Here is a 144,179-nt window from a genome sequence, read left to right as displayed (position 1 = left end):
CTCCTACTGTAAGTCCCATTGTTGGCTTATTTCCTTAGTATCAGGAGCGTTGCTGTTATTACAGTGGTGTTGAGTTCCTTGTATCATTTTTCAATCACGAGGTATCCGTTTTAAAGTTTAATCAGTCTTTAGTCACAGGGCTAGACTTTTCTCTGGGAACATGTCTTTATCATGTTTCCTGTCTCTCTCGCTTTCTTTCTTTTCTACTCTATTCTTCCTGGTTACATTCATTGTTTTTGATACATTTTTTAGGATGGTGATTAATTGGCCTGATTTCCTCATTTCTTTGCTTTTACGTTTTCCGTCTACAGGAATCAACCTTTTCTTTTTTTTTTCTTTCCAAGCGTATAGCATTACACTATGCCCAACCTGGCACAGATACCTGCGCACGTCTTTTTTTTTTTTGTCAGTGGAAGACGTGAACAATGAAAGACCCTTTTGTTTCAACACTTTAACAATAGTGAATGTTTTTTCTGCCGTTAGAATTTCCCTAAAACAGTCTCTTCTCATTTAAATGGAAATGTGCTAGCAGATAGCTCGGCGACCCTTGCCCACTCCTCCCCCCAGTTTTGATTTTTGTGTGTGTGTGGTTTCACTGGAGGCATTGTTGGTAGGTGTGCCATGACGCACAGAGCTACCCAGCCTGAACCAGATCTTACAGTACAGGTATTGCTACACATCTTCACTGATGCCAGCGGACGTAGTGTTTGCGTTCCTGAAAGCTATTGACACTGATTCTGGTGACCACTGTGCTTTTATGGCTTTCCTGTTAAGACATTTGAATAAAAGATGAAGGACAAATTGTGTAGAAATCTCATGTTGCAATGTTTACTTTAGCATTTTTAATACTGGACTTTTTCCCCACGATGATACAAACTTTAACCAGCTATGGCAGGAATTATATAATTTAAAGAAGCGTGGTAGTCCCTGTAGATATAGCTAATTTAAATTTAGAATTGTGACTTTAGATTACAAGCTGATAACGTGAATCAGGTGTTTTAAAAGAGGGAAGCACATAAAACTTGCAGTGTAGGAGGAGATCTCCAGGACCAAATATACTTCTTAATATATTCTTGTACATATACATATTTTTATTTATGACCCACTCACTGTAAGCCTCATTGTACTGAATGTAGATATTCCATGTAATATAATATTAAAGAAAGACAGACAGACAGATAGATTGATAAAAAATAGTTTGTTGTATAAGGGCAACGCTATGCCATAGATGGTTAATACAACTGTAATAAATAGTTAAATACTACTAATCAGAGTAAAGAGGATAGTTTAGGGTAGCCACAAAACGTACAGTACTGTAAATACTGAAAAATGGGAAATTGCTAAAATAACAAAAAAGGTGCAGAGCTTTCAGACCTTAAATAATACAAAGAAAACAAGTTCATATTCATAAAGTTTTAAGAGTTCAGAAATCAATATTTAACTTTATGCCACTCCTGGTGCAAAAATATTCCAGAGGTTTTCAGTTTGGTAAAATAAAAAAAACTCATCATTTTTAAGTGGTCTAATTTTTTTACAGCGCTGTATATTTCTTAATTTTGGTGGATAGAATTCTGATATCTATATGAAAAGTATAAAAGCCACCACAAAATCACACACTGACAGAGTTTGATGATTAGGTTAAAAATGTTATATCACAGTATTTAAAGATAATCTTAATGCAAAAATATTAAACATAGAAGATAACACACATCTGGGCCATTCCTACAACCCACACTCTCACTCCCTACTGAAAACACAAATAGTGGTAGCTGTTATGCGTCAGAGTTTTTTATACTACTTCAGAACATCTGCTGCTGGTAATATTGTGAGATTTTTTTTCAACTGTCCAACATTACTGAAAATAATAATGATATACTATTAAAAATTGTTGACAGTTAGGCCTATACACTGTAGTCTGTACCTGCTTTTTATTTCTCTTGGTTTTAGTTTAGCCGTTAGCTTTGTCTTTCGTGCAGCCGTCTCTCATTTATGAGCTGCCGCTGAACAATGGAAAACATTACACTGCACTGCAGCACCATTAGAGGAGTCATTAGAAAGTCAGATGTGAACAGCGAGTGGATCTGAGCTTAGGTTTACCCGTTCAATTCCAGTTTCACCTAAACTCTGCAGTCTTTACCCTCATTTTAGATTTGTCCACATTTTCAGGTCTACTGCAGCACCGAATGTACAGTACCAGTCAAAAGTTTGGACACACCTCTTCTCCTTCAATATGTGTTTTTTTCTTTTTCTTCTTAAATTTAATATTGAAGACTATATTTTACCTATACAGGGACACATGCTGAATTATTCTGTAAACAAAAAGTCTATTATATTATTATAAATAATATTGTAATTATAATTACAAAAGGGGTTGTTTAATTACCATTTTATAAGTGGTTTAATATTTAAATATCTAATCATTCAGAAAAACTGAAAGAGTTACTGTGATAGGCGCATAGTTTGTGGGTTAAATTTTTTCTAATTCTAAAAATACCATAAACTAACGTTTGCCTCTTTTCTCTACAGCCTTTTCCCGATTCTTCCTCCTGTGTTCTGTCCACTCTTGACTGAACAGTAACCATGAAGTTGGCCAGTTTTGGAAGAATGCTGGTGCGTCGCCGCGTGCTGGACACTAACGATGAAGAAACCCGCTTCGCCCGCTGCCTCACTACTCTGGACCTCATCGCTCTGGGCGTTGGGGCGACTCTCGGGGCTGGTGTGTACGTCCTCGCCGGGGAGGTGGCCCGGGAAAAGGCCGGTCCCGCCATTGTGCTTTCCTTCCTGATTGCAGCTCTGTCCTCTGTTCTCGCTGGTCTCTGCTACGCTGAATTCGGTGCACGGGTACCCAAGACGGGGTCCGCTTATCTGTACAGCTACGTAACTGTGGGTGAAATCTGGGCCTTTATCACTGGATGGAACCTTATACTCTCTTATGTGATCGGTAAGTGATTCAATCCTGTTTATTGCTTAGAATAAAATCTGTTTAATCTAAACTGGGAAAGGAGGCTTATGGTGTTCAGGGACCCTGCAGTATTAATTGCAGGCTTAAAATAACCACTTGACATTCAGAAATGCATCATTAATTAAATATTGGCCCCTGAGATCTCATTAATAAAGGCCATAATCAAGACTAGCTTAGACTAACAATTGTGCGAAATTGAGGATTAACTCTAGTGGCTCCAGAATTGGATGGAGTGTTTACGCCGGTTTATGGAGTGTCGGAGAGTGCATGCTCAATTGCATGGTCAGAACTGAATGTGAGAAGCAGCTCAGTTTGTGAATCTTGCACATACATACTCTAATTACTATTTCCTTTCTTCTTCTTCTTTCAGGCACTGCCAGTGTGGCACGAGCCTGGAGCTCCACCTTTGACAACCTAGTGGAGCAGAAGATCTCCACCTTTTTCAATGGATCGATGGCCCTTCCAGATACTGGGGGTGTGCTGGCAAACTATCCAGACCTGTTCGCGCTTGTTCTAATTCTTTTGCTCACTGGTGAGTCCCAACTATCCCAAACTTGCATCACATACTGTACCTACCTGATGATTTTAATTACATGGAAATGATCTTAACACTTTTCCCTAGGTAGACGAAATGATTCAAATAGCTGCCCTAAAGTGGCTGGATGATGTTAAATCTACATATATTCAATACTATTTATAGACCACATTTGTGTTTCTTTGGAATGCCGTGTACACGGCGACACCTTAAAATAAAGGTGTTTTCATCACCCTATAAGCCTATAAACAAGGATAGTTTCCTTTGCTGAGAAACGTTGGACCTGTTCAGGTAGCTGTGCCATTAAAATAGCAATCTGCGAAAGTCAGAGCACACCTGGCTCTTAAATGGAATTGCAAGTGACACTCTGATTGGAATATTTCACATTATTAATTAATAGAATTAATACATGCCTTTTACACATTTTGAGATGCACAAGGTGTACTTTTCCTGTCGTTATGACAGCAAAGACACACTGAAACATTCTAAATCAAGCTTTAATCAAGGTGTAAGGTTGACGATTTAGCTAAAGATTGCTAAAATTAAGCCCATAGACTCCAAGACCTCTTTGAAGCACCTTTATATTTAGGTATGCACTGCATGCACAAAAGTGCAAAAGTGAAAAGTATTAGAATGTGTTTTCCACTCAAACTTTTTTGTTGTGGAGTGTTGTTTGCATCTTGTGCTCATGAGGTGAGGTGATCTGAGTGTACCAGTGGCACGCTGAAGACAGTTGATTCCAATAATTCTGCAACTCTCACCTCCCACACTGCAGGCCTGCTGGCGTTCGGCGTGAGTGAGTCAGCGCTGGTGAACAAGATCTTCACAGGGATCAACCTGGTGGTGCTGGGGTTTGTCATCATCTCTGGCTTTGTGAAGGGCGACACTGCCAACTGGAACATATCTCTGGAGGACATCCAAAACAGAAGCCTGCTGGTGCCTCCGTGAGTGTTCCAGCCACAGCTCTGATGGGTGGCAGTGGAGGGTGGGGTGTTGGTGTTGTTTTTTGAGAGGGTTGGGTTAAGAAATTAAAGTTTCTTTTTGGTGCACAAGCTGAATCTTAACTGTTCTTGTTGTGTTTTCAGGAATACTAAATTTGGAAATGGTGGATTTGCACCATTTGGCTTTTCTGGGATCCTTTCTGGTGCAGCGACCTGCTTTTATGCGTTTGTGGGTTTTGACTGCATCGCCACTACGAGTAAGTCATGACACACTCATGGGTTTCACAAGTAAAACCTGTAAATCTTGGCTGGGGAAATCAAACCATCTCACTGGTTCTTTCTTTCTTTTTGCGTAGGTGAAGAAGCCAAGAACCCACAGCGCTCTATACCAATAGGCATAGTGGCTTCGCTGCTCATCTGCTTTGTTGCTTACTTTGGCGTGTCTGCAGCCCTCACCATGATGATGCCTTACTACCTCCTGGACACTGATAGCCCACTGCCCGAAGCCTTCAAATATGTGGAATGGGACCCTGCTCGCTACATAGTGGCTGTGGGATCTCTTTGTGCCCTTTCCACCAGGTTGGTTCTACTAGTATATTTAAACATAAAAACAGTGGTTAGAGTGGTCCAGCAGGCTAAGCTAAGAGCTGCCACTATGATCAAGAGATTGCCAGTTTGAATCCTGGTCATGCTGCTTGCCTTCGGCTACTGGAGCTCTAAGAGAGCACAATTGGCCTTGCTCTCTCTGGGTGGGTAGGTGGGGTTCTTTTCCCACATCATTTCAAAGGGTGATGTCAATCAGCACAAGACGTCTGTGAGCTGATGTATTCGGAGCGGAGTCGCTGCGCTTTCCTCCGAGTGCGCTGTGATGATACTCGGCAGTGCAGCATCAGCAGCAGTTCAAAAAGAGAGGGAGTCTGACTTCACATGTATCAGAGGAGGCATGTACTTGTGTTCACCCTCCTGATGTTAAGGCATCACTAGTAATAGGGGGTGTCCTAATGAGTGGGTTGGGAGTTTGGGGAGAAAATGGGAAAAACATTGAAATAAAATTATATAACAAAAAAAAAAATCAGTTTGAAACTAATTGCTTAATTGTTTTAATTCTGATTAGTTTTGTGTGTTCTAATGCTTGGTTCTAATGCTTGGTTCTAGCCTCTTGGGCTCCATGTTCCCCATGCCTCGTGTGATCTTCGCCATGGCTGAGGACGGTCTGCTCTTCCGCTCCCTCTCCCGCATGCACAAGAAAACCAAGACTCCCGTGCTGGCCACTATTGCATCTGGCGTTGTTGCAGGTAGAGCTGCAAAAACATTCTGGATTTATAATTCCTGAAAATATAGTGTCAAATATTTAAACAGTGTTTGTAGGGTATCAAACGTGTACCGCACTGTTTGATACCATATTAAAACCTCTGAAGAGATAAAAAGTGTGCTATGTGTGAAGTGTTACAATTATCTTTGTGCTAAGAACCTTTTGGGAATCCCACCTGATTATTTTATTTTGTAATGGCAACAATCCAACACGATATGAATAAATTTTTTTAAAAATATATAAACATGATTTATGATTATTATGATATAGATATACATTTGCTTACATACCTATTTGAAAGTCTGGATGTGTTCTTATAAGTAACCTCATGGAAGCATACTAAAGATTAGGTCTAGAAAATTCTCAGCTAAAAATGGCAAAAAAAACACTTGGTGTTTGACCAAATAAGTGGAATTACCCATCCTTTTGTACAGAACAATGACATTTTCTTTATAAAGCAAGGCAAAATTTATTAAATATAGGCTTTTTTATTTATGCCATTTTGAAAAATGAAGTAAACCACGTTTCCTTCACTTTCTCCAAGTGGTTTGGCAGGGTTTCATTAATTTTCCAGTTTATTTTAAATGGCCTACATATATTTCGCCTTGCTTTTTAAAGAAAATATCATTGTTTCATTTGCTCATTTTAGATTAAATTATTCATGGTTGTGGTCGTATGTGAACACTGCTAGCTATGCTAACCAACATTCCAGCAGTCCTTTTAACTTTATTTAGAGCTTATCTACATTTTTACCCTTTTTACATTAATAAATCTCTTAACTAGATTAGCTGATTATCCACAGGGCTGACTATTTGTGGTTTAACCTTTTGTGTTTTGCCTAATTTCCCTCTCCTTTCCCTCCATGTAGCTTTGATGGCCTTCATTTTCTCTCTGGATGCCTTGGTGGACCTCATGTCGATTGGGACCTTGTTGGCCTACACGCTTGTGGCAGTGTGTGTTCTCATTCTCAGGTTGGTGAAGTTTTACAAGGCACATACTGTGTTCACTCTGACAGCTGACATCTTAGCAATGTCTTTATTACTTCACTTGTCTACTACCTGTCAGACCACTAATTCTTCTCTTCACTGCTGAAACTGAGACTTAGTCAAAGGTTAGGCTGAGCTAGAGGCTAAAGCTGTTGCCATGTGGGTCAGCCAGACGTCTTCCTGTACCAGTTTTCTCTTTTGAAGGTGTAGGAAACAGAACTTACGGCTCTCTGACTTCATCTGTAACTTCTTTAAAGAAAATTTAAGTAACTTTTAATATACTTTTAAATGTTTCAATGCCTTTTTTTTTTAGTTATAATGAACGTGTGTAAATGCTAAAGTGGAATTACTACAATACTAAAATTACTTTTTTTTTTTTTTTTTTAGATCTTAGTTAATTTGTGTTGTGGCACTTAAATAAAAAGGGTTGTTCACTTGATTTTTTACCATTTCCAGGTATTAACTGGACCTAAAGTGCTTAAACAATGGTATTCTAAAACTTTTGTCCAAGACTATATATCGTGCCGTCCAATGAAAAACACTTATCTCCAAAACAGCAACTTTACAGGAGAGAGAAAAAACCTTGTAAACTTTCAATGGAATCAATGTAAAAAAAGTTTATTTCAGGTCATTTTGAAGAGTTTCTATTGGTTCGTTCACAGTGGCATAGTGTAAGGGACAGTTTGTCTGTTTAAATTATGTAGTAAACTAAAAATCTACAAAAATGAAGATAAGTGTTTTTCATTGGACAGCGACGCTATGCATGCCTACATCTCTTTATAGTTAAAGAAATATTTGTCAAAATTGTCTCTAAAAATAGGTATGTGGTTATGGGTTAACATCAGTTTTACATTGTATTTTAAAGTTGTATTTTCTCCTGAAAGGTACCAGCCAGGCAGCATCAGCTCCAGCGCTGACAGTAAGATGACGGAGATGGAGCGTCTGACGGGGAAGGACACCATGGCTGATGGAGACAGTGGAGATGAGCATGGAGGAGAGCTGGAGAAAACGCCACTGCAGGGATCCTTCTCCCCCAGACTTCTGCTCCTGCCCAGCTCCCAGTCCCCCACCAAAATCTCCGGCCTCATCGTTTACGCCACCACTGCTGTCGCCTGTAAGAGCTTCCTACAGTCTGATTTAACTGTTATTTAACTGTACCTGTTATACTGATTTATAACTGGAGGGTTGGCCTGTAACAATAATTATGTTGTCAACTCGTCGTAAAATAATAATAATAATAATGCGAAGGAACAAACATGGTTAACTTTTTATTACATGTAAACATTATATATATATATCAATTCCAATGTCAAAAATGTAAAAAAATATTCTCAGTATTCTTTAAATATATAACAGATTTTTAGTTCTTGCATAATTTTTTTTTTCATATTTGTAATCAGACCATAAAAAAAATTTAAAGTGATGCACAAGCTAATGTTTCCTTTACATTTAATTGTAAATTTTTTTTTGTATTTTTTTTATGAATAGTAATCAGCCATCTTCAACCGTACACGCAGGTTTTACATAAAATAGTGCAAATAGTGCAAAGATAATCTCCTTTCAGTATTTCAGTATTATAGTTAAGAAAAAGTGTAAAATAATAACATAAAATAAAAAATAAGAAGAAGAATAACTGCCTTTTTAAAAAAAGAATTGTGTACAGGTTTCTGACAGACGCAATTGTCCATCTACTGAGATTCTCTCTGGCAGCTTCAATATGTAAAATGTACAATCTCCATTATAAGTCATTTGATGAATCAAATTAATTCAATTAATCTCCCAGCTCTAGTTTAAATATTCTGAATATAAAAAGGTATAAAAATGTTCTTTAAAAAAATGCATAAATGACAATCAAACTTTTTGTTGGTGCAAACTTTTATCGAGACAGAGGGTCTTTTTCATTAGGTTTTTTTTAATAATATGTAGATTCCTAAAAAAGGAACATCTTTTTGTTTTAACTGCGTTAACTAATTCTCTGTTTTCTCTCTCTGCAGGTGTGTTCTTCACCATGCTGTGTATAGTGTTGGCACTGTGGGGTGACATGGTCATAAAGGGACACCCAATTTGGGTCACTGTGACGGTTATTCTGGTTATTCTCTCCTGTATCTGTGTCGTCATCATCTGGAGACAGCCCCAGAGCAGCGAGGCCATTACCTTCAAGGTAGAAATTCAGAAAATTCTGCACTTTCGCACATGGACACTGTTTATGGACTTCAAATACACAGACTCTGTTGTTTGTATGTGATGTTGATGACCTTTTCCTTTCTTACTCCAGGTGCCTCTGCTTCCTGTGTTGCCATTGGTCAGTATTTTTGTGAACATCTACCTCATGATGCAGCTGGATGGAGCAACTTGGCTTCGTTTCACAGTATGGATGGTTCTAGGTAAGCTGGATGTCAGACAGTCCTAAAATGTACAAAGATTAAGAAAAAATAACTACATGTAAAATTAAAGGGGAGTGTGTTTTTTTAAACAAATTCTGAATAATTCACTAAATGATATTTGAACCAAGTCATTCATTGAGTGTTTATAGTGAAATAGTTCTATCACAGTTTTTTTAAATGTCTCAACACAAAGTTTGTCATTGAAGCCAAATTTTATTATTATTATTTCCTATTAGAGCTAGATAATATAACAATATTTTATTGTATTGTGATCAGTTCTATTATAGTCATGTTCATTACGATATCATTATGTATATTGGCAGTGCACAGAACACCGACTAACTTCACATTTCATCAAAATAAGTGCAATTTTAATCCTGTTTTGGACTCATTTTAGTTCTATTGCAGCAATTTGTAATAGAAACCTCTGTACTAAGTATCAAGTGGTATTTGGATACTGGTACAGTTTGTCTCTGTGTGTCAGAATATGACAAGAACAAATAATGTATTATAAAATAAAATGTCCTTAAAATTATTATAATATTTTGTCATGTTGGCCATCATCATATTTAATAAGCAAAACTACACACACATCTTCTTAATGTTATGATTTTGGTAAAATACTGGTAAATCTTTTGGACTTTGGTGCCTTACAGTGTACCTTATGTGTATAATGTATATAAGCCATTTACGTAATTACCCCCAGTGAAATATTCTGACTCTTTTCTAGGACTGAATTTTACATAATCACTTTTTAATTAACTTTGTTTACATATTAACCATTAAATTGAACAGACTAAAAAAACAACTTTGCAATTTATGAAAAACATTGTAGGCTTGTGCCAGTTTTGTGGAGGCTCCTTGATGTCTTGATACTTGAAATGATTGCAGAGCTATAATAGTAGATACTTCATTCTATTCTCTTTAATCTCTTCTGCAGGTTTTGTGATCTACTTTTTGTACGGAATCAGAAACAGTTCTCAAGCCAAGAAGAACTCCGAGCCCATCCTGCAGGGAAAGAAACAGATCTATTCTGGGGAGGGGGACAGTGAAGTCGAAGGCGGCACACCTTAAGATAGAGAGGTGAAATTAATCCAGTGGATCATTTACAACTGTGGGAATCTTTCATTCATTACACATCATATTGCTGTGTAACTTGTGAAAAGTGGCTTTATGGACCACTTAGTTATGCCTTATTTTTGGATAAATTATTGATTTCTATGTCTGGTATTTTTTGTTTTGAGTCTGTATGTAAAAGGTCTTGTCAAGCAGTAACTTCATACTTGAATACATTCATATACAGCTCTGGAAAAAATTAAGAGACCATTTCAGTTTCTGAATCAGTTTCACTGATTTTGTTATTTATAGGTTAATGTTTGAGAAAAATGAACATTGTTGTTTACTTTTTTTAAACTACGGACAACATTTCTCCCAAATTCCAAATAAAAATATTGTAATTTAAAGCATTTATATGCAGAAAATGAGAAATGATGCAGAAATCAATATTTGGTGGAATAACTTCTTAGCATGTTCTCCTCCACCAGTCTTACACACTGCTTTTGGATAACTTTATGCCTTTACTCCTGGTGCAAAAATTCAAGCAGTTCAGTTTGGTTTAATGGCTTATGACCATCCATCTTCCTCTTGATTATATTCCAGAGGTTTTTAATTTGGTAAAATCAAAGAAACTCATCATTTTTAAGTGGTCTCTTATTTTTTTCCCAGATCTGTATATGTATATCTATATATAGTGGTACCACATTAAAGTGTATTACTTCTGAACAATGTTCAGCAAGTATCACACAACAACTCGATCCAAAAAAACAGATCAATCCATCGATGCTGCTATCTCTCAGTGTTTCTGTTATCTGTTACAGTCGACAAGTCATTTGCAGTTATACCTTAGTAATGCAGTAAACAATCATTTCTAGGAAAATGAATTTTATCTGACCTACGAATGTAGATGTTTTGAGTGGATGCACTATATTCATGTCTTTACACAATGTTTTCTAAACACAGATATTATCTTAATAACTTACCGTATTTTTCACACTATAAGACAAAATTAAAATCCTTTCATTTTCCCAAAAACCGTCAGTGCGCCTTATAATCTGGTCTGTCTTATAATACCAGTCTGGTATTAAGAAGCAGTAAAGTTGTTTCCCTAAAGTACAGTGTTATAAAGGAGTTTCAGTAAAGTTTCTCCAGCACCAAGGCTGGAGCAGTATTAGCATTAGCATCTAACTACAGCTAGCGAGCACTGCGGCTAACTGCGCTACAATACTTGAAATCTAAGCTTGCTGTAAATAAACAGAAGAGCTTTACTCACCCAAATAAACAGTTTTTAGGAGAGAAATGTTTTTATTAAGAATAAAAAAACGGCGAGACCTGCGGAATTAGCGAAACCCATGTTCCTTACTGTTGTCGCTTAATATACGCCTTATAACCTGGTGCGCCTTATAGACCAGAAAATAGACGTTCATTGATAGTGCGTTTTATAGTCTCTAAAGTACAATATGTAAAAAAATAAAATAAAAATGAAATAATGCAATTTGCAATTTCAAAAAGTCACACACTTCATACTCATATATATATATATATTTGAAAAATATTTAAAAATAGACTTGAGTGTTATTTATTTCATGGATATTGATATAAATATATATTTGTTTAATTAGACGAATATTTATGTATGTGAGCAAAATTATTCTATAGAGTGCCCTATTATTTTTATGTAAATCTAGTATTTCTAGAATCAGATGAACAGACTATGTGTAATCATATGAACTGAAGTCTAAATGTTTATTAAATGAGTGAAGACCAATTACTGCTTCTGTGGGATTGTTTATGGTTGTTCAGAAACAGCGAGGTACTAAGAAATGTATTTATATTTTTACTGTGTATTGTAATCTTTTATAATTTTTGTAATTTTTATTTAATGGAGACAGCAGACAGTACAGGACTTTGTAAGGAAACACAAGTTAATAAGACTTTATTCCCAAAACCTACAGCGTTTGTAAATAAATAAATAAATAAATACATAAATTATGTATTTGTTGTGGTACACACAGTATAACTACATATCAAATGATTTGTCAGTCTTTCTGTGTAATTTCTGTTTATATTCTCACTGCCTTCTTTGTTTAGTCTAAATGGCCTTGCCAGTTTTGCATATATAGGATATTTTCTTGGGATGTTTGTATGTCACTGTATTTATTGTATAGGAGATGTTCAACAGCCTACATTTATGTTTAATGTCTGTTTAACACAGAAACATTTCTTGTAAAATGTAAAATGTTGAGTGAACATGTTAATTTTGTCTGTCTCTTGCCTTTTTACATGTTTTAGGGAATTTTGTAAATTATGTTTTAATTATGCTGTACATATTTTTACTTTCATTAAGCAAGTGCTTCCATAATCAGACATTTTTCAATGTTCAAATAAAGAATTGAGGAAAATATTTCACAGTTGATCTTAAATTTGTTATTTGAGTTTAAGACATTTTGCACATTTAAACCACCATGTTCAACATGAATTCATATTAATATTCTTTCCTAAATAAATGTGCTTATTTTTACATTACAAATTTTTAAATTATTTGTGACATCATGTAAAAAAACTAAATTATAATAACAATCTGTGGCCACAACTTATTAAAGTGTGGAAATAACTTATTAAATCATGGGAATAAGATAATTAAGTTGTCGTAATGACTTCATTTGAAGGCATTAGGAAAAGATATGTCGATGAGACTAAGGCATGGGAATGAGATAATTAAGTCATGGGAACAACTTATTAAGGTGTGGGAAGAAGATATTTAAATCATGGAGATGACTTATTAAGGCATAGGATTGAGATAATTAAATTGTGGGGACAATTAAAGCATGGACACAAGAAAATTAAGTTGTGTGGATGACTTAATAAGGTGTGGGAATGAGATAATGAAGTTGTGGGATGACATATTAAAGCATGTGAACAAGATAATTAATTTGTGGGGACAATTAAATCATGGACACAAGATAATTGAGTGGATGACTTATTAAGGCGTTATAATTAAGTTGTGGGGACGACTTATAAAGTCAGGAATAGGATAATATCTCAGTAATTATGGGAATGAGCGTTATCTCGACCCCATACCTTAATAAGTCCTTCCCCAATTTAATTATCTTGTTCCCACGCTTGTTTTCAGTCATGGCCACTACCTATAAAGGCATGGGAATGAGATAATTAAGTTGTGGGAGGACTTATTACAGAGTGGAAATGAGATAATTACTTTGTGGGAGGACTTATTAAAGCGTGGTAATGAGATAATTAATTTAATCCTGGTCAAATAAGTCCTCCCCACAACTTAAGAAATGCTATATTTTTTCCATGGCTTAATAAGTTGTGGCCATGCATTATTATTATTTATTTATTTATTTATTTATTTTATTTGCATGATGTTACTTCTGAGGCTCCATAGTTCTTAAATACTGTGAAATGTTATATTATATTATGTTTTTTTAATAAACATTGTAAATAAAGTGTAAATACTCTGTTTAATATTTCGCAAAATAAAATAAAACTACAGCAATCAAAATGGAGTGTTCTGTTGAGACTACATTTCCCAGGATGCCCCGGGCGTTTTGCGTTTGCTCTGTGGTCGCCAGCTGATTTCCCCTGTCTTTAAATCCACAGCCATTAATCTGAGCTCAGCTACGCCGCCGCTGCTGCTGCTTTACTAGTCAACAGAACCGAGATAATGATGGATATACCCGTCAGCTAGCCTGCCGTCGTGTGTTTGAGCGGTTCTGTTGGGGCGGTTCGGTGTTGCGGGTCGAGTTAAGCGGGGGTTTGTGAGCCCGGGTCGAGCTCCGCGGTCGCTCTCGGTTCCTCTTTATTTTCTGCCGCAGTCAGAAATTATTTCAGCTCCGGGCAGCGGCGGCGCGGCGGAGCTGCTTCAGGCCGGCCAGCGGCGCTCTGCCCTTTCCCCAACCGAACCAGCGAGCTAAACACCGAATACCGAGCGCGGTATTATTTATTTCCTCAATTATCCGCGCGTTAGTGCTTTAATACAGCGATATTAACCCAGCCAGCTGCAGTTATTCATCGCGCCGCTGCGCTGTGTGTTTGTGTGCGGTTGGTTAGCTGAGCTAAGCTAAGCTAGTTAGTAACATTAGCGCTGGGTTAGCTAAGCTAGCGGCTAACCGAATTTCCTCACGTTAAATAAAAGCTAATAACGCTTCTACAGCAAACCCAGACCCACCAACTGATCCACAGCACGCCCAGCTTCAGAGGTACGTAGCTTTTATTCACTGTCAGACTGATTATTTATCAGGATATATGGATGGATGGATAGATCAATTGCTATAGCTGAGGCTAGAACCAGAATGTTTGGTACAGCCTGTGTTTTAGCCAGACAGCTAATCAGCTGTTGATAATTATCAGACCAGAATAAGCTAAAAAAAGTAGTACTACTAAATAACGTCTCAAATATCTATCTATCTATCAATCTATCTATCTATCTGTCTATCTCTATTTATCTGTCTATCTATCTGTCTATCTATCTCTCTCTATCTGTGTTTATCTTGACACATAGATAATTAGTTAGCTGTCAGTGTCTCTCCATATGTATGTCCAACTATATTTTATATATGTGTCTATAATATTTACGTATCTATATGTATAAAGTGAATGCGGTATAAATATTAACATATTTCAAGACAACACTAATCAATTTAAATAAACATACATGAAGAGTATATCTGTCTAGGGTTATCTATATTTGTCTGTTTAAATTAATGTGGGAATTAGCTTTAGCTAGACAGGAATAGTCAGTATTTAGTAGGTATAGAATATTTTATTTCTTTCTATTTTTATCTAAGCTATTTTTCAATCTTAAATAAATTTGAGTTTAGCTGTCAGTGTATAAATATGGGTTACGTATCATTTTAAAATACAAGCATGTAAATATATTTAGGTCCATGTATCTGTTTAGTTTTACCTATATTTTGTCTGTTTTTAAATAATGTGTGAATTAGCAGTAGTTAATATGCAAATGTGGTAACATACATTTTATTACTGACTGACTATATTTTTCTGACTAGATATTTGTTTATGTATCTGTCTATGTATATCTAGCTATTTTTCTATCTGTATCTAAAATAAATTGGGAATTAGCAATTTGTAAATATGATTAACAACATTGTCAATTTATGTACACAAACTATCTATATTTCTGTCTATCTATCTTTGTCTGTATTCCTGTTTAAAAGAATGTGAGATTTAGCTGTCAATATGTGTGTAAAAATACATTTCATTACATCACTATAATCACTTTATATATATATATATAATTATCTTTAGGCCTATATGTATGTCTAGTTATATATATGTGTATGTCTGTATTAAATAATGTGGGTAATTAGCTGTCATTATGTAAATATGGTATATTTATATGGTCATCAATTTATATACACACACATACAAAGTATTTATCTACCAATCTGTCATTTTTGAAAATTAGCTGCCAATATGTAATAAAAATAAAATAATAAAAAATAATCGAGTAAATATGGTTAACATACATCTCAGTATTTCGGTATAATCACTATAATCTATGTATGTGTGGTTATGGTCTTTGAATGTATGTTATCAATATTTTAATATATCAAAATGACTATTTTTTTGTAAAGTTGCCATTTTGCAAGTATGATGTACTATATTTTGCTACTGTCCTATAAAAAAACTCAACTCTTACCTGTTTACATTATAGTTTGAACTATAGCTGCAGCTGCTTTATTCACAGATTAATTTAGTTCTGAATAAATATACCATGCTCTGTTTACAGTTTAGAACAGCTTTGCCTTCTCCTGCAAAGTCTTCTCATTGGACATGCATGTTTTTCATTGGATGGTAATGATATACATATTGACAGCTGTCTTATCCCACATTGTTTTAAACGCATGGTGTTGTAAACAGCATTGTGACGGTTGTAAATGTTTAACTCTGTGCCAGGCGCTGCAAAGCAGAGAAAGGCTTGAGGGAAAATCACATACAGGGTCTTTGTGCCAGGGTTTGCCCCCCTCGGACGCATCAGTGTTTCCTGTCTCCCTTCCTCTTTGACCGGAGCCATGACTGCTCAGAGAGAATCCGACACAGTGAGTATACTCTGGCTTGTGAAACTCGCTTCACTTCTGTTTTTCTGTCTGTTGTGCAATTCTTAATGCTGAATGCTGTGACTGGTGTAGGTTGATGCTGGCTTACATCTGGACTATGCAGAACTCCTGTACAAAAACTGCTGATTAAGTGTGAAAAATTTAAAACTGTGTTCATTTATTTTATCAGATTTTTTTCATGTCCTGTTTCAGTGTAAGCCCAATAATAGCTTGTTACTCAAGAGCAGTAAGTGACATAAGTAGGGGTGTAAGAAAATATGATTTATTGAATTTTCATAATAATAATGAAATCATATTTTGTTTTGCAATACTGTATTGATTTTACAAAGCAGTATTTTAATTATAAGTTTATTTAAAACATATATAGGGTTTGGTGTCACAGTGGTTCATTTTGTGTTGTGTTTAAACTTTGCACACTAGAGGGCAGAGTTGTACAGTGGCCCAATAAAAAAAATCTTATTTGGGGTGCTATTAACTTGTGTTTTTTGAGGCTGGTAACTCTGATGAACTTGTTCTGTGCAACAGAGAAAACTCTTGTTCTTCCTTTTCTGAGGCGGTCCAGATGAGCCCCAGTTTCATCTTAACGCTTTTGATTGTCTTTGCTTCTTTCTGCCTTTGAGTGTACTTTCAAAGTTTTTGAAATTTTCAGATTGACTAACCTTCATTCCTTAAAGTAAAAACAATGCGGGAAAATTACGAAATATTCGTAGCATCTTTGACATCAAGCTTGTTGTAGCATATATTGTACAGCCTAACTAAAAAGTTTAAAGTCTACTGTCTTTAGTTTTACTTAAGATTGTATACATATGGTGGTGTGTGTTTATACTGTAACAGTTTTCCTACCGTTTGACTTAAACAATTGCAATATATTGCTTTGCTTTACAGTATTACAATATTGTATAGGGCTGGGGCAGTATATCAATAATTGTTTGTTTCGATTGTATTCGGTTGTTATGCGGCATCAAATATTTATATTTTTCTATAAATTTTATAGGAACATTGGTATCCCATAGCCCCAATTTATCTTGCTAAAGTTACTACTTTATTACTCCATGTGGAGGGGCTAATCAAATGAATAGGGTAAATATTTTTATTACCTTGGATAAATACATAATTCGGGGTTTTTGCTTATTTAAAAGTATTTTATCTTTATCTTTAGTAACACAGATGCTGTTGTAGAGAAATGTATTGTGATATATTAAGTGTTGGAGAATCGTGCAGTATTGTGATATCATTGTCATCTGTGTATCGTGGTTTATATCGTATTGTGAAATGCCCTGCAATTCTCACCCATAATATGTCTGGTTATTGAATCGTAAGCTCTGTATTATATTGTAAATTCTTGGCAATGCACATCCCTAGACGTTGGGCATGGAAAGTTATGGAAATCTCAGAGTGGCATCGTCCTCTATATAAACAGCTTGTTTTGTATATGCTTTTACGCTTTAGCTCTGTGACGTGCTGTTTTCATGCTGTGTATTTTTCTTTTGTACTGTTTTTGAATGCAGTTCTGTGTAAACAGATGCACATGGGATTTGTGATATGTAAGCTTATATAGTGCTACATAGGGTGAGTCGGGTCGTATGGTTTAGAGGGTGTTGCTAAGGCCGCAGAGGCAGATTTAACGTTTTGTTTTCAGGATATTAGAGAAGGGGGTGCGCGGGGTGCACCGGGTTCAGAGGGGTGAATGTTTTTGTGGAAAGTGTCACGGATTTGCTGATAACCCCCTCCTTAACTCCCTGACTGGTGTAAAGGGGAGGGGGTTCAGGGCTTTCCTCAGCTTTGAGGGGCTTAGTGTTTGTAAACAGACTGTTGCATGACGTCACTGAGCAGCGCAACCTCTTTGTTCTCTGCCTTAAGAGCCCATCGGCAAAAGTCAAATTGTTCTACGCGCACCAGAAAAGGGGGAGGGATGCCCTAAATTTGAGCTGCACTCAGCAAAGGTACCTGATGGTATGTAAACGGGACATCTGTGAAGCTTCGCGTGGAAGGAAGTAGGCCTGCCTAATGTGTAAAGATGAAAACAGCCATGTGCTTCTGAGGATGGTAATGTTCAGAGTTCAGTGTTCGTTGTCTTCTGGGTGCAGGTGTTAATTGGGGGAATTTTAGAACTGGCTCTAGTGCTCGGAAATGATTAAATTTGTTCATTTGAATTACAGTTTTAATGGCGATTTTTTCAGAGAAATGGTCAAGGTTGTCTATATTGATATTGCTTTAGCGTTATACTCGCAATGTGTAATGTTATAAAATAAATTAAAACATACGCTATTCCTCAACTTGCTTGAAACAAAAGGACATTTTTTTTCAATATTCACATTTTCTGTGACATGTCCACGCAAGTTCATGTGTTTTAGTTTTAACATCATGACCTATTGAACTGTTGAGTTACAGTTTAATGTGTTCAAAATTCCTGTTTAGGCATTCATCAAAATTAAGTTCTATCTGAGAACCAACTGAACAAAAGTGAAACAAACAAATGAAGGCTGAATTGCGAATACCATGTTTCACAGATTTTTATTAATTTAATCATATATATTTTTCTATCACTCATCAAATTAATCAGTCTTAATGTATTCCTATTATAAAATTACAGTTTAAAAATATTTATTGAAAAAATATATATATATGGTTAGTTATAATTTAAGAAGTTACAAACCTTTACATGCTTGTTGTTTATTTATTTATTTATTTATTTTTTTGGTGGGCAAAAAAAGAGAATATTTTTGGTTTCCTACCATTTTAGATTAGTAATTATGCTTACTAAATATTTTGTCACAATAAATATCACAAAACAACAAATTGTGATTTCAGCTTTTTAAATTTATTTATTTATTTTAATAAATATATATGAACGTTCAGCCCTGACATCTTCCCATATAGCCCCTACCAGCCTGCATTGCTCAATCCTGGTTTGGTCAAGGAATCTGTAAAGTAAAGAAAGTCTTTAATGTAGCAGTGATCATTTTCATAGTTTGCACTTTTTTATATTGGTGCTAGCACAGTTTTCCTGTCAAAAATAATGTAAAAGAAACAATGTATATTCCAATATGATGGCTCTTAAATTATGATGCTTGTTGCTATTTTGGCACGTCTACAAAAAAAGTTATGTAAGAACTAAAAAGAAAATCATAATCAATAATTATATATTTGAATATATCTATATGTAAATATATTTATGTATTTTACAACGCAGCCCACCCCTTTGGCTCTGTTTGTTGGGGTCATGACCCGAGTTTCTGCATAGACTGCAAGAGTGGGCTTCCCCACCGGCTGCTGATGAGCTGGCTCTGCTAAATATTCATACTCTAGTCTGTATGATGGTCACAGAGAGAGAGTTGTGTTTTTCTCTTGTCTGTACGTGATCGTCTGAAACCACCTCAGTGCAGACTGGCATGTTTTTGTAACTTTAGCCACAAATGTGTTCTAGAGTAGGTTGAGGAACATCACAGGAAGTTCATGCTTTTCTCACTTCTACTTTTCAGAGGATGTAGGTGCCCGTAATTGGGTTGCACAGTGTATTGTATATTTGTTACCTCTATCAGATTTTGTATTACTTACATGGCAGATGGCTGCAACATATCCTCATACAAATCAGTTTGGTTTTTTTGTGTGTGTGGTGTCGATTCTGACTAGTCTCTGGTGTTTCAAATGTGAGTGTGAGCGAGAATGTTTGCTTGTTTAGTTGTTAATGATTCAGGATACATGTATTGCTTGGGAAAGCTAATATAGGTCAGTCTGTAACCTTGTCTCTTTTGGAATTCACCGTTTCGCCCTGTTATACAGTACATTTTATATTGTAATAATATTGTGTTGAAGTGGTGGATATTAGACAATATTTATCAGTCATAATTTGATGTGCATACAATTAAACAGAAAATACATGGTTACATACACTCATACGGTAAAAACAGCCATTTCACAAGCATGCATGCCACCAGGAAATCTTTCGGATTTGCATTTTCCAGTTCTACCAGAAAAATGAACCATGTGTTAACCTGGAATTAAACCCCCCTTGCCACACCTCTCGAGTCTCTCTCCCTCTCGCTATCACGTATAGAGAGAGTGACTCATGCAATTGTTTTTATCTCTCGTTATTTTTTACTGCTCACTGTTTTTACCCTGCCTAATACTAACCCTGTCTAATACTCTGGCTTTAACAGCTTATTTCAAGTGAAATTAACGTTATGGGTGATGTATGGTACTAGAGATGAAAGAAAAATGTTACTTTTGTAACTTTTGCCTGTTCAAGGAAATAGAAATGAACATTGCTCAGCCTTAGTACTCGTTGATATGGCAAAACAATATTGATACGATATAGTTTTGATAATATGAACAGTGTAAATGTATGGAAGCCCATAGTGTTATGCTGTTTCTGCTTAGCTAAAATGCAGTGAACTCATGGCAGCGACCTGTAATGAACATCATTCAGTAACCGATTCTGTAAATACTGTATTTATTTCTCTTGCAGACACCAGACCCATTTTTATAGATTTATGTATTTTTATTTGCTTAAAGTGATTGATTTTATAAGAGATGGTCACACATGCCAGAGGTTATATTCAGATAATCATAGGCTACTCAAATATGTCTTAAAGAGTAACTACACTGTGCTGGTTAGATATAGTAAGTTCTGCAGTTGATCTGATTCTTGCATTATATCTGTATTACACCAGTCTATAGTTATGAATGTCAGAATTTTGGTGTGTACTTACCAGCTTAATGGGGCCCTCGGGTGGTTTTGAGTGATATCAGTGATTTATAATTTTTTTTTAATATTTCAAATATATCACTGTTGAAATTTAGAGCTAAATATCAATATCAAAATATTGTCCAGACTTCAGTTTTTTGGTACCACCTTTGTAAAGTACTCATTCATTTCTTCCTTGACGTTTAAACTATTGTGTGAATGAACCATGACATTTATATACTGTTAAAACCCTAGTACTTACAAATTCTCATTATATCCAGGATGTTCCCCCCCCACCTCTCTTTTCTTTCTGAAAATATCCTTAGTATCCAGGTTTAATTCTGTCTAGTGCCATGCAGTATATAGTATTTTGAAAGATACAATATGTAGAAAGATTACCATCTAATTGTGTGATTTAATTTTTTTTTTTTTTTTTAATGTATGCATCCCAGGCTCCTTTTGGTCCTGTTCTGTGTATCGAAGCAAATGGGCTTAAAACAAGCAGTGCCAGGACCAGCTGGCTTACCTTTTTCCACCCCTCATCCCCCCCACACTGCTGTGAAGGAGTGCATTTAGTAGCAGCCAAGCGCTGCTCGCAGGGTGTGGGTGATGTAATGTTTAAACCCTGGAGTCATTGAAAAGTAAGAATGGTGGAAAAAAGTGCTTTAAAATTCTGGTGGGAGGAAAAAAGGCAAAACTGCTGAACAAGAGGCCTCTTTCTGAATTCTGTAAGTTTCTCTCAGCGCAGGATCAGTCCCGTTTTTTTATTTTGGGACGCTGTATTAAGGTCTGCTGATTCCTGGCTGCAATCTGCTTTGGCAGTGACTGCACTGCTATTAGCTTTTACTTTTTGTAAAGTGGGACATTGTTCATATTCGACTTGGCCATTACTATTACTGTTTCTAATGCAGATGATTGTTGATGATTTTATCTTTTCTTGTGTGTTTTAACAGAATATTATAGAAGCTGTTGCCTTGAGCTTAAGAAACCAGCTCATTAACTATTTATCATTTGCTTTCTGAGTAATATAGTATGCATTAATATAGATGTATGAATGTTGAACAGGATACTAAACAGGCAGTGAAAATTTAGTGCTAGACAGTCGTCAAGCCTTTTTTTGGATTGTGCTGTACAGCCAATCAGATTACTGTACTGTTCTGCAGTGAAGTCGTGGTGATTCGGACATTGCCGCAGCGCTTAATGACTAGAATTGAGAGAGATTTGCTGGGGTTTGACGTTTGAAGCTCGTGTGAAGCGCGCAGACAGATGTAAGGCCGTCTGTACTGTGAAATGGTAATGACTCAAAGAGATGGACCAGTGCCTCGGAACACTTCAGTAGCTGCATAGCAATAGCGTTTCATGTTGTGAATAAGGTTGATTTTATTATTTTATTTTCTGCTTGTTTTCTTTGTTTTTGGGCTGTAATTTGGACCTGTGAGGTGTGGCCAGACATGTGCATGACAGCTTGTAATGCTAGGCCTGTGGTGGTAGTGGTTGTTGTTATGATTATTGATGCAGACTTCCAAGGCATTGTGTCGCGCTGTTGCTTTTTTAAAAAAGGAATCAAAAGAGAGCCTTCTATTCTACAAATCAACCGTGCTGCCTTCACCCCCCCCCCCCCGCTGTCTGAGTTTATGCACGGGCCATGTAAATTTAATAACTCCGTCCCGGGCTGTCTGGGACACCTGGGGTTATCGCATTAGAGCGACAGCCTGGAGAGAGAGAGCCAGAGAGAGGAAGAGGGCAGGGGGTTTCTGTTACACATAATCGGAGGGCAGGAAGTCTTCCTCCCAGCCCCACCCGTGTGTGTCCTGTCACAGTGGAGATGTGCCCATTTGACAGGAAGCTTTGTAGGAAACAGACGATTTCAGGCCCCCAGAAGCCGGAGAAGCAGGAATCTAATTAGGAAGGAATGCCTATTTGTGTAGATGCCTCGTCAGATCGTCCAGAGTCGTGTGGGGTGAGGGGGGAAGTGGGTCATGCGGTGCTTAAAGGTCAATTCAGTGGAAGCATTAGATTCAGAGATTTCAGTTCACCTTTTGGATTTAATGTGTTTAATGTGTGTTATTGTTTCATGTTAACAGGTGAGCCTGCGTCTGATCCTTGTGAGTGGGAAGACTCAGGACTTCACCTTCTCTCCCAACGACTCGGCCACAGACATCGCTCGCCACGTCTTTGAAAACTGGCCAGCAGGTATGTTTGTACACTTTGACTCATTAGTAGTTGATTTAGGTCAGTTTGTTCAATACAGGAGTGAACAATCACTACTGCAGTTTAATGCCTACTCTATGACTGCAATTTCAGGTCATTATATAGAATTTGACTCAAAAATATTAGATTTAGAATTATTTTAATGATAACCCGACTTGTACTTTGGAGTATGGCATCTGTCATTGCCATGCTGAGTCAGGAACTAAGTTAATATCTTGCAGAAAGTGTCCATGTTGCTAACAAACACCACTAACGACACAAAACAGCATATGATGCAGACATTTGGCCACAACCAGGCCACATCTCGTTATGTGGTGTCAAATATTGATGTTTTTATTGGAACAGGTGCTCAAAACTCTTGAAACTCTCAAAGACCCACAATTTGGCTTACTAAATTACTGCTTCATTATTCCACATGGTGGCACTAATCAAATGAATACATTAAACCTGCAGTGAAGAACATTTGTTGTTAAATTATGTGAAACTGATTCCAGTAAATCAACAATTGGTATTTTGTTTATTATTTGATACTCTTCAGTAACACAGATGCTGCGAAGTATCGAAGAGATTCGTCTTCCAATATATTGAGTATCACACAATATTCCTTTTCCACAAAGGAAGTTGCAGTTTTTAGTTAATTAAGAATTAAAGTTAATTTCGTCTTGAGAGACAACTGTATTGACAGATCATACTGAAAGACAACCAGCGCTTGAACACTGATCGGTCCATCTCTAATTCTTTCACGTCCACCTGTTAACGAATGTCTATCCACTCATGGACTGTAGGAGGGGCCCAGTAGCAAAAACAAATTACCAGTTATTGTCCATGCTGATTTATAAACATGTAATGCATATTTAAATGGTAATGAATAAGAAAGTTTGCATAGATTTTAATACATTGAGCTTGGAATGTTGACTAATATACTTTTGTATTTTCACACTAGCAAAAAAAATGTAATTGTTTTTAAATCAGTTAAACAATTCAATACTCCAGCTCTCGATTCTTTCAGTTCCTTATTTAAACACCTGACAATATTGGCAAGTGTTGGAGCAGACCGCAGGACTAAAATGTCCATCAGTTTGTAGCGTGTAGTAATTAGTAGTGATTGTGTTTTGTGTGCAGGATGGGAGGAGGAGCAGGTGAGCAGCCCCGGTATTCTCAGACTCATCTTCCAGGGCCGGTTCCTACATGGCAATGTCACACTAGGAGGTGAGCTGCAGTATTACACAGTATTAACCAGGGATGCACCTAATTTATCATTTTTTTACAGAAACTTTTATTTGCACATAAGAAAGCCTGGATAAACGCAATTTTGTTTAGCTATACACTGCTTGCTGTCATCTGAAATTCAGTTTACGTCACTTACTTTTTATTTGTATTAGGTTTTGTTTAGATAAATGTCTTAAATATGCTCATATCGGCTTTTTTAACCATTCATTGATGGTAAAATTGACAGATGAATGTGAAAATAAAACCATATACCATTACACCAGGGGAGATTTGGGTAAAATAGAGGTCACAAGGACCTCTGTTTTATTTTTAATTTTTTCCTTTTCATATACACATTTCTGTACATACAAGTGTGTATATAAATGTATTTTCTTCTTATGTGCTTATAATTAGGAAGTGTTAAATGTTAGTATGTTTTGTCTGTCTGTTGGACCCCAGGAAGAATAGCCGTCATTGTGATTAGCAGCTAATGGGGATCCAAATAAAACAACAATCAACTTATTATACCTTTCTCAGATTTGTGCTGTTACTTTGATAGATGTTAACCTATAAATAGTAATGTAGAAATGTTAAGTCAGCATCTTATACTTATGTTATGTTAATCTCTGTTGAACAGCTCTGAAGTTGCCCCCTGGTCGAACAACTGTCATGCACTTGGTTGCCAGAGAGACCCTGCCAGAGCCCAACTCTCATGGTAAGAGCTGAACTGTCCCTTTGGCAGCCTCTTTATGCCCTTCTAAAGCCCGACTGAATGTGTGTGTGTGTTTGAGTGAGCGTGTGTGTGTCCTTTCTAGGCAACTCTTTCTGTGTGTAAAGAGAACAATTGTTCTGAGAGCTTTGATGTGGGTTTAATCTTTCAACAGCCCGTTTGTTTTAGCTTCAGATCATTTTGTTAACCTGTTTTAATTGTTATACCTACTTAACACATTTTCTCACTCTTACTTATACAAGAAGGTAGTAGCACTGAAGTGCTATATTTAGCATGTGACTCATGTCATTTTGGGAATGTTATGCTGTTACTCATCCCTGTTCAGAACAAAGCTTTTAATTGTAGTTCACCAAAAACACAAAGGATTTTTTCACAGTCCAAAAGAGAATAATTATTTATGTAAAATGATATACAATATTTACATCTAGGAATGGACTTACATGAATGTTTTAACAGAAAGGATCCCAACAGAGCACAATTGACCACAATCTCTTTCATGGTGATGAGAGCCAGCACAGTCTATTGGCTGATGTCAGAGCTGGGGATCCAGTGCTTTCCTCTTGAGTGATTGGCTGAATTGTGATCCTGCAATGGCAGCAGAAAAGAAAAGAGCCAGGGTCTGACTTTGGGTGTATTAGAGGAGGTTGTTGTCCTCACAATCCTAGTATTAAAGTAATATAAGTCATAGTAAGTGGCTTAATGAATTGGCTCAGCTAAATTGGCAGAATTAAAAATAGCACACCTTAACTTGAATTAAAGATTGTAGTACCTTATACACTCATGCTCGCACATATGGACACACACACACACACACACACACACATGCACTCACAGGCAGGCAGACAAGAGTGCACACTGAGTGTGCATGAGTGTGTGTGTTTTTAACAGTGATTCTGGTATCGTAAATCTTTAGTTATAAGCTGTGTGACTGTCATATGAAAGGTGTGTTGTTCAGGTGAATTGGAAGGGCAGAGTACCTAATCTAAAAGTGCATGTTAATGACTGGCAACATGTGAATTAAGAACCTAAATCTTAATTTATTATATTTTTACAGTTTCTTGTATATAAGCCAGCGAACATAGATATTACAATAATGTCATGGTAGTTATAGTTAGTGTAACCTTGTTTAACATGTACTTGTTTTTTATGGTAACTGACTAAAATTACTTTAAGTGTAAGAACAATCAGCAGCTGAGATTTGAGCATTTTGTTTGTGTAGACAACGAGGCCTAGTTCTCTGTATGTGGTACCGTTGCTTTATCAATAGTACATTTATATTGGCATGACCTCAATAATTTGACCTACATAGTGCTCATTGTGTATACTTTGCAAGGTGAGGCCATTAATTAACTCCTGGTTAACTGTTTAAAACTGATTTCTAAATATTCAAAATCCAGATAAAATAGCATAATAATGCATTTATACCTATATATCACCATTATATCTGTGGCACAATATGGTAAAAAAAAATGTTTATCACAATTATTCCTGGCACACTTTATCATTCAAACTAAAATAGTTATAACAGTCTGGCTTTACAACTTTTGACAGATATTTCAGTTAGGACCACAGTTAGCATTGTGGCTAATTTGCTATTCTAGGCAACATAAAATATCAAAATTCTCTCAATGTTTGCAATTCAAATTAAGACATTTGAGTATTCTAGAATTTCATACAAATAACTTCTGGTATGTAAAACTGTCTCCTCTTACCTAATTTTTAGGTAAACAAATCTATCAAACAATAACATATTGGTTTCCGATTCCAAGAGATATACAGTTTAGATTCTTGGCCCAAGTTAAGATCTAATATATACAGTATTTACTAGGGATGCAAGATATCATAATTATTAATATTGGGTAATTATTTATATATTGTTACATCGTCATTGGACAATTCGGTGAATGTTTTAAATATATACTGCTGGAAAAGGACAAAACAACGCTTAACTGCACTTCTGTAATAATAATTTTAAAGCTGTGACTTGTTGCTTTGAGTTCACTGAATTCAAGGTGAGCACAAGAGACAGAACCCTGTGGGATTCTGAAATTCTGGCAACATCAGTGCATAATTGTGTGGGCTTAAATCTGAGCTCAGGTTCACACTCTTACCTGATTCACTTATCTTCTATATTTAAAAAAAAAACAAAAAAAAACAGAGCTGAAAGAACAGAGCTGCATTCCAAAATGTATTACATGTAATGGTTGAGCTATTGCCTACTTATAAAGTGAGTCAGAGAGATTTATGTTTGAATAGTGTGTCTAGAGTTCACTTGAAGGCAACTTTCCTTATCCTGCCAGGATTTTTTTTATTTTTATCATTTGTGTTGCAAACCTTGTCCTCACACCACCACCTGACTTTGAGGTGAACAAGGAAAGAGCAGGAAACAAATGGTGAAAAGTACTAGCAAACAAACACACCCACAGCCCAGATAATCGGTGTACTGATGCTTATGATTTGTTGATAATTGTGTACACACACAATGAGCACATTATCTAGAGCACCTGTACACCTGCTCACCTCAGCCAATCATGTGGCAGCAGGGTAGTGTATAAGATATTTTAGCTTTGGGTAATGTTAATATTTATCATCAGAAATGGGGGAAATGTGATGGCAAGGATTTTAAGCCTGGTGCTAGACTTATCAAAGACAGTGTAATTTTCTGTATTTAGTGAAATCAGTGGTTATGCGCTTTGTGGTATATATTAAAAAAAAAAAAAAAAAAGACAGCAAAACTGATCAGTTTGTGCAAGTAAAAAGAGAAGTTAATGGTGCTAAAATTAGGGGAAGCTAAGAAACTGGCTGCACTATATGCATAAACAGCACCTCTAACTATACATGTAGCTTTCCTTTTTAGCGAGACTATTTATATAAACCGTAAACCATAAAGTATGTATGTGTGTTAAGTGTGACATGTCTGAGCTTGTGTGCATGGTGCTGTCTTTTGGTTCTTTCTGAGTGCAACTATAGATTTTTTTTTTTTTTTTGGATGATTATTGTACTTTTAGTTACATATTTCCATGTATTGCTAAATCAGTTGTTGCTGTCATTCATATTGTCCATTATGTTCTTTAACAATAATCAGTATGAACCAGTAAATAGAAAAAAAAAATTAAAGTATGCCAGTTAAATATAAAAATGTGTGATTGTGTGGAGTGAGATTATTACATGTCACTCAAGTCTTTTCTTTTGTCTACATTTATTTATTTATTTATTTATTTATTTTTTTAAGGCCAAAGGAACCGGGAGAAGACTACAGAAAGCAGCTGCTGCCTACTGCTGTAAACCAGAAGAACAGACGAACAACTACCCGCTCCCCCTCAAAAACATCCCTCTGTTCCTCAGCCCCTTCTGCCTTTCTCTGCTTGCCAACCCACGGTGTATTCTGAATGATTACGGAACAGCTCGAGGGTCAGATTGATCGATTATTTTCATTCAGTTGATTTCATTCCTGTACAGTAGCTGGGAACTTTGTGCCAAGTACTCAAATATGTTTTTCGTTTGCCCTTTTTCGTTGCCAAAATTAAGGAACTCTTTACTTAATCAAATCATGATAAGGATCTGTACATATCCCTCTTTTAAAAGACAATAATTTGGATGATGATAAACAGTGGTAATGTGAAATACCTGGGTTTTTCAAGATGTCAACAAAGAAAACCTGAGAGGGAAGAGCCGTGTGGGGATTGCTGTACTCTAGAGAGAGAAACTGGAAGTCCCTTTCTTTCCTGAAATTACACAAGTTTTTCCAAACATTAGCAATCTGTCAAGGTATACCAGTCACAGACCCTTAACCTGGACTTGCACTTACTAACTTGGATCCTTAAGTCATTGTGCTTGGTGGTCTTGATCATCTCTGCCTCAGACTTCCTGAGTGATGGGTCTCAGACGGCTGGACTTGGACCTCTCCACGGGTAAAAGGCTTGACCTCCATCATTGCCTGTTGTGTAAAAGTAAGCCAGTTTCATTGTAATGCAAAGGGCAAGTGCAGAGGAGTGTGCTCCAGCATTGATTGACAGACTGATAGCACATACCATGACCACCCATACGTTTGCCTTTACAGCGCAGGAGATTGAACTCTGTTGTGCGGCTCTTTTATTTATATATTTTGTTTCCTGCCCTAACAGCTGTGTCAACATGTGCATGCCCTAGTCTAGTGTTTTCTCAACCTGGGTGTGTACCTACCTACCTACCTGCCTTCTTAGAACCGTTATGTGCTGGAATAGTGAGTGAAGGCCCCTAAAACCCTTAAAAGTGAGTGAAAAGATTGCCAAATGTTGAAGGAAGGACATGAACTGCTCCTGTTGCTGGAACAGGAACTATTTACTCATCCCCTTCGCCTCAGCTACCTTCGAAGCACTCTCGTCTGCTAACACATCCCAAGGGACGACCGCCCACCCACCGCCGTCTGACGAGAGGAATAAGAATAAGGGAAACGTCAGAAGGCTCCTGCTTGAAAGCCTCAGCTATAAGGGCTGCTTTGGAAGCACGATGAATTCCTGGACCCCCCTGCTGAGCTGCACTGGCAAGGGCAAAGACGAGGAGCGAACAGCGGCTGGCATCCCCTAATGGGAACCCCCCCCCCGCTGGGCCAGGAGAAAATATGGGTGTTTTATTTCCTAATGTTTGTATGCTGTCCTTTTTTCTTTCTTTTTATTTTTTTCCTTCATTTGCCTTCTGATTGTGGCGAATTAATATTATTAATAATCGAATTCTAAAAAAGTCCTTTGTAATCTTTGTGTCTATGTAGTTCAGGTTTTAAATTGGTACACATTTAACGGTTGACTGACGCGTGCAAGTGCGAGACGTGAGACTTTTTGGGAGCGGATGTCACAAATGATACAGGAGGACACGGATCAGTCACGGGCGACTGCAGCCCAGTCCAAGAAGACTGTCTCAGCTCTTCCTTTGAGTGACCATCCCTCAGCGAGTGTGTATTAATCATTGTCACAGCTATGAAATTAGCATCAGAATATTAAATGTAAAGAAAAAAATACAATCTGCTTAAAAGCCTGTATTATAAATTAATAAAAAAAAATCTTTCAAGTAACATTCCTTTTTTTATGATTCTTACATTATTCTGACTTTTTTTTCTCATGATTAATCAACTGATTTGTTGATTGACTTTGCATTGGGGAGAGGGAACTTACCTGTCCTTTAGTAAATGCTGTGTGGTTGCTTCACTAGGACAAACTTCAGGCTCTAGGTGGCAGTGTTGCTCCAGCTCTGTATGCAGACGACCACATTTATCTCTGCAGGCTTGGTGGCCAACTGTGTGGTTAAAATTCCCTCCTATATATTCTCACATTCTCATCTGAAAGAGGAGCAAAAACCATAAAACCATAATTATGCTGAAAAAACTGAAAATAAAATGCTGGGGAAATTAATGTTAACCCTCAATGAGATGAATTATATATTTTTGGGAGCGAAAATTTTACTCGTGGAAGGCTGAAAGTCCTTGTGGATATTTTAGGGCAAGGGACAACCCAAACCATGCAAGGTAGGAGATCTCCAGGACCAGAGATGAGAGAATCACTGCTTCATCATCAGATTAATCTAACAAGAGTCTTAACTGCAAAATCCAGCAAATATATAAAACACTGTTTTGGTTTACAAGTTTACAATATGAATCTAAGACTTAAACTATGGTATTGAAAAGAGTTATAACCAAAAAGTTGATTCGTTTCCTGAGGGCAAAACTGCCATAGAGGGTTAAAGATTCCCGTATAAATGCTGTCATATCTACGATTAGAGACATGATCATACATGAAAAGCAAAGCAGCCCACTGCTTCACACTTGTGGACTTAATAATATATTAAATATTTTACTTAATATCCTACAGTTAAAATATCAATGGTACAAGGTTTTAACTGTAGCAGCATTCAGTAATTTTATGTTACATACAGCTCTGAAAAATAGACCACCTAAAAATGGTTTCTTTGATTTTACCAAATTGAAAACCACTGGAATATAATCAAGAGGAAGATGGATGATCACAAGCCATCCAACCAAACTGAACTGCTTGAATTTTTGCACCAGGAGTAAAGCAGCATAACGTTATCCAAAAGCAGTGTGTAAGATTGGTGCAGGAGAACATGCCAATATGCATGACAACTGTGATTAAAAACCAGGGTTATTTCACCAAATATTGAAGTTGATGGGACATTAGCTGAGCATAAGAATCTGAGACAGTTTGACAAGAACCCAACTGTGATCAGGCAGGACTTGTTGGGTGTTCTCAGTATGCAGGACGGTACCAATCAGATGTGACCCAAGGAGGAACAACCGGTGAACTGGTAACAGGGTCATGGCTCCGCAAGTCTAATTCACACAGTCCATGCGGGCAGTGGCAGGTTGAAGGTCACTTGTTTGAAGGGCAGGGCTGAAAAATAAAGGTAAAATATAAAATTACATAAATCTCTTACACATAGGGACAAGTTTTACAGCACTGCCTCACATTTAATCCACAGGAAGGGAGCTTATCCACACAACGCACACTATTGTCTATACTAGGCACTTCATAACAGCACCTTTTCTGTTTCTGCTAGATGGGCACCCATCTAGAGACCCATTATTAAATGTCTTGATCATTTTAATTTATTGCAATTAGCAGTTACACTACAACTTTTCCCCATAAAAAGGGTAGTCAATTGCCACTCTATAGGGCACTTATAACATGTTTTTTTTTTTTTATTAAATCATGGGGGCACCTGTCCCAGTGCATGTAGATCTCATCTCCATATGCACAGCATTTAAAGGTTCTCCTGCTAATGTCTTTGTGCCGGCAGACAAAAAAACAACTTAAAAACATAACATTCACAACACTTTTAATGAAATAAATTGCGACTGTGACGCACCTATTAAAACATATGGCTATAAAATGACCTGGATACTATACACACACAACTGATAAACATACTACAACTTTAAGCTGTGAAAAATATGCCTCATTTGATTTTATTTATTTATTTATTTTTACATTTTTAAGGTAAAATAAAATTGCTACTGCAATGCAATCCTAAGACACACATATAGTATTTATTGCATTAAAAAAGGATGTGAATGGTTACATTTTTTTTAATCAGGGAGCAACATTTACAGATGGTCCCTTATCGTCTCTGGCACCCTCTGCAGTGATTTCTGCTATTTTAAGTGTATGTGCTCGGAAAAACTAAAAGTTGTTTGGTGTTCTGAGAAAACCTAAAATTTGTAGTTTGTTCTCTGTTCCTTTTTCATTTGGAAAATGTAATTTTGGGCAGTCACATTGTGTGTGAGAAAGAGAGTTGGCAAAATATCAAACTAACTTTACCAAGCTCTAAATGATACAAAGGAGTGATGTTGCTATAAGAGACTCCTCAAAGTTAATACGCAAAAATAAAAAAACAATGATTGTTCACGAGTCAGAAATGCGAGTCCTACAATATTAGGTAGGTGGTATTAATTTTATAGCTGATCAGTGTATAATCCTGATACTCGAGAAGCATGATCAGGTGTAAACTATGCCTAAAAACATCTATAAAACTTGACCGGTTGAACATTTTTAAGACCAAAGTCCAAAAGGTCATTCAGAATGTCCGCATAACTTTCTACCAAACAACAGTTTATATCTGTTGAGCAGCAGAGCAGCCGGAGACTCTGATAAGATTACTATTAGAGGTCAACACAATGTTTTCTCTCTTTTTCGGGAAGAACGTTCCTGCTCCAATAAATTCTTCCCTGTTTTGAAGGATCTTTTCATGACGTATAGCTTAGAGAGGTCCAGTTTTCCAGTTGACACTGGCAAAGAGCTTAAGGAAGACGATTGGTCCAGGCAGCAGCGTATTGGAGCTGAAATCTCTTGGTGGTGAACTGAGAGTACGTGCCTGACCGAAGGACATTCAGTGATTGAAGCAGAATGGCATCTCAAACAGAACATTTGTCGTCTCGTTTTAATAAACTGCGTGAACAGCAGAGTTAAAGCTGAATCATCAGCACGGCTCTGCTGTTGTTTTAATCTCAGGGGATTCTTCTTTAATGAAGTAAGTCACTTTTAAAAAAAGGAGCTTGGGAACATGAAGCTCAGCCCAGGCCTGCTGTGTGTGACTGAAGCCAGAGTAAAGATCTGAGTTCATATGTTTCATGTGGTGAATGCGTGTCATTGATTGACTGCCTCAGTATTACTTCACTAGCACTGGTATTCAGTTAGATCATTGATTAGAGCCTAAACCTTTGATTGTGATCGGGTTAAACTCGGCCAACGTGAACATGATGTTCCGAATCCGCCTCTGCTGCCCCTCTGTTGACCTGAGGCAGGGGTCAGGCCTCTGGTGTGTGTTATGTGTGAAGGATGGACAAAGTGCAGGGTTAACCTGGAACAGGGGTGTCACTATAGATTTATGAATAAGGGGGGAGCTAAGCTTTTACTCCTAGACCCCCCCCCCAGTTAACTTCCAAAAAGAATACCAATATGTATACCAATTTCTTTAATTAAAAAGGGTCCAAAATACTGAGAATATACACTGATCAAGCATAACAATATGATCCCTCCTTGTTTCTATTACTCGTTATCTATTTTTCAGTCCCATGTATCATACAGACAGTATGTATCATAGTAGTTCCATAATTACAGACTGTTTTCCTGTTGTATCCGTTTCTCCACATACTTTGTTTTTCTTTCACTTTGTTCTTCAATGTTTAGGACCCCACAGGACCAGAGTCACAGCAGCGCAGAGAACTAACAACCAAAAGACTATAAATATCTATAAAGTACTAAAGACTTAGTAAAAATTACAAGTGCTCTTTAAATAAAGTGACTTGAGTAAAAGTGATTTACGCTCCACACTTAAGTGGAGGGATTCCACATATTTATACTTAAGTATTATTTAAGTACTTTATAATAGTAATCAAGTACTGTATAGTATAAAAGTATAGTAATGTGTTATTAGTGTAGTTATTACAGAAAGCAGTGAAAGTTAGCAGTGCTAAAGGCAGAATGGGAGCAGCGAGAAGCTTCTTATAAGATCAGCTTGATCTCTTGATTTACTCAATAATTAGCCACTTCATCAAACCCGGTGAACCCAGTGCAAAACATCTATCGCTCTGACTTTAGTGATAATGTGGGTTTAGAATGATTCCTAACATTTTTATAACTGTAATAAGTAATGATGTATCACATAAAAAAATTATCACTGTTAAAAGTATTAAACTCATACAAAATATGTAGTAAAGTAAAAGTGGAAGTAGGAGAAAGAATTTAACTCTAGTAAATACAGATACAGCATTTTAGTACTTAAGTACAGTAGTGAAATAGTTCTACCTCTTTACTATACATCTCTACTGCCTTCCCACATAATACATGATCTGTGGTGGTTTTCTCTCCTGTGGGTTCTGAGTATTGAAGAACAGGGTAAAAAAGGGAGGATAATAAAGTATGCAGAGAAACAGATACAGAACTACACTCAGTAATTCTAGAACTACAAATTGGAGATAAAAAAATATGGTTAACAGGTGTAGAATCAGGGAGGTGGTTATGCTGTACTTAATCAGTATAAATAATGTGGTGCTTAAGCCCCTTAAAACAGGTCTAACAACATTCATGACCTGGGATGAGCCAGCAGTGCTGTTGCTGAGTATTTTCATGCGGGATTTGTACTGGAGCTGTAGGAGTGATGGGGCAGCTGCCTCACAGCTTTGCTTCCTCTCAGACTTGCCGTGTTTTGGCTTCAGAATTCCTTAAAGGAAAAATGGATAGGGATGGGGTGTTAGCAGTGCTGGACTGTCACGGTATAATTTCTTTAACCCATAGAGACCTTTCTTCACCTTTGAATGGATGAGTTATAGTCCTGTATTTGTTAAGCCTTGAATACACTACACGACTTTTAAAGTAGGAGCAGATTATAAACAGGCAGGATATATATTACACTACATGACTTTCACTGTTTTTTTAAGAATCTGAACCAATATAGAGCACACACACACTACACAACTGGGCATGATACACTACACCACTGATCACACACTGATCATACTGATCACACAGCCCACCATGCACGTGACTCACATATATTCAGATGCTAACAGGGAGTTACACCAGCTTGCTGCAGACGTTGATTGTGCTGCTATTTGTTCAGAAGCAAACAAACAAACAAAAACAACAAAAAAAACACAAAACACATTGTTGGGGGAAAAAGGTAGGTTGGGAGACATGGTCAGAATGGTCTCTACACATTATATAATGAGCTGGAGGTCAGCAAATCACTCTGTGGCTACAAATAGTACAGCAGAAATTTTGAGGGGAAAAAAGGCTGTAAAGTCAGTTTACCGGCTGCTGATGGACTCAATTTGGTGAAGAGTTAACACAAATCTTTGTCAGATGCAATTTTGAGACAGATCCCTGTCTCAGCTTCTATATGTTAAGATGTACAGTCTTGTTTATTCCATTTTGAAGATCATTAAATCAGTATTTCGGTTAATCAAATTAATTTGAATAACCTTTCAGCACTTGCCCCTACTTATATCCAAATCAGACAAAAACATGCTACTGATACTTTCTTTCTGGATGGAATTATATCCTAATGTTCTTACTTTACCCTTGTTTATTTGACTGCAGTAATTGTACATATGCTTGATGTCTGTTGGTAACAAAAAAGTTGTTAAGTGGTTAAGTATGAATTTCTGAGGTGGACTTAAAGGCAGCACTATGGTTCCCAAACTGCAATGGCCACTTTTATGATCCATGATATTGATAGATTTAAGCTATTACAGAGTATATATGCTTCATAATTTGCTTTGTTTTATGTTTGCTTAGCTCTGTTTACTGTTTCTCAATTAAAAAAGACAGAACGTCCATACCTTCGACCCTGACACTGCTGTTTTTTAAAGATAGCCAGATTCTTTCTGCTCTCCTTCCTGTCTGTGGACAGGCTGAGCAATCGTATGCTGTCAGTTTTGCTGATATTAAAACCAGCTGTTTGCGTGTACACAGCAGGAACTCAGACTATGACTAGAGATTGCTTAGCCTCTGCACCAGCCTGTCTGAATACCTGTTGACTTTACAGTATTTACAAATCTCCTACAGCTGCTTATAGGGGACCCATAAAGCAATATGAAGAATTCAATGGTAGTACTCCCTAGTACAGGTGTTGCTGGTCCTAGGGTTATGTATTGGCAAGAAAATATGTTTATGACTGAGTGCACTCTCAATAGATTCAGTTAAAGAGTTTTTGCTTATTGACTGACAAATTGTGGTAAATGACGCCTTCACATTGACATTTTTCCACCAAGCCTCAGTGAGGTGAAGTAACATTATCAGTAGTTTGGTTAATGTGTTGTTTCACACGGGTTTTTCTGTGCTCGAAACAAATATTATATTATATTAAAGAAAAACAGTGTAAAGATATAACCCTTACAGTGGTATCAATGCTTTTGTTAAACTCTTAAGAAATAATGGTACAAAAAACATCAGACTTGCTCCTTTCTCTGTAACAGAATTAATCATTTCCACCTTAAATGATTCTGAAGTTTAATAACAGCTACATTAGCAGTGTGCCTTACCCAGCACAACTACTGTGCTGTTAGCATAGTCATTAGGATTGCTGCCACACTGTTAGCCCCCCTTGCCTATCAGTATCCTTTACATTTAAAATATAAATAAATGGTCTACATCTTAAAGCACTGAAAGCAAGACTTGGGTCCTTTACCAGACAGGGTCACATGAAATACATAAATACATAACATACTGGGCTCCCCGACAGGGATTAAGCCTAATGCAAGACTAATTATTACTTTAAATGAAAAATCCCCATTCAAATGCTGTGTAATCCAAGACTTGGCTTAATTCTGGTTTGGGAAACTCCCCATGTATGTTATGCCACAGCACACACTCCCAAATAAAGAAATTTTTTTTTTTTTCAAATAAAGAGCATCCCTGCACTCCCAAAAAAATTCACTAAAACTTGGCAAAATATATTATCTCATTTCAAGGCAATACATTTTTTTTTTACTAAGCACTGTAAGTGTAAGCTTATTTTGCTTATTTTTTCAACAACCTTAAGACTTTTTCACCTTATTTTAAGTACTTATAACTCCAAATAAAGCAGTCAAGTTATTCTGATTATTGTGTCCAAATTTAATTTATAAAATCAGGGAATTTTAATAGATTCAATTCAAATTCTTGATTTAAAATCATAATGATTTTGATTAATATAAGCAGGTACATCTTAATTTTGATATGTTTTGTCTGATTTTTGCCAGTTTATTTTGTGCAGAGTATTTTGGAAATACTGTTAATTATTCTATGCAGCCATTGCAAAAAATCTAGGCTTTTCACAGTATTTTTTTGACCCTGGTACTGGAGGTCTCTGGGAGGGTTCAAAAAGACTTTCATGTCTTGATGTACGAATCTACCTTCTGAAATCTGCAAAGTCCACAATCCTGAGAGACTTTTCCTCTAACTCCTGTTTCTGTCCTCAGCAGGACCTCCTGCACCTAATCAGGAAAATAGCCCAGACAAGTTGATGTAGACGTGGTGGTTTTCCATAGGAAAGTCCATATAAAACATGAGGCGCCACGGGAAGCTGGTTAGCTTCTGTGGCTTCACTCATCATGCTTGCTCTCTGGTGGGTTTCTGCTCACCCCCTTCACCCGCAACACCACCACCAGCACGAGCAGTACAGAAGCACTGGAGGCCTGTGAGGGTGAACCTCAGGCAATTAAGCTTTGCTACGTCTCTCGTTTTATTCTGCAGTTTATTTTAAAAGGTTAGTCCCCAGAGTTTCATATTCTGCTGCTGTAAAGAGCAGCTAGAGCAGCAGGGCTGCAGTGGAGGTCTGCTGCCTTTAACAGTGTAAATCCTGTAAAAGTTACCTCACGGAAAAGACTGGCTGATTGAAGTGCAGGGGAGAAAAACTAAAAGGGCACATAGTACACATCACAGTGTCTCACAATCTTGCCTATGGAGCACTATCTACGATAGGTTAGTAAAGAATGAATATTTTATAACAGCCACCGCCTCTTTTCAAACTGCTACTGATGCAGTATTGCTGAATAAACAGTGCAATTGGAGGAAAGCGCAGCGACTCAGTCCCGGTACATTATCTCAGAGATGCTTTGTGCTGATCGGCATTACCTTTCAGAGTGACGAGGGGAAAGAGCACCATCTACCCACCCAGAGAGAGCAAGGCCAATTTTGCTCTCTCAGGGCTCCAGTAGCTGATGGCAAGCTACATGAACAAGATTCGAAACCGGCGATCTCCCGGTCATAGTAGCAGCGCTTAGCCTTAAGGACCAATCTGAGTCAAGAATGAAGATTATTTTAAGAGCCCGGAACAATTTCTGTATATTTATATTAATACATTTAGTGAGCAGGACATCAATGTTGTTTGCTTATTGAGGGAACATGACTGTAAAACATTTTAAGATTGTATTTTGACATTTTGTTCTTGAAATCAGGTCAAAAATAGTTATACAGAAGGTAAAGCATTTATTAAAACTGGATTGATAAACTGGTTGGAGCAGATATTTAAAAAGATCTCTCTCTAAATTCAGCACTAACCCAGCACTCCTACATTCTGTAAATAAGGTCAGGTAGCTAAAGGTCAGACAGTCACTGTGTGATGATTTCATGATGTTCAGTATGTGTCACTTTGAGACTTCTTGTGTTACAGGCCTTGGCCCGTATATGGGCTACAGGTGTCGGTGACCAAAACCTTTTCCTCTGCATTAAAATAAGTTTTACATTCTGAAAACTTTTTGGAGACTCTTATAGGACACTTGGAGAAGCTGCCTGTCCACTTTCTACTCCACATTATAATTTTATATTTTATTTTATATTATATATATTTTTTACCATTATAATTTTCAGTAACATTCATCAAACATGAAACATTTTAATGTACTGCTACAACAGAAATCCTCAAGATATAGATTTTCTTACTCAAGAGGGCCAGTGATGGGAGTAACGGCGTCGAAATAAACGGAGTTACTTTTTTCAGTAACGAGTAATCTAACTAATTACTCTGACTGTAACTATAACGCCGTTAACAGCTGTGTGTGATACAAGCCTCAAACACACAGAACAGCTGCCTTTCAACCACGGAGGAGAAGCTGAAAACGGATTTATAGAACTATTTATAGATATATATCACAGTGAGGTTCATAAAAAATCTTAAACTTACGATTGACTACAACTGTTGCTTGATTTGAATTACCAAAAAAAAAAAAGAAAACGGCACAGATACTGCGTTACCTGATAAGCTGAGTCGTCAGGTAACGCAATAGTTACTTTTACTGGTAACTAGTTACTTTTATAGTGGAGTAACTCAGTTAGTAACTCAGTTACTTTTTTGGAGGAGTAACTAGTAACTATAAATAATTACTTTTTCAAAGTAACGTACCCAACACTGAAGAGGGCACACCACTGTAATTTGTGGCAAAAAAGAGAACCCCGTAGTCACTTCCACACCAGAGGGCACTTTCGTGACAATTTTTGTAACCATAGAGGCACGAGAGGGGGTGGTTACCCCCCCCGCACCTTTGCTAAGTCTGCCAGTGAAAGCTAGCTTGCTGTGGGTAGCGTGTACTGTTCTGGGTTAAAGAATGTCTCACACGGTTTGGAGATGGAATGTGTGAACGACAGGGCGGACGAGTGTGAGCTGTGGTTGCTCTGTTAGATTGTTGTCATGTCTTTGTTTCATCTGTGTCTCGCTCCACAGAAAAGGCACGATTTAAGTACTCACCATGAGTCTTGAATTCTCTAACCTGACTGCCATCGGACCCCTGACAAATCCTAGATTCATTACTAAAGACAATATGGCTCCAGATTTGACAACATGGATGGAACCAGTGTCCATGCTTTTATACACTTATCTTATATCATTGGTTGCACATGTTTTAGGACACTGCACTTTCTTCGACCAACACAAGCTCACAAGGCTCACAAGCTTTTCTGGTGCAATAGTTGCAAAACATTTTTCTCACATCAATATTTTTCATCTCCTGTCTCAGATGATGAGCTGCAATGATCCCAAAGATCCCAAGTGTGTTGCTAGAAATGGTGTCTCCCATCTTTCATATAAGACTCATAAGAAACCCCTCAGAGGTATTCTGTACATGTGAAATTTACTGCAGTATATACTTGCACTAAGCATTTTTGAGATGCTTTATCCATACTGTCAAAAAGCTTCTTTTGAAACAGTCAGATCTTGCTCTTTGCTTTGGTGAGTGGTTCCAGCAGTCTTACAACACATCATGTTTGTGCCAGCTACAGCAGCAGTTTCTTTGGGAAAAATGCAGAAAATCATTATTTGTTTAGTATTACTGCTGTACAGAATAAATGTACCATTGTTCTTTAGCTTGGACTGGGTATAATGAAACAGTCGGCTGAAAAGTTGTTTGAGTACCTGCAGAAATTGCTCTGAGCCAGTTTGAGGGGAATATCTCAAGAGAGGAGAGAGCAACGCATATTACAAGGGTAGCGCAATAATTCGGGGCACAATTATTCTCTCCTATTACCATGCAAATCACTCGCAGATGAAGCAGAAACCTCATGCCAAAGGTTTGTTTTGGAGGATCGTGGCAGCTGCACTTTCAAGATTGTTTGGCTGAGTTGAGCATTCTTCATTGAATCAGTGTGAGTGGACATTAGAAGGAACTGATTGTACTAAAAAACAGTTCTGCTGGACACGTTCACTACTAAAATGTGGAGCTGAGAAAACACAGCATTCAAAACTCTGAAAAGGCCCAGTGAACTGCCGTCTGTGTCAATGAAGTTCAGCCATTCTGACCACAAACAGCTGACGGATGCGAACAACTAAATACAAAATTATAAGCTAATGAGTAAAGAATGTTACTGAGTTCAGTTCTGAGAAAACTGCTCTACTTAATGTTTTTATACAACACTGAGGCGCCAAATGTAAGGTGACATAAAAACTAGTATCGATTCCCAATATTAGAAGCCAATTTCTTTCAGAGTTGTTTGCATGGACAGTTCTAGCCAGCCACCACCAGCCACGATCATTACTAAACACTTTGCTGTCTTGAGGGTGGTTCTACACTGCCTGGCCAAAAAAATAAGGCGCCACCTGGATTTAACTAAGTATGTGGGGTTGATGCTGCAGGTCTAGGTTCAGCAACAGTATGTGCTGAAAGAATGAGGTCAGCTGACTACCTGAATATACTGAATATAGACCAGGTTATTCAATCAATTGATTTTTTCTTCCCTGATGGCACGGCCATATTCCAAGATAACAATGTCAGGATTGGATTGGTGGGGCTGGAATTGTGAAAGAGTGATTCAAGGAGCATGAGATCATCATTTTCACACATGGATTAAGAGAGTTCACCACAGAATCCAGACCTTAACCTCATTGAGTCAGACTCTACCATCATCAATACATGATCTTGGTGAAATAAATCTTGTGACATTGCAGAAGCTTATTAAAACAAAGCCACAGTGAATGCTTGACACAATCAGAGCTAAAGGCGGTCCAACGCAATTTGCCCTATACCATATACAATACCAGTCAAAGGTTTGAACACACCCCTTCTCATTTAATGCTCTGTTTTTCCCACAACACTTGTATACTACTTAATTACGTGTGTTCCTTCATAGTTTTAAATCTTTAATAGTAATCTACAATGTAGTAAATAATACAAATAAAGAACAACTATTAATAAGAATGTTTCCAAACTTTAGGCTGGTACTGTACATCAAGGTGTCCCACCCTACTCTACAGAATGCTGTACATTCAAATGGTGAGGATTTATTTTATTAAGAACATTTAGAATGGTTTTCAAGTTCATTTTGTGAATAAGGCCCCTTAACTGCTGAATTGCTGTCCAAATCTATAACTGTTGGAATGCGTTGCGGGAGTTTTCTGTTTCTATTCAAATCTGTATTTACAGACCAGAACAAACTCTGTGAACATAATTTAAATATTGCGTACAAGAACCCTCCCTCTCCCTTTATAAATCACTGTTTTTTTTTTGCGAGACACTATTGCTAATTCGTTCTGCATGAACCATAAACATGACTCGAACACTGTGTGTGTATTTGACTCTGAAAATGTGTTTAATACTGTTTGTTTCCTCCCTCTTTTTTGTTGTATGGTGGGCTTCGTCTTTCCAGGAATTACACTACACGCACTGCCAACCCAGCATGCATCCAAAGACGGGTATGATATAACCGGGTTGCCATTGGAGAGCAGTTCATTTAGGCTAATTCATTGTGGATGCACTAATTATGTTTTACTGGCAGATTTATGGTGCGTTTGGACGCAGGCCGAAGTGCTATTCCCCTCTTGCAGCATCATTGGATGGGTCCTTGAGACTCAACTGGACCACGGCCTCGTTGCCCTCCTGAGGCCAGCATGCCATTACATCATTCTAAACCGGAGGTCTGTGTCCTCGTACAGTGTGTCTCAGTCCATCATGGCCATGCATAAACAAATGTTCCGCATGTGGGAAATATTGGCACTTTGGGATTTCTTTTTTTTTCCTCTTTATTGACTGCCCAAGTTGAGCTTTCGTTACTGTATGTTGCCCATTAAGGCCTTCCACAAAGCAGCCCATTGATTTCCACTCTGGTTTGCAGTTCCAGTTCCAGTAAGTGAGAGATCTTGTTCAGAGTGTTTGCCAACGCAGGCAGTTGAAAGCTTGATCTAGGCGTGCGCTAAGCTATAGACTACGTAAGAACAATTAGTTCTGTTAATGTTAGTCATCTGTGCGGGTCAATAGCACAACACCTCCCCAGGGGAAATGCAACCAAAGGATCTGTTTTGTTTGCCTTGTTGCTTAGTGCAGGATTAGCAGTAAATCTCTATACTAAAACACTGGCATTTAAAAAAAAACTGGTACAGTTCTTGTAAAAAAAAATATTTAAAAATATTATTAAAAATTATAATTCAAAATTAGCAGGGAAATCTTCTTTTCAACACTTTAAGCATGAGGGTTTTTTGCTTTGTACAATAAAACAGAAAATATAGAACCTAATAACTAAGTAACATACTAAAGGATATTATTAAAGAACTGCAAGCTAAATTGCTCATATTACATAATATTATTATATATCAGCTATTTGTATGTATTTTGGTTGTTTATTAATTAATGCCTTAATGTATGTAATGGACTGTTTGTATTTTCTTTTAATGACTGTCTTTTTCTATTTAAGAAATTTCTTAAAATAATAGTGAGTAAAAAAAATACTCCAAAATGTAAACTCACTGATTTGAAGAATGTTTTTGAAGAGTTCCATCATTTCCAACCATAAATCTGAAATGTTCACACAAAAACAGCATCTGAGTAACTCATATAACAGCTCTACTTTTCATATAAACACACAGACGGATGTGGCTTAACCAACACATTTTACCATGAAAACAGTGCTTAAATACTCTGAATACAGCTTAATAAAGAGGAACTTTTCCACAAATGTACATCATCCCCACAATTCGTTTAGCAGCATTGGCTTAGATTAGCAACACCTTGCATTATATTTATTGGCTTTAGCTTAGCCTAAGCTCCCATTACATTCAATGGCCTTAGCTAAGCCTCCCATTACATTCAATGGCGTTAGCTTAGCCTTGGCTCCCATTACATTCAATGGCCTTAGCTAAGCCTCCCATTACATTCAATGGCGTTAGCTTAGCCTTGGCTCCCATTACATTCAATGGCCTTAGCTAAGCCTCCCATTACATTCAATGGCGTTAGCTTAGCCTTGGCTTCCATTACATTTATTGGCATTAGCTTAGCATAGGTTCCCATTACATTTAATGGCGTTAGCTTAGCTTAGCCTCATTACATTTAATTGCGTTAGCTTAGCATAGGTTCCCAAACCTGTCAATGGCGTTAGCTTTGCGTAGCACCGCATAACATTTAATGGCGTTATCTTAGCATAGGTCCCCAATAGCTTAGCCTCTTATTACATTTAACGTTAATGGCGTTAGCTTAGCTTAGTTTATTATTACATTTAATGGCGTTAGCTTAGCATAGGTTACATTACATTTAATGGCATTAGCTTAGCATAGGTTCCCGTTACATTCAATGACGTTAGCTTAGCATAGATTCCAATTACACTCAATAAGGTTAGCTTAGCATAGGACCTCATTACATTAATTGGAGTTATCTTAGCTTTAGTGAGTAGTTTTAGCGCTATTTTATACCTTTAATTACTTGATCATTTCGGTCAGAACACATATGAAAGTGTGTTTTACACTCACCGAGTCCACTTTTTTAGGTGTAATTAGAGCGAAGATCTCCCTCCAACCTGATGATTAGCTGAACATCTAGCCGGGGAAGTTTGGGTGCTTACAGTCAGTTACATTTTCCTCCCTTTCTCCTTTGCAGACTTTGCGGACAGTTATGTAGCTAATGATTATTTCACTGGTTAAAAACCCTTAATCCGAGCGTTTTCTTAATATTTTAATTTTACAAGCCGAGAACATTCAGCTGCTCTTTCTTAAAACAAACACGGAGAAGTTGCTGAAAAATTAAACAGCCGGGCTTAATGACTACTCTACACTGACTGGCCAAAACAACGCCCGCCTCTTTCTCATAAAGGATTATCATTGGATGCTACTTTGCTAAATGGATCCTCTGAGAAGTATGATTGGCTGCTGTTTATGTCATTGCGGTTTCTATTTTATTTCTTGCTTTTCTTTTTATGAATGTTAACAGTTTATTTACAGTTTGGCCGGTTTGTGCCTATTAACTATTTTTTATGCTATTTCAGAATAAATTAATAAATAAATATATGTTTTCTGACACTTTATGAGTGTCTTTACACAACTAACATAAGCTTGTTGTAACGCAAGTGTTTACTAAACTCAAAATTACGCATTTCTAAAACAAAATGGGTAGTATACACATAGGAGCTAGTAGGTACTAAATATGAAATAATAATGCTAATAATATTTCAAACCCATATACGATCGGCAGAATGATAAGTTAAGTTTAGTGCTTTAGATACGAATGTATGACAAGTACATTCAGATTACCTGTGACAAGAATAAGGATAACCAATGGACCAGTTAAAATAAGTACTAGCCTCGTCCAGGGTCTCAACACAGTGGCATTGAAACGCCATGCCAACAAGTTTTGGCAGTGTAATTGCAGAGAGACCTAAAATATTGTGGCGGCTCTGGGTTGGGTGTGTGGCTGCCTGTAGGCATGTTTCTGTTCTTTTGTGTGTGGGGCCTTATGTGTTTTGTTGTGCTGTGTTGCTCCAGCCTACGTAGCTGGTACCTCCCCGTAACCTAGGGTATGGGGAGGGGCCATGCAGATGGGTGCTGTTTAGGGCACTCACCGTAAAGTAAGTAAGTAGTGAGTTTAGTCACTTGGTTCTGTGGGTAGCCTATTTGTTAGGTTGGTTTAGCTCTCCTAGTCTTGTTAAAGACTGTAAGTGAGTGCAAGCCTGTAAAATAAAAGAGCTAATGAGCATTCATCATGAGTCTCACGGGTCTTCCTTCCTCTTCCATGCCACAATATAGTATAAAAGTCACTTGTGCAGGCTTTTGGTGTAGGCTCCACAATGATTTGGGGCACAAGCATAAGTTGGACTATGTTCCTGAAACCCTAGAAACACAATGTACAATAACTGTAACTAAATATGCGGTGTACACAATCCAACAACATTCAGTTTTAAAAGTAACAACAGGTTTCCACCCAATGAGATATTGAACTGCTCTTTATGATTTGCATTGTGACCATCAAACCTTTGCTAAATCCACAAAACACACAGTATTACACAGCTTATTTTCATATTACGTTATTATATATATACAGGCTGTGTGGGTTCCATATCCAGAACAGCAGTATCCACTCTTATAACATGCTGGTATGGATTTGTTCTATGAAACAGGTGATAAATCAGTCAAACTGCTGATGTTTTAAATGGCTGCGGAGACGGCCTCCTGCACCAGTGAGAGTTACAGCTTGCCCGCTTAACACAGCCCAGGGTCCCTCGCATAGCAGCCAGGTCACTCATTAGAGCGAGTGCTTGAAGGATTAGAGGGTGTCGAGCTCACTCGGGCCTCACCGAAGCTTTATGTGGCCTCGTGGGATGCTCCGTGCCTGCTCTCCCAGCTAAACAGGAAACACAAGGTTTGGAGGCTGAATAAAGAGATGGAGGGGGTGAAGAAAAGAAGCCCTTCAAGCTCTTGAATCAAAACGTTTGTAACAGTTCAGAGGGGGTTGTGCCACATACCCCCTCTGAACTGAGGCTGAGGATGTTACATGAGGATTTGAGAAGCAGAAAGAGTCTCAGCTGTGGAGTCTGAAACTCAGATGTAGACGTATCTATGCTTCATGTGGCACCCAGGCGGCTCTTTAAAAGATACTGATTTGGAAAAAAGAGATAACAGCTGTTATTAATGAGAGCGTCTGTCAGCACAATCAAAGACTTCCAGTTAATCCTTACCATACTCATTCCTTTGGTATGTGTTCTGCAGCTGCTATTAGATTATTTCTCATTAGTGATGTATGTGCCCCAACTTCTGCTTTATTTTCAATAAGGCAAGTGTGCAACGCCTAATTTTCCCCCAGTCTGTTTTTTTTGCAGTGTCATTTTAATTTATAAATAAATGTATCCATATGTTTTTAATATTTCTGCTGTCTTAAAGTATTACACAATAGAGTACTACAGTTTCCTGCATAATGTTTGGTATAAAGATATGTTTTTCCCTGATTTAAATCCATTGGATGGAATATAATTTACAACAAAGAAAGCACCTGTTAAGAGCATTAATCACAAAAGTACTTACAGGCAAAGGAAGACCTTCATTACAAAAGGAAGGATAATCTTAAAAAAGCTCCAGTTATCTTTCTGACAGATTTAAAACAGACAGCTTGGGAAAGACAAATGTTTGCCTGCATCTTCCGCTTTATACTCAATGAGTCATTCAGTTTTTTGCAGTGCCATTTTAATTTATAAATAAATGTATCCATATGTTTTGAATATTTGGGGTTCTTGTGCCGTCATATAACGATACACAGTGGAATACTACAGTGCCCTGCATTATGTTTGGAACAAAAACTCGTTTTTTTCCTGATTCAAGTCAAGCCACTCATACATGATTTAAACAAACATTAATCATATTAATCATTTTCACCATGTTGAAATAACATGACTTTTTGTTGCTGAAATGCCTAGCAGGCTGGCCTAAAAGAAGCAATTCCACTTACTGAGTGAGACCCTAAGGCTGAATGAAACCAATAGAAGCAAAATTGTGTGGAATATAACTAACAAGAAGGAATGCACCTGTTAGGGCTTTCATCACAAAAGGACAAGTAGGCAAAGAAAGATCTTCATTGCTGACAAAAAGAGAATCTTCAGAAATCTTAAACAAAATCTCCAGTTAAAAAAAATGTGTAGAATAGGGCTGCAAGATATTGGAAAAAAATAAATAAAGTTCTTTTTTCGGCAATATATATCGCAATATTAAACAATGCAGGGCCCATGATGTCACCAGCCCCGCCCCCACCCGTGCGCTGTCTCACGTTTGGATTGATCAAGAGCTGAGTCAGGTCTAAGCAATCAAACCCCGAGGAAAACAGTGAAACAACAGTAATTGACCATTTAATCAGGCATTTAAATGGATTTTTAAAAGATAAATAAAACTGTTTTATGGAATTAAAAGTGTGAATTCTGCTGTAACTGGAAATATCTGTAAAACTGTGCTGAACTGAGGAGCACAGCTTTTGACACATGCGTTTACAAGCACGTGAAGCAAGGTAACCGCATGTTAACCGAGGTAACCTCCATTCCATCCACATGGCTGGACACCTGCCATGTGGTTACCTTGTGTTTACTCCTGCCCCCCCTCGCATTCCTCTCCCCCTTACACTTCTCAGGCAGCAGCAGACTGTCACTCACACAGACACAGAGACAGCGCTGTGTATCTACTTCTTGTGTCGAGAATCAAAAGATTCCAACATGATGTGTTTGATTTAATCTCCTTAAGTGACACTGCACGTCCTGGGATGTGACTACTGTACATGTGACATCACAATGGCGATGTCGTGCAGCCCTAGTGTATAAGTTTTACAGTTTGATTTCTTGGACACTGGTCATTAAATTCATGGCAAGGTAATGGGATTTATTGGATTGGACATTCTGCTATTTTACCCATTTCTTAGACTAAACCTAACTTCACATTTAGTTCAGCTCATGTGTAAAGTAAAACCATTAGGACAATAAAAGAGGGACTGCATGTCCTCCTCTCCCTCCATTGTTCAGAAGTCTGTGAACTCTTCGGTTTATGGATTCCCTCACACATCTGCTGTCACTCATCTGAGTGTTCTGCAGTGAGGAGCTGTGAAACGTGTCAAGACCAGGCTTGACTGCAGTGGAAAAAACGACTTCAGTTAATCCTTTGCTGACAGAACCGTCACGATTCCCCCCACTGAAAGAATGTGACAAGAAAGTTGAGCTTGTGCCGAATTAAAGCGAGCGAGGGTCCTTTTATGTTTTGACCCCCAGCTTGTGTTTCAGGGTGGTATGGACGCCCTGTGTGTGTTGAAAGCTTTGTAAAGTTCAAAAATATAGTATTCATCCTCTCCTTTAGAGCTGTGGAAAACCCACCGACTCTTAATGTCACCCCCTGAAGCTGTGTGGAACCTGAGACAGGTGTTCAGTGCTTCTGCACAGGTGGTGGCTGCTGTTAAAGCTCAGGAGGAAGCCGAGCTGTTGTGCCTGTATAAAGATGCTCAGCGGTAATAAATCTACACTGCCGTCAGCTCTCCACACACCTGCTCCACTTTAAACTCTGCATACTTTATGTTTTTCCAGTCATGGTGTCCTATCAAGGTTTACTTAATAAGAATTCCACTGATTTTTCCAAAGTTCTGCATAACTGGATGGTTAAGATGTTAATAAAGTAATTTAGGGTGATTTAATATCAAATTCTCACATTTCTTGATAAGAAATGTTTTAAAAGTGATAACAGAAACATTTTTGTCAGCATGTTTAAATCCTATAAAAGCTTTTGTGTAGAAATAAATGAAGAAACAGTTTTATAATCATTTAGGACAAATATACTTTCCTAACATTTATTTTATATTATTAATGTTAATTGTGTGAAGATATATACAAGTTGTTATACTGCACAATTAAAATTGTTAACTATTAAAATCTAACTAATGTACACTATTTAAAGCAGAATTAATCAAAATACAGGAAAAAAAAATCTTTAGCAGTTAAGTCGTTAAAAACTAACTAACAATTTTTCCATTTATAGCTAATTTTTTTTCCCCCAGCCATGAATACAAAGCATGTCATTAAAATCCCTTTTTAAAGAGAATTATTTTCTTGTCCAGCTAGACAAGTGCAATTCTTTTTGTAACATGGTGGCATTTGGCCAGATGGGCAAACCATGTTCCGCGTCCCATGAGTTATCAGTCACTACCTGTGTTAGAAATTTAACTTCAGTTACAGCTGAGTTACCACAATTACATAGATTTATCATAAGGAGGCTTAACTAAAGCTGTACTTTGTTGTGCTCTCCAAGTAATAAAGAGTTTCACTACCTCTTGGTTCATTATGAAAAATACATCACTTAAAAATATAACATATGATACAGATTTGCAGATTTGTAAAATTGTATTTGTGTCTAATATTGTATTTGTTTATTATCTCCATTTTGGAAAAGCACTTCCAATGTTCCAATCTTTCCTAATGGGATGTTTTAACCAGCATGTCATGAATTGTCCACAGTGGCATTGTCCAGCTTTGTCCTTGTTGTTCTGACCAAACAGTTTTAGGCACTAATATACATATAGTAATACAATAATCATTTAAAATGTTGAATAATACATATGTAAAATTAAATTAAACAGTTTAATTAATGTATTAAAAAGTTTTGCTGGATTTCCCTTCAAATGCTTGTGTTTCTCTAAGTAATGTATATAAAAGTTCCCCAAGGGAAAATGCTAAACTTTTAGCTCAATAACTTCTAATTGTTTTGTACATTAGATACGCAAAATAAAAGTCCAATACAAATCTTGAGGTCGTTCACTATTGTACCAGGAACTGAAGCATGGTATCTCAATTGCATCAGCACAGTTTGTGCGCAGAGCATTTCCAGTGCTAGCTATTAGGAAATCCAGGTGGGCAGAAGTTTAACCTCCACGCTCCAACACTTTCGAAGAAGCGCTTTGGTTTGACAGTCTAAAGCACACACGTTACTCAGCACCCTGCCAGACGATGCCCATAAATCTGCAACACCTTCAGGCATGATTGGCTCGGGCAGCTCTGGGCCACGGCGGTACCTGCGGGGTCAGGAGTTTACAATCCTGCCAGGTTAAGCCTCCGATCCTCAGGCTATTGTTGTGGGTCATTTAGAAAGTATTGCGCAATGGCAGCCGGTTGTGATTCTTCAGCTGTGGTGGATGAAAAACGGCCCTGGAGCTGGACAGGCTCTGCGGCTGCGGAGTTTTATCACGTCCTGACGCCCCCTTGGCTGTGGTCCTCGGTGAGCGGGCCTAAGGAGGTGATTTATTCCTCCTCGTTCTTCATCGTAAATGTGTAGGAGGATGAACCGCCGCTGTCTGAGAGAAGCTGGGGATCTTTTCTGCGCATACTATCTTCAGCTCCTGTTCCCTGTACATTTTAATAGCCGGTCATGGAAATGCTTGATGTGGACCGTGTACATATCTGGCTGCATTTGGCTAAAGCATTAGGGAGACTATCGCTCCGTCTCTCAGGAGAGGATTTTGAGCTCAGCCAAAACAATATAGTGGGCTAGAGGTTGAACGAGAGGACAAGCAGCTGCTGTCCAATCTTTCCCCATTACTTCCAAACACTGAGAGGGGAGTCTTCCTTGTTTTCGGAATTAAAGAGTGCTGTGACAGTTCTGTGAGCCTGTGCACCATCAACGAGCCCACCAGATGTGGGACTGGAAGAATATAAGCCAAAGAAAAAGTTGACTCTGTGCATTTGTTGCATGTCTCTACATTATACACATACATGCAAAAAAGCATGGGATCCCACCATATAAAATAATCTTGAAGTGTTACCTCAAACCTCAGAGGATGGCACTTCTTTATAGGCTGTGAGGTGTTATTTTATTAGTGAGTGAGGTTGAGTACTGGCCAGCAAAGTTTGAGTGATGTCTATTGGGAAATATGTGTCATCAGATGGATGGGACGTTCAATTTCCCAAGTTGTGCAGGCATTTAACATTCCTCATTTTCCTCCATAGTGCCAAATGTTCCAGATAGCATGAAGAAATTGGCCAAAGCTAGACTGATGTACAGCAGCATTAGCTGAGACTCTGAGCAATGGCCATGCTGAATTGATCAGAATATGGTTTATACTTGGTCCCTGGAGAGGTGGCAAAAGTGGCACAAGCCGACTCCCATATTGTACTCTGTAGCTAACGTGTTGCAATAAGCGTGTGAGGTGGACCGTTGTGAAAATAACTGGATGAGGCACGATCACTGCGGTGCAGAGGTTTTTATTGGTGCAGAACAAAAAAAAAGAAAAAATATAACCAAAAAGAAATAATAATAACAAAAATGAAACTAAACAATAAAAGACAAAATCAAGCATTAATTAGCTTTGCTATCTGAGCTATTTTTGGAGCAACCTCTCCTCAAGCTGGCCCACTTCCAACTGCTTTACTTTAGATCTCCCAGACTTATATACCCTCCCCTCATTAAACCCACCTGGGCTATACCAATTGCCAAGGGGAGGTTAACACAGATTTAAATTAGCAAAAAAAAAAAAAAATCACTGAATTATTCACCCAGCATAACTCAACACACCAACAATAACAATATTTTCCACATTATTTAAAAACAGAATTTAAATATGCAAATTGAAATATCAGCATTACCATAAGTTTCAAATTACACCCCTCCTGCTAAAACTGGCTTTCTTTCACCCCCCAGAACCTTCAATAAAATAGGACCACTAAAGGCAGCGCGCGCGTTTCTACCGGGCCCTAATACTGAGCGGACCGGGGAGTGGGGAGAGCGTGCATCAGCGCCAGTATGGAAAATTACAGCGTTATTTTGGGATATGTTAAGATAGTTTGGATGGAACAGGTGGCAGTGGGTACCTCACTTGCCACTCGTCCATCCATAAACAGACAGAACAACGGAGAATGGTTTGTTAGACGTTATATATAAATATAGAGAACCGACAGCAGCGCGGCTAGCGGAAATTAGCCGTTAGCCACGGCACCTGCCTGTATGGCTCTGCTGACGGAGGGGTGACTAAGGATGCACAACCAGCTGAGTGAAAAAGGGGTAAATATTAACATGCTTAAACATAGACAAATATACACATAAATGTGTGTATGGGTGAAGCGTGTGTATAAACTGTTCTTGCTCTCTTGAGCATATGTTCCGTCTCACCAACGGTGAGACAGTAAAAAGGGGGGAGGGAGTTTCCACCCCTTTCACAAAGCGGCTTAGGACATTCTTCATATTATACTCAGCAACCGGGGTGTTGAAACATGCGGCTTGAGATGATTCCCATATTATACTTTAAAACCGAGCAAATGCTCATATATTGGCAATCAGGGTGTTGTTACAAGGGGTTCTGGCCGATTCCCATATTATACTCGGCAACCGGGGTGTTGAACCATGCAGCTCAGGCCAACTGTCATACTATACTAGGAAAAAGGGGGTGTTGGCACATTCAGCATTTGACCCAGATGTAAGCCGAGCATTTGGGCCAGAATTGTGTCTAAATTCAAACCACAGCTAAAATAAGAAAGCAAAGTGTAATTTGCTTGCTGGGATGTACATAGAAGGCATTACCACCCACAGTGGACAGTGCAAGCAGTGGCAGGGAATGATCATGGCCTGCGGTGTCTAGCTGTAATTGTCCACGTAAGCAGACAATCACCTCTAGCAAAAATAACACATCCACATTAAATGCATGAGGCCCACACACATCTCACAGGTCAATGCAGCGTTCTTTAGCTTCCATCAGACATTGCAAAAGTAATTGGATACAGTACGAATTTCTGTCCCATGACTTTTGGCATGTCAGTGTATAAGGCCCCGAAAAGGGCAGCAGCTTGGGTTACTCATGCCACGGGCACATGGGCATGATCCTATATTTAGGAACGATAATGCGTGGGCAGCCTCAACATTTCCAGCTGTCAGGATTCTACAGCGATGTTTGGATTCTGCAATTATCCTGTGGAACCGAGAGGGATGCGCCTCTGTTTGTTTGTTGGGTGGAAAACAAAGCGAGAAGATAAAAAAATGCCACATCATCTCCACTCTGTTTTTTGGGAGTAAACAGGAGAAAATGACTGCTTTCTTTCCAAAAGAGAGGGCTGATCTCACTGCAGTTTAGTTTAGTATTTATTCGAATGGTGGATGCTTTTGTTGAAAGCAACAACATAAACAAAGCTGTTTCTTGCTGTAAATGACATAAGCAACTAGGAAACAAGGTAAACAGGAGGGCCCATACACCAGTTTTTATCAGCCTTATATTGTATGTCAGACAACAACAAAAATAAGGAAAAGAAAACTTGTTTCAATTCACATTACTATTATATGCTGGTGTTAAAACGTAAGTAATGACCCAGAGGAAGATAATAAAGTGGTATAGCATACAGCACTCATAACATTTACACATTAATGTCGTAGTTATAATAATATATAATTATATAGTAAAAAAATATGAGACCACTTCAGTTTCTGAATCAGTTTCTCTGATTTTGCTATTTTTTTCGTCCAAGAAGGTAAACTTATTAAACCTTTTTTTTCAGCTTTTTATCACTTACAATGGGAATGAGTGGAGTCAGACACAACCCCTTTGAAGTTAACTAGCCTTTGGGGTCCTTACACTGGCTTTGGACACAAAGCAACTGTCCATGCTGACCTAGAGGCAAGTACCACCTCTGGTTATAAGCAGATGCATATGAAATAATGCTGATCAGACTAGAAGAGACTCTCAAGTCCACTCTCAACAATGTTCAGAATTAGCTCAACAAATACTGGAACTGCATGACTGCTTCAATGTTAAGTCTGCATGTTACAGCACAATTTCTAACCATAAAAAGACACCAAACACAGTTATTTTAAGTAAGGCCATAAACTAATGATGTGTGGCTCCCTAAAGAACCATTCAGTTCCACGGTATTAAATGTGATATACAGTAAAAGTGTGAAAAATGCAAAATGTAAATCTGCACATACAAGCCAAGAGCCACTGGGAATCATTTATTTTGTTTTGTTAGTGCAATTAATTTATTATTAATGACCACACAACAAGTTGGTGGAATTTACTTACGGTACAGCATAACATAACATGCTCACATCTCTGTCTGTATCAAAACAACAAACAACACATAACAGTGAATAGACAAATACATACATAAACAGTTAAACCTGGTTTAGTAAACTTACAGCGGTTGGGAAAAAAACTATTTTTAAATCTGACAGATTTGGTTGACAGTGACCTGTAACGTCTTCCAGAAGGCATAAGTGTAAATAGATGATATGCAGGATGGGAGGGGTCTGAGGTGATTTTTATTGCTCGTTGTGTGATGCGTCTGTAATATAAAGTGTCAATGGATGGGAGGATGTGCCCTGTGATTTTTGATGATTTATCTACTATACTTTGCAGTTTTTTGCGTGAATGGGTATCCAAATTCCCATACCACACTGTTATGGATGAGGTGAGTATGCTTTGAATGATGGCAGTGTAAAACTGAAGAAGGATATTTTTCCTAACTCTGAATTTTTTTAGTTGTCTGAGAAAGAATAGCCTTTTATTGGCTTTTTTGTAGAGTTGGTGTGAGTGTAGTTTCCATTTAAGTGTGGTGCTGATATGGGTTCCCAGAAATTTGAATGAATCAGTGATGATAATGGGTTGCGAAAAAATAGAGATGGGTATTTTGTATATGGGTGTGCGAGAAAAATCAACTATGAGTTCCTGAGTTTTTAATATGTTAAGCTGTAAATTGTTATTTTGGCACCAAGTGACTGCTTGGGCAACCTGTTCACGATAGTGATGTTCGTTATTGTTGGTGATAAGACCAATTATTGTTGTGTCATCTGCATATTTGAGAATAGAAACTGAACTGTGGGTAGATGTAAGGGTGTTTGTGTAGAGTGAGAATAACCACGGTGAAAGAACAGAGCCCTGGGGGTCTCCTGTACTAAGGGTCAGAGTTTGGGAAGAGAGGTCATACAAATGTGCTACAAAGTAGAACTTAGTAGTGGGCAATATCTCAGTTACAAGATAATACCTCACAATTGATACAGATGTGGGCGTTCCCAAGCTGCCCCCCGAGGTAACATTTCATTATCATCTTACATACTGCTCTCTCATCACTTTCACAAAAAGTACATTTAAGATTCCTCGATCCACATTGTCACATGTATATTGGTAATATATGTCATAGGAGTCATTACCATATTCAGTTTCTATGGTACGTAGCAAAATATACTAGTCCCTGTCTCATGACTTGTGGCATGTCAGTGCATAATCTCCACAGAGAAGCACTGCAAATAGAACGAGATGCACTGAAGAAGCTGCACACATAAGCTAAAGGTCACTATGCTCAATACCAAGCATCGCTTACATAGGTATGAAACTCACTATACAGCATTGGGCTGTAGAGCAGTGAAGCTATGTATTAGCTAGTGTACAGTTTTTACCTTTATGGCTGGAAGGTAGTAGATCAGAAAATAGAGGGTGTGTATTCAATGATACACTATATATTGCTCTCACTCACTTGCCTTGTGTTTGGTGATGTGAGGCTTGGATGGAGCTGCTTGGCCATGGAAACCCATTCCATGTAGTTCTCTGCACTCTACTGTTCTTGATCTAATCTGATGCTACATGAAGTTTGGAGGTGTGTAGTGATGAATGTAGTGACTCTGCAGAAAGTTGGTGAACTCTGTGCACTAGGCTCCTCAGCATCCACTGACCCTGCTCTATTATTTTACACTGACAGAGCACAGAGTCGCTGTCGTTCCCAGTAGCTTCCAATGTGTTATAATATCACTGACAGCTGGCTGTGGATTATTTAATAGTGAGGAAATTTCACGACTGGACTTGTTGCACAGGTGCTGCATCCTATCACGGTACCACAGTGCTGGAGTTCACTAAGCTCCTGAGAGCCTGAGACCCATTCTTTCACTAATGTTTGTAGAAGCAGTCTGCATGTCTAGATGCTTGGTTTTATACACTAGTGGACATGGAAGTGATTGGAACCTAAGTTCAGTGATTTGGATGTGTGATAGGTTATATGTCTCTAGAGGCATTCATGTTTTGTATTGTGAACTAATGTAGAAGAACATGGCCAAAAGAAACAATGGAGTCATGAAGGCCAGCAGAGAGGCCAGTCAAGGCCAATAGAGGCGGTGAACTAAAAGCAATGACATCGCTTGCCTTTGATTTGAGTCCATGTAGATGTAGTTTCAGTTCACTTCTATGTCTCATTACTCACAGCCCAGTTCAGGTCAGCTGACGTCTAAAGCACACTTTAAATCCGTCACTCAACTGTAGCCATTTCATTATGGCCCCGCTCACAGTTCCCAGTGTGGTGAATGACACTGACGTCCGACACCGAACGCTCTGTGCAGATTAATGCATGTATAGATTGTTGTTTTTTTGTTGCTAGCTGTCAAATCCACCCTGTTACAGAGTGTTGGCTGTGTTTGTGCTTCTCTCGAATAGATTCCTGCTGTCACGGACTGGGATGATGTTTTCTCCGCTCTGTTGTTTTTGGCTCAGCGCTAGATGTTTCAGATCATGCTCAGATCTCTTTATATACAGGCAGGCATTAGTAAGGCCTCCACAACCTACGTGGCAGCCCCCGCTGGTGCTAATACCCAGCCCTGGAGGAGTGTTGCATGTTGGATAGCAGCACCCAGATAAGGCTGCAATTAAGCAGTTGTCATATAGGGCTATTTTCCATGAGCTCAACTTCAAAGCATGGTGCTAAGCTCTTTCCCAGGAGGCCTCAGTTCTCTGTGGATCTTTTTTCCAAATAGACCGAAGATTAAATGCTTGTCTTTACAAGCGCTTTCACCTAATGATTAAGTAAAAGTATGTGATAATTGTCTCATAATTGTCTCATTTCATTTTGTCTAGCAGGTTTGAGATCAGTATATAAATTGATCATGAAGGATTATACCAGACTTAACAGGGATGATTAGGAAACGCTCACACCTGTATACTGTGAGGTGTTATTTTGTGATTAAGGTTTAACACTAGACAGGATGATCATAACAAGACAAAAATTGAGTAAGAGAATGCGATTATTGCCTCATAACCATCCCATAATTGTCCATGAGCAATTCTGAGCCCAGGATGGCTTGAGAAGCCTATACCTGTATAAAAGGTAAGGTACAGCTCTGGGGAAAAAAAATCAAGAGGAAGATGGATGATCGATCACAAGCCATCAAACCAAGCTGAACTGCTTGAATTTTTGTACCAGGAGTGGCTTGAAGTTATCTAAAAGCAGTGTGTAAGACTGGTGGGGGAGAACATGCCAAGATGCATGAAAACTAACAGGGTTATTCCATAAAAAACAGGGTTATTCCACCAAATATTGATTTCTGAACTCTTAAAACTTTATAAATATGAACTTGTTTTCCTTGCATTATTTGAGTTCTGAAAGCTCTGCCTCTTTGCTGTTGTTGTTGTTGTCTGTAGTTTATAGAATAAAACAATAGTGTTTAGTTTAGTCAAACATATACCTATAAATAGCAAAATCAGATAAACTGATTCAGAAACCGAAGTGGTCTCTTAATTTGCATACGTTTTGTTATTTTATCCATTTCTCATTTTCAAATATGTGTAATTGACAATATTTTTATTTGGAATTTGGGAGAAACGTTGTCCATCTGCTGTGACCGGAAGCTTTTGGCTAGAACTGTCCATGAAAACATAAATTGACTTAGAAGAACCAAGAACACCATGAGACTTTAATGCTACGTCACTATTTTATCTCCTGACCAATCGTCAGCTTCTACCTGCAATAAAACAAAACATTACCCAGCAATGCTGTAACAGCAGCAGTTTGAAAAGAGACAGAGTCTGACTTCACATGTGTCGGAGGAGGCATGTGCAAGTCTTCACCCTCCTGGTGTTGGGGCATCACTAGTGATAGGGAGAGTGTTAATGAGTGGGTTGGGTAATTGGCCATGTAAATTGGGGAGAAATCTGAAAACAATAAATATAAAATAAAATAAAACAAAACGTGATTTTTTTGCTTACTTTGCTGCTTTTAAAGAAAGGTTTTGTTTTCCTCTCTTTCCTGTCCACGCCATAGTCTCCATAGTGGTCCCACAAGTTGCCCAGGGGGAATGCTCCAACCTCTGCCGCTACAGATAAAATGGAGATTAAAGGATGTGTGTGGCAAAATTCTATATTTAGCCACATTTTCATACTTTCTCCAAATCGTCAGTAGAGTAGTTGGAGTAGTAGCTTGTTAGTACAAGAGCTTTACTCAACTGATAATTGAGTAACAGTATGTGATAAGTGTCTCATTCCATTAGCAATTTTCTAAAGATAGCTAGCTCTAATGTTAATGCCATCATGTGGCCCGTCTCAGGATTTTAGAACAGCGATCTATTGTTTTAATGGAGCCCACGTGCACACTCTGTGCACTAGGGAGTAAGTGGCTTACAGCTTTTTTTCCCTTTTTTTTTTTTTTTACAAGTGAGAGTGAAAGTGAGAGTGTACTCTGCCTCAGTCTGATTGCTGGTATTTATGGCATCAAAAGGGAGGTTTGAGTGTGCCGTGGTTCCTTACAGGCTGTGGATTGCTTTCAGTTGCACACTCTCCAGCGGTGCTGTTCCAGGCCCTGCAGGGACCAAACAGCCTCCCTTGTCCTTCCCAAGTCAGGAGGAAAGAGGGCCAGTAATAAAAGCCGCCTGCCAAAACCTCAGCGAATTCCTGATGAGGGAAAGAATGCAGCAGGAAAAGAAGCCACGTTTGCCCCCGTTTGTCTTCTCCCTTTTCTTCCCCCCTCCTCTTTTTGTCTTTCAGAAAACATGAAAAAAGTGTCCTGTCCTCTCCTTTCCTCCACCCTTCTTCACCCTTTTTCACTTGTGCAGAGCTGGCAGGAAACCAGCCTCTATAAAAGGCCTCAAGCAGAGAGTTGGCAGCTTTGCTTAGCAATAGAACTTTCTTTAGTCTTTTTGCACAGTGAGCCTAAGAGTCGTTTAAACAGCCCAGCTCATCCACATCCACTCTCATCCAGACTACACTTCATCATCGGCTAGTTATGATCTGTTTATATACTACATGTCTTTTTGTGCAATGCTAGTAGAACAGGCTTCTTAGGACAGACATAATGTATACTTGCTGTTTGAGGGTTGAATCTTTGAGTTCAATCAATTTTTAATTGAGTTCATAATTGAGAATCAAATAATATTTTAGTTTAGTCTGTTGCCATTGTCAGCTTATTTTCTATTATCATTTCATCTATTTGCATAATGGGTGCAAGCCACTGTTTCTGACACTCACCATCAGTGTGTAGTCACTCCCCAGGCTACCTTCAGTAAACTTGTAGATCATTCTGTACATAATAATTAACTGTCTGGCCATCGTTTTCTGAGCTGCAAACTCTGTGCTGACTGTGTGTAGAGTTTAGCAGAGTTAGCATGGCAGAGTAAGAGCTCTTTGAAGAGCTCTGTCTTTTGGAGTTTCTTAAAGATAGCGATTGTTTTATTGTTTTCATTGTTTAGAAAAACATTACTTAACTAATTTAAGGCAACCAATTTCCTCAAATTATTTAAGGAAATTCAAATTATTAAGGCTTACCGTGTGCTTTGCTTCCACAAGGTTTCCACTCAACAGAGCAAGAAGGACTAATCATAAAGATCCGATTATCTGTTCTTCAAAGATATCTGCAAGTTTGATGCTGTTGGTTGCCTGCACTAACCCTAGTGCTTTTGTGTGTACTACACCTTACATACACGCTGCCATAATTTTTGTGGATGTGCACAACCAATGCTCCAAACAGATGAAACTATCATGAGTATGCAAATACTTAGTTAACAGCAAATATATGTCTACCCTTAATCCTCGTCCCGATATAGTCCATGGTCGAGTTGCAAGAGTAATGCTAATTATGGGAGAATCAGATCCACACATTATCTAGTTTTGACTGACACATTCACCATTCCACTCGACTCTTTGACTCGTTTTATTCAGGTTCACTTATGCACATTGTGGGTCTGCTTTTAGAAGGTAGAACTGGAAGTGAGAATGTAAAAGACAATGGGCAGAACCGATTTCTGAAAACCTTTCATATCTGAAAATCTAATTTGAGGCTATTCCTGTTCTTTTATGGGGTAGTGGTAGCACACAAGTATGGTGTATATGGTTGTCTTGCTTTGCTTTTTCCCTTCTAAGTCAGCTGTGGAACATATTTGTGCCTTAAAGACCCACTAAACCCTAAACCATATTTTTCCATTAATAGCTAAAATGTGTTTTTATAAAATAAATAAACATACCACTCCTGCTTACACTTTTTATAAACATTTCCTAATCTTTAAAAAAAAACATTTTTTTGTGGTAATTTCTGTAATTTTCTAATGCAGGGCCCTCTCAGGTTCATCTGTGCTATAGGTGTGGATGATGTTTCAGTGTACTTTGGTACGAGAACACTAACAATATGCAGATCATTCAATCAAAACCACACACCTGCTGACGTCCAATCATTTGCGCCCACCGGTATCAGAGGCATACTGCTGCTTCTGCAGCTCAGCCAATCAGCTCTCCCTCCTGCCCCGCCACTAAACCCATATATCACCCAGTTTTTAATTTTGAGCTGATTGTGGAGTTAGTTAAAATCAGGATGTTTAGTGGCCCTTTAATGCAGCCGTAAGCATTAAATTACGTGAGTGAATGCATCATTTTAACATTTTATCATTTCTTTTTTGAGATCTATCTTTTTCTGTGAAATAAAGTTAAGGTTAAGAACCCCTGCTGTAGAGCATACAGAGTCCATCCAAGATTTTTACAGGCCAGTCTGGAGGACACACTGCCATCTGTAGCAGTGTAAGGCTGCTATATTGTTAAACATCAAATAGGAAATGTTTTGTTACTGAGTATCAGACACACACACTGCCGGCTGTAGTTTGTTTGGCTCGTGATGAATCTCCGGTAATTAGTTCTAGATGCGAAAGCAGAAGAGTGCACATGGCAGCCAAGGCGAGTCCCTACACTGGATCAGTGCTTGGATCCGGTCTTGTGGAAAGCACTGCTAATGAAGAGCTTTCTGCATTGTTTGTTTCTGTGGGTACTTACGCATTTGTGGAATGAATGCATTACCCATTCCATCACACACACAGCATTTATTGTTCAGAAAGAAAGCCTCACACTGATTAAGGGATTACTTACTGTGGTCTCAGCTTGTTTACAGTCTTTTGTTTTCATTAGTTAAGATTTTTTTCTGGTGAATTGAATTCCTAAGCTTTAATTGATCTGGATTAGTTTTGTTCAAGCACCTGGAAAACTGGCCTCAATAAGTCTTACAGTGATTTGCCCACCATGGGCAATACAGTCAAAAGTAGTTCCTGGTTATATTCCCTGTGTTTAAACTCTCTGCCACGGAGCAGCAGAACTAAACTAAACTAAAAAGACGCACTATGAAAGAAAGAGCTTGAGTGCAAATCACACCCATTGAGTACATTGATAGGATTAATAAGAAAAAAAGGACAAATCAGAATCTATCCCTGCCCACAGAGCACACTGAAAGGTCATCTGAGCACAAAGACAGACCAATCAGGATATTAATTTCCCCAAAACTATGCATGTAAGCCTGCCAATTCCCGTACTTCACAGGAGAGGTGGGATGTCTGGGTCTAGCATATTTTTAATGGTTGATTCGAGTCATATTTCCTTTGTATATTTAGTACTTTTAACTCATGTTTTTCTTTAACTCATTTATTTTTTATTTATTCTTTATTTAACCAGGCAAGTCATTGAGAACAGCCTCACATTTAGTTTTAAAGCATAATATATAATATTTATAAAGTAGTATATAATCTTATATTATTTTCTGAAGAGACATTTTATCCCCTGTGTCTTCTAATAAATTCTATTATATTTCTGAACCTTCTGAATAACTGTTTTTTATCCCCCTGTTATTAATTCCTTAAGTTCTTTATTAAATTCTGTTTTTTGTCCATCCAGTCTGTCCTAAAACTTACTCTGATCAGGTTTGGAAATAAACTTGTACAAACTTATATACTTGTACTTGTATAAACTTATTCCAGTATAATTTGTTGGATAAAGAAACAGTCTGGTCAGTAATCCCAGCACTGTTAAGAGCAGCTGAACGCTTTGCAATGGAGCTTCAGAACTAAAATGAAAAGATGCACCGTAAAAGACAGAGATTAAGTGCAAATTCCACACATAGAGTACAGTAATCAGTCTACTACATAACTGGACCCCTTGATTTACTGGTTTGTTATTCACCTGTTGTGAATTCCTAAATCTTTTATATCACAAGGCCGTCAGTTCTTGATTCAAATCTGTTTTCTTTCCATCCAGTCTGCCTCAAATGAAATTTGTCCTGAAAAATCCTCTGAATAAACTGAGGCTGTAATTGAATAAGTAAATCCAGCTCTGTCTCACCTCTGTATCGGGTTTGGAAATAAAGTGCAGTATGATCTGTTGGATAAAGAAACGGTCCGGTGAGTAATCCCTGCACTGTTTAGAGTTGCTGCTCTCTCAGTGAAGGAGCCAGTGCACGGGTCCAAGGCCTTTCATTAGCATTGCAGGAGATTGAGTCATCTTGGCAGTGTGAGTTTAACCCCAGGCCTGTGAAACTCACCTGAGCACGCTCAGAGAGAACTGCGCAAAAAACACGGTTCACTCGGAGGCCTGTCGTAAATATTTTGAATTGTTTACACAGAAATCCTTTGCAGTCGTTTCTCTCTGTTTCTCTACTCATGTGGTTTTTCAAAGTCATTTTTCTCTCATTTCCAGATCCAGGCCTGCACTCCACAGCATGAACTCTCATCTCTTCCCCACATGGCTGAACCATACGCAATGTGTTTAAGCAATAATCTCAGATGATGGTTTTTCAGTGTCTCATTATGTCCTGAGGTTTCTCTGCTGAATGAAAGTCTTATTCTGCAGCTGTCCTGCTCTGTATTTCTGAGCAGATTCATACTTCTGTTATTTTCCTCTTTCTTCTGTAAATATTAGTGTACCGTATTTCTCGCACTATAAAGATCACTTAAAATCCTTTAACTTTCCCAAAAATCATCCAATGCATCTTATAATCTAGTGCATCTTATGTATCTATTTTACCAGTCAGGTTGTAAGGTGTGGTAAAGATACTCCGTTAAAGTACAGACTTATACAGGAGTTTAGTTTAGTTCTCCAGCACCAAGACTGGAGCAGCATTAGCATTACCAGCTAACTGCTATTTCCCCGTTCAGAGGGGAGTATTACTGGCCTGTAGCTTGCTGCTAACCCTGTCTAGCACAGCTGGAGCAGCATTAGCATTACTCACTAACCACTCTAGCTCTTTTGACATTCAGAGGTGAGTATTATCGGCCTGTAGCCTGCTGCTAACCCCGACTAGCACTGCTGGAGCAGCATTAGCATTACCCGCTAACTGTGTTAGCTATTTCCACTTTCAGAGACAAGTATATTGGACTGTAGCCTTTGTGTTTACTGTGTTACAACAAGCTACGTGGGGCGGCATTAGCCGCTAATGTTAATGCTCCAGCCTTAGTGCTGGATACATTCGGGAATCTAAGCTTTCTGTAAATAAACGCAAGTGGTTTTTAGGAGAGTAATCTGTGTAGATTAATATCCAGCACTTGTTTGACCACTCAGCATGGAGAACTGCTGAATTAGAAGTTCCTTATAATGTCTCTTAAAATGCGCCTTATAATCCAGTGCACCTTATGTATGAAAATAGACCAGAAAATAGACATTAATTCATAGTGTGCCTTATAATATGGTGCGCCTTATAGTGCAAAAAATACGGCATATATCTGTTTATATTTTAGTGGCTATCTCTGTACATACATAAACGTTTTATTATAACTGACATTTTGTTTTCTGTCCACTGTCTACATTTTATCTTATTTGTTATTGTTTTCAGCAGGAGGAAACTGCCAGTGCATTCACAGCCTCAACCCAGAGGTTCTGGGCAATCATTAAAGCATTTCACTGCTAGCTGTGCCATGTATGACAATGTATGTGAGAAATAAACTTTAAACATTGACAACATCAGAAGAAAATATGAACTAAATTATCCATATTGAGTAACAGACAACAAAAGCATGAAAGGTAAAGGTACTTTCTTACTGCAGTGCTTTACACTGATATGCTAAATATAATGGCATACAGGACTAATATTGTGTCCCATGTATTTTGCCTTCTCCCATTGGAGCTAAAGACTGGTGTGGATGTGAATTCTACCAGAATTGCTTCATGTCTGTTCACATGGACAAGTCTTGCCAGATGCTGCCGGTCTTAATCATTATCACCCACATAAAAATATACATGGCTTCAGGATGTTAAACAACATTCAACTTCAAAGACAGTAGACAACCAGTAGACTTTTTCTGAGGGAGGGATCTGTACCTACTGGTCCATGGTAAGTCAGCAGATGAGGGAGATTTAAGTACTTTCAAATAATGTGTTTTGGGCTTCTATTGCAGTTAAGCATAATCTAGCTGGTTTATGTTTTGCCATTTAGCGCAAGCTAACACTAACGTGTTGTAAACACTCAGCATATACATGGCGTGGCCAGCATCAGCTGATTTGCATTAAAGTGACAGAGCCCTTAAGCGGGTCATTCTGAAAAGGACTGGCAAGAATAGAGCTGATGAGATCTCTTATGTGAGAGTAATTTTGTGCGAAGAACTTCATGAACATGTTTTGTATAGCTCATAGACCTATGCAGAATATGTGTAAAAAAGAGGTATAATATATCTCCTTTAACATAAAATAAGGCTCTGTAGTCCTGACTTTACAGTGGGTTTGATAAGAAAAAAGTACAAAGCTGTACAAAAAAAAACACACTTAATGAAAAGGCAATTTAATATTTTCATGTCATCTGCACAATATTCCTTACAAATTCCTTTCAGGCCTTTGTGGTGAATTATAATGTTAGTTAAAATAGATTTCACTGCATGGCTGCAGCACCAGCAGTTCTATCCAACAGACCGAAAGTCCACTTTATCTTCTGTTCTTAACTGGATTAGAGAGCTCTCCGGACCTCCCACACCTGCGCTGTGCTATCCTATTATCCCCATACTGTTCATTAATCTGCCATCATCCAACCTGTAAATTCTATTTGTTCAGCTGCTGTGGAAGCTTCTTTCCCTATTGGCTGTAATAATTCAGCATGCTGGAGCAAGCCCCTCTCATTCCTGTATAAATAATGACTTTCTGCTTCTCATAAAAAGGAGAAAAGGAACAAAGTGCAGGAGATGTAAGAAAGCATAGCTTAAAGCAATAGTTTGGAAAGAATCAAATTTACATATTCATATTTATATCATATAAACTGTGTTTCTGTATCAGATCATCACAAACTAAAACTATATTAAGTTGTTAAGGAATCTCAAATAGACTTGTCTGTGTGGGTTTATGACACTGAATGACATACTAACAATTTAATTAGGCTTTTATTTGACAGTTTTATTAAGATTAATGCTAAGAGGTATTAGCAGTCTGTTGTTTAGGTTTTACAGTATCTGTTGAACTTAGCAATGTTGCATCTTACTGCATTTAGAGTGCTGGAAATAGTTGTAAATATTTTTGTAACACTGGATAAGACACTTCTTGTAGAACTTAAATGAAGACACCTTAAATACTTTACCACCAGGCAATGAACAATCTGAACATCTCCAGGTTAACCTTATGGAGAATAACTTTTCCAATAAAGCGGGAACTTTTTTAATATCACAAATGAACATATTAAGCAATTTTACAAACACTAAATTTATTTTAAAACCACATCAAATTTGTTGGATGTTTTTTACATAGTAAAACCTTTGGACCTGATTTTTGTAGAGCTGTCAACGTTATCATGTTAACACATGCAGTTAATCTGGAAATTTTTACACTTTTTTAAAAGTAAATTAATAACGTGACAAAATCGACAGAGCCTGGTGATGCATTAGAAATTGTATTTAGTGATATAAAACAGCAAACCTTTCATTTTGAGTTCAGAAGGTATATTATCTTTTATTTACTCTGAAATTTATGCTTTTTTTCCCTTTTTATCTTATTTTCGCATTGACTGTAGATGTGCATGGCTGTGTGCACGACATAACTCACCTCCTATTCAGAGAAGGATCAGATAAACTGAGGCGGTGGATTCCGAACCTTCTCACCAAAGCTGGGTTGAGCTCACCAGTGTGCAATGGAAGAGGAAGGGGGTCCACTAGCCACACCTGCATAAAGGAAATAAAAGGAAATAAAGGAAAACAGATCTTTTAGTATACTTAGCCAGAGGGAAAACTAAAGCCATGGTAAATATGATATGAAAAAAAAACATCTATCAATCCATTTTCTGCAAAACAGTTGAAAGGGTTTGTTGTGAGGAATCTTATCATAAGCTTCTATACGCTGTTTGAATGGCTTTCTTACTGTGATATCACAATAAGGAAACCTGCACAGAACCACCCTGCCACCACTCCTCACCCATCAACACCCACCAGAACCCCACCCACTAGATCAGTGGAAGAAGTCATTGGTTGAGAACCTCAGACAGTACATAGCAGGGTAAGCCAGCAGACTTTTTCTGAGGGAGGGATCTGTACCTACTGTCCGTGGCAAGTTAGCAGACAAGGAAGATATAAGTACTTTCAAATAATGATTTTTGTGCTTGTTCTGTCGTAGTTAGGCATGATCTAGCTTGTTGGTGTTTTTCCATTTAGCACAACACTAACCTGTTGTAAACACTCCGCATAAACATGGCATGGCCAGAAACAGCTGTACATGTGTAAATGTACTATAACTGTGACTGACCCATGGTTGTGACTGATTTAGTTCATAGGTAGATTAGCTGCTAAAGCAGAAGGCATAGTGTGCTTAAGTCTGTAGTAAATATTGTATATTGCATAGTATTTTATTTATATCGTATATGTTTAATTCTTCAATATAAATAAGTCATAAGGAGGAGACTGTTTATGTCATTATTTGACAAACTATTGTGTCAAATGTTCTCCCACATTGCTGAGAACTGACATACACAGGGATATAAACACTAGGCCCAATGGCTATTTGAGGGCTTTTGCATGGCTTCAGCGAGTGGAAAAGTGCCAGTGCATCCACAGCCTGTGAGACTCTGTGGTAACATCTGTGGGGAAATGAAGAATCTCTCCATCACCTCCACACCAGCTGCGTTTGTCAGCATCCCCCGAGAGCCCTCCCACAGTTCCAACAGCCCAGCACAGCTCCACAGCTCCGTCCACTGCATCGCTGTTCTTATATACATACACAGAACATCAAAAAACACATTCTAAACCACATTAGAGCCACGTGGCAGGAGAGTGTATCAGAGCTTATTAAACATAAGCTATTTATGAGATTTATGAGATTGTGCCGTCTTATTGCTCTGTTTATTTGTTTGCTAGAGAACAGATTTTGCAACTCTGCAGCCACTGTAATAGAAAGTAAGCTAGCCGTATCAAGTTTCTCAAGTTGGCCTGTCCCAGAACTGCTTACAAACAGAAGCACGAGTGCCTGACCACAGCATTGTTCAGAAGAGCTCAGGTTACACTGAAATAAGTATTACAGACCAGACAGTGTGGAATATCTGTTTTATGTTATTGCGGGAGCAGGAGGGACATTGATGTCTAATGATTGTAGCAGCGTGGACTGTAACCAGGGTCAGAAAGGTGGAAAAAGGCTCAGTGGAAAAGTTCATATCTTTTTCCTTTCCATATGCAGTGATGAAGTCATGGAGGCGAATGTGAGGCATTAACTGGCTGGTGGCTGGGCAGTAAAAATCCTTCGTTAGTGAGTCACCCACCCAGCGGTGGCAGTAATGTGCCCTCGTGCCGCCGCCACTACTGTAACATGAAAAATAAACACATACCGCTCTGGAAAAAAATAAGAGACCACTTAAAAATGAGTTTCTTTGATTTTTCCAAATTGAAAACCTCTGGAATAAAATCAAGAGGAAACGGATGATCACAAGCCAACAAACCAAGCTGAACTGCTTGAATTTAAGCAGGAGTGGCATAAAGCTATCCAAAAGCAGTGTATAAGACTGGTGCAGGAGAACAAGCCAAGATGCATGAAAACTGTGATTAAAAACCAGAGTTATTCCACCAAATATTGATTGCTGAAAATTGTTTTCTTTGCATTATTTGAGGCCTGAAAGCTCTGCATCTTTTTGGTTATTTCAACCATTTCTCAGTTTTTGCAAATCATTGCTCTAAATGACAATATTTTTTTATTTGGAGTTTGGGAGAAATGTTGTCTGTAGTTTATAGAATAAAACATCAATCTTCATTTTAGTCAAATATATACTTATAAATAGCAATATGTATGTACTGTATATAAAAGCTTTATTCCACCTGCATGTCTGACTGTGGACAGCAGAACAGTTTTGAGGACGCAACTGACGTAGCCTTCTAAAAAAAAATCAAAGACTCCATATACAAGTTTGTCTTAAAATTAGTGGTGTTAATCAATTAAAAAAAAGTATCAGATTAATCACAACAGGATTCTGTCATTGATCACAATTCATTGCCCCTGTCTTCTTCTAAAGACTAAGATTTTAATAATGGGTATTTTAACGTAAATAAAAGAATCAGTGTTAGATTGGCAACATGAAATTATATTTATACTAATGTTATCAACTGATAAACCAAAGGAAAAAAAAATCAATCATGACTTCTTTCTTTCATTCTGGAACTTCCCTGTATTGTTGGCAGAAAGATAAAAATACTTCAGAGCTGTAATGGAGGAAATAAATGCTAATAAAGCTCCATATTCCACCTTCAATAACTTGTGTGTGGGTAAGAGAAATAAATTTAAAAGTAATCTACCTTCTGAACTCAACAATAGTAAACAATGCTGTGTTTATGTCTTTAAATATCACAAAAATGCTAAAACCTCAATTTGGTGATATGATTCATTTGCATTAAACAAAACCCTCATTCTGTTTCCAGACGTTGACAGCACTATTTAAAATGTAAGTTTTTATAATCATAATCCAACAGACTTTCCTATATTTTTCCTTTCCATATGCTCTGCTGTTGTCATGGACGCTAATATAAAGCACTAACTGGATGGTGGCTGGGCAGTAAAATCCTTTGTTAGTGAGTCACCCAGTCAGCTGTGGCAGTAGTGTGTTCTCATGCCACCACTGCTGCCGCTACTGGAACGGGAAAAATAAATAACATTTATACAGCCCTGTGGAGTGTATTGAAGGACGCAACTGATGTATCCTTCCAGAAAAACAGCACCATAACAACTGGGCAAAAATGCCAAAAATCAAAACCTCTTAAAATGGTATATAAGAGTTTTTTAATTTTATTTTTTTATAAAAGTAATACATTTTTGTGACTACATAATTAAAAATGATTGTGACCAGCAGCATCTGGCTAGAATTATCCACGAGAACAGATAAGCCATCCCAGCAGACGTTATATTCACAATCAATTACAAATGACCCAACATGCATATCAATCCTGCATACCTTATGTGTTTCATTCAGCATCTAGCGGTGGACACTGGAACAGTTTCAAAGACGCAACTGATGTATCCTTCTAAAACAAATTCGGCACAACATAAAGCAAAAATCTATAGCAGAGTTTGTCTTAAAATGTTAGTTTTTGGAATCATAAATCATCATTAATGTTAATTTTGTAAAGTTTTCCTTTCCATATGCTCTGTTGTGGTCATAGAGGCTAATATAAAGCATTAACAAGCTGGCGGCTGTCTGGGCAGTAAAAATCCTTCATAAGTGAGTCACCCTGTCAGCAGTGGCAGCAGTGTGTCCTCGTGCCGCCGCCACTGCTGCTGCTACTGTAATGGGAAAAATAAACGTTTATACAGCCCTGTGTGTTCCATTCAGTGTCTAACTGTGGACAGAGGATTCGCAAAGCCAGCAGGGTCTCTTTTTCTTGGCTACCCTTCTGAATGTGAGAATAACGCATTTTCCAACAGTATAATAATTATGTTTTCATTTCCACTGTGTCGGGCTGGTGGGTATAACGCTGTTGACCTTCCTTCACTGCGTTCCTGAATGAACATTCCGATTTTAAGACTATCATTTCCAGCTTTTCTAGTTGAACATCTGCTAATCATTCAGGGCTGAAGGTAACACAGTAATTACCAGCAATCTGCTATAGTAGGATTTCACACACCAGAAAATTCTTCCGCTCTTAAAGCATCTTAATGGTCAAGGCCTGAGCAAACACAGCGCTATTAGATATGAATAGAGGCCTAAGCGGACAAGCTTAGTGTCTGTTGTCTGTTGCCTAGTGTCGGTTTTAGCATTTTCTACACAATTCTGTGGGCTGCCAAATTGAAGAATTGCTTAGAAATACTCCACATACTCTGAAAATAATAGTTTAAGACAACTTAAACTGAAAACTTAAGAATTATGAGTTTCTTTGATTTTACCAAAGAGGAAAGTGGATGATCACAAGCCATCAAACCAAACTGAACTGCTTGAATTTTTGCACCAGGAGTGGCATAAATTTATTCAAAAGCAGTGTGTAAGACTGGTGGAGGAGAACATACCAAGAAGCATGAAATATAATAGAATAAAACAACAATGTTATTTTTACTCAAACATATACCTGTAAATAGCAACATCAAAGAAACTGATTCAGAAAAATGTCATGTGATAGCAGTACATAAATTGATCATGATAAAGTCTTATGGTAGGGGGTGGCTGAAGAAATGCTGACACCTGTGTTGTACTCGGTCATTAGATCACACTGTTCTGATTTGATAAAAAAGTGAAAAGACGTCACTTAAATAGCATTTGTCTGACAACATAAGGCAGGATAAAAGATCTCTAAAAGCAACACTTTATGCCCCGATCTGAAGAAATTCAAGAACAGATGAGAAAACAAAGTCATTGATCATTTATCAGTCTGGAAAAGTCATTTGGGACTCCAGTAGACTGCAGAGAGGGCTATTATTCACAAATGAAGAAAACATGGAACTGTGGAGAACCTTCCCAGGAGAGACAGAGGCCTACCAAAATTACTCCAAAAGGGCATGGATAAACTCATCCAGGAGGTCATAAAGAAGCCAGAAAAAAAAATCGAAAGAACTGCAGAAATAATGATACGTATTGTATTGTATTGTACATTCTTGGTAATAGATAAAGCCCTAGAGTGGATATAGTGGAATGTATCTGTATCAATATTTAGTGATGAGAATAAATAAGCCTTAAGACGGAACTTTGGATTTGTAAAAAAAGTTCTGAGCAGATTTCTGTAAAAAAAAAAAAAAAAAAAAAAAAAACTTAAAATGAGTCTCTTGAAATAAATGAAAGAAGTGGGTAGGTATTATAGGGGGAGATGGGGGTGAGATGTATTTCAGAGGGCAGTAACAGTAGAAGATGAAGAGAGTCAGAGTACAGAGTGCAGGGTCCTCCGGACAGACAAGGCCCCTTTAGTGTAGAACACAGCGAGGGAACTAATAAAAATTAAGAGGACGATAAAAGGAGGCATAAAATGGACGGGTGCAGAAAGGGGACATTGTTTGGGTTCACGGCTCAGGTCTCCTGTCGTAACTGGACGCCTCGCATTCCAGAGGCCGCGCTGGATTCTGAGTGACGGCGGACAGGGAGGGGGGAGCGGGTCAAGCACAGCAGCTATTGTTATGAAAGGTTCCCTCTACTGTTGGCAGTGCAAGTCACTCGCTTGAATCTGAAGCCAATTAACAGATTAAAGAGTACAGAGGGAGCTCTCTGATCTTGTTAATAATCCCCACTTTGCTGGGAAGACTGGAACAGAGCGAGATCCGCTGTCAGACGGGTTTTTCACGAACTGGAGTGCTCCGGCCCACCATGGTGGCTCTCTGCACCTGGAGAGAGACTGACAGGAGGCTGGACTCGGAGGGTATCAGATGAAAGAGAGAGAAAGAAAACATGTGACTGTTGGATGTTGAAGTTGTGAATGCTGCTACTGCCACTGTGTCTTAGTCGTTTCCAAGTTGACAGCATCCCAGTTAAACATTCCAATACTTTTACTGGATTTCAAAGTGTTTTTCCAAAAACAGATAAAGACATTTACCACAACTGGTTTGACAAAAAATTACCAGTGTTTTATAACAAATCCAACCAAAATGTGTCCCACTTTTTATGTTCCAGTGTAGCATTGTTGATAGGAATGCGTTATACAGTATTTTGCACCCAAACACAACTGTCCAACTTCTATCTGTGGACGTATATCAGTAAAGTGTGTAAAACTAATTTAATGAAATATAAACAGAAAGTAGTAACAATAAACTGCATAATACTACTTCTACCATGTCACTACTGTTGATATGTAGTTTATACATCCTGAATTATGAACCTGGATCTACTTGGAAATCAAATGTAACATAGAATTAATCTACACTTATGTTTCTTACAGTAACTATTATGTTTTGTTTCTATTTTAGAATAATAAGTATGTAGAATGAAGAATAGTACAATACACTCTTTAGCTTTTTCATTAATGTTTCTGTGATCTGTGATTATTTACGCAAAAAAATAAAACATTACACATTTTATGACTGCCAGTGTACTGTGTAATAGTGAATAATTCTAAAAACAAATGTAAAAGTAATATAACAACAGTTTTAGAATAACCTAGATGTCCTGGATTATAAATGTGTTGAGAGCATAAAGTTGGTGTATATTTTAATTGCACTCAGACAACATACAAAAAAATATAGCATAAAAAATCTAGAGCTAGAAAAACTAATGTGAGACTAAAAATCAAGTCATTTGGAATTTGGTTTAGGTTCTGAAGTGAGAGTTTATGCAATGTGTTTGTGTAACATTTTTATTCAAGTTCAGATGTTGGTCAGAATTAGGATTTAATTACTCTGCTCAGTTGGGCAGTGTTTCTGACTGTGGTGATTGGTAGAGGCTGAAAAAAGAAGGGAGGGGAGAAGACGGGAGAGACGAGGGTGGGAGGTTGTTGCTGCTGTGCTTGGAAAAGAAAGGAATATAAAAGTTTAAAAAAATATATAAAACTCGTTATGTGTCCTTGAGTTTAATTTCACCCACGTCCACGCTACCCACACTCCCAAGATGAAGGGTTACACTAAAATTAGAGGAAGCAAGCTCCCCCATTGTATATATTTTACAGTAAGCACTCAGGCTGACAGTAATAAACAGCAAATAAATAGTAAAAAAGTTAATATTCCATGATTGTGTCAGTAGTAATTCTGAGTGTTAAAGCGTTAAATTAAATGGTGATGACATTTGAGTGTGGAAAAGCCACCAATTCATTTCCTAAAGCACTTCAGCTGAGTCAGAGCGCCGAGAGGCGAGAGATTTACACACCTGACAGCGTATACATGCCTGTGCTGTGAAGCGACATGCATCCTAAATTCTGCAGAGCTCTGTGAAAGACAGGGTGGTATAGAAAAGCCCAGAGCCCATTATCCTTCTCCTTTTACAGCGCCAGACAAACCCTCTGCTGTCATCTGCTGAACGTGCACATAATCCATGAGAGCCAGGTCACCTGTAATGGGACATATGCTGCTGGGAATGTTGCTGAGGCTCAGCTTCACAGGCACGGGCTTGTGCTCCGTAACTCAAGAATTTCCATGGTAATTTGAGGTATGCTTGTTCACACAGCTCACTCAGGCAGTGTGTATGAAGTGAAGCGCTGATCCAACTCGCTCCTTTTGAAGCAAAATCAGATTCTTGTGATGTTTGATTAGATTAAGACCTCAGTGCAGTTTAATGCTCTATTTAAATTGGCATATTGGCAAAATCTCATTTTCCTAAAAAAAAAAAAAAAAAAAGAGCTTTACATGGCATGGATAATTTCCCAGTACACACCGTCCATATATGGAAACTGAGGTGCAAGAATTGCAATTGTGAAATCATAATAAGCAAGGTATCATAAAAACCCACACCCTGTCAGCATTTACCGCTTAAGCCCCACCCATTTGCACTGAAGTTATAAAGTGTGTTTCAGTCCAGACTGCTTTTTAAATGAGGTACAAGACAAAACAGCCAATGGAAACCAAACTACACTATACAGTTTACAGTACAGTATCATGTCTCATGATTTTTGCCATGTTCTATGGAATCTAAAATACTGTTATCAGCCCAGCAAACAGAGAATGTTGCAAGAAAATTTAGCAATGTTTAAATGTTAAAATTCCCAAAGCTAACAATAGAAAGTCATTGGCAGAAGTGACATTGCGGCAATATTGACATGACATTTAACATAAAAAAACATGCAGAAAACCTTTTACTAATAAAAACTGTAAGCTGGGAGTTTACTACCCTTTCACAATCTGTCTGTTTTCCAGCGAAAAGATACAAGCTGTACAGGGCCAGGATAGTAACAATAAATAAGCTAACTTAGCCTTAACCTTACTAAAACAGTGACTGCCTTTCTCTGTCTAAACTGCATTCATGTGTGACGTAAGAAGCACTATTGCGATACATTTATGTCAAGAGCAAAGCACTCCTAAAGTAAATTAATGATTAGAACAGCAGTGCCAAGGTAAATCCTTTGTTGGATATATTTAATTTATTCAATGGAAACAACATGGAACAATGATAAAAAATGTAAAAAAAAAAAAAACTTCTTTATTCTACTTTTGGTCAAATGTTTTATTTAGTTTGGATTCGGTTTATGACAAAAATGTTCATTTCATGCATCTCTGCTGTGAAATGAAAACAGAAACAAGAGTACACTTGAAAATGAGGCTCAGCTTCTGTTTCTGCGAACTCTGAACTGTCTACCTTTGTTACAACAAGGACAGTCTCACATTTCTGAGGTGTGAAGTGATTTGTAAGTCAGACTTTTCTGTTCTGAACACAAACACTCTCCACTGTCTGTCTCTGAAAGCTCCTCTCTGTCTGCCTGAGGTAACGGTGAGGGAGAAGGAGCCATTAGAAGCGAGCCGAGAGCCGAGATAGGGAAAGGCCACGGTGGCCGAGAGCTCCTGTCTGAAGCTGGAGGTGATAAAAGAGCGGATTTCAGGGAAAAGGGGAGTCTCTGACAAAGCCCCCTGCTCACGTAGAGCCTTTTCTCCTCTCTCTCCTCTCTCTCACCCCCTTCCCCTCCCCTCCTTCGAGAGATGTAGTGCCAGGACAGGTCAAGAACAAGAGCCCCACTGTACACAGAGCTGGGGACGGTCCAAGGCGCTGGATTCCTGACGGTTAAAAGAACCGTAGGCCGCGACCAGCGCACCCCAATCCCTTATCACAAACTGCAAAAGAGCATGGTAAATATCAGCGGGTTAGAATGACTTGTAAATCAAAGAAAAAGGAAAGGCTGGAGGAGCGCTTGGAAATATCTGAGCTTGAGAACGGGGAAAGTTCATCCTGAGGGGAGAGAAGAGTGGATCGCAGCCTGTGCCAAGACAAACCAACAAAATCTCGCTCACCCACCGTGACCCAGAGGCTGGCGAATGATACTATCAGTGGAACATGTTCTACTGTGGTGTTACACATTTACACTTATTTAGCCAAAATACCAAAAGGTTTTAGGGCTTCCTTCTTACAATTCGTGCTTAAAAATGTCTTTATGTAGATTAAAAAATACCAGTAAACATAATTTGAAACTGTACTTATTAATATTATTTTGTGGGAAGTTATTTGGAAGTATTGAAAAAGAATACACTTTTTTTTTTTTTACAGGCCTTAGATCACTCTAGGTTCATATATGCAAAGTCACCGAGTAGTTATTTCAGTCCAAAATACTCAAAATTGAAGGTCAAATTACTGTTTCAACAACATGCTGTACTCTTTAAATCAGGTGCCTGCACAGATCTCCGCATTTAGGTAGGCTTTTCTCACTAGCATGTCAATAATACAATACATACATACAATATTTATTCTAGTTTGTATTTTGCACAGACATGTCACATGTCATTGGACAGAAACTAGTATCATGTCTCATGACTCATGACTGCCAATTTACATTTGAGCCAGATGCTGCCAGTCACCATCATTAACACCCCTTGCACTGTACAATGTGGGTGGTAATAAGATTAGCCTTCTATGACATATACCCAATATATTTGGTAGCTTCTTTTTAAAAGAGATTCTTGTAAATGTATAGCCAAAGTTAGAGTTAACTTAATGAACAATAGTAGAATATACTGGGCATACATCCACCCAGTTTAGTTTCTCGATTTACTTTTTTGGCAGTGATGTATTTTATCCATATAAAAATTATGTATACATTTGAGCCAAGTAAACCCCTTTTTGGCACGGTGGTGTAATCCACTGTAAAAGCTACTGGCTGGAGTTGATGTGCATGTATATTGCAGCCATGTGTTACCCAGATCTTTCATCAACTCTGTAAAATGTTCAGAGCCAAGACAGGCTGTCTAAAAGCTCACTGATTAGCTTGATCTCAAGGTATTGCTGTTGTGACACAATAACCACATCTGTTGGGTTCCTTGTTATGTTTTTGAGCAACAGCAGAGCAAAAACCCAGAAATCTGCATAATAGAAACCTTTTGTTGGAAAGAGCTTGGGATTCCTGAGCAAATGACTGAGAGTGGAACTTGACAGTGAGAAACGTCCCACTACTTTCTACCACAGATCTGAGAAACCCAGAGGAACCCAGCAGTCTTCTTGACACAATGGGATTTTTGCATTCTTCTGTCAAGTAGCCTGTCTGCACAGGTCAGGGCAAGCGGCCGGAGCCCTCCGACTGAACTCGACATGGAGACACCACTACAACAGACCCGCCTGTTTCTGAAACATGGCTCTGTTCATATCAGTGGCTGAGGTGGTGTGTAAGAGACCCACTTCTGAATCATTTTCACCTTAGGGAGTCAAGCCACAGAAATCAAGCACATACCAAACTCAGTTTTCCTTGATCTTATCTCTGACACGTTGGAGGATTTAATTGGAGCGAGAGGAAAATACAGCCTCAGGCCATCTTCGCTTGGCTTCCATTCTTTTAAACAGGTACTATATTATGCTTTAATCTCAGGCCAAGATTTTGCTCTTTGCTTACAGTACATCATGCCATTTAGATTTAAATGCCTTCTTTGATAATATTTTGCTATAACAAGAATTAAAAGTCCAAAATCTGTGTATCTATATTATTACTTAAGGAAGTGCACGTCTTATCATTAGACACTGTTTTGCTTTTATTGCAAGAACATTATTATTTACACCCCATCCAGGCTTCCCCTGCCTCCTTTTTCTTTGTATAGTGGTTAGTTAGATATTTATGTTCCTGTACTATGGCTGCCTAATACTTTTTTTAGCAAGGGGCTTCTATTTTGTTCTTCCTGTACTTTGATTGATTGACATGTTTGTACTATGACTGGCAAGAAATGTGCATTTCTATACTATTATTGGTTATATTTTAAGTTCATATATATTTTTGCACCATGACTGACTGGAATCTAGAGTCCTAGTTAAAATATGATTGCAGGTAAGGTTGTTTGTCACACTTGTTTGCATTAAATAGCATTGAAATTACGTTAAAAAAAAAATATCATACAGGTTCATTTAACTTTAACAAGGTTATACACCAATGTATGGATTTATTGTATAAATATCCTTTAAAAGTCTTTAATTCTTGTATAAAAACATAAGTCCTTACTCTGTCTTAAAATGTCTTAAATCCATTACCTAAAGGTCTTAAAATGTTAGTCAGTAAACACAGTTTTGCTTTTATTTTCGCACATTGAATTTTGCAGTTTTAAGATTTGATATGCATGTTATGTTTGGTTTAATATATTGGTTAAAATACAATAACCACAAACTTACTTTAAAGCCTGTAATCTTAATATTGTAGGGTTTTTTTTTTTTTTTTTTTAATGCCTTAATTTAGAGTGGTATTACAAAGCCAAAAAAAAAAAAGTCTAAATAAATAGTTTTCCCAAACATGCAGAAACCCTGATTTAAGTTTAGTGTAGAACTTCTCATATATCCTCACTACTAAAGCCACTAGAGTATGTTTACATTTTCAATTCATTTTCAATTTCAATTTCTGCACAACATTAGCAGAAATGTATAAAACTCTAATTTACGCTTAATGTAACGTGTGCGCCACTCTAGAGTTTTAAAACGGCGCACACGTTAAATTAAGCGTAAATTAGAGTTTTATACATTTCTGCTAATGTTGTGCAGAAATTAACAGTTCATATAAAACTACACCTGTACTCTTATAGTAATGTTCTGTTCCACCTTAAAAGCTGAAGACGTTTAAATTTAAAACTGCTGTCGCCACAGCAGCTTTTAAGGTGGAATGGTAAATTCAAACACTGCAAAAACCTTCGTGTGAGTGTTTTTACTGAAGACAATAAAGTGTATTTAAGACAACTATCTACCAGCTACTTACTCGTAGATGCATGTACTATCTTAATGAACACCCAAGACGTTTTATCCGTGATGTTTACGTTTCTGTCAGCGTATTGAGCGCGCGGGAACTACACGTGGAGAAATGGGTGTGTCCTACATGACTCTTTAATTAAAACCGCGCCCCATGTTAAACTCTCGCCCAATAACACTGCGTGTTGTTGACGTCACCAGAGTGGAGACTCTTGAGGAGCAGTATAGGGCATAGTGGATAACATTTATTTTGTCTAATACTTTATGTTTCTGTACTATAATTTGCTAAGGTGTATGTCCCTTATTATGACTGGCTTGTACATTTATATTCCTGCCTAGCAGAACTATTTCACTACTGTACTTAAGTACTTAAATGCTGTATCTGTATCTATTGGAGTATTATTTTTACTTTACTACTGTACTTAGGTACTATAATGCGGTATCTGTATCTACTGGAGTATTATTTTTACATCAGTACTGTACTTAGGTACTAAAATGCTGTATCTGTATCTACTGGAGTATTATTTTTACATCAGTACTGTACTTAGGTACTAAAATGCTGTATCTGTATTTACTGGAGTATTATTTTTACTTCACTACTGTACTTAAGTACTAAAATACTATATCTGTATGTACTGGAGTATTATTTTTTTTCTCCTACTTCCACTTTTACTCCACTACATATTTTCAATGAGTTTAATACTTTTACTCTGATACATAGTTTATGTGCTGTATTGTTACTTCTTACAATTATAAAAAATTACAAAACATTTCAAACTCACATTATCACTGCTCTACGTTCTCACTGGGTTTGATGAAGCTGCTCTTTATTAAGGGGAATTAAACAATCAAGCTATTTTATAAGACATTCAGTACTTGGGTAGTATATTTTATGATACTACTTTAAAACTACTTGCAACACTTAAGTACAAAAAATAATTTTAAATACTTTACTTTATTTTGTACTTCCACTTAATTAATTATGGTGCTTAAAAAACAATTCAACTTCTACTTCAGTCACTTTTTTGATAGAGTACTTTTATTTCTACTCAAGTCTGGCTCTCTAGTATTTTATACATGGCTGGTGATTGGCAAAATAATATTCAGCTATAACTTCACATTTCTGTCCTAAAAAAGTTCTGTACTAAAATTCTGTACTAGTAGTGGCAAGTAGGTCCTTAGGTAGGACAGTTCTGTGAATGTTTAACAGTTCATGACTAACTGACCAATCATAGCACAGGAGAGTACACACTCCAGCCAATCCAGGTCCAGGGGGCGGGGCCTGTCTGAAAACGGGTGGGGAATGAAGTGGGCTGCAGTGGTGCTGGTAGCTGAAGGTGGGCTCAGATACTCCACACACAGCCTCGCCTGACAGACTGAAGATCCAGCAGATCCGCGCACATCGCTGTCCTGCCCGCGGAGGATGAGTTAGAGCCCGGGAGAAGCTGATACACAGATCCAGCAGAGCGGAGGAGTGATGGGGTCTCGGGCAGACTGAGGGTCCTGTGGGCAGCGGGTGGGCTGGTGTGGGAGTTCAGGGTAAAACCTGTCACACAGCAGCTCTGAGAAAATGGGAGAGAAGCTGAGAGCTGGGAGAGCTGGTGCACAGGGAGAGAAAACCAGGATCTGGATATAAAAACAGTTTCTGCTGATCAAGGTAAAGTATTTAACTGAAATATCACATATTCTATACTTTGCTATATGCTATAATATTATAACCTGGCAGTACGTGTTCTTAAAATCTCATAATCTTATAATCATAATAATGTAAATGTGTTAAGATCTAATACTTCACATTTCTGTACTTTGATTGGCTTAATAATATTTTTCTATACCATGATTGATTAGATATTCAAGTATTTATTTTTTTATGTTCTGTGATTGGCTATAAGTTAACATGCCTGTACTATGACTGCTTAGTTATTCACATTTCTATTTTAGTTTTGCCTAGAGGTTTATTTTTTTTCTGTACTATGATTGATTAGATATTCAAATGTCTGTACTATAGCTGCATGGTACCTCATCTTTATGTTATATGATTGGTTATAAGTTTATATTCCTGTAATATGATTGCTTAGTACCTTTAGGTTTCTGTACAGTGGTTGGTTGGAAATTCATATTTCTCTTTTGTAAGTGGCAATATGTTTATTTTCCTGTACTATGCCTGCTTAGTTTTTCACATTTCTGTTTTATGGTTGCCTAGAGCTTATTTTTAATATTCTATGATTGATTTGGTATTTTAATTTATGTACTCTAACTGCATAGTACCATATTTGTTTTCTGTTCTGTGATTGGCTATACATTTATATTTCTGTACTATGACTGCCTAGTACCTTCAGGTTTCTGTACAGTGGTTGGCTAGAAATATACATTTCAATACATCTCTGTACAATGATAGGCTAGACATTTTTTTTCCTGTACTGTGGTTGGTGAGACATATTATATCCCTGTATAATTGGTGCCTAATAATTCACATTTAGGTACTAATAATGAGCTAGCACATATTATGGTTAGCTATATATGGTCTTAGATATTATGGTTAGTTAGAAGGATAAATGACTGCCTAATACTTGATACTGCTGTACTATGGTTGGCTAGACGTTTATATTTCTATTCTGTACTTGAGTATACATCTATAGTCATATGCAATGACAAAAACCTGATCCATATCTCTTGTCTTAATCTTCTCAAGAGACTGTAACTGTTTTAAAATAAGTGTAACAGGATTTATTTGGCCAACTTTGTAACCCAAGCTGCTGCCAGTGCATCCACACACTGGCACTGTTAGTTTATACAGGCTGAAAGCAAGTGAGGGAAGGTAAACACTGGGTGTGTTCTGAACTGAAGGACAAGACCCTGCTCTCCATTCATGATGGGAGGATAACAAAAGGCCAGCTGGGGGTTCGTACTGGGAAACATGTTGTTTGCAGGGAATTCCTGAGGGGCTTTACAATAGGGTCAGATATGGAGCTAGGATAAGTCTGGGGGAGTTTACTGGGTTGCAAACGTGTGCACATGAATTCCTGCTTAACTGAAGATAACACAATCTGACAGTTTGGGAATCACCTGGTAGAATATTTAGTATAACATTCAATTTATTTTGATTTTTATCTCAATAAGACTTGCCTGTGAGAGTCAGAAACTGTAAGAAATATTAGGGCAGTTATTTTATTACTATACTTTAAGTGTTTGTCCTGTAGTATCTAATCGGCTGAGAACTACAGAGGAGAAAGTCATCCTTATGTCACCAGAGAAGTTAGAAACAAGATGCATTATACCTATTGGTTGACAATAATGTAGTAAATCAGTACATATTGGCACCAAACATTTGAAGCAATAACAGTACTTATTTTCCGAAAAAGAAATAAGAGAATCACTGGAGATTTCCATGTTATCAAAATGATACCAAGTACACAAGCCTATATTTTTTATAGTTTTGTATCAAAGCTTGATATTACAGTATCATGACAGCACTAGTCTACTGAGGGTCCTACAGTCTTGTCCCAACATGATTTAGTTATATAAGGAGCTTGAAAGACATGAGCACATTTAGAAGAAACTATTCGTATTTTAGTGAAAGTACACTGACATGCAAATTCTGACATACCGTGTCCCATGACTTTTGCCATTTCCCATAGAAGCTACAGAATGCTGCACTGACCTGTCGGATATGTGTATGTGGTCTTCTGCATTGAATGGGGATGTGATATCTTGTCGCTTGTCTATGTACATGGCAAATTTTAGCCAGATGTCGCCGGTGATAATTATGATAATTATCGCGAACTGTGCTGATTTCTCCTGAATTCTTGGGGAAATTTAACATACCTTGATCCACAATGTAATGTGTGTACTAGAAATACTTAATAGAAATCAATAGAGATCAACAGTCAATGCAGGAGACCCTACCCTACACACACGGAATTCTGTAGCTTCTCTGGGACATGGCAAAAGTCATGGGACACGCTACCAGTCTCATGTCCTTTGACATGAGACTTTTTAGTATATCATTGTTATATGTTGTAAGTAATACGCTGTAAGATAACTGTCCTCTTCTAATTTCAGGTTTCCCCAAATTTCCGCCATGCTACGCTGGCAGACGTTGGACTTGGCCCACCACTGCCTCGCTGGGCTTCTCCTCTTACTCCCTATATCCTTCTGTCTGACAGTGAAAGCACCCTCCCACCTCTCCCAGCATCCGCACATTCCTTCCCTGGTGCCTCACGCTCCCTTGCCCCTGTCCCGCTCCCATTTCAGCGCAAAAGCCCAGCTAGACTTCACCACCCACTGCAACACCAGCTGCTTCCACAGAGGGGAGGACGTCGACAAAGAACACCTGACTGAGCAGCTCGCCTTTGAGACGCTCTACGCAGACGGCTCCCGTACGCTCACCACTGTTGACCTAGACAATGATGATGTTGATAATGTTAATGATGATGAGGACATTGCTAATTATATTGTACCCACACCGTCCATCAGAAAGAGCCACAAATCACCGCCTTCATTTCACAAGAGGATGCGGCGGCAGATATATGGTGCAGATGGACGGTTCAACATCCGTGGCGACCACTTTCTCCTGGACTATCCCTTCTCCACAGCTGTGCGCATCTCGACTGGCTGCACCGGGGTTCTGGTGTCCCAGCAGCATGTTCTGACTGCTGCCCACTGCGTACATGATGGGAAAGATTATGTCAAAGGGGCACGCAAGCTTAGGGTGGGCTTCCTGATCCCACCTTCTGTTAATGTTAACGGCACAAGGCAAGGTCAGGCCCCTTCGAAGAAGCCCTTGGTGCGATGGGTGAGGGTCAAACGGACACGGGTGCCTAAAGGCTGGATCCAGGGACCTCAGGATGTCAGCATGGATTTTGACTATGCCCTCCTGGAGCTGCGCTGGCCCCACCGACGGCCCTTTATGCGATTAGCCGTGGCCCCTTCTTCTGATGATCTGGCTGGGAAGCGCATCCACTTCTCTGGGTTTGATAGTGACCGTCCTGGAGAGCTTGTGTACCGGTTCTGCCCTGTGGAGGACGAGTCCAACGACTTGATCTACCAGCACTGTGACGCCCGGCCCGGGGCCAGTGGATCCGGAGTGTACGGCCGAGTGTGGGACGACGCCCTGGAACGCTGGGAACGCAAAGTGATTGGCATCTTCTCTGGACACCAGTGGCTGGAGATCAATGGCGAGAACCGTGACTACAATGTGGCTGTGCGCTTTACTCCGCTGAAGTTTGCACAGATCTGTTACTGGGTGCATGGCAACAGAGCAGACTGCAGCCAGGACTGACCTTGATGAACTTAAATATTTATATATTGGAAAATGGCAAAATAACTGGAAGATGATAGAAAAACAGACTCATGAACCTGCACTTTATGCTCAATCCTTTTTTTTATTTTAAAGCAAGGCAACTAAAAAACTCTAAGAAAGACCTTGGCAAAAAGTTATATATATAAACTACAAGATTCTGGACTTGATCATCAAAGCATTATTTAATCCAAATTGGATCCGGCCTCAGTACCTTTGTCTTTGATATGGACCATTATTTAATCTTTTAAATAAGTAAAAATAAAAACCACTCCTTTGTCTTGCATTGTAAAATATAAAATAAATATCCACCCCTTGCACCATTTGACCAATACAGGTCTAGATTTGTGCATCCGTTTCCTGCCAATTCAATACCTATAAAACAGAACATTCCGATGACATGCTTTCTTTGTGTTGTGATTTTATCGCATTTCCCAGAAAAAACACTTTAATAGCCTGGCTGTGGATTTATCTTTTAGACTGTGATGCTTAGCCTACATGTGCGAGATGGATGATATTGTATTATATTTGTCAGATATATTAACCTGTTCCTAATATAATGGTGTTTTTAATTATTTTTATCAGTTGGGGAGAAATACATTGATAATTTTTTTTTAACATACTACTGCTTCTTACAATAATAATAATATATAATAGGCCGGTGAGTTGCTGAGTTGTTTAAAAAAAAAAAAAAGAGCCAGTTAATGATGTGTTGTCACATATATTCTGTGGTTTATTTCAGGGTGTAAAAACTAGATAACTGTGATAGATAAAGAAAAAAATAAATCAAAGCAAATCCTCTGGCAAATCATAGAGACTTTTTCACAGCTATCAAGTGTAGTGACTGCTAGATCAGATACCAGTTACCAAACAGGAAGAGGGATAAATTGATGTTGAATATATTTCTATTTTTGTTGAAAATGCTTCTATTTTAATAAACAAAAAGATGTCTATCACGTTTGTTTTATTTTTTTATCACACTTCAAAGATCTCCTAACCAACATTCAAAATGGTGCACAGCTTCACAGATTGCTGGAACAGATCTCTAGCTCCCCCTTGTGGATGAGAGGAGGAACATTTTCAGGAAGCCATAGCCATAGCTGAAGGCTGGAGGTCAGCTTTATCAGTAACACACCTGATAGTGAAATTCAAATGCTTCTTCATTAACTAGCCTTTAAAGACCCTCATTCGTTTACTTTATTTACTTTAATTACAGGTGCTATATATAACTTGGAACTCCAGAATCACCTGGACCAGTACTGGGAAACTGTTTTAGAATTAGAGTCATGAAGATTATATGCTTGTTTCTGGTGATCAAAGACCATTATATTAAAATGTATGAAACATCAAGAATATCCATAATTGCTTTTAATTTATTATCATTATTAATTTAATATCTCAATATATTTATGAGTAAAAAGTGTTGTAGCACTAGAGTCCCGTCTTGCTGGACCATAAGCAAGCAGTCTTAACCTTGTCTCAGCCTTAACCTGATTTGGACTCGGTCTTAGAGTGAGGAAGACTCAGAAATTGTTGTTGAGTCCAGGGCCTGTGTCTGAGTTAATATAAAACATATATAATGTATAATGAATTACAAGCTAATATATACTATATGCTACACATATTCATTTAGAAATGAACAGTAAATGGTATTGAAAAAGAGTTAATTACTTGAATTTCTTGTCTCTTAATGTGTTTGAGAGCATCAGTTGTAAAGTTGTGAAGAGGTAGAGTTACAGGTATACAGTGAATAGCTCAATTTGAGTAATGTTTTAATTCATATTATGGCAATAACTACTCAACTAAATATAGAATAAAATACTATAAGGAATAGAGGTTAGTCAATCTGGAAAAAAAAATCCTGAACTTTTTAAAGTATCCATCATCAAATATGATGAAACTGGCTCTCATCAGGACCGCCCCAGGAAAGAAAAAGCATGAGTTCCCTCTGTTGTACAGGAAAAGTTCATCAGTATTCCCAGTCTCAGAAACTGCAAGTTAACAGCTCCCCAGATAAGTGAACCTAAATGCTTTACAGAGTATTTTGGTTTGTTTAACACTTTTAAGTTACTACATGATTCCTTATGCGTTCCTTCATAGTGTGGATGACCTCAGTATTCATGTACGATGTGAGGGAAAAAACTGAATAAAAACATTGAATAAAAGGAAGTGTCCAAACGTCTGACCGGTAGTGTATGTTAATAAAGGTTTTGTATAAGGTGATTTCTGCCACTAGATGTCACACTAAAACTCCACTATCTCATAATAATCTTTGCACTCTGCCATCTTGCATGCAGAGTGCTGTGTGGGCGGTCTCTGTCTCGTCTCTTGGGGAGGGCAAAGCTAAATGTGAAAAGGGCCACATCTTTTACAGGGCAGGACTAACTCATTGCCTCCTCAAGACACTTTTAGTCCACTACATCTTTACATGGAATATGTTGTTTACTGCTATATAAGTATACAGCTCTGGATCACTTGACCACTTAAAGTTATCCAAAAGCAGTGTGTAAGGCTGGTGGAGGAGAACATGTCAAGATGCATGAAAACTGGGATTAACAACCAGGGTAATTCCAACAAATATTAATTTCTGAACTCTTAAAGCTTCATGAATATGAACTTGTTTTCTTTGCATTATTTGAGGTCTGAAAGCTCTGCATCTTTTTGTTATTGCAGCCATTTCTTATTTTCTGCAAATAAATGCTCTAAATGACACTATTTTTATTTGGGATTTGTGAGAAATGTTGTCTGTAGTTTATAGAATAAAACAACAATGTTCATTTTACTTAAACATATACCTTTAAATAGCAAAATCAGAGAAACTGGTTCAGAAACTGAAATGGTCTCATTTGTTTTAGAGCTGTATATGTTTAAATGTTGGGTTTTGCATCTTTAACATGAATTTTGATTAGGAAAAAATAAAAATAACACTATTTATATTAAAGATTGAATTTCATTGTGTCAAATGCCTTACAATCAAAATACTCTGAAATCTCCTCAAAAAGAAAGTAAATCCACTACAAAGGCAGGAAAAAGTTTTCTGTGACTGCTGATCATGTCGGTTTGGAGGAGTATCTCCAGTCTCCAGACACAACATTTTCCAGAGGTTTTGGTCCAGACTAGAGTACTGTGCAATGCAATGCATAATGATATCTTATGGGCTGTATATTTCTGATTGTGCCATCCAAAATTACCTCTTACACCACCTTATTTGGATGGTGTTCCTGTGCAGAACGGGGTTTTGGTTGAAGACAGTCATGGCAGTCATCATGGTAAGTAAGCCTTTTGTAAATTCTGGTGTCAGCCTCAGAATTTATGATGTGCTTTGGTGAGATGAGTCAAGCAAGGCTTCTGTCGAAACTGTTAAATTTAGCAAGAGCTGCTGTGAAGCATGTGGGCTGCTCTGCTGCCTGCAGACCTGGATGACTTGCCATTTTTGAGTGTAGGCCATAATTCATAATTCATATTTGGCTTTGTGGGACACTTTTTTGAATGGAGAGTTTGGCTGGGTGGAGGTGGACCTTCACTAATTTAAGGGTTGGGTTTTGTTGTTTGTGGCTTTTGGTTTTTGTGACTGTGCATTCATTTAGGCTTTAACAAAATCCTGAAAGTTCAAGAGCGTTACAGTATAAAACACCTTTGGATTTTATGCTTGAAATTGGTAGCAGTTTTAGTCCAATCCAGACTTTTATTTTGTATTTTTCTGAACATACCACCACAACATGGTGATAGGAGACTCTGCTTAGGCCAGTGGTTCTCAAACTGGTCCTCAGAGACCTTCAGACACAGAGGTGGGTAATATGACAATATTATTTTGTATTTTCTTTTATCATAATACACAATAACAAGATACTTGTTACAAGCATACTGTGAGTGGGTTTCCTCTGGGGACTCCGGTTTCCTCCCACAGTCCAAAAACATGGAGATCACATAAACTGGATACACTAAATTTCAGAAAATACAGAAAAAAACACTAAATACAGAAAAAAATGGATACCCTACAAAAAATTGCCCAGGTGTGTAAATGTGTGTGACTGTATGCCCAGAAATAGACTTTGTTCCGGGTCAACTCCTCAGTGCTCGATGCAGTCCTTCAGGTGGATGGTTGTTTCTGGTTAAGAGTATGCTGCGTGTGATTGGCTGCCGCTTCTCACCGCTGTGTGTTGAGTGTGGATGGAATGTAATTGTAAGCATCTTGGAGTGCCTTGGGTGGCAGAAAGGCACTATTTTAGTGTAATTGTAAGTTACGTGAGTTCTAAAAACGTAAAGTACCCCAACACCAAAAATTAAAACATTGGCATAAGCAATGTTGCAGCAACGTTAACAGAACATTTAAAAACTAGTTTTAAAATTCTAAGAACATCCAAGAAACTTGACATATTTTATTTTCTAATAATATTAACTCTAACGTTCTGAAAATACCCTACTAACCAAAAAATCTTTTTTGGGAACCAACAAGAATGAAACTTGGTGGGTAGTTGTGCCAGACTGTCATAGAGTGACTCAGGCACTTTGACAGCCCAACCTTACGTTAATAGAGTCCTGCCATCAGTGGCCCTACCTCTTCTGAGCACACACTATGGTGCACTATTTCAACAGGACAATTCTCGTCCACATACTGCTGCTGTCACAAAAAATTGCTTAAAGACACAGGTATGCTATGGCCAGACACATCATCAGACCGATCCTTGATAGAAATTGGATGCTACTGGACAGCACTAATGTGGTCAACACTCCACCCCTTCTGCAATAAAAATCTGCAGGAACGGAGTAAGAATATTAAAGCTACATGGAATAGATTATTGCAGGCTATCATTAGGAAACTTCAAGTTGAGACATGTGGCATATTGCTTTACATGTTACACAAGAGTTAGACATTACTATTGTATATGTATAGTTCAGTAAATATGACCAAGTGTTGACCGAAGCAATGTTAATTTTTCATTCATTTATTGTTCCTGGCAACTGTTATCTTCCTTTTGTGTAGCATAGTGTAGCATTGCTCATGAATGAACTTCAGTCATTCATTTCAATCATTTTAAGCAACTCATCTTAACCCTGAATGAAATGTAGGCTGCTGTTTAGTTCTGTTCAGTGTTTCCTTGCTTTGGCAATTCAAAAATGTCCTGATTATACCTCTAAATCCGTTCCAGGATTAGCTTGAGAAATACAGACTGCAGTGAGTAAGCATGCACGTTTAGCAACAGGCCCAGAACAGACAGTGACCAAGCACCCAGGGGCGTGGCCACAGTGAAGATATGAGGATTTATGCTTATACAGTAAAGTGATTCACGTCGTGAGTCATGTGAACCACTAAAATCATGGCTTCTGTGCCTCGACTGAAGTAGAGCTGCTGAAAACATTAAAGTGTGTATAATAGTCAGACTGGAGTGGGTTTGTCTCTGCTGCAGAAATCTATCTGTATGGCATGAGTAAGTAGGCCACAGCAACGGCTTATGGACAAACACAGTAATGATGATGTTTTTATGAGACTGTGGGTCATTAGTACTGTAGTATAGTCTGAGGGAAAGAGGAATCAAAGTACTTTTCCACATCATGTAAGGGAAACAGAGGTTGGCTGCCCTCGAGTGGACTGTCAGGACTTTTATTTTGTATTTTTCTCAACATACCACCACAACATGGCGATGGGAGACTCTGCTTAGGTCAGTGGTTCTCAAACTGGTCCTCAGAGACCTTCAGATGAAGAGATGGGCAATATGCCAATATTATTTAGTATATTTAAATCATAATACACAAGATACTTGTTACAAACATATTGTGAATATCAGTGTTTTCAAAAAGGTAGTGTAAACTCTTTTTTATATACAAATATTCTTGATTTTATATTCTCAATTAATGAGCAGATGTCCTAGTACTTAGCTCAGAGGTTCTTAAACTGGTCCTTAGAGACCCTCAGATGTAGAAGTTGGGTAATATGACATTGTTATGGTAATACACATTATAATTTTGTCTGAGCATACTGTGGATATTTTGGGACATTAAGATCACTAAACTGGGGTTTCATTACAAAGTGTGTAAACTATTTTTTTTTTTACATAGTCTTGATTTCAGATAAAAGACAATGTGCAGGGCAGGCATCACAGTACTTTTGTCCACCTAAGTTTGGGATAATATTTAAATACTGTTAGGACTGATTAAATCATTGCTTCTCAAACCAGTCATGCAGAGGAGAGACCACCTTATGCAGAGGTGGGCAACAATATTGTAATAAATGTAATTTTATTTATTATATATGAATACAGAATTTAATTTTTTCATCATATATTTATTTTTAAGTATATTACGGTTATCACCAGTGCTAAAAGAACTAATACTTTTGAGGTCTTAACACTTTTGTCCACATGATGTCACAAACTGCACTGTAAGTATATAAGTATATATAGACTACCTAACTTTACATTTCATTACATTACATTAGCAGTGTTTAAGGGTCTGAAGCCACTGCTTAATTTTGTGTGTGGAGCAAAATATATATATATTTTTTTTACTGTATTAGGGCCAATGGGAAATTGAGAACCTATAACTAAGTTATGTGTCCAGCAGTTCAACAGAGATATCAGTTTTTACTGTGATTGTCAAGTGAATGTATATGGAGTTTAAAAAAAGCATCACTTTAATATCGTCATGTGATTCTTTAATTCATTTCTTTTCTATACTGTGATGAATCCTATTCTTTAGGCCTGGGATCGGCTCAACATTATCCTAGAGGGAAAAAACGTCTGTAAACGCTACTGTGAAAATCACTGTAAAGAATGAACTACCATGGTATTTCCTTCAGGTTTCCACATGAAGTATAAAATCTTCTCAGCTAGGATTTTACTCACATAAGCTAATAAGCTTTTCTAAAAGTGCCAACAATTTTGTAGGCAAAACCTGACCCATGTCCAGTATTCTGTTAAGACAATCCAGGGATTTTCTTGTTAGGAACATTATATTACAATAGTAGTGCAGCCTAAAAGAAACATGTAACGGCTCAAGTAAAATGACTAGGTTTTATATGAAAATTGAAAAGATCTGGACCTCATTTACCAGAAGCCTGCTTCAGCTTCTCAGGACAGTTACACAACAATGCTTTTGGGAAGTGAAACCATGGTCAGCTGCAATCACCAGTAAGACATTTAGGCAAAGATCAAACAGAAGGTCACAAGTGTATGCTTAAAAAAAGAAGATGCAGAATTAATTCTAACCATTTCAACCTTTGTCATTTATGATTCATAGAGTTAGACTCTTTATTGTTTAAAACATATTTGCACATTCAATGAAGTGTACTCAAGTCTGGCCTTTGTCTGAAAGCCCCGTCCCCAACGTATAGATATTTTTAAAAATTGGGGTGTCCCCTCCCATCACTTTTGAAAATGGTTTGATTACAGAAACCAAGAACGCTCGCATGAGCATGTTATCTCTGTATGGTGTGATAATACCTCATATAAAGGAGTAATCAACACACCAAGAAAAAAATAACATTACTTTTGAAGTTGTATACGAAGAAAGACATGAAATTACAGATTCTGAATCTAAACAGAGCACAATTGTTGCAAAAGGACAGTATATTTATTTATATCAAAATATGAAACACTGATATCTGCATTAAGAGACCGTTGTCTTATGTAGCTCACTTTATAGGAAGTGCAAAGGGTGTACAATATTGAATCAGAATTCACAAAAAGCTCTTTTCACATGGACAGAAGGCCATAAAAAAATGCAGCCAAAAATTGTTTTTAAATCAAGACATGTATGGATGTGGGCTGACAGTACTGACAGTCTCCAAATAGATGGACATTCCATTGCTGAAAGTCTTGTGGCCATTTAACATGCCACAAGCCAGTCTCGTGTACCAGATATATTTTATAGAAGGCTAATATTACCACCCACAGTGGACAGTGCATTGGGAAATAATCGTGACAGGCAGCATCTGGCTAAAATTCTCTGTTCAAAAAGACAAGCAACTCTTGAGGAAGTCACAGCCACATTCAATGCAGGAAAACCTCACATGCATCCCAGAGGTCAGTGCAGTGTTTCTTTAGCTTCCACGGGACATGTCATGGGTTGCAATTAGAAGTTCCTGTGCCTTGGAACATGGAAGGTCAGTGTATGCATGCACTTCTGCCTTCCTAAATAAAACAACATTGATAAGTTTACAGAGTATTCCTTTAATTTTGTTTTGTGCAAATAGTCTGTGGAACATTAAAGGCTGCCCTCTTAATTTATTTTGGAAAGTACACTGCAATCAAATTTCAGATAAAGCGTGTCCAAAGACCATTAAAGCTGGTGGTTGAAATGCAAATATGTTATTTACCATACAACTGTTCTGCTAAATTAAAGATTGTGTTACAAGATTAAAATGGAAACTGATGGCAAAATGTGTAAATAATTGTAGAACAAGAAGTGTGTGTGTGTGTGTGTGTGTGTAACAAGTCGCAGTATTGGATATTTAAAGACTTAAAATGCTGAAAAGTAAAACATACAAGAATGGAACCCAAAATAAAAAAAATGTCATGCAATAAAAAAAAAAAAACAGGGCTCAGTTTCCCAAAAGCATCTTAGCTTTAAAGATATCTTAGATGGTCAAGCTAACTTCACACTGAGCAATCCAAGACTCATCTTTGTGCTAAGAAACTTTAGGGAAAAGATCAGTATGGACAAACTTCACATAAAAGCAGTCGTAACGGGGAGTAGTTTAGTGCCTTTTTTATTAGAGATAAGGAGACGATACAAAACATCCACTATCCAATATCCTTCAAGACTCTGTACACAGGCTGTTCAAATACATCGCTCCCCATCTTTCCTTCATTCAATCCAATTCATCAGCAGACATCTGAGCCACCAGAATGCAGAATTTTTACACGTTTAAGGAATGTGTTCAACGTCTTGACACCAGTGCCATGGTTTTGAATCAGACTTGGAAATGTTTGCAAATAAGAGCTGGAATCATTAAAAACATTTGGAACTTCAATAAGAAAAGGAAAGGAAAAATGAGAGGAGGGGAGTAATTGTGTTCCCAAAAAATGGTCATCTTGTGCAATCACTCTTGGAGCAAATTGTTTTGTACTACACCTATTCTCAACTACACACATACTTAGAAAACTTAACTAGAAGTTTGGCAAAAAAAAAAATAAAATAAACAAAAACAAAGTTCATTGTGTAATTAAGTATGAACAGTATTTTGTAGATTCAATAGCTGAATTGTAATGGTTGCTGTTCTGTCTCAGCCTTTTCCTTCAAGCAATCTAATGGAACCCGGAAAGAACAAAAACCTGTCTGCACACATTTACAGTTATAATATTTTGTTTTTATAGTCATCATCCTTCATCAATTTTTAATTTCTTTTTTAAAGATCTTTTTTTCTTTTGTGTTTTGTTCTTTGTACGTGTGAACTGGAATGACAGCCTACATCTTGTGGTGTTTGGAAACTGTCACTGTAACCCAACCCTCCCCTCCCACTAGAACCCACCCTCCAGCCCTGCAAACAATCCTGCTAAGCCCCTGCCCTACCAACGTTGGAATGAACAGCTATGCCCCTCAAAAGCGTTGGCCTCAATCATTCAGAGGCTTCCCTTCAAGAGTGACCACTGATGATCCCCCAAGCTTCTCAGCAAGGGTCTTTCGGTCTTTGATGTCATCCAAACCGTTCACTTGCCACTCGTGCTTGATACCTGTAAGAAAAAAGCAGAAATCAGTGTGGGGGTTATTAAAAAAAAAAAAAAAAAAAAAAAAAAAAAAAAAAACCCAAAACCTAAGAAAACAAAAATAAAGTTAACCCATTTTAAGTGAACTACTCTGTCTAAAATTCTCACCTGTGAACTTCTTCTTGATGGCATCCTTGGAGCTAGCGTAGATCATCTTGCTCTTTAGAGGAGCACTTTCTGGGGCCCTGAGAGTAAAACATAACAGGTCAGTTACTGACAGATTCAACCTGTTTAAAAATAATTGCCATTACATTCTTCAATGGTGCTGCAAGCTGTTTTGATTGGCTCTTACCAGAAGATGAAAACAAGGTCCTCCTTTTTGGTCTCCTTGGTCTCATATGTGGCATCATACAGGGCGTAGCGGCAGTCATCAGGGGGGAGCATCTTTACGAACTTGAGGTAGGGATCTCCTTCATCTCCCTGCAGGATCTCATTGCCTTCCTCCATGACGATTTTCTTCTTGTCATCGCTCAGGCAGAACAGGACAGCCTTCTTCCTCTTCCTCCTCTCCTCTTCATTGGCCTGTGCTTTGCGCACCTTCATCTCATTGAAGATAGTCAGCACATTCTCTTCCACTGTAACTCCGGAGGCCTGCAGGCGCACACAAAGATATTAGGTCACATAGTATCAATGGCACCTGCTCAATGGATCACTGTAAAAAAGTATAAAATTTTTGTGGGAAAACGTATGTAATTGAGAGAGACCACAGTGATGTTAAGTTGACGTGAGAGCTAGAGGTGCAGAATCAAACTTAAGACATGCTTGAAATAATTGGAACTACTTGATAGATAATCAAGCTTGACAACACTAAGCGAGAGAGAGAAAAAAAAGAGAAAAACACTGACACAGGGAAACAGGAGAAGGCCCACTGAGGCCTGAATCTTACAGCACAAAAGCAGTTTTCCTGATACAGAAAATATAAACTGCAAGTCAATTTCATTGGACATTTTCTTTTTCAGTTATATAATTAAAATAAGAACAAGACAGGGGAATAATACTAGACCCTTTTAAGTACAGCTTTTTTTTTTTACAAGTCACATGACCCACTTCAAGCCAAAGTGAACGCCACTTTTCACACAGGAATTAAAGAATAGAATCAGACTTAAGCCTAAGGCCTACAACATAATATACAGGTAGTAGATATGGGAGTGTCTAGATGTCCACTGAGGACGGAATACACCCTAGCTGTTTAAGGAGATAGGCCTCAGTGTTTAAGGTGTGTCTTACTTTGTTACGCAAGACGAGCGTGCTCAAGACTTCCCCACAAAAGTATGTGAACAAGGCCCTACCATATAGCTGGGACAGCAGGAGGGAAGAGAAAGGAGGGGTCAGTCCTACAACTCCCGAGCACAGGCTAACAGCACACAATGGCGCTACTGTCAAAATCAAAACGGCCTGAGTCACATCGTCCAATAAACCTACTCAGGTCTTCTGATTTCCATTACAACACCCAGCAGGAACAGGAGCTCCAAGAAGAATTTCAAGCCACAGATTTTCAGTGCAACCTTTTTGCCCTGTTATCAACACTGCAGCTCATAAGACTATTCACCCTCCTGAGGGCAAATCCCTGAGACAACCAAAAAGTAACCCGATTCCATGGGCCGGTGTCGATTCAGCCACTAAATAACCAGCGTATCATATTAGAACTCGATGCGGAAAAAGACTCAAAGTCTCAGGAAGCACTAGCTAATCAGAGTGACTTGGGTTCTGAAATGCCATGCCGCATTAGTGAGCCATTTTAAGGAAATGTGTGTACAAAGGGTGTGGATGGATTTGCTCAGGGGTGTGAATGACTGAGCAGAGAACATGTTTAGACATCTCTTTACCAAACATGGCAAGAAAGCTAAACCAAACAAAAACCTTACCTTAAAATACCTTAAACCAAAAAAGTAAATGATACATAAGTATCTAGACATCTGCTGTGGTAATTGCTATAACATTTTGAACTGCAGTCATCTTGCACGTCATAAAATACCAATGGCCCTGATCAAAAGGCAAGGTTCAGGTAACACACCTGAGATTAGACCAAACCATCTAGCTAAATGTTGGCAAAGAGAAAGAAAGGGAGAGAAAGGACACTTGAATAGCCAAAGGAATTACGATTTCCTGCCAAAGGAATAGCAAGAAGGGGGGTGCACACCAGAGGTCTGGTAGTCTGGGCCTTCCTCACATGTGCAGAGTTTAGTAAGAGGAGAAAAATGGAGACTTCTCAAACCGGAACCGGCGTTTCCTTCACACACCATACGACACGACACCGGAAAAGCCAGCCCTCCTCACTGCACATTAATATTTCAGTTTTACTCACAGACTTCACCCTATTTAACTAGCATACACGGCAAGTGCTGTTCCGCACCTAATTATTTTAATAGTTAAAAAAAAGATTGAGCCAGTGGGCTCTCCTTATCCTCATTTTGTAGCAAGGTATAAAAAAAATGGAGGAAGTTCAGGCCTTCCTCCATTTGCACCACAGCTCGACTAAACTTGCAGCTTAGTTTTTAACACGACAGAGGGCCACGGGCTGTGAAAAAAAAGGCCACAAACACATAGCAAGCAAATCTAGCTTGGTAGGACATTCATCTAGGTTAACTAACCTGGTAGCAAAGAACATTAAATGAACGTTACTTATGTGGACGCAACACATCTTATCTAGCTTCATACTGGCTTGCTGGCGTTGGTTATAGAGTTAAAATCAATTTACTCTTAAAGTGCTTTTAGGCAAAATTGTGTAAACTACCAACAAAAACAAAATATTCACTTTATTTAAACGTTATTTTTTAAAAATCCCCCTTTTCCAAGCTGCAAGAACACAGTATAAACTGACATACATATTAAATTCAGCTAGGTAAACCTAGTGCATGAGAAATTGACAAATTAAACGTTGCAATCTGGGTATATCTAACTATATAACTAGTTAAATTACGTAGGTTATTTGCGACATTAATGCAGTCTATGTATGTCGTTTCATGAGTAAAGGAGCAACCAGGAAGAGCACGTCGTCGATCTGCTGATAAGAAATCGCACGTTTTCTTCCTTTTTAATCTTTAATCAAATCTGATTTAGGTCTTTACTACTAAACACTGCATTAAACCACCAAGTTAAACCCAAAGGATCTACACTATGTCCCCAGTTCTCGTGGAAATTGCTAAACTAGCTTAAATAAATGGACGAGGAAATGAAGCGAGCTCGCCAGTGCATCAGGAGTTAGGGTGGGGCCACGGCCGATGCAGCGCTCCTCCGCATGTTCAAGCTAGCCTAGCAATGCTAGTTTTAGCGCAAGCTTAGCTTGCTACCTAAAACCCAAAACTAAACAGTCCGCTAGTTAACCTAGCTAGCTTTATTTACAGCCAGCTAAATCCGAATTAGTCTTAAACGCAGAACAGTTTTAAGTTACTAGAAGCTAGCTTAGCTACTTCAGATGCGAGAAAAAAGCCGAAACACTTCAGCTGCTAGCTAGCTTACCAACAGGATGCTCAGTATGACCAAATATTGAGACAAAGAACAGTCCTAGCCAGTTAGCAAGCTAGCTAACCTAACATCTTAGCTTTAGCATTAGCACGAGCTATGAATTCATCTGAAGAACTGGGCCTGTGGGCCATGATGATGATGATGATGGCAGGCAGCAGAAAGGCAGCCGCACTGAGAAGACGCAGCAGAAACTGCATAATCTGAACTACACCTGTATTTACACGCTTTCCACATTTCCTAAATCAAGCCTAAATCGAACTAAACCAGCTTGGGTTGATTTAAAATGTGAATTAACCGAATTAAAAACGTGATCCACGCAGAAAACGCAATACAGGCCTTTTTTCTGGGCCTAAACTTGCGGAAATGCTAAGAAGAAAGGGGAGGCTGAGGAAATGGCGCCAGTTGTTTTTTTTTTTTTGAAGAATTTTTAGCTCATAAATCTAACAAAAATGAACTTGAGAGGGACGTTTAATTCAATATTTTGTTAAAGATACTAGATAACGTAGCTAATAAACACGCTAGTTTGTAAAAAAGAGGAAAAAGTTAGAAAAAAACTACACCAGGGGCGTCTCTTTATTTTCCATATATGTATTTTAGCTAAGCTAACTACAGCTAGACATCTAGCTGGCCAACGGTAGCTATGTACACTTAGCTAGCTAACCTACATATTATAGCTAGGGAAGCTGGTGGAATTTAGGTTAGCAGTTAGCAGCTAACTATATATAGTTAGCTAGCAAACAAGCTAACAAGCACGCAGCGCTGCTGTAGCGCTCAGGAGAAAGGCGTCAAGCCGAAAGGAGTCCGGCAAGCCGGGCAGTTGGAGGGGGAAAAACCCGCTCAGAAAAACAATCCATCCGTACTTCATCTTAAACAAACAAAGCACACGGTCCGTTAGTACCGAAACACTCAAACCCCAAACGAAGAACAAGCAAGTTTCAACGGTAAAAGGGCGAAAAAACGTATAAATGCAGGCGGACGTACCATGGCTGTGTCTCTCTGAGTGAGTCGGTGTCTGGATGAGAATTGAATGAGCTGTGCTGCAGTCTGCCGCTCGCTCTCGCGCTCCCTCTCTTGATTCCGCGCACGGACGCGCCCTTCAGCGCGCGCGCACCCCGCCACGGCGGAGGGGGGAGAGAGCGCGTGCGTCACGGGCGGTCACGTGCTGGGGGCATCACGGGACATTGAGTTTAATATCATGAAGAGTTTATTTTGCCAATAAATAATCTGTTTAATGTCACCGTGTCAGTATCACTGCTTATTTATTGTTTATACAATTGTGCTGACATCTGGGCTGCTGTAATATTGCAACAATAATAATTTATGCTGCTGCTACTTTCCTACTCTCCTTTTATATTTTGTGTATTTATCTTGATATATTATCATTATTTAATTTTATTCTATTTTATTTCTTATTTTACCAATTGCTCTTTGGGTGTAACTGGACCCTCAGAATAAAATTTTGCTCCACCTCATGTGATGTGAATGACAATAAAGTCTCCTTGAATCCTTAAATAATCTCCATTTTTATACACTTTTTTTATTTGTCTCTTTATTTTACTAGCTAGATTGTAATTCAATTTTGCTAAACATTTTAAAACATTAATAAAACATTGATGACAAATTCAAAAACTAATCATAAAAATTCATTGAGCAGTTTATTCATATTTTTTTTATCTTATTATGGGCACATTATTGTAAATATCTTAAGGTTGTAAAAATTCTGATGTAGTTAACATAAACGGCACAACAATTTCATTACTTGTATTTGAATCATTTGTTCTAAAAAAAGAGACCTAGTTAGGAGCTAGTTTGGGGATAAACTAGGCGCAAGGTGCACACTGGTACCTGCTAGCATTGCTATGTAGAATTGAGAGAAAAGCTAACAATCTTTTAAAGCATCAGTGTGTTTGTTGCTATATCAGCTATTATATTAGCTATATATTGCTATTATGTACTACTGACAACTGAACTACACTAACACTTAAATACTACTACTACTAATAATAATAATAATACTGTGCAATGTTTTTCCTGCTGGTCTTTTTATATTGTCCAATTTTTATTTATTTATCTCTATTTCTGTGTACTGTAATGATGCTGCTGGAATTTTAATTTCCCCGAAAAACTATGCCAAATAGATCAATGCATTTCTATATATAAATCTAAATATTGTTAGGTGTAGTTCTATATAATATCTTTTTTTCTAGCTGCTTTCAGAGGCCTGTCATATTATTTAAATGACCCTAAAATATGCATAAAATATTAAATCAAGTGTCTCAGCTGCCTAATCATGTCAGTAAACTGAGTGGGGTGCTGTATATGATGGAGGAGGGAGGGAGAGGAGCAGGTTCACAGTAGTTTCCCCCAAATAACAGCCCGTCAGATCGATCGCTCACCTTTTTTATTGGATTTTTTTTTTTGTTGACCCACTGAAATGAGCAAATTCGTGCACGTGAAATCTCCATTCAGCGTCGATTCTGAAGGCACGCGGCCGCCCGGCTCTGAAACCCTTTTGTCTGTCTCTGCCCCCTTTTTTAAGGTTCGCTTAACTCGCTTCCAAATAAGGAAGCGAACGGTGACAGCCGTGAGCGCGCAGCAGCAGCAGCAGCCAATGCCGCGCGCTCCCGGCGCCTCGCCACTCCGATCGCCATATAAGGGCACGAGGACGCTCAGCCTCGCACAGCGGCGGCGCGCACGGCACGCGGTAGGGGGCGCGCCTCGCAACCAGAGAGAGAAAGAGAGAGAGAGCGCAGAGGGTGATGGAGGGAGAGAAAGAGAGAGAGGGAGGGAGAGAGATGGAGGGGAAGAGAAAACATGGGGGGAAACCTGACGTTTTCTAAAAAATATATATATAATTTGAATCGATTAACTATAAACGAAATATAATGATTACACGTTAACCTGACGTATTAAGAAGTTGTGTCGAAAAATATACAGTCTGTTTTTATGCGTTAAAAGAAAAAAAAAACCGTGCACAATCCTCTCCAAGTGTTCATCTGCATAATCAGATAGCTAGCATTCATTTATAATTCACACACAAATAAATGCATGTGCGTATGGAAATGAAGGCACACCATATTAAAAAGGAAAGCACGGGCCAATACTGACACCTAGTGTGCAAAACCTGACCTATATTACTGAATCATCTAATGCTACACTTACAGTGCAGTTCTTTAAGCTGATGCATGACGCACATAAACATAATAAAAACAATGGCAAAAAAAGCAAGCAGTCACAGCAGTCAAAACGCTTTTCTACTTTTTACAAGCAGAATAATTCAAGATCTGTGTAATGTAGAATTTATAATTTATAATAATATCTGACCTACAGATCCACAAAGGCATATTTACTAGACATATTGCCAGGTCAACATACCCTTAATGTAATTTAGATTATTAATGTTACCACTGATTTACATAGAACTAAATATTAGATTTCACATCTATAATTTCATTTTGTACTAGTAAAAACTCCAGTAACTATAGTATTATTAAATTATAAAAAATGCATATATTTACTAGCCAACCCTATATAAGAGATAAGTTGATACAGATAAGTTGTGATCAGTGAGTAATTCTATAAACCTCCACTATAATTTGTACTAGTTAACAATCCAGGTAATTCAAATACTGACTTTTACAAATTATAATTCAAAATATATTCAGATTAATTCTGATTAGTATTGATGTGCATTTAGGATATATGCAGTTTTAGAGCTCTATAATAGAACTATTGATATCTAAAAGAACGACTGCTATGTAAAACTATGTAAACTGTAGATATCTAATTTATGTTTTTACTAGTAAAATGCAATTATAAATAAGAGTGAAATTCCATGGAAATACATCATAACATGTCATTATTTAAAATTCAGATTGGGATATATATGTGTGCTGAAAATAAGAAAAAACATTCTACTACTAGCAAAAATAGAATTAAGAGAGTAAAAAGCTAAACAGGCAAATACGAACAAAATACAGGGACATGGCATATGCTTATAGTTTTATTATTGTAATGCATAGAGAAATGTAACAGTAAAATTCTGTATAAAGGTGTGTGTGTGTATTATTAGACACTGGAATCATTAGGGCAGTTTTATGTATGGTCTTTTTCACTGACAGAAACAGACACATGAAATCTGTGCAGAAACAAACAGGAGAGACATCAGAGATGTGTGTGTGTGTGTGTGTGTGTGTGTGTGATATGAACAGGTGACTGACATGCCTTTGGTCCACAGTACTCATCAGATCTTTATCGTCCACGACGATGACCTCATTTGTATTTGGTTTACGAGTACCTTTTTAAGGTTTAAAGCAACTCTGCTGTTTCTGAGTCACACAATAAATATTTATTACATCATTTAAGCAAACAGTCCATTTTTGGATCAGTCTCTTGGTCACTGAAGGGGTGTGAAATTAATATTTAACATATTTTTTAAGAGAACTCAGGCTTAGTTAAGGGGCAAGTGTAAATTTGAAGGCCAATGCAAAATGGAATGCATTTCGAATGTGCTTTAATGGCTCCTGGAAGCTGTTGGAATGACCCTTTAGGGGGGTAAATAACCAGTAGTATGTGACCTATTTACCACCATAGACACCACCAGTAAGAAAAGAGGATGTAGATCAACAGACTTGGTATTGAAGTGAAAGGCTAACCAACCAAATCGCCCTTCAGCACATCTATGACACGCTGTTGTTCATCCCTGAGTGAGTCAGCACACTGCAATGTGGCGAGGCCAGACCAGACCTAACCATACCAGGCTGACCTTATTGCTGTAAAACAATCAGTGATGGCCAAACAACAGCATGTCATAGAATATGGCATAGAAAAGCGATTTATTTAAGATAAAACAAAAACATCTTCTTTTAAATGCTACAATAAAACCAATCACTACACTACAGAACACTGAAAACACAAAGCGGTACGACAAAATCCAGCAGCTGGGTTTGTCATGGAACATAATTCTGGAGTAACATGGATGTAATGTGAAAGACAATACTCCGTACAAAAAAGAGGAAACAAATAACAGAATCAAAGCACAAATGTGTAAGACAGATAGAATGATGGAATGTACACAGAGTTCCACACTGGTTCCAAGTATAACAAAGCTCTGTAAATGGCACATATTGTAGTGTGGATACACATTTCTTTTTGTTGTTTCTTTTATACAATATATATCAACTCAAGCTCTTAATAAAATCATGGCTAATCATGTGCAGAATGTAGCGATGTTTGTGGTAAGTGCAATATAACAAAGCTAAACACAACCTAAACTGCTATGGAACTACATGGAAAGTCTTTGGTAATGTTAAAATAAGAAAATATGATGAATCATTTCAGCTCCTTTAAGGAGAAAAGCCCTCGTGGCAAACCACACTCTCGCCTGATATGCCAGCATGTACATATGTATGTGCTTGTGCTGATGCTCGGTGACAACACAATTTTTTAATTTATTTTTTATTATTTATTTGTCATTAAAAGATGCAATCAGTACATCTCTATGAGAACGCACTACTAACTTGTACAAAACCAATGCAATTTCTTATGAAGAAATAACCAAATCTTAAACCTGTTCAGACTGATTATATCAAATATGGCATGTTTGCTTAGCTTAAAAAAAAACTGATTGCACCTTTTAATTAGGTAAGTTGTAAAAGAAGCCATGTTTAAGTGGTATGTTGGAGAAGTGTGTTACCAATATTTGGTGTCAAAAGTTGTGCAGTCTGCATCTCATTCTGGAATCTTTGATTGGTCTGAAAAACTATCTTGATTTCTTGTCTTGCGTGATCGCCTGGCCTCTGGTCTTGTTCAACATGCCGGTGGCCTAGAGAAGAGAAATGAAACTGTTAATAGACTGATGTGATATAAACAACAATACGCAGAGTTTAAAAGCAATTTAGGACACCCAGTCTGTCTTGTTTAATGACAAGAAAGTTATCAATTATTCATTTGTATGCTTAAAATGTTATAAAAAGCAGAAGCAACAACCAGGTTTACTAACTAACTATGGATGCTTTCACATCCAGACCTTCAGACTGTTAAAAAGCCACTAAACCCTAAACCATATTTTTTGTAGCATTACCAGTCCTGTTAAAAAAAAATATCGGAGGCACACTGCTGCTGCAGCTTAGCCAATCAGCTTTCCTGCCCTGCCTCTAAACCCATACATTAACCAGTGACCCTCCCAAGTTAAAGCCCCTTTAAATTTGGTCAGAACCAAATCAGCCAGTGTGAAAGGTGTTGTGAACCACGGTACGGAACAAAGAACCAAAAATGAGTCAGAACAAAAGGGTGGGCTCCAGCCTCATTCAGTCTAACATAAGTCACCACTTCCACATCACCAAGGTGAGGCTTAAAATCACTGGTCTCACCCCTTCTTATGCTCATTTTGGGTTAAGAATCCCTCCCTGATATTTTTGATCGTTTTTATCACCTCAGCACACTCTTTTCTAGTGATGTTTAAGGTTCCTCGCTAGAAAACCTATTCTTTGAAAATGGAAGTCTCCTCTTCCTCCCTTAGATTCTGTGTGGATTTAGGAATTGTGTAGTGTTATGAAACTAGAGAGGATAAGATTCAATAAACTCACTTAAGCAGTCTATTGGATTAAACAGTTTTTCCCCTTTCATTTTCTCAAGTACGAATGCTAATAATTGCTTCTGCTTTTTTGGCCCCACTCTTTTTGATTTCTGTATCTCTATTTGCTAAACATGAAGCACCTCATAAACAGATAAACAAAAATGTCATCCTTACAATAAAACTGTAAAAATGTAGTAAAGGCTTGAATCTAAAGAGCGGTAGGTGGTCTCGTCCAGAATCAACTGAACCATTGTTCACTTTGTAGATTGTTTGGATTTTTAGACCAATTACAGGAAGTTGAGGCAAGCTACCGTCACACATAAAAAAACCCAGATGAAGCTGAACAGAAGAACTGGTGTTAAAAATCGTACTAACCTACGTGTGCACACAGGTCACACAGCAGCATCAGTACAACAGATTACACACTTTTTTTTTTTTTACAAACCAATCAGTGTCAAGTAGTGGGAGACACAAAGTTAGTATTGTTCTTTAGTGCACTCACTGAACTTCAACGTGAAAGTCTATCCAAACTTTCAGGTGTAAAAAAATGCCCTAAAATGGTACAAACATTTTTTTATGTAGTGTAGAATTTAGGTTAGGTAGTGTTTTGGTGCATATTGTTTCTTTTGGTTATTTGTCCTTTGTTGCACTATTGGAAGTGTGTCACATTTTGAAAACTTACAAAGTTACAATATTTTGACAGTTTTTTGAAACAGGTTATCATTTAGAATATTTATAAAATTTAGAATTAGGTCTGCTTAATTATAGGTTTGCAGTTGAATTGGGGTGCAGACATTTGCTTTCATGCAAAACTTGGGGTTAAATAAAGGTGTTCCAGTTTCCAGTCCTGAAGTATGAATAAGTGAATATTCAATTTGTTTATTCAAACATTTTTTATTCATTATTCACTTCTTCTCTGTAGCAGGGACCATTCACTCTCGCCCAGGGAGCAATTTAGAACACAGATTCTCTTAACAGCACAAAGATGGAAGCCTAAGTATCCGTCAAACTCCCTTAAAGACAGGCAAAGACACCTTACACCCTAAACTTCTCACAAATAGAGATTAGAGAATAAGAACTGCACACACTACTTGCTGTGCAATCAGGCCACAAGAATAAAATATACTTTAAATATATTTAACTATTCTCTGAAGACACAGAACAGCTTTTTCCCCCAATTCTGATTTAATTTTAACTGCTATATCCCACAGTTTAGAAATAAGAAATTACATTTTTCTACATACCTGCTCCAGTAACACTCCTGCACCTTGGTCTATGGCTGTGCCGACTCCTCGGTACTGGCCAGAGTAGCGAATGAAGGCCCAGGTGAGCATAGCAATCATGGCCAAGCCCAGCATACAGTCACAAACAAAAGAAACACTGTCCAGGCCGATGAAGAGTAAGAGTCCTGAGAGCACGTACAGTAGACAAACCAGGACAAAGAGCACTGCCGGTGTGCGGAAAGCACTGAAAACGTTCTTCGACTGAAAAGGACAGATAGGAAAAAAAATGATATTGATATATATCAGGTTTCTTACATATACAGATAATGTGTTTAGTATTTTTTCTCATTATAGGAAAAAAATTCTGTGTAAAATGGACATGGGGTGTAGTGAAACAGGAGAACAAGTACAATATTTTGTTCCTAAATACAGAGCTTTTAGCTGATGCTCACAACTGGTTTACAATACAAGCGATAGGGGAATAGTGTTGCCCTTGCATCATTTTTACACCATTACTCCATTACACCAAGCTCAATGTCGACTGACTAGCACAAATTAATATGTAGGATAGGAGAATAGATTGCAAAATGATTCTGTGGCAATGCATGAACTCCAGCTGTAGTTAAAATTATCTCTAAATTATTCATGCATTTCCACTGAATTAATTTTGCAATCTGCTCCCCTATCTGACATATTTGCTTGGGCTTATCGAAAATGAATTCCATGAACTACCTAAAAAGGTACTGTGTGTATATAAACGGTGGTTTTAATAAACTATTTGTGCACTTTCAATGTTCTCAGTGCCTCGTTTTAAATGTCAGGGTCCTTAGAATTCTACCAATTAAGTGTGGAGTTACTTTGAGCTTGTTAATGGTGTGAAAACAGTAATTTCTTTGCATAGAAAACGCTATGCCCCTATTGCTAGCATTGTAAGCCTGTTGGGAGCATCGGCTAAAACGCAGTATTTCGGAATGCTGTGGGAGAATACATGTGAGCTACTCGACAAACGTTTATAACAGTCATCATGTTTTACTACACCCCAAATCCATTTCACACTGAATTATCCCTTTAAACTGTCAAATCTCACCTCATTGTGTTTGGAAAAAGACACCCACAGCTCATTCAGCTCTGACTCCAGCTGAGCCTGGTAGCGATTGCAGAAGTCCTGTCCACCCATCTTCTTAATGCTGGTAAAATGATGTAGAGACTCACGCAGGTAGAAGTTGTGTTTTTCTTCCAGAGAGTCCGGAGCTACGTAGGGCAATTCTCCACCACAGACCTAGCAGAAAAAAGGAGAATGGAACTAGGGCTGTGTATTGGCAAAAAAGTGAGAACCTGGTGATGTAATACTTTTACAATAAAATTATTATGAAATGGTTAAAATGTAATATATTGCAATATAGTGTGACACTGTAATAAATATCATATTGCAGTTTGTTTTTATCTAGTGTAAGAAAGAAGAGTTTACTTTTTATCCAATTAGAAGACAAAAAGTACAACACTGCTCTCTATTGGTCAAGGTTGAAACACAAAATGAACTGCTGTCTTTCACAAACCTTTGCATGTAAACTATAACAAATTACCACTTAAAAATGTGTACTTTCTCATTGATTGACAATTGATTGGAGTTTTTGGATAACTTGTGTGGTATACAAACATAAAAATTAAATATTCGCATATTTAAAATGCATGAATAAATTTTTTACTACTGAATTAACGTTCACTACTTCTTAAAGACACTGCAATCATTTTACCACGAGAGTGACATGCAATGAATTTGCCAAATTAAAGTTTTTTCCTCAGTTGTGAGGCCAACAGGCTTAAACATACATGTCCTGGCCATGGTTTACCAATGTAAAACCCATGTTGTTCTTGCTGTGGTCTACACCCATGAATGTAAATCACACAGCCTTTCACACTCTCAAAACAAACACAAGCAAAGTTAGTGTGACAGAATGCTGGTGCGCCTCAGTAAGCACAGGGCTCAGCTTCCTCCTGCCTGGTCAGCATTACTAAAACTCACAGCAATTAAAAGCAACCAGCTACGTTTTCCTTTGTAAATCATTTTTACCTTTGTTCTTTACATTGTGTACTTCTTTAAATGTACCGGTAATGATAAACAGACCAATCTTTTACATTGACTTCCACTGAAAGTTGTTTCTTTCCTTCTCCTGTAAAGTTTTCATTTTAAAGATACAAGGTTATAAAATATACAGACAAGAATTATATTTCTGCTATTAAATCTGACCTTTAATTCCACATCTGATTAGCAATAGCATTTGTATGGAAACTTTAAGCATCATAATCATGGAAAATCTTTGAAAATCTTTAAATTAACAAAGGATATTCAATAAATTCTAGACCACATACTAACCTTCTCCATGTTCTTGTAGTACTGGTCTTTAGAAGATGCCACAGCTGCCAGGTTGTTAGCTTCTGCTGTAGCCTGCACAAATCAAAACATAAATACAGACTGTTACTTTTCTGAAGAGTGGTTGTAAAATAGAACCTGGTACCATGTGGCAGACGTCTGAACAAATACAGGTGGCCACAGATTCATAATTCAATCCAGTCAGTGGATGAAAACCCAAAACATTTCTTTTTATTCCTCTTTTTTTTTTTTTTTTGCCTTTGATTTATTATATGATATTTGGGTTATTACACACATACTTTTAAATCTGATGTCAGAAGTCTATTTCTGAGAAGAAAAGGGGAATGCCACAATCGAATAATACAAAAAAAATCAGTCAGTCAAATGCTAAACATATGTCCAATAGTACATCATGCATAAAGAATAATTACCAGCAGCATGGACTTTGGGTGTGGTAGGTCTTCTCCTTGGTATATTTTGATGTATGACTGAAATATCAAACACAGCACAAGTATTAATTACATAATAATGCAAATATCTGAGCAGATCAGGTGCACTACAGGACTGCTTACCTTGAAGTACTCAAGCAGACCCCTGCAGGTCACAGTGTTGCCATTGATCTCTTTCACTGCCAGCTTGTCAGGATCCAGAAGAGCAGGAATCAGGTCTCTGAGCTCCTTTTTAAACTCTGGGGCCACATCTAAAAAAACAAAGGTGAGTAAAACACTCATACTGCAATAAAAGAGTGCAAAGACAGACAATACCCTGAAACTCACCACCCTATTTCTGTATGTGTGATCCCGCAAACCTGAGCCATGTTTAAGTGTGTCTATACTAAACCATAGCCTAAACTTTATTCTGTAAAACAATATAAAACCTGATGGATTTTGAATGACTATTTTATTAAGTTAGCCAGGCAAAAATCCTTAATAAAAATAAGCAAGAAAGATTCAGCAAGAAATCATTTGTAATTTAGAAAAAAAGAAAAAAGGTTTTGGAGGTGCTGAACAATAGTTGCTTATTACTTTTTACTGCATTACTCCTATGTGTACTTTAGGGGAGGTATCTCAACTACACACACTGAGGGATAAGGAACTGCACACAGCTTAGTGATCTGAGTTTATATTTGGACATACACACCTTGATCAAATGATAAACCTATAACCCAATTACTTTATAGGCCTGAATCAGATGTGCTAAGTAGCATAGTGTAAATCTGGTGGGGCAGCAGATCTCTAAAACTGGGTGAGATGTGTAGCCCAGGCTTTGGAAGCATAAATCTAAAGATATTAATCCAATTTTATTTAGCAATTAAAAAAGTGAACCAGTAAAACTGCGGTGTTAAATGTGATACGGTCTAAAATTTGGGTGCACGTAACTAACCTACGAAATAAAGTTAGGCACACAAGCGGAAATGGTGTAGTAGAGATAGTGTACATGTGTCGTAAATAACAAGTACCACAGAGTTGTCCCTGGAAGGCAGGGTTTGTTGCAACCTTCAGGCCAGGATGAGGTAATAGGAAGCAGGAGATGGAGGTGAAGCAGGAATGAATGTGCTGTCTCACTGTCTGCAGTTCTTCATGTTGAGAATCCTTCACCTGAATTAGAGAAAATGTGTGTTTGTAAACTGACATGCAGTATAATTACCCACTATTACACTTTCACAAAGGTAATTGATATGTGTTTAAATTAAATAAAATAAAAAAAACACAATACAACACACTGTCTACCACTCTGATGCTGTTTATTCTTGTTTCCAAAGGTTTTGTTCCAGTGGCATCTTTTGTATATATACACTCAATTCTGTATCTGTAAATAGGTAATATATAAAAACTCTCTTTATTTTCATATGCAACTATTTTTTTACCCATTTGTTTGCCTTCTGCCTTCAGTATTTTCTCAAACACCTCAGGATTATATCTTATATTTTAACCTGATGCTTTACAGTTTCTATTTTTAGGCTACATTTCACATGTTTATACGTTTATCATTTTATATATATATGTTGTGTGTGAACACTACAGGGATTGTTATTTAATTTTGTGGTACTCTGCGATATGACAACAAAGGTACCCATAAATCACTCACTTAATTCATCTCTCTATGTATCTACATGGTAAAATAGTGAATTATAAAAAAGCTATTATAGTTTTTTTATTTAGGTTACAAATTAATACTCAATTTATTATTTAAATACTGACAGAGCGCTGATGTCCTTTACAGCCAATAAAACATTTAATATAATGTAACCTCACTACTTTATTTGGTCTTTATGCTTCCAATAAACTCAATTGTACGTTTTATTAGATTGTCTTGTCAATAATCCAAAGTGCTGTTAGGCTTTTATCAACGGTCATAAAAGGTGCTTACTTGAAGCCGTTTATCCAAGAACTGACTTCCTCCCTTCAGTCCATAGTCATATTCATAGGGAAAGCTCCAGTCTCTGATCAGAAACATGAGCGACTGTGGAGACAAAAAAGAGGAAAAAAAAAACAAGAGGGAATGTAAGAAACTGTGAGGGCAAACACAAACACTATATATATAGGCCTAGTTTTACATGTGGACATGCAGTAATGTAAATATTATCAGAATATACAGCTCTGGAAAAAAAAAACACTTCAGTTTCTGAATCAGTTTCTCTGATTTATCTATTTATAGGTTTATATTTGAGTGAAATGAACATTGTTGTTTTATTCTATAAACTACGGACAACAGCTTTCAGACCTCAAATAATGCAAAGAAAACAAGTTCATATTCATAAAGTTTTAGGAGTTCAGAAATCAATATTCTGTGGAATAACCCTTGTTTTTAATCACAGTTTTCATGCAACTTGGCATGTTCTCCTCCACCAGTCTTACACGCTGCTTTTGGATAACTTTATGTTATTCCTGGTGCAAAAATTCAAGCAGTTCAGCTTGGTTTGATGGTTGTGATCATCCATCTTCCTCTTGATTTTATTCCAGAGGTTTTTTTTTTATTCTGTAAAATCAAAGAAACTCATCATTTTTAGGTGGTCTCTTATGTTTTTTTTTCAGAGCTGTTTATGTTTTCTGTAAGAATTTGAGATCGGTGACTTTAGAAATTTAATATGCACAGCATGCTGCGTTTTGGGTGCTTCAAATGTTAACCTGTTGTTAAAGTTAATTATATAATTTGATGATTAAACAAAAAACATATGTGCTCCTATTTTGGGGGAATGAAAACCTTCTGTCATATTGTTCTTTTGCAAATGCTCTCAAGAGATCAGTGAACTCCAGAGTGGTACAGTGATAAAATGCAGCACCTGTGCTGACGCAGGTAGAACACATAAAATGACAAAATTTGGTCATCAAATGCATTGTGCACAAAAGTCACAAACTTTCTAGAAGGCAAAAATTCCCATGAACACACCCATAAAACTTGTGGAAAGCCTTCCCTGAAGAGTTAAAACTGTTATTAGTTGCAAATGATGGTCTGATATCATATTAATCCCTATGGATTAAGAATGGGATGCCACTCAAGTTCACGTGTGCGCAAAGAAATTTAAATATATACTTTTCAGATTTTATTTGCCTTATATAAGTTATTTTGCTCCAATCTTTAAGACACATGGTGAACTAATAATATGATAATATGCTTGATCACTTGATAATATAAAATTCTGGTTATAATTATTATTTTTTAAATATTGCAATACAATATTGCAAAACAACAACCGTACATAGTTAATATAGTAAATGTATAACAAAGTATAGCCACATCAGTGTCATTGTGTTATTGCTCGGCGACACTATTCTTTACTTAATGGGCAATGGTTTAGAAAATCATGTAGAAACCATCTGACGTACATTTAAATGCAGAAGTTGGGGTTCCACTTTGGTGCTTAAATGTTTCATCAAAGATCCCCTTTTCAGAACTATATATAGAACTGTTTTTGGTTACGCTGCAGTATAAATCCGGTTGAGTGCGATTCACTAACCTCCATATTAGGTAATAGTAAATGCGTTTGTTGTTGAACAGTAACAGCGGTAATAGTGTGGCATGGGTGAAAGCAGATATCTCTGGATATCTCGTGCTCTGACACTCAGCAGAGATTCTGGAAATGTTAACGCTTTTCCGGATGGGAAACTTTTTATCACTTCCTTCTCTTTTAAACTCCTTTAGTTTATGTTTTACACTGCAGCTTTTCATAACACACTGATTACAAAGCCCCACCATGCATTCTTACAGAACAAAAACTAAAAGCCCACAGCTTCCGTCCTAAATCCAGGCCTGTATAAATCATGATTCATAGAAAGCTACGGTTTCATTATTAAATGCAGAAAACATCAACTTCCTATTCTCTAAACGGCACACATGTATTATTGCAAAATACACAGTGCCATCAATCAAGGGGACATATTATACCTCTTTTAGAATGGGTATAGGTTCTATACAAAACATGTTCATTAAGTTCTTTGCAAAAAATCACTCTCACATTAAAATATCTCAACAGCTCTCTTTGTTCTTGCCAGTTTTAGTCCCTAATAGAATGTGCCGTTGAAGGGCTCTGGCACTTTGTGCAAATAGCTTAACTGTAAAAGAAACACAAAAGTACTTAGAAATTCTCCCTCATTTGCTGACTTGCCACAGACAGTAGGTATAGGTCCCTCCCTCAGATGAAGTCTGCAGGCTAATTCTGCTGTGTACTGTCTAGTGGGTGGGGCTCTGGTGGGGGTGGTGCTAGAGTGGTTCTATGTTTTCCTTATTGTAACGTCACGATAAAGGAGCATCTAAGCGGCTCATAGACGCAAATGATTTCTCACAGCAAAATCTTTCAACTGATTAAAAAAACAGATGGATTAAAATTTTTTGTGCTTGTAATTTTGGGGCAATCGAGACCAAAGTAGAAATACAAAAGCATGCAAAAAATGAGTTTTGCATATTATGTCCTCTTTAATCAATTAATCAAGTTGATCTTACCTGAAAAGGCTTTAAAAAGATCTCATCCATTGCCAGCCGACCATACTCTGTGAACAGCTGTAGGCAACATTAATGGAATTAATGGAACATGAATAAACCAAACCATTTCAACAATACATAGAGCAAAGAGTTGGTTAAAAAAAATCACTGACTCAGATGATACTAAAACCAATGAAATACAGATCAAGGCAACATAATATTGTATTGTATCGTGATAAATTGTAAAAATGTCTTTGCATATTAATGATGCAATATTATCCAGCACTACTAAAAAAGATCAGTGATAATTACATTACCCCACCTCACCACCCAAACAGGGCTTTACATAACACTGCCCCTCCAACTTGGAAATAAAAAAATATTCATAAAAGTACTGTGGTCAAATCAGGTAATTTGAGCATCTGCAGTTCACTAAACATCTATTTCCAGAAATGTTTTTGGGAAAAAAAGCCAAGCTTCTGTAGAAAGAATATTAGAATAGAAAGAAAGTTAGAATAAAAAGCTCTAAAATCTAAAGCAGATGCCTTTCCATGTGTTTTTTATGAGAGCTGAATTTTATTTAATAGATAATATTGTTTTTAAATTTCTAATAACAACAAGCAACAAGCTGGCAAAAAAGCTGCTTTTTGCTCATTGCGATTTAGCTGGAGCTAATATTTTATCAAATATATACCCATCATTTATTATAATATGTTGAATGGTGGGGCAGACCTGAAGCTGCTGTAAGTCATCTTCTTGAATGTTCTGTGACAGGTTATATATCTACAGACAAAATAAACATTTACAATCAAATTAATAATTACATCCACAAAAATAAATAACAACACTTTGTTAGGTTTGAGATGAAAAATGTAAGCATTGTGATTATACCTGTATTGAGCTGGTCATGGTGCTAAGGGCAAAGATTGTAGCACAATCTTTCACAGTGGACTGATTATCAAATGCTCCTTGTGTGTCCATAAGCAACACTGCCACCTTGAGAACAAAATATGTAATAAACTGTTAATACCCAAATTATTCACAACCCAGTCACAGCCCAGTTAGATTTTGTAAATGTTACTCTGTGGGCCAAATGGGGCAAAACCATGTATTGCGCTATCTAGACAGAGAACTATTGCCCTACTGATTGCCCCAACTCTGAAGTCAGACCTTACACAAATCCAGATTGCTTAATCTCAGTGACCATGAGTCTAGAAAAATTAATCTACAACTAGCCACAATGTACTGAGTCATAATTACGTCCGCTGATGCTCTAAACACATGCAGATAATTGGGTATTATTACAAAATCCAAGCCAAATGCATTCGAAAAGAGGTACCTTAAGTCACTATACACAATATATAAACTACTGCAGCATATACACTTCAAATACAAGTACCACTTTAAACAAAGTATATTCATTTATTAACTATATAAACGATATCTATTTATATCTATATCCATCCACTAGTTACATTTTACATACATACATTATTAATATATATATATATATATATTAATAAATGTATGTAAAATGTAACTAGTGGACTAATATATATATATATATATATATATATATATATATATGGAGCAGTGCCAGCCATGCTGCCGGAGTTTTATACTGTATCCACTCACTATTCCCCACTATTAGAAAAAAAGGACGACAGTATATTTTGACAATGTTGACAGTATATTTTTGTCCAGCAGTGACATGGAGGTTTTTAAAAACATCAGCAGCACAGCTGTGGATTACAGAAGTACATAGTGCTCCTATAGGGCCAGTGGAGCTGATCAAATTGACAGTCAATGTTAAAACAAGGAGGTGGTCATAATATTCAAATAAACAATATTTCAACATTTACTGCACCTGTTTTCCATTGCTTTTCCTCACAACGAAGACTTCACTCCAGAGCTGGATGCCAGTGGTCTCAGGCTCTGAACCACCTCTCCAAGAGAATCCTGTCAGGGGCTCATCATCTCGTCCAAGCCAGTCGTCACTAGACTGTCACACCGGAAAAATAAATGATTATGCCTGTGTTCAAATCTTTAAACATAGTTCAAATAGACAGTTTTTATGGGTAAAAAAAACAAATTTAAGATTACTTTGAGATTAAAACATTATGAGACCAAAATTGAATTTTCTGGCCTAAATGCTCTGACAAAACCATGTGTGGCAAGAAAATAAAAGCACACATCACACTCAATAGACCACTCCCACTGTGAAACATGGTGGTGGCAGAATCATGATGTGGGTATGCTTCTCTTCAGCAAGGATAGCAAAGCTCAAAGGAGCTAAATACAGGGCTATCTTGGAAGAAAATCTGTTAGAGGCTGCAAAAGACTCAAGACTGGGGTGGAGGTGCACCTTCCAGCAGGACAATGACCCAAAACATATTAACCTTATTTCTAGAAACCAAAACCAGTGTCTGTGCCGACAGATTGAATGTGGAGTAAGAAGAAAAGTGTAAACTTGTTTTGCGCAAACCTAATTTTAAGTTTGTTTTCCAACCTTTGTTGAATGGATTGTTCTGTTGTAAGTGAACTAACCTTCCGGTACATGTACCGAAGCATGAAGTCCAGGAGAAAGCTCTTTCCCTTTCGAAAGGCACCAGCAACAGAAAGCACCACTACATTCATGTCTCGGATCTTGGGCACCAACAGAATCCGTTCAAGCGCTTCCGTGTCCAGGTCAAAGGAGTGCTCCTCCTTGTTGACGGTCACTATTTGGACCGGTCCAGGTTCGCTACCCATCCTGGTCTTCTTCTGCAGCACTCTTTCTGTCAATAACAAATAGAGTGATTTGAGTAAGGAGTTAAATACACAAAATTGCATAGTCTGTTTTTCTAATTGATTTATTTTCAAGGAATTAAGCTCAACAAATCTAACTGAATTAAGTACATCACAAGATGTCACAATTTTTTTCTGGAAGGAACCATTTGAGACAATGTTAGGTCTGTTGGTTTCATGGATAACGTGTGATGTAGCAGCTGAGAGGTTAAAAGCATGCTGTGCTCCACTCACAGATTCTACACTCCAGTGAATGAGTGTCTTTGTATCTGCCATTTGGACCACCCTCATCCGTGGGCAAATGAGTACAATCAACACTGCCATGCAATAATTCCCTCTTAAAAACACAGTCACTTACTTTAACACATTTACAGATGTGCCATTTGTGAGATGCACGTTATCAGCTGGGAACGAAGCCTGAACGTCTGGCTTCATTCATAATTCAACCACAGACCTGTAAACACCCACCTACCTTTTGTTGCATGCTTAAAAATGGTGATGATAGTAGAGTGAGGTGTGGTACATAAAACCACATGCGAGAACATGCCTCAAATTCTTCACTGATGAGAGCCCGATGGAATCTCTAACTATAAAGTCACAAGTATCTTTACAGCAAGGGGGGCATCCAAAATATTAATCTATTAATTTTTATTATATCAAGCAATATGAAGTGGTTCAGGGGCATACATCTAAAATTGCTTGTCCCCTAATGCTCATATTTCTTAGTAAAATGTTTAAAGATACTAAGCTACAATCATGGTAACATTCTTACGTTATCATCAATCAGATGTGTATCTTCCTGAAGGGTACATAAACGTAGTAGTTAAAACACCCAGTTAAAATGTATTTTTTTTTTTTTTATATTTTTTAATTTTCACTGCAATAACAATAAAAATACTAATGTACAGCACGAGTTTGGGAGCACTAACTAAGACAATACATATTATATTAAAAAAGGTAATTTAGATTATTAATTTACAATAAAAATATAAGAATATGAATAAATTTGTAACTAATTATTATTAAATATAAATATGATAAATTATTTTCAGTATAACTAAAGCTGTTCTGTGAGAACAATAGTGATCAAACAGCATTGTGAAAACCAAGGAACACACCAAGTAGGCCAGGGGTGGAAGTTGTTGAAAACAGTAAAAAAGCAGGATTAGGTTATAAAAATATCCAAGCTACGCATATCTCGCAGAGCACTATTCAATGAAGGACCTAAACTAGAGAGCATTAATTAGAGAAGCAGCCAAGAGGCCCATGGTCACTCTGGAGGAGCTGCAGAGATCCACAGCTCAGGTGGGAGAAACCGCTCACAGTAACTACTAGTAATGACCTCCGAAAATCTGGCTTTTATGAAACATACAGCCAGATCTACAATGGAACCAAAATGGCTATTCACCTTCAATCTTACTTAGCTTGACTTTTTGCAAAGAAGAATGGGCAACATTTTCAGCCAGTATAGATGTGCAAAGCTGGTACAAACAAACTTTACAAGATCTGCAGCTGTTAATGCAGCACTTCACACAGCCATACACTGTAAAATTATTATTAGCTGTTATCATACAGTACAAGTCAAAATTTCCTTTTATGGTTTGTTTTACATAATATGTGTAGTACTGAAGACATTAAAGCTATACAGGAACACATGGAACAGGCCTGAATTAAAAAAGAAAAAAAAAATGTCTGCCACACTTACCCAACACAACTACAATAGTAAAGAAATAGTAAAGAAATAAAGATGAATGAACACACCTTCATATACCTTCAAACACCTTCATACTCCTTAATACCCCTTCATACACCTTTATACACCTTTGCATGCCCTTAAACACTGTCCTGTACTGATGCTCTCAGGAGGTTCAAAAGCTATATGTCACTTAGAAACTTCATAAGTTACAAAGATGGATAAAGTTTTCTCAGCTTCTTAAATGAGTTTCTGTAGGTGCTGAACAATAGTTGGTGCTTTTCCTTTATGCTCTAGCTCATCCCAAATTTAGGTGAGGGGATTGTGGAGGACAAACACTTTTTTGGAGTAATACATAGTTCCATATGTTTCCCTGATACAGCCCATAAGCCCCCTCTCTTTCTAAACCTTGATCCACCAGACCAATAACATACAAAGACACTAGTCTGGGGTGTTTAATTTTTCCATTAAAATAATCCCAAACAAACTTAAACATAAAAAACCAGAGAAAAGAAAATACAATAAATACAACATAACTCCCCAACCCAAAACATACACAAACCCCCAAACGAAATAGAGTACACCCCCCTACACCCCCTTCCATGCTAAAAGGTTCCAGCTGAAGGTACAGGATTTTACATAACCTACCAATGCACAGTAACAGTCAGTTAATTGTCTGGTATCTTTGATATTAAACTACAATTTGGAAAATACATTCAATTAAGAAATAAAGAAAAAAAAAACACTAAATGAAAAGAGGTGTGTCCAAACCTTTGACTGGTGCTGTAGCTAGCTTACATCTAAAAATGTGGTCACACTAGAAAGCAAAGTTACAGAAGAGAAGAGGTGATAATTATAGCCAGCAAAAGATACTAGTGCTTTGGTGCGTCACCTGAAGTTACACCCAATCCAGCACATTCTTTTTCCCTCCTGTCAGATTCTCAGAGGTCGAGAGAGAAATTGGCGTGGCTCTACAAACCCCAAACCATGGCCACCAGATACGTGTCAAGTTTGCATACTTGCACAGGAGTTAACGTCCAAAAAAGTACATGAAAATCCTCCACAGATAAAAAGCTAGAAAGGTGCAGCTGGTCACATTAGTTAGTTAACTACCGTAGCTAAAAAATGTAAGCTAGCTATAGCTTAAAACTAGCGCAGTTAATGGGTAAGTTATCTAACTTAGCTAAAAAGCTATCTTAACTAGCTATATAAACATTGCTCTCACATAAAGCTTCATTAAGATAGCTAGCTAATAGGGGTGGGCAATATTATATCGTATACAATATATCGTGACACAGAAATATCATGATATTAAAAATCCATATCGTGATAATAGGGCTGTTCTGTCTTAAAAGTAGTCTATTATTTACTGTAAAGCTTTAGGTTTATTTATTGTATAATTGTTTTAGTTTGCAGTTTATATGCATGCACTTAATATTCTGCAATATTATTTGCTGCATTATATTATTTTATGCTATATTATTTATTTTGCCACATTATGATTATACTGGTATACTATTATACTATATTCCTGAAATTAATTAATTATTTTAGTTTCCCTATATCGCCAAGTATAGCGTTATGCAAAAATACCCTGAAATATCGTGATATTATTTTAGAGCCATATCGCCCAGCTCTACTAGCTAAGCTAGTCACGTTTGCTAAATCAGCTAAAAGCTAACTATTCCTTATGTACTGTAAATTTAGGAACCCTATTTATGTTTACTTAGCTTGGTTAGCTATCTTATCTAACTAGATCAAATAAACGAATTTAATGCGTGTATTGAGAAAACACTGCAGCCTAGCTAACCTAGTTAACTAGATTAGGTTAATTAACTTAACTAACTATCTTAACAACTCAACATATTTACACATAGCTCCAACTGTTCCTGAATTAGTGTTTTAAGTGTTTTAAGCTCCAGCAGTCAACAGCACCATAAATATTTAACTTTTAACTACGAACGTTAGCTAACAACGCCTGTCAGCCAGCACTTCATAACCCAGCAAGCTAAAAACTAGCTAGCCAAGCTAGTTAGCTTTTTTAACCATACAATTAATTAGGTTAGCTAACTAGCTAACCTACCTGTTACATCGGTCGAAGACTGAAACGTTAAAAACAGCTAAAGTTTGTTTAACTTACCCTATTTTAATGTAGTTATCTGAGAGTACTGAAGCTGGCACAGCTGCTCTCTGCTGTTCCGGAGCAGAGGCTCAACCCAGGTCTGGAAATAATAAAAAGAAAAGGAACTTTTTTTCCAACCGCGAATCAGAGCTGCGAATGTTTCCAAAGCGAAGGGCATTATGGGAGTTGTAGTTTATTTGAATGTGATCGCCTCATTCCCACAGTCACACTTCCACGCTTTAGGAACTACAGGTCCCAAAGCATCCACGTGACTGACTGGAAATCCTAGCAAGCTACACTTTCCACCAGCAGGGAGACACACACACACACACACTCACACACACGTGTATTATAAAACATAGTATGTGGTTGTGTTTTTCCCCATTTTTTTACACACACAAAAAAATCTGCAATCAAAATTTTTTAAAAATCTAAATTTTTAAAATAATTAATTATTTTTTGCAATTATCTGAAAACAGTTATCTGTCTCGGCTTTCATTTTTGTTATTTTCTGCTCTTTTCTGAAAATCTTTTGCTTCTGAAATCTCCCATTTGCTTCTGCTTGATTTTTTTCACTTCTATATGTATATAAACTGCAATTTTGATTGCAAATTTGATATTTTAACCTATAAAAATCTCCTTCACCATTTGACATTGTTATTGTACAAAGACAAAATACTCTCAGACACACACAGCATGAAATTGCAACCACATAATCTGATCATCTCTCTCAGGCAAGGGACAGATGAGTGACAGGACAGAGGAACTTAAGCTGAGGTCAATGCCCCTGTGGTTCCGCCCCATATTTTTAAGGAACGAGCATTTGTGGGATGAGCAGCAGAGCTGAGTATGTGGGTTGCGCCCATAGAAAAAATATGCCAAATCGTCTTTGCCAACAATTTTGGCAGGGAGCTTTTGGTACCCCCAGGCGCAGCACCTGTGAGCATGGGCTCTGCTACAGTGGTCAATAGGTGTCTGCTCCAAGAATTTGTATGCTATTGACAGATCTGGATAGTGCCTAAGCTGGTGGTCTGCAAAACCAAGTTAACATATTATTTGGCGTGATGCCAGTACCAGTATCTCCAAATTGAAGGCCTCATCTGCTGCTGCATATTCCACAAATGCATGTTCCTTACAAACGTGGCATAATTTAAAAGAGAAATTAACAGGCTTTCCAACAGTAAGATTTTGAAGCATTGTTACAACAAAGAAATAATCTACCAAACACAGATTTTTTTACTTTATGTGTTATGTTTTTTGGGGGGGCTGTCAAAACAAGTAGATTAGTAGATTACTTTTAGAGAGAGTGAGGTGAGAGTGAGTGAGTGAGTAAGGGTGAGTGTTCAGACCGCCAGAAGTAAAAGCAGTCTACTTGTAAAAACTTTTGCCAGACTCTTGCTGCCTTAGGGAGTGTCTACTAAACATACCACAGTGAGTCACACATGGAGCAAATGAGCAGTTTTGCCAGAATAAACTGGGACACAGAGTTCTTCAAATCTAGATCGAATACAGATTCATGGAAAGATGTTTTAGCATAAAACTCAGTTTTTATCTATAAAAAGTAATGCAGTTTTTCTTAATTTTTTTTTAAGTCTCATTTTAGATGCACTATATTGCCAAAAGTATTCGCTCACTATCCAAATGCTTGTATTCAGGTATTCCCAACACCTCCATGGGCACATGGAGACTGCTTCTACAATGGGTCACTCTCAGGAGCTCAGTGAACCCCATTGTGATATTGTGATAGGATGCAGCACCTGTGCAACAAGCCCAGTTGTGAAATTTCCTCATTACAAAATATTCCACAGTCAACTGTCAGTGATATTATAACACAGTGGAAGAGAATGGGAACGACAGCCACTCTGTGCTCTGTCAGTGTAAAATAACAGAGCGGGGTCAGCGGATGCTGAGGAGCATAGTGCACAGGGGAAACATTTAGATTAGATTAGATCAAGAACAGTAGAGTGTAGAGAACTTCATGTCCAAGCAGCTCCATCCAAACCTTACATAACAAAAGTAAGGCAGGCTATGTAACAGCTCTAAAATGTAGTTTAGTAGTAACATCAGATCTACAGATATTAAGATGAATAAACCCAGTCTGACTACACATATCAGATAACATGTCCACGTGGGCCCTGTATAGTTTTTTTTTGTCTATTGGTGTCAGGCCAGCCTGACAGCCATGGACTTTATTTCATTGACTCAGAACTACACATCCCAGAATTCCCCTGTGCTCTCTACTCCGGACTCTCCCAGTCAAGTGCCACTGCCTCTCACTTACTCTCCATCCTTCTAATTACTCTAATTGTTCTCACCTTTGATGCTCTGTATAAATACCCCCCATTTCCTGTTCCTGTGCAGCATGCATATGCAACTCAGAGTGACCTACTGTATTTAAAAAAGAATAATAGTTTAGTTTAGTTAGAATTATAGCCAAATGAAACCTTTCAGATGAATTGTAGCCACAGGGCCCATTTAGGAAGCCTAAATGAGCTCCCCAAACAATACATGTACAAACCCACTCAGAACCCATGCCCACCTGGAACCCACCTGGCCCATGTTCCAACCATGTAAACCCTATATGAGCATGTTAGCTGGGATATTCTGGGATATATGGATATATTTTCTTCTGTATAAAAATAGTAAAAATAGTATTTTTTTTTATTTTAATAGTAAACCTATAATTACATTTGCCAGTAAAACTGAAATGATAAAAAAGTAAAAACGTAATTATATATATATCTGTTACTGATTGTTCACTGATAAAAATGTAATAGACAAAAAAGTGAAAGATCAAGTTAATCTATAGTAACACATAACCTGTCAAAATTACAAAAATAAATCTGATATTATTGCTAGTAATAATCCATAGCTTATATTTAAAATAAGAGATTTACTAGTAAAATCAGAGTAAGGCCTTGTATGACTGGTGTCACTTTAAACCAAAAACAGCTTGACATACAGATCACATGTAGCATAGCTATCAAAAACAAACAGTTTCATTTCAAATATGGGTCTAAAATAATAAAAGCTGAGACAAAGGTGGTCATCACTTCAGAAGTTTATTGCCAAGTGCGTTACATATAAACACAAAGAGGGGGCATTTTCATTCAAACTGCTCAACACACTTCTAAACAGTTTAACTAAATGAACAGAAGTGAATGTTAAAACAGTTCAACTGCACCTTGTTAATAATCAAACAAAGATTAGACATTACATTTTCTATGCACATCCTAAAGAAGATGTGGAGCTGCTGGCAGTTTATTTCAAATACAACATATTATAATCTATACCATCCAGAGTTCATGAATCAAGAATTCAGTACAATCTGTTTAAATTAATGATCTATCTCTATTAATGGAAGTGCACTAAGTCTATTCTCTAACAATAAACAGTGCTGTCTACACAATTAAATAAACAAAGATATAAAGATACTGTTGTTGTTAAAGGGCACTTGTTATATATTTTACTTTTATAGTTTATTTTTGGTGTTTTTTTAATGAAAAAAATAGGTCTAATCTATTATTTGTATTATGTTTTGAATAGCATTTTCAAACCTTGTTTTATCATTTATAATAAAACAGGTGTTTTCTGCTAATGTACCTTTAAGTGTGCTATTCGTAACTGACTGTTTATTATTGTTCTTATTGGCTGTTTTGTTCAGTGCCTCGTTCAAAAAACAAGTACAAGCTGAAACACTACTTATAAGTCTAGTATGAAGGGGAAAGGGGGTCTGTAGTGCCGTGGGCTAAATGAATAGATATACAATATCAGTCAAAAGTTTGGACACACTTTTGCATTTATTTTTTCTTTATTTTTCTTTACCTCTAATCTACTTTGTAGATTAATATTAAATTCATGAAAACAATTAAAGAAACACATATGGAATTACATAGTAAAAAAGTGTTAATCCTCCACATTAATCCCCTGATCTAAATCTGATGAACTGAGATGGTGATTTGATTTGATTTGGGATGAGCTGGAGCTTTACAGTGTGAAGGAAAAGAAGCAACTATTGTTCAGCACCTCAAGGAACTCCTTCCTTTAAGACGCTGAGAAAATTATTCCAGGTGACTCTCCCTCATGAAGAGACACTGAGATTAAAATACCAAGAGTGTGCAGATCTGGCTTCAAAGATAAATGTGCTTCTTAGAAGAATCTAAAGTATAAAACTCTATATTCTGGTTTGTTTAACACTTTTTGTTACAGAATAGTTCTGCATGTGTTCCTGTATAGCTTTAATATAGTCTTCAATATTAAATTAACAATGTACAAAATCAATAAAAGAAAAAAGGCACACTGAATGAGAAAAGATGTGTCCAAACTTTTAACTGGTACTGAGCGGATATTTGTGAAACCAAAAAATAGATTAAATTGAAAACCGTCTGTTCTGCAGTTTATTTTTCTTATGTGGACAGTATGTACTGGAACAGTTTAAAACCAACTAATTAATGTTGCTTATTTTTGTTCTTTACTATAATTTTATTTCTAATTTTTCCCATTTTCTCCCCAATTTACACAGCCAATTACCCAACCCACTCATTAGGACTCCCCCTATCACTAGTAATGCCCCAACACACCAGGAGGGCTAAGACTAACACATGCTTCCTCCGTAACATGTGAAGTCAGCCACCTATTCTTTTCGAGCTGCTGCTGATGCAGCATTGCCGAGCAGCATCACAGCGCGCTTGGAGGACAGTGCAGAGACTCGGTTCCGGTACATCAGCTCACAGATGCCCTGTGCTGCAGACATCACCATAGGAGTGATGTGGGGAGAGAGCGCCATCTACCCATCCAGAGGAAGCAGGGCCAATTGTGCTTTCTTCTAAACGCCGGAAGTTTGAAGGCAAAGCTGCATGAGCTGGGGTTCGAACCTGCAACCTCCTGCTCATAGCACTTTAGACCGCTGGACCACTCGGCCTTATTTTTGTTCTTTAATCATTTTATTGTGCAAAACTCAGTCATCCCAAAGCAATTTATGTTAGTCTTTCTTTTATTTCTTGTACCTTATACATGTGTGCATGCTATACACACTACCTAAAAGCTGTATGGCCAAATCCATTTTCTCCTGAAGTTACCTGTTATATCACTCCAACCATTATTGTTCAGTAACAGCTGCAAACGCTGCGCATATATAACACTATAATAACATAAAATTCAGGCAGTTTCTTTAGAAAAACAGTCAGTAACAAAAGCAAAGGAAATGATGTAAAAGGCATGACAGTTGATCCTATTCATCTCTCCATTAAGATGTTTATACTTAGCTGACAGTGGCTGATCAGTGATCAGTGATTTCCTCCTGCCAAGTCCAGCAGTGATCCTGCAGCCTCCTGAGCCTCAGCATCAAGCTGCAGGATCTCAACAGTTTCCAGGTCCAGTTCCGTATCTCCTGGTAGAACCAGGTACTGGTACTGCTGACACTGGTAATAGTGGAACTCGATGTAGCCGCTGTCTGCGAGCGGGTCCTTCTCCGGCTCTTCACAGGCTTCTTCTTCCAGTTCCACCGACTCCATGGCAACCAGCTCCTCGTGATCAGGGATCAAAGAGCAGGATGGGTCGGAGGACAGAGGTGGGTTATTCGAATCCAGGTCTGTGTAATGGAGCAGAGCAGAATTTATACAGATTTATACAGGAGCAACAATACTACACAACTGAAGCTAACTGAAGCTATAATTTCTATCAGCAGTGCTCACAGCAATGCTTGCATTTAAATCTTCCCATAATTTTAACTCTTCCTTCTGATCTGTGCTTAAATCAGAAATGCAATGAAAATTTGGCAACCAAAAACATTTTGCAACCAATATTAGCAAATATCTCACTACTCTCTACTTTAAAATGAATGGATTTAAGCATTTTTATTAGTTTTAATAGATATATTGTTTTATTTAACCTGTTAATTTATTAAAAGAGCTGTGAGCAATCTATGTTAGGACCATTTAGCTGAATACATTTTAAACCAACAAATGTGAAAAGAAATTTCTGAGGGGAAACCTTTCATTTTATTTTTTGCATACAGTTTGTTAAAAGCTGAAATGCAAGGTAAATAAATGTTACATTTGCGCATTTCTTACATGTGTATCTTTCTGTAATTTAGAAATACGTTTATCAGCATTGGCAGATATATACATGCATAGGCCAAGGGTTTTTCCAAATCAGTACACTGAAATTCATGATTAAAATGGCAAAGCTGAGGTAAACATATGACTAAAATAGCACTGTAAATTTGAAATATGTGTCTGTTTGGGATAAAAAGAAATGCAATAAATATTTTTAAATTGAAGTTTTGTAACTGTTATTTCATTACAAAAGGAAAATAAAGATAAACTATATTTAGGTGAAACATGTAGAAAAAATAATAAATAAAAGTGTTTTTTGTCAGATATTCAACGTTTGGCCAAATGTGTCACTTTGTTCGGTTTCGCTGCATCTCTAGTTTACATCAAGACTGAATGAAGATTAACGAGCACTTCATGAAAGCATCTGTCTCACTACAGCCAGCTGTTTCTATAGGGCAGAGGCTGTAAGAAAGAGGAATGCAAACACGGGCACAGGCCTGAAAATCACTTTACATAAGCTCCGCACTAAAAAGCACAGAAATAAAGAGGCCAGCCATCATGTCGTCCTGGCTATAGGTTGCCACGGCAATGCCAGGTTGTTGTCAGGACAACAGAACACAAACGCCTGCTTAGCAAAAAGTGGTAAAGGGGAGGCCGAGCATGAGATAAGGAGAAACAACTGCTTTACTAAGCTCATGGGTAGTTATGGTGTAAAAGGAGATATTTTAATTTGCATAATATTTTACACTTTTTATTTTTATACGGTAACTCATTAAATTACTACTTTCAAAATTTCAAAGTGAAAGTCATGAGTGCCCAACCTGAAATTTCTGTAGTGTCCATAATAACAGTCTGTCCATACTCAGCTGCCTCCAACCTGGTCCAAAAATAAAAAAATATTATAAGTTTGACCACAGAACATAGTTAATAATTTTATCATAAAGATATGTTTTTAAAAATAACCATCAGAAATACTTACAATGTGCGGCTGTTCAGTAAATTGCTGCTGCTACTGTGACAATAATAGGTTTTCTTAAGTACCTGAATAAATGACAAATGACAAAAGGTTTTCAACTAAATCTTCAGGCCAGTTTTAAAATAAAAAAATAAGAGCATATTTTGCAATTGTTCAAACATTTACAATATCATGCACACATCCTTTTATACCATAGACTGTATATAGCTGGACAGAGCATCGTCTCTTAAAAGTGAAGCCACCACAGGTCGGGCGCCCCCTGCTGTTCGGCTGCAGAAAGCTGTGTAACTCCACCCATCCCCATAGGTTTCAATGGCAAAACAGACAACTTTCAATCACGTTTTTTTCTAATATACTGTAATTCTACCTCCATTATTTAAATGCAACAGCTAGTGTAACCTCTGCTTATATTGTCAAATTTTTATATCCCCACAGAATTCGGTTTTTAAAACTTTATTCGGCTCTATTCAAAAAAGGTGTGGTTATGGTAAAAGGGCTGGTTATGGGCGGGACCAATAACAGACCGTCAGCTCCGCTCCGCCCCGCTCTGCAGTCTGTGACCGCGAGGCAGCCCTCAGGGGCGGGGTTATTTAAATGAGTAGGCGGTCTCTCCACAGTCTTTCTCCCTCCTCTGGTCTCTATTGCGCAGACTCTGGTCTCTGAATCGCCAAAATGGCGGAAGATTTTGGCTTCATTTTCATTGAATGAATGGGAACGGCGACACGGCGTCCATCTTTATATACAGTCTATGTTTTATACTTAAATTTTAGGGGGGTTCATTCAACTATATGTAAAATGTCATGTGGTGCAACCATGATTTATCTTAAACTGAATATTCTTTAACTAATGTGCTTTTTTTAAGTTCTCAAAAGCATAATGTGTTTGAAACAAATAAATAATCTACCTGTACATAATGATTTCATATTTTTCCAATAATGAGAGAGAGTTAAGTCTTCTTAACTTGACTTACCAAACATTATTTATTCATTTCTGTAAATTACAGAAAACTGATAGAAACTTTTACAAATGCCATTTAACTTTAGAGTATCAGCGATTAATATTTTAGCCACAATGATTAGATCATTTAAAAAAAAAATATTACAGTTACTTCTATTATATTATATGTCGCACTACATGACATTTTAAACCATTAAATAACAGAAAAATGACAATTAACAAATGTTTTGTGAAAAGTTAAAGTGAGTTCATACACAGGTGAGGTACTTCATATGTCATAGTTCATAAATTCAGGCATTTAAACCATTTTTTGAATACAAAACACTAAAAAAATAAATATAGGCAGAAGATCACATTATTGACGCACCTCCAAAAGAGCAGGACGAAATTCTGGACAAACGCACCATAGTGACCCCTTTCCAACGGACTATGATTTTAAAAAAAAAAAAACAGATTTTATATTATAATAGTGAATTAACACATCTTGAATCAACTTATGTGAACCAAATCTGACGGATAGATAGACGCACTTGACTCTTGTCCCGGTGTATCCTCCGAAAGCTCTTACTGAGGGACAGGTTGTGTCGGACGGAGTTTCTCCAGCCGCTGGGGGCTGTTCTGTAGTAGGGAAAGTTGTTGACGATCCACTCGTAGATACCTTTCACTGGAAGCCTTTTATCTGGAGAGTCTTCAATCGCCATGAAGATGAGACTGCTGAAGGAAAACGGAGGCTTGGCTGGGGAAGGAGGTCGATTCTGGATGGGGAGTGGGTCCAGTGACTCTAACTGAGGCAGTGTGGGGATTTTGGGAATTGGCTGCAGGGGCAGTAGGTTCCTCTGGTGCAGCCAGTTGAGGCAGGTCAGGTCATCCTGGTCAGTCGGACCTGAAGGACTGAGGCAGTGCTGGTTATGCCCTCCAGAAGAGTTAAGGATGGGCGACAGGGGGGAGAGAGGCAGTGAGGCAGGGACAGTAGCAGAGGGCTGAGGAAGAGATGGTGACAGTGAAAGAGCTTTGGAAGGGTTTGTTGGGGAATGGAGAGGAGAAAGCGATGGTAGAGTGTGGGTATTGTTCTCCATCTCTCTCCAAACTCTGGGGCACAGGTACACACATTCAGCTGCTGGCCTGTTGAGAAAAAAAATAACAAAGTCTATATGAGTCTATATATTAATTATATAAGAATAATACAGGTGCATATATAAAAAAACTGAATATCATTGAAAAGCCACTTTATTTCAGTAATTCAGTTCATAATGTGAAACTCATATATTATACAGTATAGATGTACTGTGGACTTGATATAACCTTCACTGACCACCAGAACATTTTTTGCGTTTCATTTGGGGTGGAGAGGCACACAGTCAAAGCTGCTTGAGGTCTAGTGTGAAGTTTCCACAATCAGTGATGGTTTGGAGAGACATGTCATCTGCTGGTGTTGATCCACTGTGTTTTATTATCAAGTCTAAAGTCAGTGCAGTTTTGTTTTCCCACAAAATCTTACAGCACTTCATGCTTCCCTCTGCTACTGACAACTTTTATAGAGATGCAGATTTCATTTTCCAGCAGGATTTGGCACACTGCCCACACTGCCAAAAGTTTTGACAATTGGTCTTAAATAATATTGTAATTTTCGGATGGCTTTAAGCCATAATCACCAACAATAAAAGAAATAATCCCTTAGATTACTCTGTGTGTAAAACATCTATAAAATATATAAGTTTCACATTTCGAACTGAATTACTGAAATAAAGAAACTTTTCAATGATATTCTAATTTTGTGAGATGGACCTGAAGAAAATCTCTTTTTCCTACAGGTTTTTAGAATGCTGTGTAGTCCGAGACTAGGCATAATCCCTGTCTGGAAAACTGCTCCATACAGTAACTTAAAAAGTACTCTGACCTACAAAGTACATAAACTAGGCTATATTGATAGGCTTGTATCTTTAACTCATACGTATTTTAGTTAATCGAAAATGTCAAAGGAAATAAGGAACAAATTATAAAAAATAGGATTCTGCAGATTTAGCAAACTTAGTCTAAAGGCTAAATTTGTGATGCGTGACTGACTGCTAACGAACAACAAGCTATATTGTAAATGATTGAGCAGGCTAGCTAGTCAACCAGAGAAGGCCTCTCTCACCCACACACACACACACTCACACACACATCTCCAAACATTCTGAGGCAGTGGTGGACTGTAACAAATGAAAATGTGAAAATTAAAATATTTACTGTATTTACTGTAGCATTTTATCTTGTACTATTTTTTTATTACAGTATTTCCATCAGGGGCGTAGCAGCAAATTCAGGCCCTGTACACTCTCAATGTCAGAGGGCCCCTTTCCATGCCAGTACACAAGGAACGTGAGCAAAAAAAAATAAAAATCAGGATTTTTCATGGGCCCCTTTCCCTACTCGGGCCCTGGATAGTCAGGTCCACTTTTCCCCCCACTACTACGCCCATGATTTCCATTATGGGTGACTTTTTACTTTACTTTTACCACATCTAAGTCAAATATCATACATTTTACTCTATAAAACATGCAAAATAGATGCAAGTGAAAGTCCTTACTTCTTGGTTTATGTGTGCATAAAAACGAAGCAGTTTTGACCTTTGATTTTGAACATAGTTACCAATGCAAGCATATACAGTAAATTTGTCAGTGCTCAATCAACACTTATAGAGTCAAATTAACACTCTAAGTGTTAAACATTAACACCTACAGTGTTAATACTAATGGGATCATATTACACCTAATATGTCGTTGACTTTGTCGTTGACTTTGTTTTACCTTCAATGAAAGAAAATTCTATTCAAAATGTGTAGTTTAAGACTAGGCTTAATCCCTGTCTGGGAAACTAACCCTTGGTGTAGATTTAACACTGGCAAATTTGAGCACCAGTGTTTCAGCAAAAGAAAAATTCACCCTGTTCTCATTTCCCATTATATATCTACTAGAGACTGATTATATCTGTCCAGTATCATATATGTTACTTCCATCATTTATATATTCTTTATATATGACATTCTGGATCATTGACTTCTGTTAAAATCTGATGAAATTTTTGGTATTTTTTAATATTCTTATATTATTCTTATATTATAAATATATATTTATAGGATATTATTTTAGAGCCATATCGCCTACACCTAGTACATGGACATATGCTTCTGTCAGAAACCTGTAAATAACTCTTTTATATGCCAGTGATTTTTTTTGCCATATTTGTGCTTTTTCTTAACTTCTTAACACTAAAATACAATAAGGTTATGTTTGTACTGTGTTTAATATAATATATAAGATGCATGTAACATTGAAGGGGGCTGCTTACCATTCATACAACAAAACAAAACAAAATAAAAAATAATTAAGATTTAATTGGAAGACTAAAAATAAAAAACGTATGTTGTTATGTAAGATCTAAACATTTAAACTGTAATGGTAATTGAGATTCACTGATATATTTGTAGAATATCGAGATTTTATTTTATTATTATATTTTTTTTTACAATATCACCCAGCCCCTGCCCTATAGCTAACTTAATAGCTAAATTTGAAGACTTCTGTACTTTTAGACTTTTACTCAATTGTAGGTCTAAATGAAGGAATTCTAGCTATTATTTTCCATGAGTAATATTTTGTATTTTTTATTTACCTTGGGTAATTCTAAATTAAATAGCTACATATTGTGGGTATTTAATTCCTCCACCTCCACTGCTCTGAGGAGAAGCACAGACAGAGTCAGGTCATAAAATTTTATATAAGGGAAAAAGTACTATATTATATGCGCCTATTATTCAGTGTGTTTTTGTCCAAACTAGTGAGAAAGTGAAGCCACATGGTACCTTCACCTGTGGAAATGGCGCAAGAATATTAAGTTACATTTAGAACAATTAGAGGAGCTTTAGAAGAGGAATAAACAGCGCAGTGCAGGAGAAACTTACCTCAGCTGCTCACTGACAGTCTGCTGTGAGGATTCCACCGCCCTGCAGATAAAGAAATGAGGAGAAACAGCAGAAAATGAGCTGTAATATTAGAATATCAGTAAAACCAGCGCTCCTCATCGGGTTACGCTCTCTCTCTCCGTCCTGCGCTTTCTCGCGTTTCCCTGGGAAACCAAAAAGACGCTTTGCAGCCGGCGCGCCTCCCTGCGACCCTCTCTTAAAGAGACCATCACCCCATTATTCATACTGCAGCTACTGATAGATATGCACTTACACACAGTAATTTTGCTTAGTTTGTTTAAAGAATTATTGCTTAGTTTCTGTAAATCCTATTAACTTAATTTCACTTCTCAAATATCACTGTGTTTGTCTGCTATATGATATATTCAAATAAAATAGCTGATCCGAACATCCAACTTATTTATAAAGAAAAATATCAATGAAATAGATCACTGTAGAGCTGGGCGATATGGGAAAAAATCTTATCACGATATAGTTTTCCATATCAGTCGATATCGATATGTATCACGATATAAATCAAATCACTTTGTGTCACACTTAAAGGTTTGTTTTTATTAGTGAGAGAATAAGGGAGTGATGGAAGTTTTATCACAATATTTTTTTCTGTATCTCCATAATTATTAGGGCTGGCCCGAATAGCATTTTTTGAGCTCCGGATATTTGGCAGTAATTGGTAGCGAATATTCCAATATTAGTTTTTAAAAAAAACAAATTAATCATGAACGCGAGCCAGAACCCGAGCTTGAACGTCAGCCTGACTCAGGCGCTGCATGAACTCGGGCTTTTTTCCAATTTTTTCCAATTTTCCATGACTGAAAAAAAAACTTGGGCTATAAGCTCAATATTAAATATTTCGTTTGTTTAGAAATTATTTTATATTCTTAAACCATGTTAAATTATATTAGATTAGTAGGGCTGGCCCGAATAGCGTTTTTTGAGCTCAGAATATTGGGCACTGATTGGCAGCCAATATTGGAATATTTGTTTTTAAAAAGACGGATTAAAAACTGATTAAAGTAAAACAAAAATTGCAACTCGGCCCCTTTAATTCACCACAAAGTTTTCCAAGACCCAGCCGGAAAAAAAAAGATTTCCCACCTTTTCCTCAGCTGGGTCGGGCTCAAAAAATGATTTGTGATAGGCTGTTTTTTGGTTTGTTTGTTTAAGCACTTAGGCTTTTGTACTGCTGCAGTGCAATATTTAGATTTTATATTCTGAAATTCGTTAGGTTTTATTTCTTTTAGCATTTTGAACTTTTTTTCCAATTTCAAATTAATTTTTTTCTGTTCGTTATGTTCTATCGGTCCTTGCGTTTTTTGTAGTTGAAGTTGAATTTAATATTGAAGTTCAATATTTCTAATTTATATTTTGAAATTCGTTAGATTATATTTATTATTGTATTTTGAGCTCACTTTAGTTGGTTATTTTCCAAATTCATATCTATTTTTCTGTTATTATTAAATGTTATTAGCTTATTAGCTTAGCTTGTCATTTAGCATACAGAACTTCTCACGGATTTTTAATGAATGTTGATTTATTAATTTAAAAGCTGTACCTTATTAAAAGTATTTTAAGCCAGACAGACACTGTGTGATTTTTTAATGAGTTTATCTGCACTTTTAAATGGTTTGTCCTGTAGGAAACGCACACGATTTGTATGCTGACACTGTTGTCTGACTGAGGAGCTGCTTTCCGTCAAATGCAGCCTGTAGGCAGGAAAAAATCCAGCCAGAACCGACCATATCATGAGCCAGTTTTAAAGCCAGTAATTTAGTAGAGCATTAAACTACAAATCTGAGATGTACCTGCTGTACTTCTTAATCTCTGCCCCCAAAACGGTCCATTAACTTGCTTGACAGACGCGTCAAATCCCCCGCGAGCACGCGCGGCGCACAGCGCACCGATTAATTCATGCGTTGAGCTTTAAACGCGCAGCTGAGCTGTAATTGGGGAAATATCACAAAAATCACAGTGTGATTTGTTACATTAAAAAAAAGACCATTTTCTTCCGCCTAATCTGAGAGGAAAGCGGTGTTCTCGACCGGCCCGAGTTCATGCAGCGCCTGAGTCAGGCTGGCGTTCAAGCTCGGGTTCGGGCTCGCGTTCAGGCAGATAATCTAAATGATAAATGATTTTGTGTTTTTGCACTTGGGCCATAAGCTCAATATTAAAAAGTTCGTTTGTTTAGAAATTATTTTATATCCTTAAACCATGTTAAATTATATTAGATTAGAGGAAAGTCATTTAGACATCATTCTTAAGGTGTTTTTGTCCTGTTACCGCTCCGCAAAAAAACCTCTTCCTTTAATCCGCGCCCCACATACACATTTTTGCAGCACCTGCCCCGAGGTCCTAATATAAATTGAATTAATTACATTTAGTGCTTAAAATTTACTTAAAATTTATTTAAAACGTGCTGAACAGTGCGGCCGTTTATTCCCAAAGTACAAACACTATGGTTGTTTGCGTGTGTCGGGCCATACTCCACTATTCTTTAGGGTTTTTTGTTGCATGCATGAGAATAACTATTACAATTTTCTTAACTATGTATTAATTTGCTCCAGCGTCTTCTGGATTGATTACACGTTGTGTTTTCGTTGTTTGCCGCGCCACTTAGACGGAAATGGAAATGAATGTTTATCGAATTCTATTGCACAGGCTTATCATCGTCATCGAGGGAAAAATTATCGCGAAACAAATCGATATCGTTATATCGCCCAGCACTAGATCACTGTATATACAGCTCTGAAAAAAGAGACTAAGTTTCTTTGTTTTTACCAAATTAAAAACCTCTGGCCATTAAACCAAGCTGAACTGCTTGAAATTTTGCACCAGGAGTGGCATAGAGTTATCCAAAAGCAGTGTGTAAGACTGGTGGAGGAGAACATGCCAAGATGCACGAAAACTGTGATTAAAAACCAGGGTTATTCCACCAAATATTGATTTCTGAACTCCTAAAACTGAATATGAATATGAACTTGTTTTCTTTGCATTATTTGAGGTCTGAAAGCTCTGCATCTTTTATTATTTTATTATTTTATTAAAGACATTTCTCATTTTCTGCAAATAAATGCTCTAAATGACAATATTTTTGTTTGGAATTTGGGAGAAATGTTGTTTTGTAGTTTATAGAATAAAACAATGTTTATTTTACTAGTCATATACCTGTAAATAGCAAAATCAGAGAAACCAATTCAGAAACTAAAGTATTCTCTTCATTTTTTCAGAGCTATATATATTAATATTGTGATATTGATTTTTGCATATATCATCTAACTAATAAGTCCATTTTTGGATGAGACAAAAATATGAAAGAAAATGTACACTTAAAAAAACGAGGGTCAGTAATAAAAGTCAAGAGGGCTGGACAATGATAACGGAACTATGTTGGTATCTGCCAATAGAGCCCATATTTTTAAATCGATATTGCCTGACTTGTTTATTGTATAAACAGTTATACAAAAAGTAGTGATTTTATGTCACTGTGTTCATTAAAGCATATCCAAATCTCTTCTGATGAAGTCTAGTATTATTTACAGTTCTCTTCATATCAACATAAATTTGGTAAATCATTAAATCAGATTAGCTGAGGATGGAATTGAACACATCCACCTGCTAGCTGGGGGCTTCCAAGAGAAATTTAGAACCTTTTCAAAACTAGCACAACTACTTTCTTTAAAATAATAGTTATAAAAGAACACATTATTTATTACCTGCACTGATTCTAATGCAATCTGACATTTTTATAAGCTAGATCACACCTATAGCCTAGGGTAAATAGTTTAAATATTTTATTTAGGTGCCAAAAACATTTGCACAGTACTGTATTTACAGCATGAGTGTATTAAGTGGTATCTTTCTATTTAGCATTACCAATTTTTCTACCATGGATTATTTTTCTTTTAAATACTTTGCAGGATGTGAAGTCCTTAGTCAGCAAATTGTATTAAATCTTTAATACAATTTAAGTAGATTCTAAAATATAAGATTCTAAAATATAAGTAGATTCTGCTTACGTGAAAAACTCCTAGCTCAAAGAAGCTCAGGCTTAAAACGGTATGGCCAAACTACAGGACAGGAAAATGACAAAGAAAGGAATGCATGATGGGATTCTTGTGGACTCTAAATTGTGGTGCAAACAGATGCCAAACTGAAAACAGTAACACAAACAGATTTGCTTAATAAAATTGACCATTTATTTTTGTATAAGAAAAAGGTACTGTTGTTCATGCACAGATAAATAGAAAAGGGGGACACAGGCTCAGCAGACAATGTGTTTAGCACTATCACCAAATACCACACAAAATCACACCGGGCATAAAGAACAAACTTCAAGGGGAAAATGTAAAGTTACAGATATTTTGCATTAAACATTTTTGTCTCTGGGAAATTTAAGCTGGACTTTGTGTCCCTTAGAAAAAAGGAGATGATCTTCAAATTGTCACAAGCAGAACTTGTGACGTACAAGGCATTGGCAGGTAAAGAATTCAAAACTTAAAAAAAAAAAATCCAAATCTGAATCTTTGGTCAAAAACGGATATTTACAGTCATTCTTTCCATGTGGGCCCAGGATAAATCACTTTCCATGAAAGTGAGTGAAAGAATCCAATGGTATATCCACAAAGTTGAGCACAATTTAAAGATCGTTGTAGGCAGGCCACATTTCCTCTTATGTTGGCAAAAAAAAAAAAACTCAAGGAGTGATCACATTCACACTCAACACTGCTTTTTGTGATGTTTTAAAGTCCTTGTCTTCTATGCCAATCTTTACTCCTGGTCATCTGACCAAATGAGCGGTCAGCCAATAAATTATAATGGGCTGAAAGACAGCAGAGGCAACTGTAATGTACAGGCGGAAGCGGGGCTTAGCGCTTGCTCCAGCACCCATGGAATCTGCTGACAGCGAAGAAAGGATCTTCATTTTCAAAGAACGGACCTAGAAACAAACAAAGAAAATGCATTAGAGAAATATTATTAATTTATCATAAACATGATGGACAAATTAATGAAACTGAAGAACAGAAATTATTTTCATGTCGTTCTGGTCAGCGCACAGAAACAAAAATATCAGTTTTATGTGGTAGAGAAAAGTTGGAAAATTGTATGGGTTTATGTTTGTGATGCGTAACCCCCACAATCAGCCTAAGCGCACACCTGATCTAACAGATCATAAATTATATCAGTTTGCTAAAGCACTATTGTGCATACACTATATAGCTAAAAGTATCTAGAGCATTGCCTTGTATTTGGTGATGTGAGGCTTGGATGGAGCTGCTCGGCAATGACAGCCCATTCCACAAAGCTTTCTATGCACTGTTCTTAAGCTAACCTGAAACTACATGAAGTTTGGAGATGTGAAGTGAAGTAAAGAAAATTGGTTCCTCTGTGCACTATGCTCCTCAGCATCCGCTGACCCCGCTCTTTTATTTTACACTGACAGAGAGAGTTTTTGTTGTTCCCATTCACTTCCACTGTGCTATATTATCACTGTCAGTTGGCTGTGGAATATTTAGTATTGAGTAGTGAAATTTCATGACTGGACTTGTTGCACAGGTGCTGCATCCTATCACAGTACCACAGTGCTGGAGTTCACTGAGCTCCTGAGAGCCTGAGACCCATTCATTCACTAATGTTTGTAGAAGTAGTCTGCATGACTAGGTGCTTGGTTTTATAAATCTCTGACCATAGAAGTGACTGGAACCTGAGTTTAATGATTTGGATGAATGAGCGAATACTTTTGGCAATATAGTGCATCTAAAGACATGTAATACAAATTCAAACCTGGTAAGTACTTACTATGAAGAACATGAGGGCACAAGACGACCAGGCAAGAGCAACATAGTAGCCATCACTGCCAAAGAGTAGCCCACACAGAACAGTGAAGATCATCCTGAAAAATGAAAGCACTTCATTTAGCTTTTGCAGTGTACCAGAGAATAAACCTCTGAGAAACAAATATTTTTAGCCTACCCAACATATTTGTATCCACTGTATGCAACAAGGTCAAATGTTGAGAGATCTGTGTGCACTGTGAGAAGGTAGAGACTCAGCAACATCACAAGAACCTCAATGATGACCCAAACTAGAGCTGTGCTAGCGCACAAACCCAGGATCTCTGGGCTGAACCTACAAATGGAGACAATATAGAAAAATTTTAAAAGTTAAGAGAAGTTACTAAAGAAATTATTAAATCAGCTTAATTTATAGTAGCATGCCAAAAGTAATGGAATAGCACTACGTCAATTGATCATGAGCTATCATTACCAACTTGGCACTGCTTGGGAATGCCCACACCTGTATAAAGTTGCGAGGCGTTATCTTGTGAGTGAGGAACTGATAGTGGGTGCACGATGGATGAGACATTCGATTTCTGAAGTTGTGTAGGCATTGAATATTCCTGTGTGGTGCAGTGGGAAGTAATGATGGTGACCGGCAGCGTCTGGCTAAAATTGTCCTAAAATCACATTCAGACCCAACCTGCAGAAGGCTCACATGCATATTCCGCAAAACTAGTCCCTGGACATCTATTGCTCAATCATTAAGTCTAATTGCTAAATAACGAGTTCAATACAATAAAGAAAAGACTAATGCTAATATTAATGTAATACAATTTGCTATTTCCACATATTCAACAAAAGATTGCTTATTCAAAGCTGCATCCTAAATACTCACCGTTTCTGTATTCCTAAAGCCATTCCTGCCAGCAGAATATAAGTGATGAATGCCATTGCTACAACAAAACAACAGAAGATCATTCAGCTCAGCATCTGCTGTACAATTAGCTAATTCTACAATATAGTCAGATTCCAGAAAGAGACTAAGCCTAGTCTAGGACCACACTTTTCTTTAAATGGAGATTATGCATTCAGAATACTTTGTAGTCCAAGGACTAGGTTTAATCCCTGTCTGGAAGTCTTTAACATAAAGGGTTGAATCTAAATAAAACAAATTCTCAAAATGTATTTTTAAGACAAAGTGTCATCCTAACATACTACATATCAACTGGTGATATGCCACAACTACATAATGATTCAATGTATACTCATTAGGTCATAACACATCTTAGATCAACATTTCAACATAAGTCAACATTCGATGAAGATTTTGTTCAGGCATAGATATTCATTCTCTATGTAAAGTTTGGAAACAGGGGTAATCAACAGTGGTTTGCCATGGTTTGGTGTGATCTTTAGCTTTGGTAGACCTTTATAATAATAAGACCTAATAATTATAACACAATTCTGGTCCTTCCGGTAATTAAATGTAATATAGTAAGTAATTAAATGAATAAACTGTGAGTATTACTTACTTGGTATGTAAAGATCGGGAGCATTGACATCATGCCGAGGGGTGAGTGGAGTGTCTCTGTGGTAACGGACTTCCCAGTCCTGATGACATCAAAGCATATTCAAATCAAGAAAAAGAGACAGTGTTATAGTACTAAATCTCAACATTTATCAGGTCAGTGCATGTCATTATAAAGATAAATACTGAACAAAACCTACATCACACAAGACAAGAAACAAGATAAAGCCTTGTTCACACATAAGCAACTGTCACTACAAGGAGTAACACGCCATATATTGTGGTGCCTGAAAGTTTGTGAACCCCTTAGAATGTTCTAAATTTCTGCAAAATATGACCTAAAACATCATCAGAAGTAGAACAAGAGAACCCAGTTAAACAAATTAGACTTTGAAGTTACCGGATGTCCTTTGAGATCTCACTGAATATTTGATTTATGTTGGTGGACCTCTCCTGAAGAGGGTAACAATGGTCTTGAATTTCCTCTATTTGTACAAAATCAGTCTGACTGTGGACTGGTGGATTACAAACCCTTTAGAGATGGTTTTGTAACTTTTTTCCAGCCTGATGAGGATCAACAACTCTTTTTCTGAGGTCCTCCTTTGTTCATGCCATGATACATTCCAACAAATGTGTTGTGAAGAGCAGACTTTATTAGATCACTGTGCCCAATCACACCTGATTGTCATCCCATTGATTAAAAAAAACTTTACTCAATAAATCAATAAAAATGATGATTATTTTTGTCTTATTTGTTTAACTTGGTGCTCTTTAGGACTTCTCATAAATCTGATATTGACCTGATGTTTTACTTTATATTTATGTAGAAATATAGAAAATTCTAAAAGGTTCACAAACATTCAGTCACCACTGTACATGGTATATTCACACACAGCCAAAGAGAAGACTGTGTGTGGAAATAACTCTTCGCAATGGTTATTAACTAACTGGATGTAATGAAATTACCTGGTGTGTGTAGGGGAACATCAAAAGCATCAGCTTCTTAACAACATATTTTGTGTCGACAGCAAAGAAATACTTCAGCTTGTTAACGGACATGAATCGACTGATCTGTGGAGAACAGACAGCACAGCAGAAAGAAACGATTAATTGGTCAAAATTGAATATTTAGAGCAGGGCTGCACAATACACTTTGTAATCATAATGTGCTAATTCACAGTGTCACATGCTGCTATAGCACACTTGCACTCTGGACTTCATGTTGCTGAACCTTTCTACTCTCTATTTATTTATTTTTTATTCTTTGGGGGTATTTATCTATCTATCTATTTTGTATATTCTATTTTTTTATTGTATTCTTTTTTTTATCTATATATCTATTTTAATAACAGCTCTTTGGGTGTAAACTGGATTGTGAGATCACAATTTCGTTCCACCTCATGTACCACATGTGATGCGAATGACAATAAAATCTACTTGAATTCTTGAATCCTTGAGCAAACTGAATCATACACGATACTTTTTTTTGCTCTGGGAAAATTCCTGTTCTCAATTTTCTTTGTCACATCTAACAGCGCCAGGTTATATCTTCCCAATATGTTTTATTTTACTCCAACTAACAGGGATACAAACATCTACGAAAGCCGTGTAATTAAATGTGATGCTTGACAGCTACAGCAATCATCTCTTAGCTACACCACTCACCTCTTTGTTCACCATATCCTTGCCTTGGTTGGCAAGTGATGAGCCATACATCATAGCTGCACTGGCCATTGGATCTGTAAAGAGGTTGTTTGCTCCACTGGCACCCTGGCCAGCCGGCGCTGCAGCTCCCATGTTATAACCTGATTCATAGTAGTTCTGGTTGTTGATGGGTGGGGCACCGGAACTGGTATCATCGAAGAGAAGGGGGTCCCCTGAAGGAGGGGCTGCACGAGCCCTGGGTTTTGCTGTATAGAGAAATATGGAGTCATTCATACATTTTTGTAAACTGTGTCGATTTTAGATGCATTTTATACTGAGATATTGCACTTTTACTTACTTGGCTTGTGTTAACTAGTGCAGGTTAGCTAGATAACATGCATTAAAGTATGGGGCTAAGTCTATTATCATTGTTTGTTAAACAATAATTTATTTGTAACTGCAATGCACTACACATAGTATTGGGGAGAGACACATAATCGGGGATGGTTAAGGGCTGCTCAATCACTTAGATTACACTTAGAATTAATCCAGATGTCACCAAAAGTGACGGGCATAACAGTTATAAAAGAGACAAATTTTTGTCACTCATTTAAAATAAATGTTCCTGAAACATTAGCTATTTCTGTTACATGCTTTCAACCTTCTTAAGCATTGCTCAATGTTCTTATAATGTCTGTGCCCACAGGAAGCAGAGATAAAGGACATGGCAGCAGAAATAATAGCTGATTAATCCACAGATTAGTTGACTACTAAAATAGACATTGGTTGCAGCCCTACTGGTCTGTATGAGAACATGTTATGAACATAGCTAGCTTAAAAAAAACAAACAGCTATACATTACTGTTACAGAATGTCTAAACAGTACTGATATTTAACTATAATTAATTCTCTATAAAATAGGCAGCCAGTGTAGGAAGATTAGGATGTTCTCATACTTACTAGCCCGGTATCCTTGGTGGGGAAGGGCCATTGTTTCTTGTCTTTTGAAGAGAAAAAAACGCCAAGATTAGACAGTTTTATCAAAATGACGTCTGTAGAACATTGCTAATCAGATTATATATAATTCAGTTTGTTGACATACATTACAGATATAACTATACATATAGCTGTTATCCTGTCTGTCTAGCTTTCTATCCACCTATGCAACTTAATACATGCTATATTATTCAATATATTAAATTAAATATATTAGACTGACATATTAGACGTCTATCTATCTATCTATCTATCTATCTATCTATCTATCTATCTATCTATCTATCTATCTATCTATAGGTTGGCTGACGTTAGCTAGCTGGCTAGGCAACGTAGACAGTTAGCTAGCTAGCAGCTGAGCAATGCTACAGATAGGTTAGCTAGTTAGCCACTTAGCACGTATTTTCCCTTTAAAACCGGCAATAACTAAACAACCACTACAAAATACCGCACCTAATAACACAGACAATATCAAACACAACCCATTCCAACCGCGTTACTTTTAAAACACAGGTAAAGTTATAAAATTAGCGAGCTAAGTTCGCTGCTTCTCTCATACTTACATCTACGTATACACCCTTAGACCCGCCTCCCTCTGCTCCTCATTGGCTAAAGGGAAATGTGCCTGCGTGGCAGCGACGCACATAACCGACATCCGATTGGTCAAATACTGACTTTGTGGAAAGCAATTCTCAACACCGATTTGCTGTTAAGCACGTCAGTCAGAAGAGACGCATGGCGTTTGGAAACGTGTTGTAAATAAAAGGGAAGGGAGTGATGGTGGATAAACGGTAAATGTCAGTCAGCATAATCTGATCAATTAAATTATATATCTAAACTGTTTAGATGTATACTCCCTATTAGCAGTAGTAAAAAACAGAACAGAATATACAGTACCAGTCAAAATTTGTGTTTTCTTTTTTTGTGTTTTTTTTACATTATAAATAAAAACTGAAGTCATACAAACTATGAAAAAAGGAATTATGTAGTAAATTCAAAAATGAAGAAACATTAAATAGTAATTTGTAAATGTTCAAAGTAATGCAATTTTAAACTGTTTCAGTACAAACTGTCCATTTATAAAAAAATAAACTGCATAACATACAGATTTCAATTCAATTTAATTTTGTGGTGTCACAAATATCAACTCATTACCAGTTAAAAGTTTGGGCACACCTCTTCTCATTCAATGTGTTGTCTTTCTTTATATGATTTTATCATTGTACATTTAATAAATAGTATAGCTATACAGGAACATATGCAGTTATTCTGTAAAGAGTGTTAATATAAGTATAAACATATATACAGATTATGTTGATCTACGCATAGCTTACATTATAAATACAATATTGCAATATTACAATATGTTTAAATGTACAAAGCACCAATAAATATAAACCATAGACTGTATATAGCTGGACAGAGCATCGTCTCTTAAAAGTGAAGCCACCACAGGTCGGGCGCCCCCTGCTGTTCGGCTGCAGAAAGCTGTGTAACTCCACCCATCCCCATAGGTTTCAATGGCAAAACAGACAACTTTCAATCACGTTTTTTTCTAATATACTGTAATTCTACCTCCATTATTTAAATGCAACAGCTAGTGTAACCTCTGCTTATATTGTCAAATTTTTATATCCCCACAGAATTCGGTTTTTAAAACTTTATTCGGCTCTATTCAAAAAAGGTGTGGTTATGGTAAAAGGGCTGGTTATTGGCGGGACCAATAACAGACCGTCAGCTCCGCACCGCCCGCTCTGCAGTCTGTGACCGCGAGGCAGCCCTCAGGGGCGGGGTTATTTAAATGAGTAGGCGTCTCTCCACAGCCTTTCTCCCTCCTCTGGTCTCTACTGCGCAGACTCTGGTCTCTGAATCGCCAAAATGGCGGAAGATTTTGGCTTCATTTTCATTGAATGAATGGGAACGGCGACACGGCGTCCATCTTTATATACAGTCTATGATATAAACTATAGCTATGACATAAATGATCCCTGTTTATGCTTTTTTGAGTGTCCAACTCTATAGATCTTGAAGGCTGGAAGTATTTGAATCTGCATCTTAAATATTTTAATTCATTTAAATTGACTTTTGATAAACTTTAAATGTATAACAGCTTAATTAATATATTTATTTTTTTATTAATATATGTTTTTGTGTTTTATCATGTTGGGTATTAAAACTGGCTGTTGAGATTCATGAATTTATTTGTTTGAACAGTATACAAATTCAGGTAAGAGGTGAAACATCAGGTTGATCGATGTGTGAATTCCAAATGTATGTGACAAGGAGAAAACTCTTGGTGGGTGTAGTGTTACTGTAGTAAAGTGCAGAGTGTAGAGTGAGTGTACTGGCTGTTCAGCAGCCTGATGTCCTGGGGGAAAAAGCTGTCTGTAAACCAGCTGGTCCTGGTCTTCACGATTCTGTGACATTTGTTACCCTACAGTGTCAGAAAGTCATTATAAATAAGAAACATCAGATGACATCAGTCTTTGCAGGACAAACATTGCATTACATAATTTCTACCGTACATGTTTAACTAAGCAGTATTGGGATGATCTCATCCCTGAAAGAGGAGTTGTGTTTTTAGATAGGGAATGTTTTTTAGCCTGTAGTTGTGTTTTTAGATTGTGTTGTTATTTGAGACTGGATTTGTCATCACTGGTACTGGGAACTGGAACAGCCACATATTTCCTTCTTCCTCAGAAGTCCTGCGATATAGATCAGGTGCCCAATATCAAAGCTATCTTCTCCGTAGTGACCTGGAAACGCCATCTAACTGCCTGTCCAAATAGTAGAGGAGATGAAAGAAGCCACTTTAACAATAAATATAGGCTTGGCTTGGCTTGGCAGGATGGGTGGGTGCCAAATGCACTGAATAAGCAGGACATAAATCAGAACAGAGAGGTCAGTTTAGTTGGTGTACCAAATACAGTACAGTGTGCAAAAATCTTATACATCCCAATGTATTACATATATGTTAAGCTGTAGTGTATATTCAAAATTTTATTATAAAAAAACACATAAGAATAGGTTCATTTAACCTGTTCTTATCTGTCCACTGAATAAAAATGTTTTCTATTTGACCCCACAAAAGTGCAAGTCACCTGATCTGGACTGTACTGTTAGCAACATGTAGGCTACCAGTACAGGCTGATGTCACCACTCAGTTATCCTGAGAGTAGTGATGGGACGATACACTTTTTTCAGCTCCGATCCGATACCGATATAAAACTGATATAAGATTGCCGATACCGATACAAATACCGATACTTTTAGTTTATTAATAGTACTATGATTAAGGTTAAATAATGAGGCTGAAACAGACCACACAGCCCTTTTAAGAGTATCCACAGGTGCATTTAATGTAAATGCATTCAAAAGTCATTTATTTGACACACTTCATATGCAATTACACAATAGTTTCCTTTCAAATAAAATGTTTGAATTTTTATTAAATATAAAAAAAGTAAAATATTAAATACGTTAAATATTAAATTCAGGGCATGTTTTGCAACGGTTGTGCAGGAGACTTTTATTTTGACAGGTAGCATAGAGGATTAGCTGCAATAGCTAACGGCTAACTGGCGATGCTAACTGTATTTCCGAGCTAAATTAATCAC

General features: G+C 37.5%; 7 protein-coding genes and 1 long non-coding RNA gene across 14 annotated transcripts in view; 3 read left to right on the top strand and 5 right to left on the bottom strand.

Moving 5' to 3' along the window:
- slc7a3b (solute carrier family 7 member 3b) overlaps positions 1-12,578 on the top strand; it is a 19,822-nt gene extending 7,244 nt beyond the window's left edge. For 2 of the 3 annotated variants that reach the window (XM_007258647.3, XM_007258646.4), the window contains exons 2-12: positions 2,527-2,941; positions 3,333-3,494; positions 4,273-4,441; positions 4,583-4,695; positions 4,795-5,017; positions 5,594-5,733; positions 6,619-6,721; positions 7,621-7,850; positions 8,731-8,897; positions 9,012-9,120; positions 10,061-12,578. In XM_007258647.3, coding sequence (XP_007258709.3) covers positions 2,581-2,941; positions 3,333-3,494; positions 4,273-4,441; positions 4,583-4,695; positions 4,795-5,017; positions 5,594-5,733; positions 6,619-6,721; positions 7,621-7,850; positions 8,731-8,897; positions 9,012-9,120; positions 10,061-10,194 — 1,911 coding nt within the window. In that variant the 5' untranslated portion in view covers positions 2,527-2,580 and the 3' untranslated portion in view covers positions 10,195-12,578. Of the gene's footprint in view, positions 9-2,526; positions 2,942-3,332; positions 3,495-4,272; positions 4,442-4,582; positions 4,696-4,794; positions 5,018-5,593; positions 5,734-6,618; positions 6,722-7,620; positions 7,851-8,730; positions 8,898-9,011; positions 9,121-10,060 lie in introns of all 3 variants that reach the window. The other variant, XM_049483873.1, reaches the window with a different exon arrangement.
- A 1,206-nt stretch (positions 12,579-13,784) lies between these two features.
- Positions 13,785-30,161, top strand: ubl3b (ubiquitin-like 3b). Of its 2 annotated transcripts, XM_007258645.4 has the most exons (6): positions 13,785-14,396; positions 16,117-16,259; positions 23,049-23,157; positions 24,298-24,384; positions 25,022-25,099; positions 28,347-30,161. In XM_007258645.4, exons 2-6 carry the CDS (start codon positions 16,233-16,235, stop codon positions 28,397-28,399), a joined length of 354 nt encoding a protein of 117 aa, XP_007258707.2. In that variant the 5' UTR covers positions 13,785-14,396; positions 16,117-16,232; the 3' UTR covers positions 28,400-30,161. The 2 variants fall into 2 exon arrangements, with proteins under 2 accessions (XP_007258707.2, XP_049339831.1); XM_049483874.1 differs by lacking the exons at positions 13,785-14,396; positions 16,117-16,259 and adding an exon at positions 18,178-18,323.
- Positions 28,918-44,595, bottom strand: LOC111195807 (uncharacterized). 3 transcript variants are annotated; one of them, XR_002651837.2, is made up of 6 exons: positions 44,306-44,595; positions 43,311-43,358; positions 34,692-34,822; positions 31,370-31,494; positions 30,262-30,425; positions 28,918-29,051 (listed from the first exon to the last, which is right to left on the bottom strand). It is a non-coding gene; the product is annotated as an uncharacterized LOC111195807 (long non-coding RNA). The 3 variants fall into 3 exon arrangements; XR_002651838.2 differs by lacking the exon at positions 34,692-34,822 and having other exon boundaries at positions 31,322-31,494; XR_002651836.2 differs by lacking the exon at positions 34,692-34,822.
- Positions 44,596-79,822: 35,227 nt separating this feature from the next.
- On the top strand, positions 79,823-84,755 carry LOC103023355 (serine protease 23). The gene is made up of 2 exons (XM_007243217.4): positions 79,823-80,160; positions 82,566-84,755. The coding sequence occupies exon 2, from the start codon at positions 82,585-82,587 to the stop codon at positions 83,782-83,784; it is 1,200 nt and encodes a 399-aa protein (XP_007243279.3). The 5' UTR covers positions 79,823-80,160; positions 82,566-82,584; the 3' UTR covers positions 83,785-84,755.
- A 7,728-nt stretch (positions 84,756-92,483) lies between these two features.
- On the bottom strand, positions 92,484-98,106 carry cfl1 (cofilin 1). The gene is made up of 4 exons (XM_007258643.4): positions 97,953-98,106; positions 93,799-94,097; positions 93,615-93,691; positions 92,484-93,473 (listed from the first exon to the last, which is right to left on the bottom strand). The coding sequence occupies exons 1-4, from the start codon at positions 97,953-97,955 to the stop codon at positions 93,355-93,357; spliced, it is 498 nt and encodes a 165-aa protein (XP_007258705.1). The 5' UTR covers positions 97,956-98,106; the 3' UTR covers positions 92,484-93,354.
- A 2,855-nt stretch (positions 98,107-100,961) lies between these two features.
- Positions 100,962-118,828, bottom strand: atl3 (atlastin 3). 2 transcript variants are annotated; one of them, XM_007258644.4, is made up of 14 exons: positions 118,683-118,828; positions 114,610-114,839; positions 113,930-114,064; positions 112,954-113,058; positions 112,795-112,845; positions 112,084-112,140; positions 109,513-109,605; positions 108,602-108,740; positions 107,715-107,842; positions 107,574-107,630; positions 107,146-107,217; positions 105,859-106,050; positions 104,793-105,032; positions 100,962-102,795 (listed from the first exon to the last, which is right to left on the bottom strand). In XM_007258644.4, the coding sequence occupies exons 2-14, from the start codon at positions 114,811-114,813 to the stop codon at positions 102,733-102,735; spliced, it is 1,536 nt and encodes a 511-aa protein (XP_007258706.2). In that variant the 5' UTR covers positions 114,814-114,839; positions 118,683-118,828; the 3' UTR covers positions 100,962-102,732. The 2 variants fall into 2 exon arrangements, with proteins under 2 accessions (XP_007258706.2, XP_022539949.1); XM_022684228.2 differs by having other exon boundaries at positions 114,610-114,835; positions 118,683-118,822.
- Positions 118,829-121,707: 2,879 nt separating this feature from the next.
- On the bottom strand, positions 121,708-130,757 carry si:ch211-145o7.3 (forkhead box protein N2). The gene is made up of 6 exons (XM_007258642.3): positions 130,597-130,757; positions 127,184-127,775; positions 127,021-127,080; positions 125,700-125,761; positions 125,542-125,597; positions 121,708-124,254 (listed from the first exon to the last, which is right to left on the bottom strand). Exons 2-6 carry the CDS (start codon positions 127,727-127,729, stop codon positions 123,950-123,952), a joined length of 1,029 nt encoding a protein of 342 aa, XP_007258704.3. The 5' UTR covers positions 127,730-127,775; positions 130,597-130,757; the 3' UTR covers positions 121,708-123,949.
- A 4,033-nt stretch (positions 130,758-134,790) lies between these two features.
- yif1a (Yip1 interacting factor homolog A (S. cerevisiae)) lies at positions 134,791-141,208 on the bottom strand. Its single transcript, XM_007258640.4, has 9 exons — positions 141,126-141,208; positions 140,527-140,567; positions 139,588-139,832; positions 138,889-138,993; positions 137,927-138,005; positions 137,290-137,347; positions 136,588-136,743; positions 136,414-136,507; positions 134,791-135,553 (listed from the first exon to the last, which is right to left on the bottom strand). Exons 2-9 carry the CDS (start codon positions 140,555-140,557, stop codon positions 135,395-135,397), a joined length of 927 nt encoding a protein of 308 aa, XP_007258702.2. The 5' UTR covers positions 140,558-140,567; positions 141,126-141,208; the 3' UTR covers positions 134,791-135,394.
- Positions 141,209-144,179: the final 2,971 nt, after the last annotated feature.

The sequence above is a fragment of the Astyanax mexicanus genome, chromosome 10 (genome assembly GCF_023375975.1).
Source record: "Astyanax mexicanus isolate ESR-SI-001 chromosome 10, AstMex3_surface, whole genome shotgun sequence".
Taxonomy (NCBI): domain Eukaryota; kingdom Metazoa; phylum Chordata; class Actinopteri; order Characiformes; family Acestrorhamphidae; genus Astyanax; species Astyanax mexicanus.
Note: the sequence above shows the minus strand (reverse complement) of the source record. Positions and strands in the feature narration are given on the sequence as shown.

Excerpts from the sequence above, each read along its gene's own strand:
- ubl3b (XM_049483874.1), top strand. The coding sequence starts at position 18,285 with ATGTGTAAAGATGAAAACAGCCATGTGCTTCTGAGGATG. Across the intron at positions 23,158-24,297 it reads CTTTGAAAACTGGCCAGCAG|GATGGGAGGAGGAGCAGGTG; the intron begins GTATGTTTGTAC and ends TTTTGTGTGCAG. Across the intron at positions 25,100-28,346 it reads GCCAGAGCCCAACTCTCATG|GCCAAAGGAACCGGGAGAAG; the intron begins GTAAGAGCTGAA and ends TATTTTTTTAAG.
- LOC103023355 (XM_007243217.4), top strand. The coding sequence starts at position 82,585 with ATGCTACGCTGGCAGACGTTGGACTTGGCCCACCACTGCCTCGCTGGG.
- cfl1 (XM_007258643.4), bottom strand. Across the intron at positions 93,692-93,798 it reads GACCTTGTTTTCATCTTCTG|GGCCCCAGAAAGTGCTCCTC; the intron begins GTAAGAGCCAAT and ends TTTTACTCTCAG. Across the intron at positions 93,474-93,614 it reads CATCAAGAAGAAGTTCACAG|GTATCAAGCACGAGTGGCAA; the intron begins GTGAGAATTTTA and ends TTTTTCTTACAG.
- atl3 (XM_007258644.4), bottom strand. The coding sequence starts at position 114,813 with ATGGGTAGCGAACCTGGACCGGTCCAAATAGTGACCGTCAACAAGGAG. Across the intron at positions 107,843-108,601 it reads CTTCCAGGGACAACTCTGTG|ATGTGGCCCCAGAGTTTAAA; the intron begins GTACTTGTTATT and ends TTGTTTTTTTAG. Across the intron at positions 106,051-107,145 it reads ACTACAAGAACATGGAGAAG|GTCTGTGGTGGAGAATTGCC; the intron begins GTTAGTATGTGG and ends TTTTTCTGCTAG.
- si:ch211-145o7.3 (XM_007258642.3), bottom strand. The coding sequence starts at position 127,729 with ATGGAGAACAATACCCACACTCTACCATCGCTTTCTCCTCTCCATTCC. Across the intron at positions 125,598-125,699 it reads TTACTGAACAGCCGCACATT|GTTGGAGGCAGCTGAGTATG; the intron begins GTAAGTATTTCT and ends TTTTTGGACCAG. Across the intron at positions 124,255-125,541 it reads GGACACTACAGAAATTTCAG|ACCTGGATTCGAATAACCCA; the intron begins GTTGGGCACTCA and ends TCCATTACACAG.
- yif1a (XM_007258640.4), bottom strand. The coding sequence starts at position 140,557 with ATGGCCCTTCCCCACCAAGGATACCGGGCTA. Across the intron at positions 138,006-138,888 it reads TGTTCCCCTACACACACCAG|GACTGGGAAGTCCGTTACCA; the intron begins GTAATTTCATTA and ends TGATGTCATCAG. Across the intron at positions 136,744-137,289 it reads GCTTTAGGAATACAGAAACG|GTTCAGCCCAGAGATCCTGG; the intron begins GTGAGTATTTAG and ends CTCCATTTGTAG.